Consider the following 144,179-nt stretch of genomic DNA (forward strand, 5'->3'; position numbering starts at 1 on the left):
GCCTCCAGTCTGAAAAAACAACCCTCCACCACCATCCTCTATCTTCTACCTTAGAGCCAGTTCTGTATCCAAATCGCTAGTTCTCCCTGTATTCCATGAGATCTAACCTTGCTAATCAGTCTCCCATGGGGAATCTTGTCGAACGCCTTACTGAAGTCCATATAGATCACAGCTACTGTTCTGCCCTCATTGATCCTCTTTGTTACTTCTTCAAAAAACTCGACCAAGTTTGTGAGATATGATTTCCCACGCACAGAGCAATGTTGACTATCCCTAGTCAGTCCTTGCCTTTCCAAATACATGTACATCCTGTCCCTCAGGATTCCCTCCAACAACTTACCCACCACCGACGTCAGGCTCACTGGTCTATAGTTCCTTGGCTTGTCCTTGCCACCCTTCTTAAATAGTGGCACCATGTTTGCCAAACTCCAGTCTTCCGGCACCTCACCTGTGACTGTCGATGATACAAATATCTTAGCAAGAGGCCCAGCAATCACTTCTCTACTTCCCACAGAATTCTCTGATCAGGTCTTGGGGATTTATCCACCTTTACCCATTTCAAGACATCCAGCACTTCCTCCTCTGTAATCTGGACATTTTGCAAGATGTCACCATTTATTTCCCTACAGTCTATATCTTCCATATCCTTTTCCACAGTAAATACTGATGCAAAATACTCATTTAGTATCTCCCCAATTTTCTGCGGCTCCACACAAAGGCCGCCTTGCTGATCTTTGAGGGGCCCTATTCTCTGTTGAAACTTTATTGCTGGAACAGCACAGCAGGTCAGGCAGCATCCAGGGAACAGGAGATTCGACGTTTCGGGCACAGGCCCTTCTTCAGGAGCAACTGGGATTGTTCTCTGAAGAAGAGGAGACAGGGGGATGCCCTTGAGCCAGCTATATTGATCATCCTTTAACAGAATGAAAAATAATTAAATGATGTCCAAATCATCTCATTCATCCTGGAGGCAGATTTCAATGGGGTTGCCTCTATCCTTTCAAGCTCAATGATGCATTGCTCTGTCATGCTCTGTTGGATCATCCTCCTCTTGGTCAATGTCCTGACCCTGAGGATGAAGATTATTGTCATTCCCATATTTTGTTTCCATCCAGGATATCCCACTTTTGCTAGCATGCCTCAATGACTCAGGACACCCTTTTTGGGCTACACTACAGAGTTCCACCAGAGTGGTCCAGATATGAAAACCTCATCTTAAGGAAGCTATAGTATAACATAGACCACGTTGAAGCTTGAACAGAGTCATCTCTTTGATCTGCATCATTCTGACAGTTTTGTAAAGATGCCGTAAGGCATGTTTGGAGCAGGAACTCTTGAATGCCAACAGCCAATCCTGCAAAGCCCGAGGACCTTGATGACTGTAGCGAAGGTCCTATAATTTAATGTGAACAACAATGAGATTATACACAATGTACCAGAAATGTGTGAAGACCTGGCTTGCTAATTCTATAATATGTAAGTCATAGGGGCTCTCAGAATATGTGGCGCAGACTTCCACAATTTGGTATCGATGGTCACACATAATTTGTCACAATGTGAACTGGGGTGAAAAAGGTCACATGACACTAGGCTATAGTCCAATAGGTTTATTTGAAATCACAAGCTTTTGGAGTGCTGTCCCCTCATCGGGCGAAGTCATCACCCGATGAAAGGGCAGCACTCCGAAAGCTTGTGATTTCAAATAAACCTGGTGTCTTGTGAATTTTGACATACAATTTGAACACTGTTCGAGTGGAGGCTTTAAAAACTGTTGATGAACTCTGCAGATTGCTAATATGACTCTCAAAGCAGCGTGTGTGTGGTTGAGAGTACTCTGCATTTGGTGGAGGTTTGAGATGAAGAATCCCATTGTTGAGTTGCTTGACTCTCAAAGTCAAGGAGGAATGATATGAAAAATGTTCTGGAGATGGGATTTAGACAGTCAAAGCACAGCAGACTCACAGGGAATGTCCATGTCATAGAGTCATAGAAATGTGGTTAGCACTGTTGCCTCACAGCGCCTGAGACCCGGGTTCAATTCCCGCCTCAGGCGACTGACTGTGTGGAGTTTGCACGTTCTCCCCGTGTCTGCGTGGGTTTCCTCCGGGTGCTCCGGTTTCCTCCTACAGTCCAAAAGATGTGCAGGGTCAGGTGAATTGGCCATGCTAAATTGCCCGTAGTGTTAGGTAAGGGGTAAATATAGGGGTATGGGTGGGTTTCGCTTCGGCGGGTCGGTGTGGACTTGTTGGGCTGAAGGGCCTGTTTCCACACTGTAATGTAATCTGTAATCTGTAAAAAAAATCTGTAAAGCACGGAAACAGGCCATTTGGTCCAACTTGTCCATGCCAACCAGATATCCCAACCCAATCTAGTCCCATCTGCCAGCACCCGGCCCATATTCCTCCAACCCTTCCTATTCATTTACCCATCCAAATGCCATTTAAATGTTGCAATTGTACTATCCTCCACCACTTCCTCGGGCAGCTCATTCCAAACAGAAATCACCCTCTATGTGAAAAGTTGCCCCTTAGATCTCTTTTATATCTTTCCCCTCTCACCCTAAACCAATGCCCTCTAGTTCTGGTCTTGCCCCACCCGAGGGAAAAGACTTTGTCTATTTATCCTATCCATACCCCTCATGATTTTACAAACCTCTATAAGGTCACCCCTCAGCCTCTGACACTCAACATTCCTAGCCTATTCAACCTTTCCCAATAGCTCAAATCCTCCAACCCTGGCAACATGCTTGTAAGTCTTTTCTGAACCCTTTCAAGTTTCACAATATCACCTCCCAACTCCTGTACTCAATACTCTGACCAACAAAGGAAAGCATACCAAACAACTTCACTATCCTATCTACCTACGACTCCACTTTCAAGGAGCTATGAATCTGCACTCCAAGGTGTCTTTGTACAGCAACACTCCCTAGGACCTTAACATTAAGTGTATAAGTCCTGCTAAGATTTGCTTTCCCAAAATGCAGCACCTCACATTTATCTAAATTAAACTCCATCTGCCACTTCTCAGCCCATTGGCCCATCTGGTCAAGATCCTGTTGTAATCTGAGGTAACCCTCTTAGCTGTCCACTACATCTCCAATTTTGGTGTCATCTGCAAACTTACTAACTGTACCTCTTATGCTCACATCCAAATCATTTATGTAAATGACAAAAAGTAGAGGACCCAGTTACAGTGAAACAAGTGCATTTTGGATCCTTATTGTAATTTTAAGCATACATGGATGGGATCTGAACTATGCACTATCTACCCATGTGTTCTTATATTCCAATCAGAAAACCACCAGAAATGAGGCCCTAAAATTAGAGCAATTTCTTTATTGCTATAAGTACCAGCAATCCTATGTGTCATTCTGCCAACTAAGATTTTAATTCGACTTCACTCCCAACATACCTACAATATGGAAAGGAGGGGAATGAGGCAAAGTAGTAATTAACACTATATTATATGCTAAAATCTTCTTAGAAAAGAGTTTACAGAAGTCCATTAAACTATCAGTAGTATGTCAATAAGGTTCAGTTAAGGCATGATTATCCACACATCTAGTGCTGAAACAATGTGAGAACACAAAAAAAAGGCACCTAGATCATAATGTTTTTGACACTTCAGTTTATTGTTTGACATTAAAATTACAAATAATTCAACACAACAGTTTTATGAAAAAACATTTACAGCTGGTTTCAGAAATAATCTAAATTAGCTATGCTAACATTAAGTCATTCATAATTATTGAAGTGTATATTTTACTGTCTGGTCCTAGAAATATCCCAATGAAACAAACACATTGTAGAGAAAATTTTACATGCCTTCCCCACTAATGCTCAGTAAATGCAGCAAACTCTCCCAGCAATTCAGCTCATTCACAGCAGATGGTAATATAGTATAATCCCTGAACACTGCATGAGGGTTCTAGTCTAGCATTTTTAGTGATAAGTTATATGATGCATTCTTACACACTTGCTCACTATTAGTCCACCTTCACTGTCAAATTATTCCTTTACATGCAGTTAGTGGGTTTAGCATGAAAACTGCACAAAATAAGCACATTAACCATAACAACAATACTATTAAGACAACGTTATTGAAAAGGTTAACAAGACAAAAGCAATAGCAAATTTAACTATCAACTATATTATGCATAGCGAGTAACTTTTCTAGTACCCAAGGAAGAGCATGACCTTTTTACTCTTACAAAGCACAACGTACTAAAGTTATCAGTGCACTGGACTAAGGAGAGCCCTCCCTCAGCCATTTTGTTCCCGTAGCTCAATTTTCCTCTCTGCATAATGGAAAATAAAAGCAACCTGCCCATCCCTAATATGAAGAAAAAATATTCACAACCAACATGACAATATATTAAACAATATTTGTTATTTCTGCACAAGCAAATACTTAGATACTTAAGTCTCACTTAGTATCACCTGGAACCATTTTGCCATCGAAACAAAACAACCAAGTTCTTACAATTTATAAATAAAAACAAATCAATTTTTATATACATGACACAAACTTAAGAAACATTGTTCAATAGATAAAATAAACAAATAACTAACTAGCTAAATTTAATTTGGCAAATGCATCAGATTGGCAATAAAATAAATAAATGATTGGATGAAACAATACCAATAGTGTCCTGTTTGTTAAAATGGAATATCAAGGACTAAAATGGAATTAAAGTTGGCAACAAATTCAACACAAACAAGTAACAACAGTTCAGATAAACAAGTGATGTGTATGTTCATATTTAGAGTTTAAAGATATGCAATTTCATTAGCACCTACCTACTACTTCGACTAAGGAAGTTTTGACATTTATTTCAGGAAAAATCTTTAATTTTAATGATATGCCCGGCTGTTACTGATGACTTAAAAAAAACTTTCTAGCAACTAATCTCCTTGCTTTTGGGTTCTGACTGTGGGGAACTGTGTGCCTGGGGAGATCGCTCCCTATTATTACTTTATGAAAGATATGATCATCTGTTTTTTTCCCATCGTTCAAAAAAGCAACCTACATTCCAATTTAAAACATATATCTTGATCCTAAAAAGTACCAGTACAGTATGAACGTGACAAAGTTGTCCTTTATCCCCCATATTTGCCAGTCAAAATATTTTTTTCAAATCCAGATCCTGTAAAAATTCTCCTTTTTTATTATAAAAATAGATCTTTTGAAACCCATTTTCAGCAAAGAGACCATCTCTTTGGCAACATTGTTTAAGTTAAGTCATGTCATCAGGTCCCCCTATTCCCCTTCCCAACCAGGAAATACTTCATGTTTACATGATTCAAAGGAAAGGGAATAACTAAAACATCTGCAGAAGTGCTTCAGCAGATCTGTTTATTGAATAGGGTGGTTGGGGGGTGGGGGAGTGGAGGTCTGGATGGTGGCTGTTTATTAAATCAATTCAACTGTGTTCTTTTTGAGAAGGTTTTTTTCAAAAATGTCAAATGTATTTTCATCTTTTAAATGTGAATGGGTGACTTAAAAAGGTCCACCTTCAAAGAAGGTAGAAAAAGTAGCAGGCTGGGTAAAAAGTCCTGCACATTTTATCTATGTATATTTTGAACAACAACAGCTATGAAAGAACATTCAATGCATCAAAGTCTTCTAGCATTATAAAATCATTTCCTGCTCGGTTGCAGGATATCCTATGTTAATACTTAGGCAACACTGGCTTATGAAGTCCATTTTTAGTATAAGCCTTTTAAGTTCCATTTGTTTGTAAATGTAACATTATATCTGCACTTCAGGATTTGTGGGTTTTGTTGGTCTTGAATGATACTTGTAGAACTCTATCACCCAAGCGGTATCCATTTAGGCTTGCAATTGCCATGGCTGCTTCATCATAGTTTGTCATAGTGACAAACCCAAAACCCTTGCATTTGTTTGTGCTAAAATCGCGAATGACCTTGACATTGTTTACGGCTCCAAATGGTCCAAAGAGCTGCCAGAGAACACTTTCATCTGAGTCAGGGGAAAGGTTGTAGACGAAGATACACCAGCCTGTTCCAGTGTGTCCAGGAATATTCATTCCAACAAGGCTGGTCATGCCATCAATTGTGATTGGGGAGAATCTGTTAAACAAAGAAAGCTGACACTTTGGATATTTGTGAGATTAATGAAGATGACATTTTGGATATACCTCTAATATGAGATCAGATTAGTCTTTAACAAATTAAGGTCAACATTTAACATAATAATTAGTTTAATTCTTTATTTTTATAGCATATTGTATTAAGCTGTTCATTATAGTTTATGTGTGTATTCTCATACTGACCTAAACAGTTCATAATTTCATTTACATACTTTTCAATTTGAAATATTTTTCAAGAAAGTCTTTGAAAAGCAGCAGTCATTCTGAGAAAAGTTATGTTACTTTGTTGAGGCTTCAAATTTCAGCTTTTCCATGCACAGATATTTAACCTTGAGGTTTGCATGTAATAAAAACAATTTAAACCAAATTTCAAATAAACAATAGCTGATTATATTTGTTCTAACACCCTTTCCCATGACATAATTATTTTTTAAAATAGGTCTTAAAAAGAAATCAAGCTGCATTTGAAGTTCTAATGAATTACAAAATAACCTGACTTTAATAATAAAGCAGAAAACACTGGGAAAAGAAAACATAACAGTACAAATTCCAAACATTATGATAAAGGTGCACACAGTTTCTTTATTCAACTGAAAAGTTTATGAAAAGTTCTCTAATATTCCCAATAAGTAATGTATAAGAGATGTATTCAAGGTGTACAGATGGTAGTTTGCTGCATGTTTACTTCTCATTGATTATGATACATGGGAATTATTGCAGTCATCTTTTTCTTTGAACTCAATCAGTACCAGTAGCCAATGTACTTGCTCTCCAGCATTTTTGAACCATATCATTTGCAGCTGTTGCACCTGAATCAAGTAAATGGAACAACCTGCAAATTAAAGAAGTCTGTAAACAAAAGAGATATGGGTTTCTTTTTTACAGAACCAAAAGAACTGAAGTACGAAAAAAAAAGTCTGACATGCTGGTAAAAGAACTGAAAGAAAGTTAGTCAAAACAAATTAATAATCTGTGCCAACATGGACATCTGGCATTCTATGGAGTTTTAATTACCTCTTTACGCCATAGGCCATATTAAGCAAATTGTCCAGCCTGAAAAGAGAAGGAGGTCCTTGGGTTAATGTTTCACAGATGGCAACTCATTCAGTGGAACTCCTGCTAAATTGTCCATTTTGAGCAAGAGAGCTGGAACTTCCAAAGGATATAATCTAGTAACTAACACTCCCCCAGTGAAGACTTTCATCTTGATCTGGCATTTTTACTTTTATAGACAGCATAAATGCCGTGAATATTAGATACATTTGATTAATAAACAATAAAACATCTTTTTTCCATTGAATGTAGATCTGTATTTAATTGATCCATGGCTTGCATAAAAAAAGCATGTACAAAAAGAACTGATTTATTTTTTTTTCTCTTTTTCCTCTCCCTGAACAACTCCAGGGTGTTGGTGAAATCTCCTGTTCTTTTTTTTTATATATATATTAACCCCCACACTACCACCTAAGTGTGATAGTGCTTATTTTTTCCCCAGTACCCATGGTGTGTGTGTGCAAGTGTGAGACACAGTGAAAGACACAAAGTGCACAAATCTTTATTCAATTTCCACCACCAGGAAGATAGGAAAACACCCGGGTGGCCAGTGACAAACACTGCCCTTCACGTCAAAGGGCAGTGCTGTGTGATCAAAAACAGTGAAGGGGAGTGTAGGGACTAAATCAAAATAGAGTTGGAGGGAGAAATAATGCACTCCACTCCCTGCGGTGCCCACCTCTCCCTGAACAACTCCAGGGTGTTGGTGGACACCGCGTGCTCCTTCTCCAGGGACACCTGGGCTCTAACGTAACCGCGGATGAGGGGCAGGCAGTCGGCCCTAACTACCCCCTCCACGGCCCGCTGCCTGGACCTGTTGATGGCCAGTTTAGCCAGGCCCAGGAGCAGACCCACGAGGAGGTCTTCAGACCTGCCCTCCCTCCTCCGTACCGGGTGCCCGAAGATCAGGAGCGTGGGACTGAAAGAACTGATTTAATTCTGTCTACCAGGTGACACCATTAGGTGGACAATTCAGTTGTGGCAATGAGATTACCATTCCATTTCCTTCAGCTAACATTGTAAACGCACAGCTGATGGTTGAGCTGCTTGCCTGACGCGGACAATCTTTTCATGAATAAATGTAAATATCTTGAGATCTTATGATGAAATTAGAGTCCCAATGCTTTTTAAATGTTAAATCATGGAAGTTTCATTAAAATTACCAGTAAAACTTGAAGTATTGATATTTCAGAGTAATAAAGCAGAATTTGGAGGAGTATTTAGCTCCAGCTAACTGAATCAGATGACCTGTGTGCCATTGCTTTGTTTCCAGCTTACAGATTGCATCTCTTTCATTTTCACTTTGCTTTATGTACCTCAGAAATTCTATCCCCTTTTCATGGTTGCTCTTATTACAGTTTTGTGTAAATAAACAGTTGGAAGAGGAGCTCAGCTGCCTCCACCTCTGCTTCCAGCAGACAGTAGTTACTGTGCTACTACTTGCAGGAGGCCATTTTCAGGGCAAAGGATACAGACAACAGTTTAATGCATTTATCTGGAGCAGTTTACCAGAAAACTATACTTTACACGCAGGCCCCTGGGAGCTTGGACCAGGGGCCTGCCGGAAGCGGTGAGTCACTAATTTGATTCTTTAAATACTTATCAGGACCACGGGAGTCCTCCATTTCTGTTTTTCAGCGGCAGTAGCAACTCAAAGGGCGGGAGCTTGGACCAGGGGCCTGACAGGAGTGGTGAGTCACTGATTTGAGCTTTTACATTTGAAATCGGAGAGCAGAGGTTTCTGGGAAAGGAGGGACTTCTTTTTATTTCCGTCCAGCTATACAAGTCAGTGTTTTCTAACCCGAGACCCTATCTTTGTAGGGCCTCCCACCCAACCACCTCCTCTAACCTTAAAGACCAACCTTATACATCAGATAAGTGTCTCTTCTTTTTTACTTTGTGATAAGGGGACTAGCAGGGATGGCAGTGCAAGGAGAGCAATGTTCCTCCTGCATGATGTTTGAGGTGAGGGACGCCATTAGTGTCCCATCCAAGTACATCTGCAGGAAGTGCACCCAACTCTTGCTCCTCCAAGACCATGTTAGGGAACTGGAATGGGAGCTGGAAGAACTTCGGATCATTCGGGAGGCAGAGGCTGTGATAGATAAGAGTTACAGGGAAGTAGTTACTCCTAGGCATGAAGAAAGCTGGGTGACTGTTCAAAGGGGGAATAAATAGTCAGTGGAGGGATCCCCTGTGGTCGTTCCCCTGAAAAACATGTATACCGTTTTGGATACTGTTGAGGGGGACGACTTACCAGGGGCAAGCAGTGGGGCCCAGGCCTCTGGCACAGAGCCTGCCCCTGTTGCACAGAAGAGAAGAAGGGAAAGGAGGAGAGTGTTAGTCATTGGGGACTCAATAGTTAGAGGATCAGATAGAAGGTTTTTTGGGAACGAACGAGACCCTCGGTTGGTGTGTTGCCTCCCAGGTGCCAGGGTCCATTATGTCTCGGATCATATCTTTGAGGTCCTGAAGGGAGAGGGTGACCAGCCTCAAGTCATTGTCCATGTAGGTACCAATGACATAGGTAGAAAGAGGGAGAAGGATGTAAGGCAGGATTTCAGGGAGCTAGGGTGGAAGCTGAGAGCTAGAACAAACCAGAGTTGTTATCTCTGGTTTGTTACCCATGCCACATGATAACGAGGCAAGGAATAGGGAGAGATATCAGCTGAACACGTGGCTGCAAGGATGGTGCAGGAGGGAGGGTTTCAGGTTTTTGGATAACTGGGGCTCATTCTGGGGAAGGTGGGATTTGTACAAACAGGACGGTCTTCACTTGAACCACCCCTGAGTGGGAAATTTGCTGGTGCTATTCGGGTGGGTTTAAACTAGCTCAGCAGGGGGATGGGAACCAGAGGTGTAGTTGCAGTGCACAGGAGGATGAGAGTAGGAAGGACAGGGACAGGATTTCAGGGTCACGGGAATGTGCTGGCAGACAGCAAGCTGGTTTGAAGTGTGTCTACTTCAACGCCAGAAGTATCCGAAATAAGGTAGGTGAGCTTGCAGCATGGAGAGGTACCTGGGACTTTGATGTTGTGGCCATTTCTGAGACATGGATAGAGCAGGGTGAGGAATAGATGTTGCAGGTTCCAGTGTTTAGATCTTTCATTAAGAACAGGCAAGGTGGTAAAAGAGGGGGAGGTGTGGCCTTGTTAGTCAAGGATAGTATAATGGTGGCTGAAAGAACTTTTGATGAGGACTCGTCTACTGAGGTAGTATGAGTAGAGATTAGAAACAGGTGAGGAGAGGTCACACTGCTTGGAGATTTTATAGGCCTCCGCAGAGTTCCAGCGAGGTGGAAGAGAGGATTGGTAAAATTAATCTGGGTAGGAGTGAAAGGAACAGGGTGGTCATTATGGGGAATTTTAACTTCCCCAACATTGACTGGAAATGCTATAACTCTAGTACGTCGGTTGGATCAGTTTTTGTCCAATGTGTACAGGAGAGTTTCCTGACACAGCATGTTGAAGGTGGGACAAGATGGGAGGCCACACTGGATCTGGTGCTTGGTAATGAACCAGGCCAGGCATTTGATTTAGTTGTAGGTGAACATTTTGGACAGAGTGACCATAATTCAGTTATGTTTAGTTTAGCGATGGAAAGGGATAGGTACATGCCACAGGTCAAGAGTTATCAATGGGGCAAGGGCAATTATAATGTGATTAGGCAAGAATTAGGATGCATAGAATGGGGTAGCAAAGTGCAGGGGATGCAGACAATGGAAATGTGGAGCTGGTTCAAGGAACACATATTGTGTGTCCTTGATAGGGATGTCCCTGTCAGGCAGGGAGGAAGTGATAAGGTAAGGGAACCGTGGTTTACTACAGAAGTTGAATCTCTTGTTAAACAGAAGAAGGAGGCTTAAGTGTTGATGAGGCGATGGAGAGTTACAGATCAGCTATGAAGCATTTAAAGAGAGAGTTAAGAAGAGGAAAAAGAGGACATGAGCAGTCTTTAGCAAATAGAATAAAGAAGAACCCAAAAGCTTTCTATCGGTATGTGAGGAATAAAAGGATGACTAGGATAGGAATAGGGCCAGTACACAGACCCCTGAAAGGTGCCACCGTGTTGAAGGTGCTGTTAAGAAGGCATACAGTGTGTTAGGTTTCATTGGTAGAGGGATTGAGTTACGGAACCGCAATATCATGCTGCAACTATACAAAACGCTAGTGCGGCCACACTTGGAATATTGTGTATGGTTCTGGTTGCATATTTTGGGAAGAATGTGGAAGCATTGGAAAAAGTGCAGATTTACCAGGATGTTGCCTGGTCTCGAGGGAAGGGCTTATGAGGAAAGGCTGAGATTTGGGTCTGTTCTCATTGGAAAGAAGAAGGCTAAGAGGGGATTTGATAGAGACATACAATATGATCAGAGGATTAGATAGGATAGACAGTGAAGGTCTTTTTCCTAGGATGATGATGTCAGCTTGTATGAGGGGGCATAACTACAAATTGAGGGTGATAGATTTAAGACAGATGTCAGAGGCAGGTTCTTTACTCAGAGAGTGGTATGGGGATGGAATGCCCTACCTGCCAATATAATTAACTCAATCACATTAGGGAGATTTAAACAAAACTTGGATAAGCACTTCGATGATGATGGGATAGTGTAGGGGGACAAGCTGAGAATAGTTCACAGATCAGCGCAACATCGAGGGCCGAAGGGCCTGTTCTGCACTGTGCTGTTCTATGTTCTAAACTGTTTGGTGGACCAGGATGGTGCTTTGCCAATACTGTTCAAAGTAATTGTGGCCATTAACTTATTTGTCATTAGTTCTTTCTGATTGTGAAGGGGATATCTAACAATCTTCAACATCCAATAAGCTCATTGAGTAAGTCACCAATGCCTCAGTAGATAATACAAGTCACCTCACAGATTTTCAGCAGTTTCTTTTGTCTTTCTTTTTCCCAGTGCATTATTGACCACAAACATTTGCAATCATTGCACCAGTCAGCATCATAAGATTATATATTTCTCAAAGAAAAACCAGCTGGTATAACATTTTTATCTTTTCTTACTCAATTGTCCTAATATTTAAGCCTTGTACCAATGCAACATCATAGTTGCAGAAGGAATTGGAACACACACTATAAATAAAAGGTGGCACGATGGCTCAGTGGTTAGCAGTGCTGCCTCACAGCATCAGGGTCCCAGATTCAAATCCAGCCTTGGGTGACTGTGTGGAGTTTGCACATTCTCCCTGTGTCTGCGTGGGTTTACTCTGGGTGCTCCGGTTTCCTCCCACAGTCCAAAGATGTGCAGGTCAGGTGAATTGGCCATGCTAAATTGTCCATTGTGTTAGGTGCATCAGTTAGAGGAAAATGGGTCTGGGTGAGTTACTCTTTGGAGGGTCGGTGTGGGCTTGTTGGGCCGAAGGGCCTGTTTCTGCATTGTAGGGAATCTTATCTAATAAAAAATGACAACCTTATGAAGACTAAGCAACAAGCATTTCAAGGTTGGTTGGGGGGGGGGGGGGGGGGAGAAGAGGGGCATCAGAATGATTGCTGAGCACACAACAATGCTACTGAAACAGAGATTTAAGGGACTAAACAGGTCTGGGCTCACCAATATGTCCCACAAGAAGTTTCCCAAATCACAGTGGTATACTGTATCCTGTTTGACTATGCAATTGCATTTGGGGGATGGAGAGCAACAGCAGCATTCCTCTTTGGATAGAGGATTAGGGTGAAAGCAATGAATCTTCAGAAGAAGGGAACACCATGTGGCAAGAGACTCGAAGGATCAGTGTTTGGGCCATTATCTTGATGAAATTCTCAACAGATCAATTATTTTTAACTTACTTATTGTGCTGTAAATAGAATAAATAAGCAACAGCTGTTGGATATGAACTGTATTCCCTTTAACACAGTTACATGTGGCAAGGTGTTCTATGAAGTGGTAAAATAAGACAAAAATCAATGCTAAGCCACAGAAGAAAATATTAGGAGGAGTGTTATAACTTTGGCCAAAGAGATGAGTTTAATGAAAGGCTTTTATTTAAGGAGGAGAGGGATAGTCCTGAAAGACTTCAAGACTGTGGACTCAAGAGCCTGTTAACATGGATGCAATTGGAAATTCCTGAGAAATACCAGGGCTTGTATCCAAAGGGTGGCACAGTTCCGCAAGGTGATGCGAGCAAGTCTATATTCTTACTGAGGGATACTGGGGCCAGTCAAACTCCATTGCTGAGAAAAATCTTCCTTATCAGCCAGTGACAAGATGCTGTAAAAGGATTTGAAGGTGGATATCTGCTCATCTTATTTTTCCAGGTGCACCTGGAGAATGTTCTTGTGTCAGGTATCGTACCTAGTTTGCACAGGATTGACCTACTCCTCAGCAATGACCTGTGGGATACAAGGTAATAGAAAGTCTCTGAGAATCCAGTTGAGGTCAGGAAGATTAAACAACTGTAAGCAAATGTGCCAGATATTTCCCTGACTGTATGGTCTTGTGGGGCAAAATCCTATGAGGCTCTGAATAAAGTGGGCTATGGCAAGACTTGGTAAAATCATACAATAAATCTGGTGAGGCCCACCTCCGCATTGCAAATACCTCACTCCATCGTTTATGCTTTTTGACAAGCATGGTGATTTTCTTGTTAGGCAATGGTGAGTTACCAATTTACAGGGGATTATTGGTTGTTAAACACCTCAATAATATTCAACTTTCTAACTCACCAAACTTGTCAAACAAACTATATGTCAAGAAAACGTGGTACGGAAAGCAGAGACGGTACCTGAGAGATTCAGTTCATTGCTTGCTCTGGAGGATCTCCGTGCTGCGATTAACTGAAGTCCAACACAGGGCACAATCCATGGGTACCAGCCAGAGGCATACATTGTCCATGAACATTGGCAACATGCATTCACCAAATCCTCACAAACATTATGGCACCTCACCAATACATTGGCAAGGTGCTTTAGAAGCACAGATGTGTATTAGAAGTTTGCTACGAGGACACTTTCCACAGATATGCATCTATGTGAAGGATTTGGTCCGGACTGCATCGCATAGCTGGTCACTTGCTTTCTTAGTACTCACTCACTTTGTGCCTACTTGCAGAGCACATCAACCATGCTTTGCTTTGCCTTGCCATGCCAGTTAGCACAGTCAAGCAATCACGCAGATTGTCTTGTTGGTCAAAGATGTATATATTCCTGTATGTCAATCTCACACATGCACCATGTGCCAGCAGATTTAGTGGCAAACACACTGCATCCACAGCAAGCAAACAGTCATGACTCAAAGGTTGTAGGCAGTGGCTCTCACTGAAGTTCATTAAGGCACCTGTCAGTCAAAAGGTCCTGGCACAGTAAGTTAAGGGCAACTTCCCATACCAGTCCAAGAATTGGCCACACACTGCTCGATGTGATCTTGGTCAGGGATCTGTACCTCTGTGATCCGGGGAGTACGTCACAATTAGTCCAAAAATAAGGGGTGGAGAGTGGGGTTAAGGGTGGCTAAACTCTGCAAGTTATTTTTTGGAATTGGAGTTGCATGCTGGGAGGATAGCGGTTGACAACTGTGAAAGTGGCTGCAATATTTGCAAGGAATGTATGCAGAAAAACGTAGATGATAAGGGGGTTTAATACAGAGGCAAGTTGACCCACCTTGACTTCAGCTTTAAAGGATCAGACATGGAGTTTCCTCAGTGGGAACTTCTGAGGGAGCTGTGAGGGTCCTCTTCTATGGGTGCCTTATGGCATCATCTGTTTCCTTGGAAGGATGGTGCATATGGTGTGACCTGACTGTCCACGGCAATCACCAACTTATCCATGGAGGCAGCCAGGCAGTTGCATGATTTGCTGTACTACTGCAACTTGTGGCCAATGAGCACCACTGCATTCCACATACCTATCTGCTGTTTCTGCTCCTCTATGAAGTGGAACAAATCCCTGATTGCTGATATGACTGGGTTCTCTCCTGCCTGGGGCAGAGCAGGTCTCTGGTCTCTGGAAATCCTCTGAGTGCCTGTGGCCTGAGTCAGTGGCCAGTTGTGGAACTGTTGTAGTGAGGTGTTCACCAAACTATACTCACACATGTCCTAAACCCTAACCTTCCTATTGAAATGTCAGTATCTGGCAGAGTGGAGGAGGGGTACTGGAGGTAGCCTTGCTGATGCTTCCTTTGAGGCCTTGATACTCCTGTCCTCAGAGGTCAAGCATCTTGGGGATTTTCACCATGGAAGGGATGGACATGCTGGCTGTACTCGCAAGACATAAGAGACAGAAGGCATCACAGCTAGTGTTTAGAAATGGTGAGCAATGGATGACAGCAGAGTTAATGTGACCGTTGCAGCAAAAGGAAGACTGGTATTTACTCAGCTGATTGAACATGGATGTCTTGGCATCGCTACAGAAATAATCCCAGTTTTCTTCTGTGAAGGCCAGAACTTTTTCTTCATAGGGGCTGAGGAGCCTAATTCCCTGCACTCCTACACCTGTATGGATTCTCTCTACCAAGTTATGTGCTACCTTCTGCTGTTTGAGAGAAATTGAAGAGAAAAATTGAGAGAAAAAACACACCGGATCATCAACGCCACACTCACAGGAATCCGATTCACGAGAGAAGAAGAAAAGGATAGCCAACTCCCATTCCTAGACGTGATGGTACAGAGAACACCGAACGGAGAATACTCTACAAGTGTATACAGGAAAGCCACACACACAGACCTAAACTATGAAAGTAACCACCCCAACACACACAAACGAAGCTGCATCAGGACACTATTCAAAAGGGCCACAACACACTGCAGTACACCAGAACTGCAAAAAGAAGAAGAGGAACACCTATACAAGGTATTCGCCAAAAACAGATACCCGCGCAACTTCATCAACAGATGCCTAAGAGAAAGACCACGGAACGAGGACATACCACAACCAGAAGGACTACCATACATCAGGAGCATCTCAGAACTGACAGCCAGACTACTGCGACCCCTAGGACTCATAATGGCACACAAACCAACAGCCATGCTCAGACAACAACTCACCAGAACGAAGGACCCGATACCCAACATGAGCAAAACTAATGTAGTGTACAAAATACCATGCAAGGACTGCACAAAACACTATATAGGACAAACAGGAAGACAGCTAACAATCCGCATACATGAACATCAACTAGCCACGAAACGACACGACCAGCTATCCTTAGTTGCCACACACGCAGACAACAAGCAACATGAATTCGACTGGGACAACACTACTATCATAGGGCAAGCCAGACAGAGAACAGCCAGGGAATTCCTAGAGGCATGGCATTCATCCACAAACTCCATCAACAAACACATCGACCTGGACCCAATATACCAACCACTACAGCGGACAGCTGAAACTGACAACTGGAAGCGGCAGGGACAGACCACTATAAACACCGGAGGAAACATCAAAGAAGCGCTTCGCAGGAGGCTCCCAAGCACTGATGATGTCGCCTAGCCAGGGGACGAAACGTTTGCAACAAAAACTTCCAGCTCGGCGAACAGAACCACAACAGAAATTGAAGTATTGAGTGAGATGAATGTGGGTCACATAGTTGTTAGTGCTGATGCAGGTAGGCAAAAGGCAGTGAATTGTTCCAAGGTTGTGAGAAGGCAGCACAAAGGCAATGCAGAGTTAGTAGTGTGGGAGGTTGTGAGGGGTGAGAGCAAGTGAGAGAAGATGTTGCAATCAATAATATAAGTACCAAAGCATGATCCTTGGTGAGAGGTGGGTGCAATGGCAGAGATACAGTGAATGTTAGGTGGCAGAAAGAAGAGTTTGACACCTAGCCTGGCATAGCAGAGATGGTCATTGAACTTCATATGACACTGCTGGCTGTATCTCTAGACTCTGGATACAGCATTGACCGGGTGGAGATCTCAGACAAGGTTGCCAGGGTATTGTGGTGTGGTCTCTTCTGTTGGTCCTCCAGGAAGACAACAACCTTCCTTTGCATCAGGCCCTTGAGGTCCCTGTCAGAGAATCATTGTGCCATCTTCCCTTTCTCAGCCAAGTTCAGAATCAGTCTGCAACTGAGCAGGGCAGCTTTGAAATGCTGGCACTACAACAAATATACTGAGTGATGAATTGTTCTGGGAATGATACATGCTAAGCTGGGGTCGTAATTGGATGTGAGGGATGTCATAGGGATGGTATACATGGTTAACGAAGCAAACTTGGCAGAATACTGGAAGAAATATTGTAAGGCCTCAAAGCAGAAAGCCCTTGAAGAACTCAATGCAACTCAGACTTAGCCAAAAGAAGCATAAGACTTTGCCCTGGTCCAAGGCTCAGCCAGTGAACGTTGAGATAAGTACTGCAAGCACAAAACCTTTTGTTTTTGTAATCTAAAATCTTTTTCGGGATTGTTGAACACTTCAAGAAGGGAATAAATTGAATCTTTAAGTTAGCAGCCTCATAAGCTAACCACTGTTAAAAATACTAGCTCAGACTGCTCACATTGAAGTTGAGGCAGAATGCTACTGCATTAAAAATGAGGTGCTGATGAGGAACTGGAGACACCTCTGTAAACAAGGCGTGAACAGTGATCCCCCAGGTTATGGTGCTGCTGAGGAACTGTTGGAAAATATTACAGCTCGTGGATGAAATGCGATGACTGAATCCGGATCAGCTGTCATGCTCACATAGTTGGTCTGAATAGGTTTTAAATTCTAGTCTTGGTTCCAAATTTCTCCCTTTCAAACTGGTTGCAAAATTTAACCATATTGTAGCTATTGCTACCAAGGTGGGCTTTTACTCTGAGGTCATTACTTAATCCTGTCATATTACACATTAGGAAATCTAAATCTAATCTGCACAATTACTTAATATGCTGCTCTCAGAAATTATTTTGAAAGCATTCTATAACCTGCTGGTCTAGATTACTACTGTTAATCTGACCTTCCAGTTTATATGGAGATTGAAGTCACCTATCATTATTTCAACCCCTTTATCAAGAGCATCAAATATTTCTTCTCTTATTTGTCCCATAATGTTATTACTATTAAGCGCCTGTAGGCTATTTCCACGAGTGACTTATTTTCTTACTATTCGTCACCTTCCCTACATTCTGTTTTCCTAAACCAAGGTCATCCCTAACTATTCCACAAATACCATCCATGATTAACAGCGCTACTCCTCCACCTTTCCCAGGTCCTTATTCTTCTTGAATGTCATATCCCCATCAATATGCCTGACTAAATCCTCTTCATTCTGCAGTTAGATCATTCTGTGATCAAATTATATTTGTTTATTTTAGTATCTACTTTCAACTTGTTTATTTTATTATTTATTTAGAATACAGAGCCTTTAGTTTTGTCTTTTATCTTAGCAACATCTAGTTCTGATTGTTTGTATATCTCATAGGTTTCTTTTTCTCAATGTTCTTTCCTCTGACCCCCATTTCCTGTATTACTATTTTCCCGTTACACTTTATCTGTATCCTTTGAAATACCACATATTTTCACATTTGATCTCTTGTTCTCCACTAACTGGTTTAAAATCCTCTTTATTTCCCTAGTTATGCAGTTCACCAAAATATTGGTTCTAGCACATTACAGGTGTAGGGGCCCTCAGTATTGGCCCATGAATTGGAACCCACTTCTCCCACAACATTCACTGAGCCACATATTCTTCTCTCTAATTTTATGTATCCTAAGTCAATTTGCGCATGGCTGAGAGAATAATCCAGACTTTATAACCTTTAAAGCTCTGCCTTTTAATTTAGAGCTATGCAGAACCACTTTCCTAGTTCTATCAATGTCACTGGTACCTACATGGACCATGACCACTGGATCCTGTCTCTTACCCTGCAAGATCCTTTCCAGCTCTGAGCAGATATCCCAAAACCTGACACAACTGTCTGGACTCATACTCTTTGCTGTAGGGAACAACATAATTCCCCTCACTATATTGTTCTCTACTAGTACATTCCCTGAAGTTCCCTTTACTTAGGCAACTACTGCACCACAATGCTGTGGTCAGTTTGCTCATCTATCCCATAGCACCTGCTCTCTTCTAAAGAGGCTGAGAGAACCTCAAACCTACTGGCCAACTGCACAGGATGACACACCTGCATTCTGGGTCCCCTTATTTGCCTCACTCACAGTCAGACTGTAGTGTCCTTGACCAGTGACCAAATCAGAAGACCCTATCCTAAATGATGTGACAGCCTTCTGATATAAGGAAGCCAGGTATGTTTCCTTCTCTCTCGTACATCAGTGTCTGTAGCTCAGCCTCCAGCTTGTAAACTCTCGAGCTGAAGCAGTTTAAACTTCAAACTCTTATTGCACATGTGTTTGCTCTGGATTACAATTATTTCTAGGGGCTCCTGTATACTACAGCCTTGATACATCATCTATTCTGCTAACATGATGAAATATAATTCATGACTCATTTACTCATATTACTCATTTATTTATGTTGCTTTATATATATATATATATATATGTTAACTTTACCGCCAATTTATATACCATGTTAAAACTTAAGAATAGAAAAGATCTTAACAACTTACCAGAGAATCAACAAAGAGTGTAGAACAAAAACCAATTCCAGTCAGCTCCAATAAATCCAGATTTGTACCTTGTAAATGGTGGGCAGGTTTTGGGGAATTGGGAGATGTGTCGCTCACTCCAGGATTCCAAGCTTTTGGCCTCCTCTTGTTGCCATAGTATTTATATGGCCGGTCTAGTTCAGTCTCTGGTCAGTGGTAATCTCCAGGATGTTGATAGTGGGAGAATTCATAGAAACACAGAAAATAGGTGCAGGAGTTGGCCATTTGGCCCTTTGAACCTGCACCACTTTTCAATATGATCACGGCTGATCATGCAATTTCAATATTCCACTTTTGCTTTCTCTCCATACCTCTTGATCCTTTTAGCTGTAAGATCCATGTCCAGCTCCCTCTTGAGTATATCTAACAAACTGGCCCCAATAGCTTTCAGTGGGAGTGAGTTCCACAGGTTCATAACTTTGTGAGTGAAGGAATTCTTCTTCATCTCAGTCCTTTATTCTTAGAATGTGACCCCTAGTTTTGGACTTCCCTAACATCAGGAACCTTCTTCCTGCATCAAATCTGTCCAGTCCAATCAGGATTTTATATGTTTCTATGAGATTCTCCCCTCATTCTTCTAAATTCCAATGAATACAACCCCAGTTGATCCAGTATTTCTTCGTATGTCAGTCCTTCCATTCTGGGAATCAGTCTGGTGAACCTTCGTTGGACTTCCTTAATAGCAAGATTGTCCTTCCTCAGACTAGAAGACCAAATCTGCACACAATATTCAAGATGTGGCTTCACCAAGGCCCTGCATAACTGCAGCAAAACATCCCTACTCTTATACTTAAATCCTCTCACTACGAAGGCCAGCATGCCATTTGCTTTCCTCACTACCTGCTGCACCTGCATGTCAACCTTCAGCGACTGTTCCATCATGATACTCAGGTCTCTTTGCACCTCACCTTTTCCTAAACTGCCCCCATTGAGATAAAAATCTGCCTTCCTATTTTTGCCACCAAAGTGGATAACTTCACATTTATCCACGTTATATAGCATACGTCAAGTATTTGCCCATTCAGTCAACCTGTCCAAATCACCCTGCAGCCTCTTAGCATCCTCCTCACAGGACACACTGCCACCCAGCTTAGTGACAACTGTAAATTTGGAGATATTGTGTTCAAGTCCTTCCTCCAAATCATTAATGATTTATGTGAACAGCTGGGGTCCTGGCACCGAACCCTGCGGTACCCTACTTATCACTGCTTGCCACTCTGAAAAGGACCTGTTTATTCCAATTCTCTGCTCTTCCTGTCTGCCAACAAGTTCTCTCGTCAGCAATGGTAATCCTACTGAATACCAAAGTGAGTTGGATATGGACAAGTTTGGATATTGTCCAGGTCTTGCAGTATATGGGCAGGGACTGCTTCAGTATTAGAAGAGTTGCAAACGGTGCTTAACACTGTGCAATTTTCAGTGAACAATCCCACTTTGTACTTTATGATGGAAGTAAAGTCATCGATGAGGCAGGTAAAATGGTTGGGTCTAAGACGCTATCACGAGGCACTCCTGCAGTGATGTCCTGGGACTGAGGTGAATGACCGCAAACAAGTACAACCATCTTCCTTTATACTAGCTCTGATTCCACCAAATAGACCATTTTTCCTCCACTTCTTTTGACTCCAGTTTTGCTAGGTCTCTTTGATACCACATTAGATGAAATGTAGCCTTGATGTCAAGGGCTCAATTCACTTCTGAAGTTCAGCTCTTTTGTCCATCTTTGGACCAAAGCTGTAATGAGGTGAGGTGCTGAGTGGCCCTGGTAGAACCCAAACTTAGCATCAATGAACAAGTGCCACTTGACAGCATAATCACTGCTACTTCCATCATTTTGATAATACTGAATGTAGGCTGACCCAGTGGTATTTGGCCAGGTTAGATGCCAGTATTGCAGCTGCACTGGAAAGCTGGGTTAGGCCCACAGATAATTCTGAAGTTTCACAAGTCTTCAGCACTGTTGCCAGAATCTTGCCAGTGCCCATAACCTTTGCAGTATCTGATCGCCATCTGCTGTTTCTTGATGTCACATGGAGTGAATCAAAGTGGCTAAACACTGGCATCTGTGAGGCTGGGGACCTAACTTATCCAACTGATTGCTAATTTTAATTTGAGTTACTGTTTCTAAAACTTATCCCAAAACATAGGTTAAACTTGCCAGTAGGTTAAACTTGCCAGCAGGCACAGTGCTGATCTTGCATCCTTGTTCACAAGATGGTGTAAGATCTGCAATTCTCTAGGCCTCTAACAGTACCCATGTCTTGGGGAGATTCAAAGATTATGATCTGTGTCTCCACAATTTCTACCCTTCTATCCTTATTCAGGTATACATTGATCCGGTCCTGATATTTTTAAGTGCAGCCAATCTACCTAATACACTTTTGTTATCAAGTTTTGGCCCATCAATGTATCAATTACCTCCTCTTCCATTAAATTTGGAAAGCATCTTCCTCCTTGGTAAAAATTGGTGCAAAGTACGGATTACTTCTATCTCTGTCTCCATGTCCAATTCCCTTTTTTTGATCCTGAATCAGCATCCGTTTTCCTTTTATGTTCGGATTTCCTCTTATGGTAGCTCTCAGACTCTTTTCCTATTTTGCCTTCGCTTCTCATGTTTCCTTTTTTCTTTTAGCACTTCCCCTCTAAGGTTCCCATATTCAGTCCAGTTCTCATTTTTATTATCTATTTCCCCACTATAATATGCATACTTTCTTGTGAATCTTACTTTGTTTCGTTTGCTATCCATGGAGCTCTACTGTTCAGCCTTCTGGGAATGTACCTCGACCATGCCCTAATTCCTTATAGTCTAAGTGTTAGGCTGGGTTGTCTTCTAAATGTCTCCAATAAAGTAATAGCAGATGACTCCATTTTTGGATTTCAGTTTGAGTGAGTCTTTAATGTTACGTGGTCCAAGTTGACCTGCAATTCATGGACATCAGTACAAAGTGAGATGTTAAAATATGTGGTGCCACCCCCTTTCATGCTGTTGTCTTTATAAGAACTGTTTGTACTGAATATAATTGACCAGGAAAAGGAAAATTTATTTTTCTCATATGTTTTTAAAAGTAATAGGAAACCTCCTTCCCAGACGATCCTCTTACTGTCAGTAACCAGCTTTTGGCTTTTGAAGTCTTAGTTCCTCTGCCTTTATTATTGTAAAACCCAAAATATGTCCTCTTTAATGGCATCCCATTGTTCCATTACAGTCGTCCGCAATTCTTTAATCCAGGTCAAATTTGTTCCCAACCCACTAACGTTCCGTCCCCCATTTAATTATTTTTACTTTGGACTGCTCCTTGTCCTTTTTTAAAAGCAACCTAAACCTTGTGATTCTGTAATCACTGTCCTTAAATGTTCCCTTACGAACACATGATCCATCTGATTTCTCAGACCAGAGCAATAGCTTCTTTTCAGGTTGGAAACATTGGATCAGAGTTCCTCGCTGCACTTTACACTATAACTTCCCTTACTCTCTTAGGATAATTAAACTGCCTAATTATAACTACCCGATAATTCTTGTGCCCCTGTAATTTTTCTATGAACTTTTTTCTCTGCATCTTTCCCAATAGTTGGAAGTTAAGAGAACAGATACAATAGTGCAATGGAAACTGCAGTTGATGTGATTTGCATGGACTTCAGTAAGGCCTTTGACAAAGTCCCACATGGAAATAGCAGCCCATAGGATCGAAGGCAGGTTGGCAAACTGATTGAAAATTGGCTTACATACAGAAGGCAAAGTGTGATGGTGAAATGTTGTTTTTGTAATTGGAAGCCAATGACCATCAGTGTAACATAGGATTTGGTGATGGGACTGTTGCTGTTTGTTGTTTACATTACTTCCTATCTATAAAATCATAGAGTCACATACATTAGAAACAGGCCCTTTGGACTACCATGTCTCTGCCAACTAGCAAACACCAGACTACACAAATCCCATTAACCTGTACTTAGTTAATGTTGGATGTGAATGGTTAATTAGAAGGTTTAATTAGTAAGTTAGCAGATATCACAAAAATTGGTGATGTTGGTGACACTGAATAGGATGACCTTGGGCTACCAACTGATATTGATCAGCTGGTAAATTGGGCAGAGCCATGGTAAGTGCAAGATGATGCATAATCCCGCTAAGTGCAAGATGATGCATTTTCGGATGTCCAATAAGGGAAGGATATACAAAATGAATGATAGGTCTCTAGCAAGTATTGAGGAACAAAGGAACATTGGTGTACAATTACATAGTTCCTTGGAGGTGTCAGCATGGGTAGACATAGTGGTGAAGAAGGCATATGGAATGCTTACCCTCATTAGCTGGGCTGTAGAATATAGGAGCAAGGAAGTCTTGTTACAATTTTATAAAACATTGTTTAGGTCATAAATGGAATATTGTGTGCAGTTCTGCTTGCCATACTATTGGAAGGATGTGATCACACTGGAGAGGGTTTATGCAAGATTCACCAGGATTTTTCCTGGGATGAAAAGTCTCCCTTATGAGGAGAGACTGGATAGACTGGGTTTATTTTCCTTGGAGCAGAGGAGGATTCTGAAGTACTTAAAATTATGAGTGGTATAGACAGACTGGATTGTGAGAATCTCTTCATCGAGGCAGATGTATCTAAGACCTGAGGGCATAAGTTTAAAGGTGAGGAATATGTGGTTTAGAGGTGATTATGAGAAGAATTTTTTCACCCAGAGGATGAAAGATATATAGAACATATACTGCCTGAGAGAGTGGTGGAAGCAGATATTCTCGCAACATTTAAAAAGCATCTGGATAAGTACTTAAAATGCCAGGGTATAGTATGATATGACCAAGTACAGGTTAATGGGATTTGTGTAGTTTGGTGTTTGCTAGTTGGCAGAGACATGGTAGTCCAAAGAGCCTGTTTCTAATGTATATGACTCTATGATTTTATAAATAGGAAGTCAACAGTCTTTGTCATGTAGAGAATATGGAGTCTGAAGCTCAGTTTATGGTTGAACAAGAATCCTAGTCTAGTTCAGTCTGAGATAATTGAACATGAATGTAATTCTTGATAGGGAAATTGATTTTGTAGTACGTCCAAAAATCAATGGCTTCAATTTTGCTACAAATTGGGAGAAATTATATCCATGACTGGAAATCAGGTAAATGGCTTGAAAACCCTGAGGCAGGGGAACTGTACAGAGAACTACTGTCAGGATATATGTCAAACCTGACCCTATATCGACAGATGACAAACATAATCTTTCCAGATCTGCCAGGATTGTTTTAAAGGTCAGGCTGGGAAGAAGTTTGGTCAATTATGTGTTGGGGCTTAATAGTCAGGTATGTTCCCACATCTTGATGCTTCTCCCAGAGTTCGCCAGCACTGGCTCATTCAGAGCCAGCAGCGAGGGGTAGACATTCTGATAATTGAATGCATATTGTGAAAGGCTTGGGCACCCTGATGGGAACTCTGAAGTAGCAAAAGGGTCCTCCCACAAAGGAATAAGCCCAGCAAGTGCCCAGAGGTGGCTTGCTTGCGACTAACCTAGGGGATACAGGTGGCTTTCTATTTTAACCCCACTGAAGTTGCAGTATTCAGTAGGCAGTACCTGTAGCCATTAGTTATCATGTAGCTGGGTTTCCTGCATAGATATGACCTTCAACCTATGATCAAAATTTATTTAAATGACATGTAAATTTTTTAGAGAGTGCTTCAAGGTGGAGTTGCCTTAGTGTACCTCTGGCAACCCACACCTCTGACAATGGCTTCAGACCAGGGTTGGAACACAGAAATGGTCCCAGCCCCATACTTCTATTCTAAACGAAGATTCAGCCCAGTGATGTCTCAGAGGAGGGGCTGAAGGACAGATCCTGCCAGGATTTCATAGGGGAAGCCACTGCTGAAGATTATCTGGTTTATCAGGTAACTACGCGTGAAAACAAAAAAAGCAATATCGCAGTGTTGGACAAAAAGAGACAAGGCATTGGACGTTGTACCAAAGGTTATAAAAAGCTTGAGGATGACAAGGAGGGTCATCATAACAGATGATATCATTTGTGAATTGAGTTGGAGCCATGTTAGTGCTCTGCCAGGTGTGTAAACCTAATTAGTCAGTTTCAAACCTGGAGTTGCAGGAGAAACGTGCACACATTTAGGAGGTGATCAGAACTTTGCAACAAAGAGAGATGAACTGATAAATTAGAAAGGTACAGAGTTTAAGGTTTTTTTGAGGAAGGGTGATAATCCAATTTTGAAAGGGTGGGGGTCATTGATTGAGGAGAAGGAACCATTCATAATGCTAGTTGGCATGGGGGTTAATAATGTTGAATGTTTAGCAGATTTGCAGAAAAGTGGGCTTGGGAAATAACAGGCAATTCTAATGGATAAAGTAAACTGAGGGTGGGCAAGAAGTGCTCAGGAGAGATACTGGAGAGAAGCTGAATTGAAGGTAAAGGCATAGAAAGAAAGGAATCAGCCTATTGTAAATGCAAAGCAGTCCAAAGGCTTCCTGCTAGAAGGGGAAGGGAGAGAGAGAAATTAAAGATTAAAAATTAAAAATTAAAGGATAGTGCAGAAACATAGCCAGGACCTATTTTCATCCTCCAGGAATATGTTAGACTAGTGTGTGGTTTTGGCAGTGCATATGAGGACTGATGTAGTCGAGCAGATAGGTGATGGATAGTCCAAAAAAATTGGACTTCAGGGATCAGCTATGGGATCTATACTGAGGCATTGACAAGGATGGAAGCAAGTACACATTTTGCTCTGAATGTGGACGTGGAGGTTAAAAAATTAATGAGCAGATGAATGGCTATATTGAGGTATTGGGGCAATGGAAGTCCAAAGACTGGGCAACTGAGATGTTTGATTTGATTTATTATTGTCACATGTACCTAGGTACAGCGAAAAGTTTTGTTTTGCGTGCAGTACGGGCAGATCATACCATACGAAGATCATAGGGTGATAGAACAGAGCGAGGAATACAAAGTTACAGCTACAAAGAAGTTGCACAAAAAACAAGATCAATATTAGATTTGAAATTTGAGAGGTACATTCAGAAGTCTAAAAATAGCAGGGAAGAAGCTGTTCTTGAATCTGTTGGTACATGTGTTTTAGCTTTTGTATTTTCTGCCTGACAGAAGAGATTATAGCTGGGGTGGGACTGCTCTTTGATTATGTTGGCTGCCTTTCTGAGGCAGCAAGAAGTGGAGATGGAGTCAATGGATGGAAGGTTGGCTTGCGTGATGGACTGGGCTATCTTCACAACTTTGTAGTTTCTTACAGTCCTAGGCAGAGCAGTTGCTGTACCAAAATGTCCAAATTGAATATTTTCAATAGTGCATCTGTAAAGTTTGTTGACAGTCTTTGAAATTGGGTTGGATGCAGATAAGCTGATATAGGTGGTGAAAATAAAGGTAACAGTTACAATTGGCTTTTTCTGTAATAGAGGCAACAGGAGTACTAATCAAATACTTCACTTCAGTATTTACTGTGGAGAAAGACATGGAAGCTAGGGAACTCAGGGAAATAAATATTGATGTCTTGAAATCAGTCCACATTACAGAAGAGAAGGTGTTGGCACTGTTAAAAAGCATAAAGGTGGTTAAATTGCCTGGACCTGATCAAATGTATCACAGGATTTTGTGGGAAGTTAGGGAAGAAGTCACGGGGCCCCTTGCAGAGATACTTGTATCATCTACAGCCATGGGCGATGTGCCCGAAGACTGGAGGGTGACTAATGCTGTGCCTTTATTTAAGAAAGGCTGCAAAGGAAAAGCTAGGAAACCATAGACATCAGCAGTGGATAAGTTGTTGGAAGGGATTCTGTGAGACATGACGTACATGCATTTGGAAAGGCAATGACTGATTCGGGATAGTCAGCATGGTTTTGTGCGTGGAAAATCATGTTTCACAAACTTGATTGAGTTGTTTGAGGATAGGACCAAGAAGATATGAGGACAGAGAGGTTGACATTGTCTACATGACTTTAATAATACTTTTTGACAGGTTTTGCATGGTAGACTGGCCAGTAAGGTTAGATCACATGGGATTCAGGGTGAACTTGCCAACTGGATACAAAATTGGCTTGACGGCAAGAGACAGAGGGTGGTGGTGTATGGTTTTCTTTGGACTGGAGGTCTGTTCCGCAGGGATCAGAGCTGGGTCCATTGTTATTTGTCATTTTTCTAAATAATTTGAATGAGAATACAGCAAGCGTGGTCAGTAAGTTTGTGGGATGACACCAAAATTGGTGGTATACTAGACAATGAGGAAGGTTATCTAAGATTACAAAAGCATCTTGATCAATTGGGCCAATGGGCTGAGGAGTGGCAGATAGAGTTTAATTTAGATCATTGCGAGGTGTTGCATTTTGATAAGCCAGATAATGGCAGGACTTGAACAGTTAATGGTAGGGTCCTGGGAAGAGATTGAAGGCTTCAGGAACATAGCTCATTGAAAGTTGCATCATAGTAGACAGGATGGTAAAGAAGGTGTTTGGCATGCTTGCCTTCATTGCTCAGGCCATTGAGTATAGGAGGTGGGACATCATATTGCGGTTGTACAGGACATTGGTCAGGCCACTTTCAAAATACTGCATACAATTCTGGTTGCTGTGCTATAGGAGGGATATTATTAAATTGGGGAGGGTGAAGAAAAGATTTAAATGTAGGTTGCCAGGACTGGAGGGTTTGAGTTATAAGGAGAGGCTGGATAGGCTGGGACATTTTTCATTGGACATAGGAGGTTAAAGGGTGGCTTGATAGATTTTATAAAATCATGAATAGCATAGATAAGGTGAATATCAAAGGTTGTTTCCCTAGTGCAGGGGGGCTCAAAACTAGAGGCATAATTTTAATGTGAAAGGACAAAGATTTAAAAGACTCTTGAGAGTCAACATTTTTAAAGAGGATGGTTCATATGTGGAATGAACTGCCAGAAGAGGTGGTAGATGCAGGTACAGTTACATTTAAAAGACATTTGGATAGGTACATGAATAGGAAAGACCTGGAGGGATTTGGACCAAATGCAAGCAAGTGGGATTAGCTTAGTTCAGGAAACTTGGTTGGCATAGATGAGTTGGACTGAAGGGTCTGTTTCCATTCTGCATGACTCTATAACTCTATTTAGTCTAATACAGTCTTCGGTGATCCAGGCCACATTCCCTGGTCTGAATCTCCATGGTCTTTGCAGTAGGAATCATGAAGTAATGAGTCCCTGTAAGAATCAGGAGGGAGGAACATCCAGTGCAGGTTCTGTTGTACTGGGCTGCTGGACCCACAAGTGAGCACTGCTATAACTGAAATGCTAGATCTTGGCCAATGGAAGCTTGAAGTCTGTGTATGTAACTTTAGGAGTGAAGCTTAATTCCAAGAAAATATCACACTGACTTGACCCAAAAACCAGTATAACTGAAAACCTGATCATGACTTAATTGCAATACTGAATCCTTGCCTTAAAATATTAAGACAGTCAGCCCAATCAGTGAGTTACGTCTCCAAATTTGATGGGTTGGGTCAAGAACACGTCCTGTTTTATATCCTTAGAACAGGTATGTCGCAGAGGACTTCCTCTTGAGAACCGAAAACAAAAAAGTGTTGCTGTATGGAAACCCTGCAAGTTTCACACTGACATTTTAGCTGTTGCTACAGCAAAGCATGCAGTCCAATGGCCAAAATATATATCTTAATTAAACTTCTTTGAGAATTATGAAATAGGATGTAATAAATTATAAAACTTTACTTAAATGGATGCTATTTTGCTGGTAAGAAGTTCAAATTTAAATCATAAACATTTCAGTTTTTTATTTTACACAAAATAAATTTTATTTGGAAGTGATGACCAAAATTAATATAAATATCATTAATATAATTAACTCAGTTTAAGACGTTAGTTTAATCTTAAAATAAATCTGTATAAAATAGAAGCCAACTAAAATGTATGTTTGTTATTACCTGAACCTCTGAGCCTGATGATGCAGGGGCCCAGGATAACGTCTGCTTGGTGACTGATACAACTGTGAGAGTAGTGCTTGGCTTGTTTTCTGGCTGGGATTATTGGCAAATTTCACAGTTATTGGTTCTGTAGCACCGGAAGGTTTCTGCCCATTCAGTCCCTTGATTGCTTCCTCTGCTTCTATTCGTTTATCAAAACGGATGAACCCAACTCCTCTAGAAACACCTGAAAGACATTTGAGATGAACAGTTTTTTTTGCATATTTATCATACTGCCACAAATGTGTGCCATTTGTAATTTGTTGTCGATGCAAAAAAGAAGAACCGTTTCAGTTAGGGTTCTTCAGATCAAAAATCATAAAGTAGCAGCAACAATTGCTATCTAAATCATCAGAGCTTAGTAGATACCACATCTGCCTCTAAATGACCATTTACCCGAGGGCCTCACCCTCAGGTTACATTAAAAGGAGCAGATCAGTTAAAATACAGTCTCATTATTAAAATATGGATTTTGGAGGTCAGTTGGACTCTGGTAGGATATGAGAGCTGCAGACATTAAATTGGAAAACAAAAAGAAAATATTGCAGGGATACTGGATATCTGAAATAAAAACAGAATTTATTGGAGAAACCCAGTAGTCTGGTAGCTAACGTCTTAAACTGAGTTAATTATATTAATGATATTTATATCATCAGAGCTTAGTAGAGAGAGAAACAGAGTTAACATTTTGATTTTAATATGACTCTTCTTTTAGACTCATTGTGACTGGGCAATGCAAATAGGCCTGTGTTAAGGGGTGGTGATGGCCTAGTAGTATTATCGCCAGACTATTAATCCAGAAACCCAGGTAATGTTCTGTGGACCTGGGTTAAATTACTGCCCTGGTGGAATTTGAAATTGACAGAGGTCTAATGATGACCACGAAACAACTGTCAGGAAAAAAATCCCCACTTAGTTCACTAATATCCTTTAGGGAAGGAAACGGCAATCATTACACGTGACTCCAGACCCACCGCAATGTGGTTGATTCTCAACTGTTCTCTGGGCAATTAGGGATGAGCAACAAATGCTGGCCTAGCCAGCGGTGCCCACATCCCATGAAAGAGTTTAAAAAGAACACTTGTAGGGGTGCTGGCGACTGAATGATCCCCTTCAAATCTTTGCCAAATTGTACATCATACCTCTTCATCGCTGAGTTTATGTCTTGTTCATTAGCTCAACATTCAAAAGACTCATTTATCTCAAACGGCCATGGGTGAAAATTTCCATAGTACAAGCTCAGGAAGTGACTTACGCTGTTTTACCTAGTTGAGATGAACATGAAAGCTGACTTTTTGCATCCTTGTGCTGGTAGGTTTGGAGACAGGCAACCAATTGCAGGAGGAATTATGTGTCCCAACTGGCATTTTTCCTGCTGTGTGTGGAGGCCTTCAACTCAGAGTTAGAGGTTTCATGCATCAATGCCAGAGCAGTGTGCAAGAAAAGAGTCTGAACAACTTTCGCCGTGATATATTTTCATCAAATATCCATCTTTATGAGAATGGCTCATTACAACCCACTCAGCTGTGCCTGTCTCTCTCACGGATTGCCAATGTTCCAGATCTCATCTCTGATCAGTTGCAGTAGCCAATTTTCTGTCTTTAATAGGATAGCAAGCACAAAGGCATCCAATTGGCAAGTTGCCACCCAGACAATTGATTTGCCACTGCCAGCATGTGGCATCTTAAGGCATTTGAAGAGATGGGCACTTACTCCTCCATGAGAAATACGGAGAAAGTGATACAACTGGAGCTATCTGTTTCTAGGAGTACCCTTGAGCAGGCCATCTAATTTCTGAGAATGCGATTCAGGGTCAGGATTAGTCAGATGAAACACTGCAATACACACCTGCACGGGTCTCCTTCATTGTGGTGGTCTGCTGAGCATTTCATAACGTGGCCCTCCAGAGACATGTGAACATTGATGAGGGTGAGGCCCTGGAGGGATACAACTCATCAATGGAAGTGAAGCAGCAGGTAATAGAAGTGAAGAATGAAGAGGAGGAGCAGATGCAGAACATCAAAGCTGCTCCAACTATTCAGGGAGATGACCAGGTTTGTCGCAGGGTTCAAAGATTTCATCAATATCAAGTTTCAACTGAACACTTCTAACCCAAGATGAATGGGTTAGAACCCAGTTCAGAACCCAGTTTGATCTGTCAGTGCTAAAATGTCTATTGAAGATGCAGCTTACAAAACTAAAAACTTACTGCCACAGGGTGCACATCTGATCAGAGGTTTTACTGTCACAAGGATGAACCATCGATTTCTTTCACCACTTTATACATCGTTGTTTGTCTCACTATTTAGAAAAGGAGGCTCACATATCTAGCTTATGGTGCAATTACAGGAAGAAGACACATCAGTATCTCCTCAGTGCGCTCTGCGATGTAATGTCTGCATACTCAGCCACTTCTACACAATGCTACCCCCTGAGCTCAGATGAAGTAGAGAAAAGTTGGTCATGGCTGGCCTGCCAACAGCTGTGATTGTAATATGGTTGTCTGTGTTGTGAAGGTGCCATTGAGGGCATCTCCTGAGGCTGTTACATCTGAATCACTGTAGGGACAGACTCTTTCATCAAATTCTGCTTCACACAGGCTCCCTCCATCAGTGGGGGTAAGGAGGTTGATGATGACAATGAGAGCAGGCTTCCTCATTCTTCTCTGTGACATCGTCAGCTCTTGTCTGGGGATTTGGATAACTGGAGGGAACACCAGCTGGAATGAAAAACATAAAGTGCTGCAGAAACTCAGCAGATCTGGCAGTATCTGTAGAGCGAGAAACAGAATTAGTGTTTTGAGTCAACTTCAGTCACTGGATATTAACTCTGTTTCTCTTTTTACAGATGCTGCCAGATCTGCTGAGTTTCTTGAGCATTTTCTGTTTTTGTTTCAGATTTCCAGCACCTGCAGTTCAGTATTGCAACTGATATCTCCTTCAGACATCCCCAAGCCATTAGCGACACTGACTGGTCCAGCTACAAAGTTTGGCATGCATTCTTGGCCATCAATGCACAGTTGGGAAGGCGATGGCCTAGTGGTAGTATTGCTGGACTATTAATCCAGAAACTCAGCTAATGTCCTGGAGATCTGGGTTTGAATCCTGCCACAACAGATGGTGGAGACTGAATTCAATAAAATGAATCTGGAATTAAGAATCTACTGATGACCATGAAATCATTGTCGATTGCTGGAGAAAAAACCCATCTGGTTCATTAATGTCCTTCACAAAAGGAAATCTGCCCTCCTCACCTGATAGTCCTCAATGTGACTCCAGACCCACAGAAATGTCATTGACTCTCAACTGACCTCTGAAGTGGCCTAGCAAGTTGTACCAATCGTGACTAAGTCTCAAAGAAATGAAACTGGACAGATCACCTGGTATCAGTCTTGGCACCGGAATGGACAGAAACAGCGCTTTTGACCCTGAAAAATCCTCCTTACTAACATCTGGGACCTTGTGCCAAAATTGAGAGAGCTGTCTCACAGGCTAGTCAAGAAAGAGCCTGACAGTCATACTCACGGAATCATACCTGACAGACAATGTCCCAGACACTACTAACACCATTTCTGGATACATCCTATCCTACCTGCGGGACAGACCCAGTTGAGGTGGTGGCACAGTAGTATACAGTCAGAGTTGCTGTGGGATTCCTCAACATTGACTCCAGACCCCATGAAGTTTCATGGCTTCAGGTTAAACACGGGCAAGGAAAGCTCCTGCTGATTACCATACACCCTCCTCCCTCAGCTGATGAATTGGCACTTTTCCATGTGGAACAACACTTAGAGGAAGCACTGAGGTTGGCAAGGGCAGAAAATTGTACTCTGGGTGGGAGATTTCAATGTCCACCACCAAGAGTGGATTGGCAACAGTACTCTGATCGAGCTGGTTGGGTCCTAAATGTCATAGACACTAGACTGGGTCTGCGGCAGATGGTGAGGGAACAACAAGAGGGAAAAACATTCTTGACCTCAATCTTACCAGTATGCCATCTGCAGATGTACCTGTCCATAATAATATTGTAAGAGCGACCACCAAGCAGCCCTTGTGGAGACGAAGTCCCACCTTCACATTGAGAATAATCTCCATCGTGTTGTGTGGCACTACCACCGTGCTCAACGAGACAGATTTCAAACAGATTTAGCAACTCAAGAATGGGCATCCATGAGGCGTTATGGGGCCATCAGCAGCAGAATTGTACTCCAACACAATCTGTAATCTCATGGACTGGCATATCCCCCACTTAACCATTACCATCAAGCCAGAGGATCAACCCTAGTTGAATGGAGAATGCAGGAGGGCAAGCCAGGAGCAGTACCAGGCATACCTGACAATGGGGTGTCAATATGGTGAAGCTACCAAACAGGACCACTTTTATGTCAAATAGCATAAGCAGCAAGTGATAGACAGAGCTAAGCAATCTCATAACCAACAGATCACAACTAAGCCATGCAGTCCTGCCACATCCAATCGTGATTGGTGGTGGATGATTGAACATTTTGGAAGAGGAGGGGGCACAGTGGCTTAGTGGTTAGCACTGCTGCCTCACAGCACCAGGGTCCCAGGTTCAATTCCAGCCTCGGGTGACTGTCTGTGAGGAGTTTGCACATTCTCTCCATGTCTGCGTGGGTTTCCTCCGGGTGCTCCGGTTTCCTCCCACAATCCAAAGATGTGCAGGTCAGGTAAATTGGCAATGCTAAATTGCCCATAGTGTTAGGTGCATTAGTCAGAGTGAAATGGGTCTGGGTGGGTTGTTCTTCGGAGGATTGGTGTGGACTGGTTGGGCCTGTTTCCACACTGTAGGGAATCTAATCTAACCATTCAAATATCTCCATTCTCAATAACGCAAGAGTCCAGCACATCACTGCAAAGGACAAGGCTGTAGCTTTCAGCCAGAAGTGTCAAGTGGATGATCCATTTCAGCCTACTCCAGTGGTCCCCAGATACCAGTCCTCAGCCAATTCAATTCACTCCACATGACATCAAGAAGTGGTTGGATATACTGGATACTGCAAAGGCTACGGGCCCTGATAATATTCCGGCAACAGTACTGAAGCCTTGCCACTCCCCTAGCCATGCTGTTCCAGTGCAGTTTCAACACTGGCACCTACCTGACAATGTGGAAAATTGCCCAAGTATGTCCTGTACATAAAAAGTAGGACAAATCCAACGCGGCAAATTATTGCCCCATCGGTCAACTCTCAATCATCAGCAAAATGTTGGAACATTGCCATCAACAGTGCTATCAAGCAACACCTGCTCAGCAATAATTTGCTCAGTGATACCCAGTTTGGGTTCTGCCGGGGCCACTCAGCTCCTGACCTCATTACAGCGTTGGTTCAAACATGGACAGAGGTGAGGTGAGAGTGACAACCCTTGACATCAAGGCTGCATTCAATCAAGTTTGGCATTAAGGAGCCCAAGCAAAACTGGAATCAATCAGTATTGGGGGCAAACTCTCCGGCGTTTAGACAAATAGAAAGATGGTCATGGTTGTAGAAGGTCAGTCATCTCATCTCCAGGACATCTCTTTAAGAGTTCCTCAGGGTAGTATCCGAGTCCAAACCATCTTCAACTGCTTCATTAATGACTTTGTCTCCATCAGAAGGTCAGAAGTGGGGACGTTTGACGATGATTGCACAGTGTTCAACACCGTTTGTGACTCCTCAGATACTGAAACAGTCCATGTTTAATGCAACAAGATCTGGACAGTATCAAGGCTGGGGCTTACAAGTGTTAAGTGACATTTGCATCACATAAATGCTAGGCTGTGACCATCACTAATAAGAGACAATCTAACCACCACCCCTTGACATTCAATGGTATTACCATCACCGAATCCTGCACAATCAATATCCTGGTAATTATCATTGACCAGAAACTCAACTGGATTCACCACATAAATACAGTGGCTACAAGACAGGATCAGAGGCTCGGAATTCTGCAGTGGGTAGCACACCCCTGACTCCCCAGAGCCTGAGAAACCATTTATAAGGCCCAAGTCAGGAGTGTGGTAGAATACTCTCCACTTGCCTGGATGAGTGCAGCCCCAACAACACTCAAGAAGCTTGACACTGTCCTGGAAAAAGCAGTCTGCTGGATTGGTATCACTTCCACAAGCATCCATCCCTTCACTACCGATGCTCAATAGCAGTGGTGTGTATTATCTATGAGATGTTCTGCAGAAATTCACCAAAGATTCTGAGACTGCACATTCCAAACCTACAAACATTTCCATCTAAATGGACAAGGGTAGCAGATAAATGGGAACACTACTACCTTCAAGTTCCCCTCCAAACCATTCACCGTCCTGACTTGGAAATATATTGCTGTTCCTTCACTGTCACTTGGTCAAAATTCCAGAATTCCCTCCCTATGATATTGTGGGTCAACCCACAGCAGGTAGACTGCAGCGGGTCAAGAAGGCAGCTCACTACCACCTTCTCAAGGGCAACTAGGGATGGGCAATAACTGCTGGTTCGTCAGTGACGCCCATATTCCACAAATGAATTTTTAAAAAAGTGCACGGATTCCAAGAACTGCGTTATGGCCTTCTGTGATCTTGAGCACTCTGTCACTGGAAGAGCTCATGTGCTCAAAACTTGAGCCATGGTGGCACAAATGAAGTGAATAAACTCCTTAATTTTTTTGTTCATGACCCCACACTTCCCAAGGGAATTCTGACGTATGCCAGCACATCTGTTGCTGCTGTTGATCTAGATACAGCCTTCTTTCCAATGGACCATGCATTGGTGCCCAATTTGAACAAGGATGTGGCTGTCCTCCATCATCCAAGTGTCCCTCTTATAATTGCAACTGCCTCTGATATATCCTGTTGTATATTTGCAATATGGTCCTCACCCACTGCCTGCACATAATGACCAACAAAGGTGATTGTATCTGCACTGAAGGATCATGTAATTGTAGAGATATGACAGTGCTTCTTTTGTGCTTGACTGCTATGGCTCTTAACCTAGTGGTGGTTAGGGCAATATTTATTATTAATAATTAATTAGTTAATTATGAATCACTATTGCATCTGTGGGAGACATGTTGTGACCATGAAAGTTAAACTTAGTGCGCAGAAGCCTCTGCAGTACTTAAGCTTCTCATTGCAACTCATTGCAACTCATGGTATGCCGTCCACCATGAATGCCCATGGTGCCGAGGTCATTGCTGACCTCTTATGGCCTGAATTTCACCTGGGGTGCAATCAGGTTAAGATTGGGATCCATTCAACAGTATTTGACCTTCTTCCAGGCATAATGGGCCTGTTTCTTCAAGGACAAAAAGAGAAAAGGCACAGCTGGTCCATTTGGACTATCAGCTGTTCTTTTTCATTAGAAGCTGAATATGACTCAATGTCAATTCAATACTACCAAGGTTCTGAGCCAAGGTTCTGATAAGTAAGCAAATAAGATATTTTTATGAAGGTGTGGGTGTAGTATACCTTTAAGAGAGTAAAAGCTAGCAGTAATAGCACCAAGTGTTCTCAATAAGACACAATGCAACATGTGCTCCAGCTACTGGGGTAGCTGGCTGCCTGGAAACGCCAAAACAGATTCAAATTAGGCCAATCAGTTTAAATGATACCACGAAAAATACTAAATTACAACCCAAGTTTGAATTGAGTATATCGACAATTTTAAAAGGCAATGACATAATCTGATGCTTTGGGGTATAAGACCAGGAAAATTGAACAGCTGGGAGGAGAACTGTCACCAGGCCAACAGCTGTAGACTGCTAGTCAGAACTCTCTGAGAGGTACCTGTCTAGAGAAGGAGTTTGCACAGAGAAAAGCCTTAACACTGACCTGGGTAGCCAATCTATGGACAAAGATAAAGAGAAGATTCAACCACTGGTTGGCTTTAAAATTTGAGTTTTTCTGTAAACCTTAATTGGGAGTTTAATCGAACTAGTATTATAGAAGGGAAAGTCAAAGATAGGTTGGAGGAAGGAGTTGTAAATAGTTGTTAGTTGATTATTCTCTGATATACTTTAAGAAATAAAGTTGTTAATTTTTACTTTAAATAGACCTTGGCCACTTGAATTTTTACAGATTACTGCATGGGATAAATCTTTTCTGTGTTGCTGGTTTTAAATTAAGCAGGAGGGTTTACCCTGTGTCATAACAGTGTGGGGGCTCGGGTCCATGATTTGAACTGGTTTAGACAGATTTGAATAGATCCGGGGGTATGAAAACTCCCAGCAGATTTAAACACTTGCAGGTTAGTGTCCTAGATCATTAAATAAAATGTAGGGGAGGCAATTTGTTTATGTTCGGTGACTTGTGGTTGATTAAATTAAAAGTGAGAGAAATGGCTCTTAAAATTGCTAAAGAGGTTCTGGAATTTAAAGATTTTTCTCAAATTTGCCAAGAAAGTTTAGAAGAAAAGAAAAAGGCCATACTTTTAGAATTAACAAATATGTTAGATTTGAGTTTAACCAAGGACAAAAGTAAAGATGAAATTGTAAGGGAGTTAGTCAAATACTTAGGTGTGTCAGAGGAACAGACAGGTGCAGTAGAGGTAGAAAAACTTAAATTACAATTGAGGAAAATTGAGTTAGAAGATGAACAAAGGGAGCGAGAGGAAAAGAGAGAGAGAAAAGGTTCTTAGTTGAGCAAAGAGAGAAAGAGAAAAGGGAGAAAGAAAGAGAAAGAAAGTTCTTAGCAGAGCAAAAAGAGAGAATTTGAACTTGACAAGTTGCGACTTAGTCAGCAAAGTCAAATAAACAGATGGAGATTAAAAGAGAAAGTAGTGATATATACAAATATGCCAAGACTGCTACATTTTGATGAGAAAGATGTGAAGCCTTATTAATTTCATTTGAAAAATTGACTAGGCAGATGGAGTGGTCTGAGGATTTATGGGTAATGCTAGTTCAGACTAAACTGGTAGGCAGAGCTAATGAGGTATTTGCCGCACTGTCCGATGAGGTGTCAATGGATTATGAAGAGGTTAAACAGGCTATTTTAAGTGCTTATGAATTGGTACCAGAAGCATATAGACAGCAGTTTAGAAACACAAAGAAGGAACCAGGTCAGACTAATGTTGAGTTGGAAAGAATTAAACATAGTCATTCTAATCGATGGATACGTGCTTTGAAAATAGATAAGAAGTTTGAGGCTCTAAGACAGATTATTTTGCTGGAGGAGTTTAAAAATTCACTTCCAGAGATGGTAAGAATTCACGTGGAGGTACAGAAAGTTCAGGAAGTGCAAAGAGTAGCAGAATTGCAGATTGGTGCATAAGACAAGCTTCTGGCCAGAGCTTCATCCTGTGAAGATAGAAATGTTGGGAGAAGGGCAGATCCTACACTACGAAACCAAGAGTAGAGATCACTGATAAGAATTTACCACATGTTAAAGATGCACAAGAGGGTGGACAGGAGGTGAAAGGCCTCAGGTGTCTTCACTATAATGGAGCGGGCCACAGAAAATTACAGTGTTGGTAGTTTCAGAAGGACACTAGGAAAAGGTGTTTTCACTGCCACGGGTCCTTAAAGAAAGGCGCCGTGGGAAAAGATGTGGCAAAAGAAGCTAAGCGAGTGGCATTAGTGAAGGTAGTAAAGGAAACCCCAGGAACAGCCGAGGAGCTGCAGGGGAGTGCACAGCCTAGGCAGGGGCTGGATATGGAGTTAGTACCTGATCTCTACAAAGAATTCGCCTTTGTGGGTAAAGTTTATTCAGAAAGTACAGGGGAGAAGGACAAGAAGTTATAATTTTGAGGGATACAGGATCTAACCAGTTGCTGATAGTAAGGGATGAGCAAATGTGCCCTCCTTCTGATCTGTTACCCAAGAGTGTGATAATATGTGGGATAGATGGACAGAAATTTAGCATTCCCTTCTGTAACATCAGGTTGGAGTGCCAACTTAAGACTGGGGAAGTTACAGTGGGAATGATTGACAGAGTGTCAGTTCCAGGAATTCAGTTTGTTGTTGGGAATAATTTGGCAGGATCCAAGGTGGGAGTGACACCCCATGTTGTGGAGAAGCCCAAGGAAGACCAAAAAACTGAGGAGTTAAAACAGAAATATTCTGGTCTTTTCCCAGACTGTGTGGTAACCAGATCCCACTATCATAAGTCACAGCACGAAGCAAAAAGTAAAGAGAAAGATGAAGGAACTGAGGTTCAATTAGCGGATTCCCTGTTCGACATAGTGGTGCAGGAAAAACCTGAACAGGCAGAGTCAGACAGAAGTGTTTCATCCTGAAAGGCTCAGAGACTTGCAAGAGCAAGATAAGACAATAAAAGAGATATATGAGGATGCGTACTCTGAAAAGGAGGCAGAGAATATTCCGGAGGGTTATAAAATCCTAACACAGAAATGGAGATTAGTGCTGGGGAGAAATGGCCAAGGTGCAGCAGATTGTGTTGCTGGTAGCATACAGACAGGTAGCACATGAGCTACCTGTAGGAGGTCACCTAGAGGTACGAAAGACTCAGGCTAAGGTACAAAAACATTTTTATTTGCCTGAAATGCACAAGGATGTGGTTAACTTTTGCCGTACGTGTCATGCATGCCAAATAATAGGTAAGCCACAGGCGGTAATAAAACCAGCACCGTTGTAGCCAATTCCCACATTAGAAGAACCTTTCATGTGGGTTATAATTGATTGTGTAGGTCCCCTCCCGAGAACTAAAAGTGGGAACCAGTGCTTGTTAACCATAATGGATGTGTCTACCAGATTTCTGGAGGTAATTCCATTATGGAGCATCAAGGCAAAAAAGGTGGTAGAGGAGTTAGTAGCTTTCTTCATGCAGTATGGGCTACCCAGAGAGATTCAGTTGGATCAAGGGTCAAATTTTACTGCTAGTCTGTTTAAGGAGGTTATGGATAGCTTAGGTATACAGTACTTTAAATCCAGTGCATATCATCCTGAATCCTAGTAGGTTTATTTGGAAGCACTAGCTTTTGGAGTGCTGCTGCTTCATCAGGTGGTTGAGGAGAATAAGACACAGAATTTATAGCAAAAGTTTACAGTGTGATGTAATTGAAATTATATATTGAAAAAGATCTGGATTGTTTGTAAGTCTCTCATCTTTTAGAATGACCATATTGGTTTCAGTTCTTTCATATGTAAATCGCAAATTTTTTTTTAAAAGTTACATTCTCAAGTGAACTTTAATAATTGGTGCCATGTTGGTCCAAATAATGTATTAAAGGTATTAGCTCCCTGTGTGAGGCTATCTGTGCCACAATGGTCAGACTGATTCTAATCCAAAAAACAGATTTACAGAATCTTACATGGATTCATGCAGTTTTTGAGCAAAGTAAAATGTAATTCTGCAAGTACAAATTCACCCCACAAACTTATATGTGCATGTGTGCATGTGTGTGGGGGGTGGTGGGAGGGGGTGGTTATAAGTGTGTGTGAAAGGGTGTGTATGGAGTGTATGTGTGAGTGTACAGTCACACATACTGCAAGTGTGTGTGTGCGTGTGTAGGAGTGTCAGTGTCTGTGTCCGTCTGTGTGTGTGAAGTGCAATGGGGTCACCTGTAGTGTGACATGAACCCAAGGTCCCGGTTGAGGACAAAGTACAGCCTCAGTACTCAACACTAACAACTGCCAATCTCCGAGCACCATCCTATGACTTATCCGCTTTATCCTCAATCACAATGTCTTCACCTTTGAGAACCAGTTCTTCATCCAGACACATGGAACAGCTATGGGGACCAAATTTGCACCCCAATGTGCCAACATTATCGTACACAAGTTCGAACAAGACTTCTTCTCTTCACAGGGTCTCCAACCAACACTATACATCAGGTATATTGACGACAATTTCGTCCTCTGGACCAATGGCAAAAAATCACTGAAACAACTTTGCAGTGATATCAATGAGTTTCATCCCACCATCAAACTCACCATGGACTACTCTCTAGTATCTGTCTCATTCTTGGATGCATGCGTCTCCATTAAGGATGGGCACCTCAGCACCTCACTCAACCACAAATCCACGGATAACCTCGTGATGCAACACTTCTCTAGCTTCCACCCGAAACATATTAAAACGGCCATCTCCTTTGGACAAGCCCTACGCATACCTAGGATCTGTTCAGATGAGGAGGAACATGATGGGCACTTGGAAGTACTCAGGGATGCCCTCATAAGAATGGGGTACGATGTTCAACTCATCGACCGCCAGTCCCGACGTGCCACAGCGAGAAACCATTATGACCTCCTCAGGAGACAGACATGAGCTGCAACCAACAGGGTACCCTTTGTTGTCCAGTACTTCACAGGAGCCAAAAAAACTATGCCATGTTCTTTGCAGCCTGCAAAACATTGTCAATGAGAATGAGCACCTCGCCAAGACCTTCCCCACACCTCCACTTCTCACCTTTAAACAGCCACCAAACCTCAAAGAGATCATTGTTCGTAGCAAACTGCCTGGCTTTCAGGACAATACCACGCAACGTTGTCATGGTAGGCCCTGCAAGACGTGTCAGAATGTCGACACGGGTACTGTCATTACACATGGGAATATTTCCCACCATGTACGTGGCAGGTACTCATGCAACTTAGCCAATGTTGTCTATCTCATATGCTGCAGGCAAGGATGCCCTGAGGCAAGGTACATTGGTGAGACCAAACAGAGGCTACAGCAATAGATGAACGGACACAGCAAAACAATCAACAGACAGGAGCATTCCCATCAGTCGGACAGCACTTCAGCAGTCAGGAACAATCGACCTCAGACCTTCGGGTGACTGTCCTTCAAGGTGGACTTCGGTACTGACCAACAACAAAACGTGTCCAAGCAGAAGCTGATGGCGAAGTTCGGTACCCATGGGGATGGCCTCAACTGGGACCTTGGGTTCATGTCACACGACAGGTGACCCCATTGTACTATACACACACACAGACACACACACACACACTAACGCAGACCCTCTCTCATACACACACACAACCTCTCACAGACTTAAAGCCCTTTACACTCACACTCACACACACAGACACCCTCTCACAGACACTCATAACCACTCCCCCCAACACACATACACATATAAGTTTGTGGGGTGAATTTGAACTTGCAGAATTACATTTTACTTTGCTTAAAAACTGCATGAATCCATGTAAGATTCTGTAAATCGTTTTTTAGATTAGAATCAGTCTGACCATTGTAGCTCAGACAGCCTCACACAGGGAGGCTCACACCTTCAATACATTATTTGGGCCAACATGACACCAATTGTTAAAGTTCACTTGAGAATGTAACTTTTAAAAAAAGGTTTTGCAATTTACATATGAAAGAACTGAAACCAACATGGTCATTCTAAAAGATGAGAGATTTAACAAACAATCCAGATCTTTTTCAATATATAATTTCAATTACATCACACTGTAAACTTTTGCTATAAATTCTGTGTCTTACAACCTTATTCTCCACAACCACCTGATGAAGGAGCAGCATTCCAAAATCTAGTGCTTCCGAAAAACCTGTTGGATTATAACCTGGTGTTGTGTGATTTTTAACTCAGACCTTGAAGACCATTTGAGAGCATACTCTAAGGATTACTGGAATGATTGGGATAAAGGTATCCCATTTATATTGTTTGCCATTAGAGATACCCCAAACAAATCTACTCAGTTCACTTCCTTTGAGTTAATATTTGGTCATAAAGTGAGAGGCCCTTTGAAATTAATTAAATAAAAATTGACAGGACCAAAGTCAGAGATCTCACACTTAGATCATGTATTGGAGGTGAAGGAGAGATTAAATAGAGTAAGTGAGTTAGCTAAACAGCGCCTAAAGAGGGCACAGTATAGAATGAAATAGATGGCAGATAAAAGCTCTGAGACTCATGTTTTCCTGAGGGATGACATCTTAGTACTGTTACTAGTGATAAGACATTCCTTCAAAGCCAGATTAGTGGTCCCTATCAAATTGAAAAGAAGTTGAGTCAGGTGAACTATCTAGTAAAGATGCCAGATAGAAAAAAAGGCATTGAGTATGTCAAGTGAACATGTTGAAACTGTATTATATTAGAGAGAAAGAATTTGAGAAACAGGTGTTAGTTACTGCTCTGCAGAGTGAAGAATCAAATCCAGAAATCAAATTTGGATTTTAGGGTGCCTCAAATTAGATTTTAAAAATGAAGAAATCCTTGAGGAGTGGAATAGGTTAGTAAGCTATCTGTCTCAGGAGCATAGAACGCAGTTTAAAGATTTGTTACTGCAATACAAGGACATAGGTAAGAATCAGGTGGGGAGGACTAATGCTATTGTACATGGAATACAGGAAATACTGCTCTGATAAAACAACACCATGATCAGCTTAATCCTTTCAAAGCAAAACAGGTCCAGAAGGAGGTGGAGGCCATGCTTGACGAGGACATCATCGAACCAAGCTAGAGCAAGTGGAGTTCGCCAATCGTCTTAGTTCCCAACCTGGGTGGGACTCAATGATTCTGCGTGGATCATCAGAAGATCAACACCATTACAAAATCAGACTCATATCCAATTCCTAGAGTGGAGGACTATATTGACAAAGTTGGACAAGCCAGTTACATCACCAAATTGGACTTAATGCCTGGTTACTGGCAGGTGCCTTTATCAGAGTCAGCAAAAGAAATTTACGCATTTGTAATCCCAAATGGGCTATATCAGTTTAAAGTGATGCCCTTTGGAATGAAGAACGCACCTGCCACATTCCAAAGACTGATGAACAGAGTTATGGCTGGGTTAACAAACTGTGCAGTCTATTTGGACAATACCTTGACCATGAGAACCTTTTTCCATGTATGGGGCCAGCTATTACGAGGGGGCATAGCTTTAAATTAAGGGGTGGTAGGTATAGGACAGATGTTAGGGGTAGATTCTTTACTCAGCGAGTCGTGAGTTCATGGAATGCCCTGCCAGTAGCAGTGGTGGACTCTCCCTCTTTATGGGCATTTAAATGGGCATCGGATAGGCATATGGAGGATAGTGGGCTAGTGTAGGTTAGGTGGGCTTGGATAGGCGCAACATCGAGGGCCAAAGGGCCTGTACTGCGCTGTATTTTTCTATGTTCAATGTAATGTAGTGATCTTTAGTAAGTCCTGAAAAGATTGCATGGTACAGTTGGCAAAGCTCTTTGAATGACTACGAGAAGCAAAACTGGTGATAAACTTAAATAAAATGGAATTTGTGAAAGCAGAGGTGACGTTCTTGGAACATAACATTGGTCATGGAAGGTTGAATCCACGGAACGCAAAGACGAAAGCCATTGAGGAATTTCCATGACCAACCTCAAAGGAAGAGGTGTTTCAATTCTAAGGACTCAACGGATTCTATCGGAAGTTTGTTCCAAACTTCAGCAGTGTAGTGGCACTGTTAACTGATTTGCTGAAGAACAACACACAGTTTCGGTGGAATGAACCATGCCAGGAGGCATTTGACAATTTGAAATCAATATTAACCACCAAACCAGCTTTAGCAACACCAAATTATTCAAAAACCTTTTAAAGTTGCCATCGATGCTAGTGACATTGGAGTTGGAACTGTACTCCTATAGGAAGATGAGGATGGGATTGAACTGCCAGTTGGTTACTTTTCAAAGAAGATCGACATCCACCAAAGGAAATACTCCACGATCGAAAGAGAACTATTGAGTTTGGTACTGGCCTTACAACATTTTAATGTGTATCAAACAATGTATCGGAGACGGTTGTGTACAGTGACCACAATCCACTTACATTCTTAGAACGCTTTAAAGACAAGAATATGAGACTATTTCATTGAAATCTTATGTTACAAACTTTTAATTTACAAATCACACATGTTGCGGGTTGGAAGAATGTAATTGCAATTGTGTTATCACGGATTTAACGGATGAGATTTGTCTTTATTTAATTTTTTTTATATATACACCTATAAAACACACATACAGGCATATGGGAAGAAAGTAATAGCTGTATGTTAGGGCAATGTGTTTAAAAAGTAGAGAAAAAAATGAAGCTATCTTTTCATTATGATGGTTCATTTTTTGTTATGAAGATGTGGATGTACTATACTTTTAAGTGAGTAAAAGTTAGCAATGACAGCATCAAATGTTCTCAATAAGACACATGTTACATGTGCTCCAGTTACTGCGGTAGCTGGTTGCCTGGAAATGACAAAACAGATTCAAATTAGGCTAATCAGTTTAAATGATACCCCGAAAAATACCAAATTCCAATCAAGTTTGAATTTAGTATATTGACGATCTTAAAAGCCGATGCTTTGGGGTATAAGACTGGGGAAAATTAAACAGCTGGGAGGAGAACTGCCCCCAAACCAACAGATGTAGACTGTTAGTCAGAATTCTCTGAGAGGTACCTGTCTAGAGAAGGAGTTTGCATGGAGAAAAACCTAAATGCTGACCTTGGGAGCAAATCTACTGACGAAGATAAAGAGAAGATTCGACCACTGGCTGGTTTTTAAATTTGAATTTTTCTGTTACTCTTAAATGGGAGTTCTATCATACTAGTATTATTGAAGGAAAGATAAAAGATAGATTAAAGGAAGGAACTGTAAATGGTTGTTAGTTAATTGTTCGCTGTTATATTTTACAAAATAAAGTTGTTCATTTTTATTTCAAATAGTTCTTGCCCACTTGAAGTTTTACAAATTGCTGTATGGGATAAACCTTTTCTGTGTTGCTGATTTTAAATTAAGCAGGATGGTTTACCCCGTGTCGTAACAATATGGCAACTCCTCGTTTGTTCAAAAGAAGCATGCAACCTGATGCTCCTCTCCAAAGTAAGGTGTCAGAGGAAAAATACTTAAGGGCCCATTGGCTCACCTTGCTAAACTTATTAGATCATTTATTTTCCGACACTGGGTTTAATTTTTTTCGAATCTCATTTCTGCTTTTGCATTATTGGTTGGGTGGCCTTTCCCTGTCATTCTCCAGGAAGAGGATCTCCCTCTCCTTGCACTGTATTGCCTGCAGGAGGACCCCAGGGTCCCAAGAACCCAAGAGCTAACCCTGGGTTTTAGGCCTCTGGTTCTCATGATATGTTCTTGCACTCAAATTTTCTACATGACTCCAGATAGAAGTAACAATAGTGAAACCCAGATTAGACTGAGGCCCCTGTCTATAGTCCCACTTGCATTCCATTCTTCAGACCAATAATTGACTGCCACCCCACCTCTCTGTCAATTGTTAGAGAGGTCCAATGAAACTTGGGTTTGATATTTGCATCTGCCAGGTGTATTTTTGGTGCGGTGGCATGTAATATAGGTCAGGTGTCTAGTTTATAACCTTCCTACTCATACTCTTCTCATCTCAATAGAGGTTGGATGTGCACCATTCCCCAGACCATAAAACAGGTGTTGTGAGTATGGGTGTGTGAAATGGTAGAAATAAGGAGTGTACTTTCTCCTCAGGGCAATGAGCATTTTGCTCATTGACGAATGACCTGTTTGCCTTCCCTAACTCTGTCCCAAGGTGTGTTTGGGATCTGGAAATGACCTCACCTTATGTTTCTTGTCATCAGAATGAAAATCCTGCCTATGGGTGAAGAAATATTTCCTCACACCGCCTCTAAACTGCTTGCTCTTTACCTTAAATCTATGCTCCCAGACATTCATCTATCCAACAAAGAGAAAAGTTCCTTCATGTCTACCGTGTCTATGCCCCTCATAACTTTGTACATCTCAATCATGTTCCTCATACCCCCTCCTCAGTCTCCTCTGCTCCAAGAAAAACAATCACGGTCCATCCAAACTCTCTTCATAACTAAAACTCGCCAACCCAGATAAATCTCCTCTGCACCCCTCTGATACAATCACATGCCTCCTATAATGTGGGTTCCAGAACTGCACAGAATACTCTTGCTGTGGCCTAACTGTTGTTTTATACAGTTCCAACATCACCTGCTGCTCTTAAACTCCTTGCATCGTCGAATAGAGTTAAGAATCCTATATGTCTTAACCATTTTATCTATCTGCCCTAATACTTTAAAGGACCAGTGGACAAGCACACCAAGATTCCTCTGATCTTTGTTGTTTCCCAGGGTCCTACTGTTCATCATGTATTCCCTTGCCTTGCCTGTCTGCTTGAGTGCAACACTTTACATGGACTGAATTCCATTTGTCACTGATCAGCCCATCTGAGGAGCACGTCTATCTGCTACTATAATCTACCCACCTCACTTTTACCACACCACTAACTTTTCATTTATTTCGTCTAGTCCTGGACGTTTATCTACTTTTAAGCCTGCCAAACTACTTGGAGCCTCCTTTCTGTGTATGCTAATTTCTTTAATTATATCACAGTTCTGCTCCCTGATTTTGTATCCACGTTGTCCTTGTCACTAGTGAAAACTGATACAAAATATCCATTTTGAATAATCCATATCTTAACATATTCATCCAACGTTTAATTGTTTATGATTTTTCTTGTCTGTATCATTTTAAACACTTTGTGTAGCAAATCTAGAATTTAAATCTGATTATACCCTAGATGCTATAATGTACTAACAAAAAATTACTCAACAGATTCTTCACCACTTTCTTATTATGAATACCTCTCCTTTCAAATCTCTCCACTCAACTGAGATGTGGTGACCTCCAAAGTCACGTCTGTCTAATGAGAGAGTAGCCCAATGGTTTGTTAAGGTTATTGTTATGAAGATGTGGGTGTACCTTTAAGAGAGTTAAAAGCAGCAGTACTACCGGACACAGCACCAAGTGTTCTCAATAAGGCAACAATATATGTAACACTGGGTTGAACAACTCGAGTAGTTCGTTACCTGGAGACAAACACAAAATTGAATTTGGCCAATCAGTTTAAATTATACCCCAATAAAAAAAACACCAATTTCCAATCAAGTTTGAGTTGAGGAGATTGACAATTGTAAAAGCCAATGACACAATCCCATGCTCTGGGATATAAGACAGGGGGAAATTGAACAGTTGAAAGGAGAACTGACAAGCCCAGTATGTAAACAGACTGCCTGAAAAATAATTCTCTTAAAAAGGTATCTTTTTGATTAGTAATCTGTGACGCAGAAATTCCTAACAAGGAGAAAAGAAGACACAGGAAGATCCAAAAACAAGAACATACAGCTGTTTTGTAAATCTTAATTGGGAGTTTTATTGGACTAGTATTATAGAAGGGAAGGTAAAAGATAGGTCACAGGAAGAAATTGTAAATAGTGGTTAGTTAATTATTCTCTGTTATACTTTAAAAAATAAAGTTGTTAATGTTTACCTTAAATAGTTCTTGGCCACTCAATTTTTACAGATTACTGCATGAGATAAATCTTTTCGGTGTTGCTGGTTTTAAACTAAGCAGGAGAGTTTACCCTGTGTCAGAACACTATAACAACTTAACTTTTTACATTATTATTGTTTTTTGCGATTATCATTCTGAATGTAATGTTCTTTTGGGTATGAACCCTGAGTTTTGGAATTGCAAAGTTTATATCCCATTTCATTCTAAGTTCAATGGTTTTGATAAGTATCAACACTTATAACTGTACCGCTGTTCATATCTTAAATCGCATCAAGTCTCACTCACTGATCACAGGTACTTGCTGACCTGCACTGGCTCCTGGCTTGGCAAAATCTCAACTATAAGATTCTCATTGTTTGTTTTAGAAACCCCTCATTCTGTGTAACCTCCCTAGGCCTAGAATCCTTCAAAGTCTCTACACTTCTCCAATTCGAATCTCTTTTGTATTACAGATTTTCACAAGCATTGTTACGTTACTTTGCATGCAATAGGTCAATTTATCTATTGTGAATATGTTAGAGTCTTATGCAAACAGTTTAAATTTGTAATGATACAGTATATGTTCTCACATGATGTTATTGTGTGACTTAGTGTGAAAAAATCTATTCTCATATTGCATTTGCTATACTTGTACATCACTTTAAATTTGTACTCTCTTGTTCATGCCCACATCACTCCAAGAAGGCCGGTTATCCTGTCACCAAGTCAACTTTTATTTACATGTGCATGGTACATGACACTGACCCAGCTGGCACAGAGCCAGCTCCTAAAGTGAGCAGAATGCCTGACACTACTGTTTATAGCTGTCAGCCAGGGTTCCTGATTGGACCAGATTAACAGCCCCAATCTGGAAACTCATATTCTATGAGATTCATTTGGCTGACATCATTCCAATCACTACATTGCCTGCCCCCCCCCCACCCCCCCCACCGGTCCAAGTCCTGGGATGTAGCTCCGTTTGTTTTCCTATAGCTTCTCCTGGGGCATTTTTGCACCAGATCTGGATCCTCTGGCTCTGCCTTGCATATGGACGGTGTGTGCTGCCCTGTGATCTGCCTCGTGCACCCACAGTGTCTAGGCCGAAATTCATCATCTTTTTAAGGTGGCAACTCAATTGAGGCTGCAACATCTGCCATGTCCTCAGAGGTTTCTTCAATGCTAACTCATGGGTTCTGACAGCCAGAGTGAATTTTGGTAAAGCCTGGTTCCGCAATCACTGATACAGCCGCATCTGTAACAGCCTCCATTAGGACTGGGTGACCATTTAACCAGACGTTTATTTTGATTGGCTCTCACTTGGATGTTGCTAGGCAATTTAACTGTTCCAAACCAGCTATATGAGGACTTTCCAGGGTTTGTGCTCTCCTGGATACTGGTCTATGAGTTCTCTTACTCAATTCAAGCCTCTTTTGCTGTCGCGAGTCTGCATACTGGCAGCAACTACAATGGTTTCCCAGCCCAAATCCTCAAAATTTTAATTGTTTGGCTGAGGCTTGGTTTTGTTTTGAGGTTTTGTTGTAGGCTGACCTAGGGTCTCTCTGTGCAGGATATGTCCTGAATGAAGTAATTCAATCACTTTCACTTAAGTTGTTTTCCCCAAGCCCATGATAGGAGTGTCCACTTGCCACATTTTCTAATGACAAATCGATTTGTAGTGTCTATTTGAAGTCCAGTTGGGCTTCGACCAGTAGGTGCATTTGCGTGGTTACATAATTAATCTCACATACTAAGCGGTCTCTCAACACCTTACTTAGGGTTAAACCAAAATCTGCCAGTCAAAATTCTGATACGGATTTGTCTGGTTGTCAAACTGTCAAGTAAAACCAGTAGCATCTCAGACTTAGAAGAGATTGGGATTGTAATATTCCTTAGCTAAATCCATCAACTCTTGAAAGGTTTTAGCATTTGGTGCCTCTGAGTAAGTTAGGCTTCTAATAACTGAAAAAGCTGCAGGTCCACATACTGTCTGGAGAATCGCTTGTTACTTTTTGTCTGCCCCAATGTCATTTGCCTGGAAAATTAATGCATTCTTTCCACATACTGAGCCCATTTTTCGATGGCAGAATCAAACAAGTCAAGTTTTCCAATTAGCAGCATGCTGCCAGAAATGCTTACTCCAATTTAAAGACGACTGTTATAAGTGCATCTCTGTAGTGACATATTTTTCTCTTGTTCGCCATCGAAATAACTCCATGAAGGCAGGTATCCCATCATCAAGGCACCCCTAATTTACGTATACATAGTACATGACACTGACCCAACTATCATAGAGCCAGCTCCTAGAGTGAGCAGAACTAAAAATGCTCCTGTTTATTTCTGTCAGCTAGGGTTCCCTGATTAGGGATATCGGTGTGGTCCAATCAGGTAACTTACGTTCAATGAGAACCACCTTGTTGACATTACTACACTTCCACCAAAATACATAACCTCTCAGCTTTCTGCACTGAACTAAATCTGCCAACTATCTGTCTACTCTACCAACCGTTTGGACTTCCACACTGTTCTTCTCATAGTTTAAAATGCTGCCAAGTTTCATATCATCCTCAAACTTTGAAATTGTCCCCTGTGTCCCAAGATCTAGATCACTGATATGCATCAGGAAAAGCAAGGAACCCAATATAACTTCTGGGGAAGTTAAATTCAAACATTACTTCAGCCCAAAAGATATCAATTGACCATTACCCTCTTATTTTTATGAATCCACTAATTTTGTGTTCAACTTGCTATTCGCCCCTTTACTCCATGAGCTATAACTTTGCTCATAGGTCTGTGGTGTGACACTGTACTAAACGACTTTTCAAAGTCCGCGCACACCACATCAACCATATCTCTTCTAAAAACGTCAAGTTTGTTAAACACAATTAGAAATCTGTGTTGGGTCAACATAATCAGACCATCTTTTTCCATGTGACCATTATTTCTATCACAAATAATTACTTCTATAAGTCTCCCCATTACTGAAGCTAAACTGACTGACTTGTAATTGCTCATTCTTGCAAACTTTTGTGAACAAGCTTTTAATCTCCACAATTTGCCAGTCCTTTGTTGTCTCCCGAGACTAAGGAAGATTGAAAGATTATGGCCAGTGACCCTGCAATTTCCATTCTCACTTTTTTCAATATCTTAGGATGCATCTCATCTGGTCCTGGTGTTTTTTTAAACTTTAAGTATTGAAAGTTCATCCAATACTTCTTCCCTTTTAATTTTGAATCTTGCAGTGACAAAGTGTTCTCCTCTGTCACCATGGCCTAGGTAGATTGACGTCCTTGGTAAAAACTGATGAAAAGTACTCACTTAATACCTCTGCCATGCTCTATGACTCCATGTATAAATTCACTATTAGGGTCCTAATTATTCCAAATCCTCGTTTTACCAACTTTTAACTATTTATGTATCCTAACCCTGTAGAAAACTTTGGGATTCCTCTTTATGCTGGCCATTTGTCTTTGCTCATAACCCCTCTTCACTTCTCTCATATGCTTTCGTATTGTACTATAAATCTCAATTATATCTTTACCTGTCATAAGCATACTTTGTTCTCTCTATCTCAATTTCTATTTTATATTTCATTTGAGGAACTCTTAATTTGTTTGCCCTACCTTTCTGTTTTGACTAGGGCCAAACCATTTCTTTTTAAATCCCTGGTAATCACTGGCTAAGGTCTGATTGTATCTGTTTCAATGTCCTTCATAAGTTTATTTTTACTAAGGTTTTAAAACTATCAAATGGTTTGTAAGCATAACACCATAAACATGCAACCACAGAAGATATAAAGGTAGTCTCTTTTTATTTTTATGCTTTTTAAAATTGTAGATTTAAATGAGAAAGAACAGTTTTAGAACCAGGATTTTACAAGGATTGCTGCATGTTTTGAAAAACTAGTAACCTGACATTTATGGGCAAGCATAATTTAAACACCTGCTTGAACAAGCAGTAACTGAAGTTTTGATTGCAGACAACTAGAACTGAGGGATTCTGTATTCAGATGAAGTTTTGGTTGGGAATAAGAAGTTGATTGGTTTATGGACCAATAACCAATTATCTACGGAAAAGGCTTTTTGCCGACCAGCAACAATATAATTGGTTCTCAGGTAATTAAAATTGGGTTTGGGAACAAGATACAGAGAGAAATAATAAAATCTCCACCAGCTCAAAAGCTGTTTCTCTGCTTTCTGTGGTCGAAACCCACTTTAAATCTGAAGAAAACCAATGTATCTTTCCTTAAGTAGTTGTTGTAAGCAACTTTTAATTGATAAGACCCTGTCCCTCTTGCAAACCAGTGAAAGCATTCAGAAAAGGAAAAGCCAAAAAGAAATCTTCTGATCAGCAAGAATTAACTCAATGGATTTTGTAAACAAAGACTAGTGCATTCTGTCCACGTTTTTTTTCCTATGTTTATCTTGTCTGTGTGTAAGGAAGGCTTTATAAGGGCATTAGCATTTTACATAGAATGTTATTTGCTGCTGGTTTATAACTGGTTACTAGTAGCTGGGGTCTAATTATTTGAAACAAATAGTAATTCTTGTTAAGTACAGAAAACTGACCCATGCTTTCTATCAATGTGGGTCTGAAAGTCAGGTAAATTGGGGAATTTTATTTGCTTATTTTAAAATCTTTTACGTTTGTGACAATTCTGGGAATAGCAGGGCTCAATTTCCAGTATACCAGTGCATTGTGACAAAACTTATAATGCTCCAGAATATTAGCTGATCCAATTTAGTTCAAACCAATAATAAACATCACAGAAAGCAGGGCATTAAACATCTCTACTGGTGGTGGAGAGGCCCATAAGCATTGTTGACGTGTCTTTATGTATTTTACCATCTTGTAAATAGTAATACTGAGGTCAGTCTATCTTTTGATTATATGGATAGAAAGACATAATGGCATTATAGCTGTGAATAAAAGTGAGATGAAAATTGGAGATGACCGGAAAGCTAATCATTCTACGACTAAGTGGTTTTCTGCAGCCTTCCCTTTGCTGCCTAGGTTGTCAGGGAGTATTATTTCTTTCAATAAGTTTCCAACTACATACTCTGCACCTAGAATTCACATTCCTGGCACTGAGACAACAGTTCTAAATAGAATGAATTGCATTACTAGTGCTATAAATTCTTCACAATGTGTATTATCAGTAAAGTGGATAACTGTTCATTATCCTCACTATCCCACACAACATATTCTGTGAATGAACTATCTAAAAATGACATATTGCAATTCTTATTTTTAAAAAAATATCCTATTTTTGTCACATTAGGTTTTGTCAGATATCACAGATTTATGTAATTTATTACACTGCAATTCTTCTGAACCCATTGAAACTTACACAAAAACATAAGAATCAAGAACAGGAGTAGATAATTCAGTCCCTCAAGCCTGCTCCGTTATTTGATACGATCACAGCTTATCTCATCTTAGCTTCAAATCCACTTTCCTGCCCACTGTCCATAACACTTCAACCCTTTCGTAATTGATAATTTGTCTGTCTCCTCCTTAAATTTACTCAATGCTCCAGCAACTACCACCACAAGAGGAAGAAGAAGGCTTACGTTAGGATGAGATCTGATAGCTCACTTAGGGCGCTTGAGTTTACATGTTAGCCAGGGAAGACCTAAAGAGACAGCCAGGAGGGGACGTGAGAAGTCATTGGAGGATAGGATCAAGAAAAACCCTAAGGATTTCTACAGGGATATCAGGAATAAAAGAATGACTAAAGTAAGATTAGGGTCAATCAAGGATAGTAGTGGGAAGTTGTGCATGGAGTCAGAGGAGATAGGAGAAGCGCTAAATGAATACTTTTCGCCAGTATTCACACTGGAAAAAGACAATATTGTCGAGGAGAATACTGAGATACAGGCTACTAGACTAGATGGGATTGACGTTCACAAGGAGGAGGTGTTAGCAATTCTGGAAAGTGTAAAAGTAGATAATTCCCTGGGCTTTATGGGATTTATCCTAGGTTTCTCTGGGAAGCCAGGGAAGAGATTGCGAGCCTTTGGCTTTGATCTTTATTGTCGTCATTGTCTACAGGAATAGTACCAGAAGACTGGAGGATAGTAAATATTGTTCTCTTGTTCAAGAAGGGGAGTAGAGACAACCCTGGAAACTATAGACCAGTGAGCTTTACTTCAGTTGTGGGTAAAGTGTTGGAAAGGGTTATAAGAGATAGGATTTATAATATTCTGGAAAGGAATAAATGGATTAGGATAGTCAACATGGTTTTATGAAGGGTAGGTCATGCCTGACAAATCTTACTGAGTTCTTTGAGAAGGTGACCCAACAGGTGGAAGAGCGTAAAGTGGTTGATGTGGTGTATATGGATTTCAGTAAGGCATTTAATAAGGTTCCCCACAGTAAGAGATTGCACAAAATACAGAGGTATAGGATTGAGAGTGATTTAGCGATTTGGATCAGAAATTGGCGAGCTGAAAGAAGGTGGTGGTTGATGGGAAATATTCATCCTGGAGTTCAGTTACTAGTGGTGTACTGCAAGGATCTGTTTGTCACTTTTATAAATGACCTGGATGAGGGCATAGAAGGATGGGTTGGTAAATTTGCGGATGACACTAAGGTCGTTAGAGTTGTGGATAGTGAAAAAGGATGTTGTAGGTTACAGAAGAACAGAGAGAAGGGCTGAGAGGTGGCAAATGGAGTTTAATGTGGAAAAGTGGATATTCCCGGAAATACATTCAGGGAAGTTATTTGGGTGGAACTGAGAAATAAGAAAGGGATGATAACCTTATTGGGATTGTATTTTAGACCCCCTAATAGTCAGAGGAAAATTGAGAAACAAACTTGTAAGGAGATCTCAACTATCTGTAGGAATAATAGGATGGTTATGGTAGGGGATTTTAAATTTCCAAACATAGACTGAGACTGCCATAGTGTTAAAGGTTTAGATGGAGAGGAATTTGTTAAGTAGGTACAAGACAATTTTCTACTGGAAAAGGTGCAAAACTTGACCTACACTTGGGAAATAAGGCAGGGCAAGTGACTGAGGTGTCAGTAGGGGAGCACTTTGGGGCCAGCGACCATAATTCTATTAGATTTAAAATAATGATGGAAAAGGATAGACCAGATGTAAAAGTTGAAGTTCTAAATTGGTGAAAGGTCAATTTTGATGGTATTAGGCAAGAACTTTCAAAAGATGATTGGGGGCAGATGTTCACAGGAAAAGGTACGGCTAGAAAATGGGAAGTCTTCAGAAATGAGATTACGAGAATCCAGAGAAAATATATTCCTGTTAGGGTGACAGGAAAGGCTGGTAGGTATAGGGAATGCTGGATGACTAAAAAAATTGAGGGTTTGGTTAAAAAGAAGGAAGCATATGTAAGGTATGGACAGGATAGATCGAGTGAATCCTTAGAAGAGTATAAAGGAAGTAGGAGTATACTTCAGAGGGAAATCAGGAGGGCAAAAAGGGGACATGAGATAGCGTTGGCAAATAGAATTAAGGAGAATCCAAAGAGATTTTACAAATATATTAAGGACAAAAGGGTATCTAGGAAGAGAATAGGGCCCCTCAAAGATCAGCAAGGCGGCCTTTGTGCGGAGCTGCAGAAAAAGAGGGAGATACTAAATGAGTATTTTGCATTAGTATTTACTTTGGAAAAGGATATGGAAGATATAGACCGTAGGGAACTAGATGGGACATTTTGCAAAATATCCATGTTACAGAGGAGGAAGTGCTGGATGTCTTGAAATGGGTAAAGGTGGATAAATCCCCAGGACCTGATCAGGCGTACCCTAGAACTCTGTGGGAAGCTAGAGAAGTGATTGCTGGGCCTCTTTCTGGGATATTTGTATGATCGATAGTCAGAGGTGAGGTGCCGGAAGACTGGAGGTTGGCAAACGTGGTGCCACTGTTTAAGAAGAGTGGTAAGGACAAGCCAGGGAACTATAGACCAGTGAGCCTGACGTCGCTAGTGGGCAAGTTATAGAGTCATAGAGATGTACAGCATGGAAACAGACCCTTCGGTCCAACCCGTCCATGCCAACTAGATAGCCAACCCAATCTAGTCCCACCTGCCAGCACCTGGCCCATATCCCTCCAAACCCTTCCTATTCATATACCCATCCAAATGCCTCTTAAATGTTGCAATTGTACCAGCCTCCACCACATCCTCTGGCAGCTCATTCCATACACGTACCACCCTGAGTGAAAAAGATGCCCCTTAGGTCTCTTTTATATCTTTCCCCTCTCACCCTAAACCTATGCCCTCTAGTTCTGGACTCCCCCACCCCAGGGAAAAGACTTTATCTATTTATCCTATCCATGCCCCTCATAATTTTGTAAACCTCTATAAGGTCACCCCTCAGCCTACTTCAGATAAATGCGAGGTGCTGCATTTTGGGAAAGCAAATCTTAGCAGGATTTATACACTTAATGGTAAGGTCCTAAGGGAGTGTTGCTGAACAAAGAGACCTTGGAGTGCAGGTTCATAGCTCCTTGAAAGTGGAGTTGCAGGTAGATAGGATAGTGAAGAAGGCATTTGGTATGCTTTCCTTTATTGGTCAGAGTATTGAGTACAGGAGTTGGGAGGTCATGTTGCAGCTGTACAGGACACTGGTTAGACCACTGTTGGAATATTGCGTGCAATTCTGGTCTCCTTCCTATCGGAAAGATGTTGTGAAACTTGAAAGGGTTCAGAAAAGATTTACAAGGATGTTGCCAGGGTTGGAGGATTTGAGCTAGAGGGAGAGGCTGAACAGGCTGAGGCTGTTTTCCCTGGAGCGTCGGAGGTTTACAAAATTATGAGGGGCATGGACTCGGTAAATAGGCAAAGTCTTTTCCCTGGGGTCGGGGAATCTTGAACTGGAGGGCATAGGTCTAAGGTGAGAGGGGAAAGATATAAAAGAGACCTACAGGGCAACTTTTTCACACAGAGAGCGGTATGTATATGGAATGAGCTGCCAGAGGAAATGGTGGAAGCTGGTACAATTGCAACATTTAAGAGGCATTTGGATGGGTATATATATAGGAAGGGTTTGGAGGGATATGGGCCGAATGCTGGCAGGTGGGTCTAGATTAGGTTGGGCTCTAAATTGAAGGGTGATAGAAATAGGACAGATATCAGAGGTAGTTTCTTTACTCAGAGAGTAGTCGGGGTGTGGAACTCACTGTCTGCAACAGTAGTAGATGCACCAACTTTAAGGGCATTTAAATGGTCATTTGACAGGCATATGGATGAGTTTGGAATAGTGTAGGTTAGATGGGCTTCAGATTGGTTTCACGGGTCAGTGCAACATCGAGGGCCAAAGGGCTTGTACTGCGCTGTAATGTTCTATGTTCTACTGAGGTTGTGAATTCCACAGATTCACGACCCTTTTAAGTCATTTCTCCTCATGAGATAAAGTCTGCTACCCTTTATCCAAAAACTATGACCTCTTGTTCTAAATTGCCTCATGAGGAAACATTCTTTCTACATTTACTTTGTCAAGCCCTTTAGCATCTTATATACATCAATTAAATCTCCTCTCATTCTTCTAAACTCCAGAGTATAGGCCTTAACTGCTCAATCTCTCTGGAATCAATCACACAAACCTTGCAAACTGCCTTCAATGCAAGTACATTCCTCCTCAAATACGGAATCAAAATTGTACACAATGCCCCAGATTCAGTCTCACTAATGCCTTATTCAGTCTCCTACTTTTATGCTCCATTCCTTTAGCAATAAATGCTAAAATTCCACTTGCCTTCCCTGTTACCTGCTATATTTCCTTACTAGTTTTCTGAGATTTATGCACAAGGACACCTGAATCCCACTGCACCAAAGCACTCTAAGGCTTCTCTTCATTTAGATAGTAAGTTGCCTTTCTGTACCTCTGACCAAAATGGTCACACTTATCCCCATTAAACTTCTTCATTATCAAAGTTTGCCTCATTGACCTAACCCATCCATATCCATCTGTAAATTTCTTATATTTTAATTGCGATTACTTTGTCACCTATTTTGTGTCATCCGCAAATTTGGCTATAGTATTTTCTATCCCTACATCCAAGTTATTAATATAGATTTAAATTGTTGGGGCCAAGATGCAAACCTACTGGCACCCCACTACTTGTACTGTGCCAACCAGCAAAGGCCCATTTATCCTGAGTCTCTGATTTCTGTTGTTTTGCCAATCCTCTATCCAAGCTAATAAATTACCCCTAACCCCATGTGATCTTACTTAGTGTATTAGCCTGTTCTGTGGCACCTCATTAAATGCCTTCTGGAAGTCCAGATATACTAAATATACAGGATTCCCATTATCTAAATTTTAAAATTCTATTTTACTTAATGAGAAAATAAATGTGATTTGCAAACGATATGGTCCAGAAATTCCTTATATTTCATTCTTAGGTAGATTTAATTGTGCTCAACTGATGATCCATAAATTGGAGCCAGGGCAGGTACTAACTTACCTTCTTTCTTTTTGTGTAGTCAATGGTCATTTAATATTCTGTACGCAATCCAAGCATGGAAAGTTAAAGAGTCAATTTTTGCACAGATTTTGTGGGAAGTTTTGAATTGCTGCACAGAATACAAACCACACTGGCTAATGCTACTTACAGTCTCTCAATGCATTTCTCTCAGATCAGGTGAGGCAGGTTGTGGATTTTATTGTAATACCTTGATGCAATGTAATCTCTTCTTCAGGTCCTGTCCAAAAAATATTTTTTAAAAGAGTCCATTGCTAATTTTCCTAGAAGAATTGATTGCAATTGCTTTTGGAAAACTACTGCAGGATTTTGAGCCCCATCAAGGGACAAGAAAGTTAAAATAATCACACTGGCTATCTCAGAAGGAGAAACTGGGGAAACTTGTAAATTATGCAAACTGACCTGACTTATTTTGTATACATCAGATTAGTGCTCCAAACATTTATTTAAAGTTTTTTATTCCAGTTCTATTCTTTGTTTTGATGAATCCTTGGATTAATTTTGGCTCCAGGTACAAGTTTTAGAGGCAGGTTGAAAATTGTGTGTGTGTTCATTCAGAACCAAAAATAGGCTGATTGGGATTTTCCAATTGGTCTCCAGGTTCCCACAAGCAAGGCTGAGCAGATTTTAACGCTATGTAATAGTGGCCTTCCAGGTGGCATCCCTATCATTCGTGAGATGAAGAGACTATTCCTGACTATCTGAGTGCAGGAGCACTGATAAACTGTCTTGTAGTCAGAGTTCTCATCCCTATCCCTATGTAGTGGCCTGATTGCAGTGTCATTTCTGAAAATTTGATAGAAAATGTTGAATACCAGGAGTTTCATTTCAAAGTACCAATTCCCTTTCTTATCCTCAAGTAAGCCCGAATGGCCCTTCAGCTTCAAAAATTCATCCACTCTCATTACTTAGACAAGTCAGGTAAGGGGGACTCACCATGAGTCACTATTTTCCCAAAGGGCAAATTTGGGATCCAGAAACAGTGACCTGCTTCCCTTTGCCCTTAATCTTGTCCATTGCAAGGTACAATGAACCTAATATTACTGGGAAGTAAGTGATAGGTCAAATGTCTAATGGTGAATTTTCCTTATTTACATTTTGACTCAACATGCTTTCCTGTGTGTATTGTGTGCCCAGTTCAACCATCTGCAAGTTTTCTTTTTGTCGATGACAAAGGGGAAGAGATCTGCACATCCAGTCTTGCATAAAACTCTCCCCCGTCCTTTCAGTTGATGTTTAAGTCACAAATAGAATCACATGAATCTTTAAGAAATAGCCACATTCAACTGATACCTGTGACAACAAATTATATTTACATTGTGCTCTTGACATAAAGAAATGTTCCAAGGCGCTTCACAGGAGCATTTCAAAACAAGGTGTGCTATTGAATGATCTCAGGAAATACTAGATTTGACAAGCAAAAGCTTGTTCAAAGAAGAAGGCTTTAAGGCGTTTCAAAGGAGGTAAGTGGGGTGGAAAGGCAGAGAGGTATAGGGAGGATATACCAAAGCTTCAGATTTAGGCCACTCAATGGGTTGCCAAGGGAAAGTGATTAAAGTTGTAAAGTGGCACCTAAAATCAGAGCTCCACAAAAGACCAGAGTTTGAGCAGCATATTTCTCAGAGAATTGTAGGGCTTTAAGTAATGAAAAAGACAGGGAAGGGTGAGGCCACTGTAGGACTTGAAAGCAAAGATGAAAATTTTAAAATCATTGGGTTGCTGGTTGAAAATCAAAGTAGGTCTGTGAATGAAGTGGTGCTAGGGGTACCGAACTTGGTGCAAGTTAAAACACAGACAACAGCTTTAAATGGCATTAGGTTTGCAGGGTGGAGAAAGTGGGAGATTATGATCATAGAAACAAAGAGTATGCCATTCAACCCATTAAGCCTGTGCCGACATTCAACAAGATCATGACTAATCTGTGGCTTTAACTCCATGTACCTGCCTTTGGCCCATATACCTTAATATCTTTGCTTAACAAAAAATTATCTATTTCAGATTTAGATTAGATTCACTACAGTGTGGAAATAGGCCCTTCGGCCCGACCAGTCCACACCGACCCTCCGAAGAGTAACCCACCCAGGCCCATTTCCCTCTGTCTAATGCACCTAACACTCTGGGCAATTTAGCATGGCCAATCCACCTGACCTGCACATCTTTGGACTGTGGAAGGAAACTGAAGCACCCGGAGGAAACCCACGCAGACACGGGGAGAATGTGCAAACTCCACACGGACGGTCACCCAAGGCTGGAATCGAACCTGGGACCCTGGTGCTGTGAGGCAGCAGTGCTAACCACTGAGCCACCGTGCCGCCCCATTGCTCCACTGCTATTTGTGGAAGAGAGTTTCAAATATCTACCACTCTTGATGCATAGAAGTACTTTGTAACATCTCTCCTGAATGGTCTGGTCCTAATTTCCAGATATACCCCCTAGTTTTATAATTCCCAACCAGTGGAAATAGTTTATTTTCACCTACCCTGGTCTTTTCCTGTTAATTTCTTGAAGACTGTTAATGAGATCACCCCTTAACCTTCCAAATTCCTGAGAAAACAGGTCCAAACAATTTTTATAATCTCTCTTCATAACTTAACCCATGAAGTCCAGGTATCATACAGCATAGGAACAAGCCCTTCACCCTGCCATGTCTGTGTTGATCATATGTTATTCTAAACTAATGCCATCTGCCTGCACATGTAGTATTCCTCTATTCTCTGCCCACTCATGTGTCTGTCCAAATACCTCATAAATGTTGTTAGCTTCGATCATGTCCCCTGGCAATGCCTTCTAGGCAAGAACCACCCTCCACATTAAAAAAAACTCCTTCACACATTACCTTTAAACCTTCGCTGTCTCACCTTAAACCTATGCCTCCTAGTATTTCACATTTCCACCCTGGGAAAGAGACTCCGACTATCAATTCTATCCTTGTCTCTCATAATTTTATCCAATTCTATCAGGTCGCCTCTCAGCCTCCAATGTTCTAGCAAAACCAATCCAGGTTTGACCAACCACCCCTTATAGCTAATACACCTCAAACCAAGCAACACCCTAGTAAATCTTTTCTTCACCCTCTCCAAAGCCACCACATCCTTCCTATAGTGTGGCAACCAGAACTGTGCACAGTACTCCAAATGTGGCCTGACCAAATTCTTATACTGTTACAACATGAGTGGCCAACTTTTATATTCAGTGCCCTGAATGAAGGCAAACATAACCTTTGTCTTCTTTAACACCTTATTCATTTGTGTTGCACACTTTCAGTGAGCTATGGACTTGGACCCCAAGATTCCTCTGTATCCCAATGCTCCTCAGGGTCTTGCCATTTAGAGAATACTTTCCTTTTGCCTTTGACCCCATCAAAATACATCTCCTTATACTTGTAAATTGTATCATTGTTATGAATTCACCTGGCCAGGAACACATTGGAATAGTTAAGTCTAGAGGCAATGGAGGCATGAGTAAGGATTTCAGATGAAAATTGACAGATAATCTTTGTGATGGCATAAATACAAGGTCAAGAATGATATCAATAGTACGAACAGACTGGCTTATACTTTAGGCTGATGCTGGGAAGATAGATGGAATCAATAGTTAGGAATGAGTTTGGAGTGAGAATTGAGAACAATTGCTTGACTGTTCCCACGATTTAATTGGAAGAAATTTCTGCTTATCCAGGAGTGGATGTTGGACAAGTAGTCTGACAATTCAGCCACTGTAGTTGTAGAGAGAGAGGTGGTGGTGAGATAGAGCAGGTTTTACCACAAATTAACACTGTGCTTTTGGTTGGTGTTACTGACAGACAGAAAGTGAATAAGAAATAGGAAGGGACCAAGGATATAGCCTTCTGGAACAAAAGAGGTAATAATCTAGGAATAGGACAAAAAGGCATCACAAGTAATTCTCTGGCTATAATTAGATAGATAAAAATGGAACCAGGTGAGAGTAGTCCCATGCAGAAGACACAGGATCGGGTAGTCGAGTGTATCAAAAGTTACAGACAGATGGAGGAGGAGGAGGAGGAGGAGGGCAATTCCACCTTTGTTATTGTCAAATAGTTCTTTGTACCAAAATAACTAATGCTGACATCGTGTTCTTGAACTTAAGATAAAAGTTTACATTTTCAGTGCTTACTGACTGAACCTTAATAGAAATTAGAGTTGGTACTGCTGCACAGAGATACTCAAGCTCACAACCACTATGATCTTGCATCGCATTGAAGCATACTGCACCCAAGTATGGTTGGGCAAGATATGTTAACTCGTTGTAAATAAGAGAAACTGTCTCTCCTGTGTTTCCCATTTATTGAATGCTGAATACAGATATCTAATGGCCAACTGCAAATGTGTCAAGAAATCAGGATGCAAACTGTGCACAGATCTGAGAAAGGTATTGATTTAAACATACAGTTTGCATTCAGCCCTTGACAATATCGGGCACGTATATCAATCAGCTTATAGTGCTTTGCGTGATCTGATAAAATGCAGCTCTCAGAACAGAATGAATCTGAAAAAACTTGCAAAACTTAATGAGTGAAAATCCATGACAGTTCATGCTGCCATTTACAAAAGAAAGCACAATAAAATCAAAGATTTCAATTCAAAACATTTATTGGAGATAGTCCTGTTCCTTGAAAGAATGAATATTGTCACAACATTGTACGTGGTCACCTGGAATATTGGGTCCATATGTCCAGAAAATTATGGAAAAAGTTAAAGGAGGGGAGGGTTCAGCAAAGGTTATTAATTTTTGAGAACAACTAATAGGACAGAAAGTATGGAAAGGGTCTGGAATATAACTTCAGGCAAAACAGAAACGGGGATAATTATGAAAATGGGACAGTCAATGTAGATTTGACAGTGTTGTACTTAAATTTTGCAGGACATGAAACAAGGTAAATGAGCTTATGGAACAAATTTAAATTAGCCAGTATGATATTGTGAGTATCACAAAGAGGTGCCTGTAAGGGAAACAGGGCTAGCTGCTAAATATCCAAGGACACACATCCTATCGAAAGGGTAGGTAGATGGGCAGAAGGGGCGAGGTTGCCTTGTTAGTAAGAAATGAAATTAAATCTATATACAGTCAGAAGGCATAGAATCTATGTGGGCAAAGTTGAAGAACCACAGATGAGAAAAGAGTGTGATGGGACTGGTACAGACCTCTTCACAGTAGTTAGGATGTGGGGAAGAAAATAAATCAGGAGATAGAAACGACATGTAAAAAAGGCACTATTATAACAATCATGTGGGACTTCAATATGCAGGTGGACTGGGAAAAACAGGTTGCCAACGGACTTCAAGAAAAGGAATTTGTGGAATCTCTACGAGATGGTTGATTGGACCAACTTGTGGCAGAGCCCACTAGGGAACAGGCAACTATGGATTTGGTATTGTGTAATGAGGCAGACTTGATTAGGGAACTTAAGGTGAAGGACCCCAACGGGTAGTGACCATAATATGATAGAATTCACTTCATAGTTTGAGAGGGAGAAGATGGGATCAGATGTAATGATATTACAATTGGCTAAAGGTAACTGTAAAGACATGAGGGAGGAGCTGGCCAGAGTTGATTGGAAGTGCAGCCTATCAGGGAAGTCAGTAGCGCAGCAATGGCAGTAGTTTCTGGAGGTAATTCTGGAGGCAAACCAGAAATCCTAAGGAAGAAGGAAGATATTAAGGGGAGCATGATGCAACCATGGCTGACAAGGGAAGTCAGGGACAACATAAAAGCAAAAGAAAAAGCATATAGCATGGTGAAGATGAGTGGGAAGCCAGAAGATTGGGAAGCCTTTAAACACCAGCGGAGGTTAACTGATAAAGCATTAAAGGGGATAAGATGAAATATGAGAGGACGTTAGCAAGTAATATGAAAGAAGACTGCAAAACTGTTTTTTATACATCTGAAATGCAAGAAGGAGGCAAGAGTAGACCTTGGACTACTGGAAAATGAGGTTGGAGAAGTAGTGATGGGGATTAATTAATGGTGGAGGAACTGAATAGAGACTTTGCATCAGTTTTCCCATTGGAAGACACCAGCAGCACACCAGAATTTCAAGACAGTCATGGGGCAGAGGTGAGGACATTGGCCAACACTTAGGAGAAAGTGCTAAGGAAGCTGAAAGGTTTCAAGGTGGATAAAACACCTAGATCAGATGGATAATATCTGAGAGTTCTGAAAGAGATGGCTGAGGAGAGTGTAGAGGCTTTGGTGGTGATCTTTCAGTAATCACTGGAGTCAGGGAGGGTCCCAGGGGATTGGAAAATGGCTAATGCAATACTCTCTGTTTAAGAAGTGGGGGGAGGCAGAAGACAGAAAACTATAGGTCAGTTAGCCTGACTTTGGTTGTTGGTAATATATTAAGAATCCATTATTGAGGATAAGGTTGTGGAGCACTTGGAAGTGCATGGTGAAATAGGGCTGAGTTAGCATTACTTCATTAAGTGGAGGTCATGCCTGACAAATCTGTTAGAATTCTTTGAGGAGGAACCAAGCAAGTTAGACAGAGAGCCAGTGTATGTGATCCATTTGGAAGCCTTTGGCAAGGTGCCTTATAGGAAGCTCCTAAATAAGATAAGAACCAATGGTGTTAGGGTTCAGATACTGGCATGAATAGAGGATTGGCTGACTGGCATAAGGTAGAAAGTAGGGTTAAAGGGGTTTTTGTGAGGATGCCAGCTGGTCACTAGTAGAGTTCCGCAGGGGCCAATGTTAGGACCACAACTACTCATTTTATATTTTAACAATTTGTATGAAGGAACTGAGGGTATCGTTGCTAAGTTTTCAGATGACACAAAGATAGGTGGAGGGAAAGGTAGTTTTGAGGAAGTGGGGAGGCTGCAGAAGGACTTGGACAGGCAAGGAGAGTGGACAAAAAAGTGGTAGATGGAAGACAATGTGGGAAAGTATTATATACTTTGGTGGAAGAATAGAAGTAAAGATTATTTTCTAAGTGGGAATCTGAAGCACAAAGAGACTTGGTACTCCTAGTTCAGGATTCTCGACAGGTTAACATGCAGACTCGTTTGGCAGTTAGGAAGGTAAATGCAATGTTAGCTTTCATTTCAGGAGACTAGAATACAAGAGCAGAAATGTATTGCCAAGGCTGTATAATGATCTGGTCAGATCAAACTGAAATTTTTGGCCTCGGCAAAGATGAGTTGGAGTGATGGGTCTGTTTCATACTGTACGACTTCATGTCTCTTTGAAGTATGTGCTAGTTTTGGAGGGGTCCAGAGGAGACGTACAAGAATGATCTTAGGCAAGTAGGGCTTTTCACATGAGGAGCAGTTGAGGACTCCAGCTCTGTATTTGATGGAGTTTAGAAAGATGACAGGGCTGATTGAAACTTACAGAATACTGAGAGGCCTTGATACAACGGATATGGAGAAAATGTTTCCACTAGGAGGGGAGACTAGGATTCTAGGGCACAGCCTCAGAGTGAAGGGACAACTCTTTAGAACAGAGATAAGGAGGAATTTCTTCAGCTAGAGGGTGGTGATTCTGTGGAACTCATTGCTGTCGAAGGCTGTGGAGGCTAAGTCAATAAGTATATTTTAGACGGAGCTAGATAGGTTTCTGATTGGTAAGGGGATCAAGGGTTATGAGGAGAAGGTGGGAAAATTTGGTTGAGAAACATGTTAGCCATGATCAAATGACAGAGCAGACTTGATGGGCCAAATCTCCTAATTATGCTCTTTATATCTTATGATCTCATGGAAAAAGTAGCAGCATCAATGACACCTACCAGTGACTTGGTCAACTAAAATTCTGGAAGTGATGATTCGGCCATATTGTGAAAACATCTGCTCCAATTCTTTCTGAGTCATAGATTTAGGAAGGCCACTAACATACAAATTAGCATCACGAATTGATGCAGAGCTTGGACGAGCATAAGAAACCTAGAGAAATGATAAAAGCAAGAAATTCTGCTAAATAAGCTTTTATAAAAATAGGAAGTATTGAATAGTAGCTTTGGAACAATTTGTACAATTCCTGTCTTGCTAAAATATCTTCTGCCTATCCATTTATGATGAAAAAGGATAAATTTGTACTAAAGATATTTTCAACACAATCCACTTACTTGCCTTGTGTAATTGTATAGACAAGAAAAAAATTGTGAACTTAATTTTTGCCATGTGAAACATAATCTACTTTTAAAGCTTATTGAGGTTATTGCATTAAGCTTATCCATACACACATAAATTATAATAAAGGTAATAAACTGAGAATATGTGCTACAAAGAGTTAGAGCTTCTGGTAAATAAAAATCATTGAGAAAATCTAAAGCTCTAATTTTAACCAGGAATGAGAATGGAAAGATGGCAAATCCAACAGCCCTCAGGTGTGTTGCAGAAGCAACAAGAGCAATTGTACTCATCCCTTCCACATGTAGGGGAAAAAAAACATGCAAAAGACTTTTATTAGTAGCTTTGTTAGGCTGTAGCAAGCCCTTAAAAATCTTAAGTAATATGGGCTCAACAAATTCTGCTCTGTAGCAAAGTATTTTCAGGGGTCAATAAACAGGAGTAAAGCCCCTTATGTATATATAGAAAAAAATTGCCATAGTCCTAGAGGACCAAAAGGCTCTCTCATTAGTCAGAGACAACCAGTGATGAGTTTAACCTGAGGGTCACTGCACCTCAAGAGAGGGGTGGGGTTGAGAAGGCAAGTCTTCGTGGTAACCTCAGCTGATCCGGGAATAGTGTTGGCATCACTCTGCATCAATAGACCAGCCATCCTACCAACAGAGCTAACTGCTTACTGGCCTGCCTTATTTACATATATCTTATGTATAAATTGGCACCAGCATCCAACACAATATCAGGTATAATTTAGTGTGTCCCAAAATTGCACATTTATGCCTGTGTATGGACCTAACAAGGAATAGTTTCTAAACCTACCTATAAAATTATGAGGGGCATGGATAGGGTAAATAGACAAAGTCTTTTACCTGGGTTGGGGGAGTCTTGAATTAGAGGACATTTGTTTAGCATGAGAGGGGAAAGATTTAAAAGGGACCTAAGGGGCAACTTTTTCATGCAAAGGGTGGTGCATGTATGGAATGAGCTGCCAGAGGAAGTGGTGGAGGCTGGTATAATTATAACATTTAAAAGGCATCTGGATGGGTACATGAAATGGAAAGGTTTAGGGAAATATGGGCCAAGTGCTGGCAAATAGAACTATATTAATTTAGGATATCTGGTTGGCATGGATGAATTGGATTGAAGGGTCTGTTTCCATGCTGTACATTTCTATGACTCTATCATCACCTTAACTGGCAATACATTACAGAAATTCAGGACACGAAATTCAACTTTCTAGTATGAAATTAAGAAGTAAAAACTCAGGTGAAGATTATATTAAGGAAAATCACCAATCATGTCACCTAGGAGAAAGTGAGGACTGCAGATGCTGGAGATCAGAGTAGAGAGTGTGGTGCTGGCAAAGCACAGCAGGTCAGGAGCAGGAGAATTGACGCTTCGGGCATAAGCCCTTCATCAGGAATGAGGCTTGTGGACCAGGGGGTGCTGAGAGATGGATGGGAGGGGGTTGTGGATTGGGAGGAAGTAGCTAAGAATACAATAGGTAGATGAAAGTGGGGGAGAAGCTGATAGGTCAGAGAGGAGGGTGGAGCGGATAGATGAGATATATGGACAGGTCAAGAGGGCGGTGCCGAGTTGGAGGCTTGGGACTGGGATAAGGTGGGGGCAGGGATAATGAGGAAACTGGTGAAATCCACATTAATCCTATATGGTTGCAGGCAGAAGATGAGTTCTTCTTCTAGGCATCGGGTGGTTAGAGTTTAGCGATGGAGGAGGCCCAGAACCTGCATGTCCTTGGTGGAGTTGGAGGGGGGGTTGAAGTGTTCAGCCACGGGTTGGTTAGTGAGGGTGTCCCAGAGATGTTCGCTGAAATGATCCGCAAGTTGGCATCCTGTCTCCCAATGTAGACGGGACCACATTGGGTGCAATGGATCCAGTAGATGATCTTTGTGGAGGTACAGGTTAACTTGCGGATCGTTTCAGAGAACATCTCTGGGGCACCCACACCAACCAACCCCACTGCCCTGTGGCTGAACACTTCAACTCCTGCTCCCACTCCACCAAGGACTTGCAAGTCCCTGGTCCTCCTCCATCGCCAAACCCTTACCACCCGATGCCCAGAGGAAGAACACCTCATCTTCCACCTTGGGACCCTGCACCCACATGGGATTAATGTGGATTTCACCAGTTACCTCATTTCCCCCCCCCCCCCCTACATTTACCCCTTCACCTAACACTACTGGTAATTTAGCCTGGCCAATTCACTTAACCTGCACATTTTTGAATTGTGGGAGGAAACGGAGCACCCGGAGGAGAAGAAGGGCTAATGCCCGAAATGTCGATTCTCCTGTTCCCTAGATGCTGCCTGACCTGCTGCGCTTTTCCAGCAACACATTTCCATCTCTGATCTCCAGCATCTGCAGACCTCACTTTCTCCACCCGGAGGAGACCCACGCAGACACGGGAGAATATGCAAACTCCACACAGAGAGTCGCCTGAGGTGGGAATTGAACCCAGGTCTCTGGCGCTGTGAGGCAGCAGTGCAAACCACTGTGCCACCCGCAAATCCCAATCCCAAGCCTCCAACTTGGCACCACCCTCTTGACCTGTTCATCGTCTTTCCCATTTATATGCTCCACCCTCCTCTCCGACCTATCACCTTCTCCCCCATCTTCATCTACCTATTGCATTCTCAGCTACCTTCTCCCCCAGCCACACCCCCCTCCTATTTATCTATCAATTATCCCCCCCCCCCCCCCCCCCCACCTCCTCCAGTTCACAAGTCTCATTAATAATGAAGGGCTTATGCCTGAAATGTCGATTCTCCTGCTCCTCGGATGTTGCCTGACTTGCTGTGCTTTTCCAGCACCACATTCTCAACACCAATCATGTCACTTCAAGCTTAAATGCAAATAGCGAAACAGGATGAAAAAGTAAACAAAAGTTTTAATATTTGATTCTATATTAAATTCAAATTTTTTTTTTCTGTTTACCCTCTGAAGGTTGGATGTCTTAAATGTGTTGATGGAGGTATCAGAAAGTTTATTTTGAGATGAAAGGTTGTAGTCAACTGTTCAGAGTGTGAACTGCCTGCCGGATGGGTAATTTTGACAGTATTAAGGTAAAAAAAGGTAATATTGATTCAGCTGCTTGTTTTACATTTTTCCAAATTTTCACTCACACTGAAATCGTAATAGGCAGTTCAATTAATATCAGCCATTTTACAAACTAACTTAAGTCCAAATGGCATAATGGCTCAGCGGTTAGCATTACTATCTCACAGTGCTAGGGACCCAGGTTCAATTCCACCCTCGGGTCTGTGTGGCGTTTGCATGTTCTCCCCTTATCTGCGTGGCTTCCTGCCGGGTGCTCTGGTTTCCTCCCACAATTCAAAGATGTGCAAGTTAGGTGGATAGGCCTTGATAAATTCCCCATAGTGTTAATGGATGTGTAGGTTAGGTGTATTAGCCACAGGAAATGCAGGATTATAGGGCAGTGGGATTGGTTTGGTTGGGATGCTCTTCAGAGGGTTGGTGTGGATATGTTGGGCGTTATGGCCTGTTTCCATATTGTGGGAATTCTATGATATGTGATTTAACAATTGCACAAGGCATATATTTTATTTCATGAAAAAACTTTTAATATGTACCTTAAAAACCAATGCTCAAAAGCAAATAGGATGCCACTTACCTTTATGGTCTTGGTCTGAAGTCTAAGCCCATTTAAAGTATTAATTGCTTTCTCTGCATCCTTTGGATCAACATAGTTCACAAAACCGTATCCCAAACTTTGCCCTGTTTAAGAGGAAGTATAGATGGCCAAATATTAGTTTCTGAAAAGTAGTGTCTCACTACAATGCAACTCACAATGAGCAACTGATGCTCCCTGAAAAGAGTAATGTAATTTTCAGGTTCTTTTCAAAGAAAATGAAGCCTTTCCTCCTCCCACTCTCCATTCCACTTCCTCCTAATTCATGCAATCAAATTATGTCTAACCCTATATTGTAGGATAATATTAATAGAGGATGCAAATGTCTAAGCTTTGTTTGGTAACAGAATATTTCAGTAAATCAAATGAAACTGAATGTGATTTTCTGAAATTTTTCCATGCAACTCCAAATTAATTAATACTAAAATTAAAATATTATCAATTTTTAAAATTTCAAAACATTAAGCATACCTAAATTTAAATTTCATATTTATTTATTTCTGTATAATTTTTAAAAAAGTGTTTGCATAAATGACAACATCACCAGAGGAAAGTGGAATAGAATAGGTCCAAATCTTAGTCCCTTAGTAGGAATGGAACGATACAAAATTAAAATTGTTGTGTTGCACTATTTGTTCTGCTCCGACTCAAATCTTGATCATCACATTTCCTAAGGCTTTCTGCTGGCTGTTTAATTACTACATGCAAATGAGGTTCCTTTGATGTACGTAGGACAACTGATTGCTGCATGTGCATTCCCCAATTACTTTATACCAGATGGTGAAGCATAAAAGGCCAAAAGATAATTAAGTACAGAACCACTTTTACGAACATTGAAATAAGAACAAGAGTGGGCCATACGGCCCTTGAGCCTTCTCGGTTTCTTACTAAGATCATAGCTTGAGTTCTACATCATTTTTTCACCCTATTCTTATGTCCTTTCATGAACAAAAATTTATTATTCTCAGTCACGAAACACTTATCAATCAAGTATCCATATCCCCTTGGGGCAGAAAATTAATGACACCCTGAGTAAAGAAATTTCTTATTTCAGTCCTAAATGGCTAACATGAAACTAAATCCTGAGACTAATAGCTGTAGTCTAAACTTCCCAGCCCACAAAAAACTCATCGGTAACATGGTAATATATAAAAGGAAAAACAACTTTATTAAATCTGCTGGTATATCTCACATCAAACTAATACATGAAATCTAACTTATATTTGTGAAGACTGCAAGTTCGATTTCACCTCAAATACTGTGTACGGTTTTGGTTCTCTTGTCAAAGGAAAGGTATTTCACCATTGGATGTAGTCTGAGAAGGTTCACTAAGTTGATCCTGGGCACTGAGAGATTTTCTTATGAGGACAGGTTGAGTAGATTGGGCTTTTACTCTTTGTAGTTCAGAAGGTTGAGAGGAGATTTTATTGAAACAAATAAGATTTTTAGGGGGCTTGACAGGGTAGATACTAAGAGATTGTTTCCCTCTGTTGGAGACTTAAGGACCAAATGGCATTGTAAAACAGTAAGGTTCACCAATTTAAGGCAGAGATGAAGAGGAATTTATTCTCTCAGAAGACAGTGAATCTGTGGAATTCTTTAATACAGAGGGGCCTGGAAGCTGGGTCATTAATGTATATTCAATACTGAGATAGGCAGATTTTAAAACAGTCAGGGAATCAAGGATTATGGGCAAAGACAGGGAAGTGGAGTTGAGGATTATCAGGTCAACTTTGATCTCATGGTTAAGCAGACTCGATGAGTCAATGGCCTACTCTGCTCCTATGTCCAATGATACAATATTAATTCATTCTAACCTTTAGTTTTATTAGGATTACACATGGTAAATTTCTTGCCTTTATTTACTAACAAAATTACCTTATTTGGTTAAACTATTTTATCTGTGACATATTATTCCCTTTTTGCAATTTTTTCCATGCAATCTAGTGCTGAACTGCAATACCTTTTTATTCGATGTGAATAAAGTAATAGAATGTTCCAGCTCAAAAGGAGGCCCTTAGGCCCAATCTGTCAATGTTACCTGGTTCTTTCTAAAAGCTCCTCATTTATCTCCTTTTTCATGCTATTTCCTCAGAGCTCTGCAACTTATTCCTGATCAACTGTATATATAGTTCCCATGTGATAATTTAAATTTTGTCTGCTAACAATACGTTTTGAGACAGTGCATTCTACATCTTACCAAAATTTCAATTATCTCCCCATACCCTCCTTCTCCACTTAAAGGGAAAAAAAAGTGTAAAAACATATGAGTGAATTCATTAATTGTCACATCAAACTCATGCTGTAGAAAAATCTTATTTAACAATGCTATGTCTACTAGATATTTCTATTATGGTTCTGATTGTGTGAAACAACTTGTGACGGTCTCTCATGGCGTGATGGTTTCAGAGGGTAAAGACACTAATATAATTGCATGAATTAACAATATAAACATTTTATATTACATGAATCAGTTTGTTCATCATGTTACTTTAAATACAACACCATCTATTTATCAAATGTTTTGGACATCTGTGAAATAGAATCCGAAATTGAAAGGAGTTTTGAAAATTCGATATTTTTCTGCTAAATTGTTGCCTATCATTTAATACATGAAGTTCTAGGTTTGTGTGACTTGAAAAATAAATCTGATATAATGTGTAATCAAAATAACATATATATAAATTTCAAATTTAATTATTAGGCTTGTTCCAATACATTTTTAAGTAGTGCTTCATCTACATTGTGTTAAGGTTTTTCACTGTTTAACAGAAGGTTGATGAGTCACAGTTTGAGCACTATAAAGTGTTCAAACGAGAAAAAAAAGCAAAGGTTGACACACACTGTTGTGCTGTTGGGTTTATTAATGGAATGCTGTTTATTGAAGTTAGTTGTATGGATTTTTAACAAACCAATTTTCAGAGATTAATCCCAGAGATGAGGGGTTTGTCATATAAAGAAAGATCAAACAGTTTAGGCCTATACACTCTGGAATTTAGAAGAATAAGGGGAAATGGGGTGGCACGGTGGCCCAGTGGTTAGCACTGCTGGTCCAGGGTCCCAGGTTCAATTCCAGCCTCGGGTGACTGTCTGTGTGGCCTTTGCACATTCTCTCTGCATCTGCATGGGTTTCCTCTGGGTGCTCTAGTTTCCTCCCACAGTCCAAAAATATGCATGCTAAATTGCCCATAGTGTTAGGTACATTAGTCAGAGGGAGATGGGTCTGGGTGAGTTACCTCTTTGAAGGGTTGTGGACTTGTTGGGCCAAAGGGCCTGTTTCCACACTGTAGGGAATCTAATCTAAAAAAAATCAAATTGAGGTATTCATGATGATAAAAGGTGTGGATAAAATAGACGTGAATTGGATGCTTCCTCTTGTGAGGCATTCTAGGATGAGAAGTCATAATCTTAGGATAAGGGATAGCAAATTTAAAAAAGAATTGAGGAGAAACTATTTCTCCAAAGGGTTGTGAATCTGTGGAATTCACTACCCCAAAGTGTGGATGGATGGACAGTGAGTAAATTTAAGGAGTTAGATATATTTTTAATTGGTAATGGGTTGAAGAGATAAGGCAGGAAAATGGGGTTGAGGAGGCAATCAGGCATGATCAAATGGCAGAGCAGACTTCATGGGCCGAATTCCTAATTCTGCTCCTATATCTTATGAACTTCTGAAGAAACACACAGCTTGTTATTATGCACATATATTTATTATGTGGAAACTCATTTTGAAAACTCAAAAGCAATCATTGTTACTCTCAGATTGTAAATAGTTTTGATCTTTAAAATACATTTTTCCATACCTACCAGTATTTTTTATATCAGCTGTAGTCAGTACCATTGAAATGCATGGAGACAGGAAACAGGAAGTAAAACAGGGCAAATTTACAGGTTCTTATATAAACTATCTCTAAACTTTAAAAAAAATTAAAGTATCATTTTATGTTGACCTTTTAGACTGGAATTGGCAGTGTTCAGTCACTATTCTATATTTTTAAAAAAAGAGATATTAAACTTTAAATAGCACCCATAAAAATACAGATACAAAAGTCTAATTTTATTTCTTTCAAATCAAAGAACTTCAACTCTATGATATTATGCTGAGTATCATTTATTCAGCAGCCAATTTACAAAGTGTGCCAATGCCACAGAACCCATACCTGGGGAACTTGTAAAAAAACGTCAAAATGAAAATGCCACTATTTTGATGAGTGGATATTTGTAAATAAAGGATATGCCATTGAATATTCAAAATTAAGATTAATTAATATTAAAATGCATTATTCCATGGTGGAATTTAGGTATATAATAATTTCAATAATAATTTTTAAAAAAATTCAATATAAGCACACATATCTAGATTTCACAACCTAATTTCAAAATAATTGCAAGAGTTTTACAATTTGCTTCACTTCTCTTCAGTTGCCTAAGTCAAACTTTCTTCAAAATCAACTTTGTTATCAGCAGGAAGAATTTGAGATTGAGATGGCTGATGCACATTCACTTTCTGATTTCTATTGTAATCGCTTAGGATCCAAGATTTAGTTTGGGAAATCAACTGATTGAGAATTTAAAAAACAAGTCTTGTAATATACTGATACTAACACTGCTACATTATTCACCTTTCCAGAACTGTCTTGCAACAATTTAGCTATTTTCAAAATCATTTTATCCTGATTCTAACCCATAAATTAACAGATTTATTTTGTTCAATTTTAAAATTTGCCGTTGCTGGATTCAGGACTTTGGATCAGTACGAAAAAGTGTAACCAATCATAGTTGCAAATGATTGCTTTACTATTTCTAAATAGTTTTTTTTTACCTTCGATATCATAATTAAATGTCGCATTCCTTTCTAAGAATGATACAAATGCATGTTATACCCCATCAGAAACTCAATGAGCTTTGATTACCTCAAGAATTTCCTATAGGAGTATGCCTTATGTTAAGACATTCCAACTATCATTAGGATTGAGAATTTCATTGCCATTGAGTGCAAAAATAGTCCACATGTGGGAAAGGACTGTTTCCTTAATTCAAAGGACAAAAAGAATACAGTGCAGTTCTTCAGTACCCAGACATTTTGATCATTTACCTAATACATGTACTTGCATGTGAAATTAGAATTTTATGCCCATGTTGAATTAGTTAAAAAAATGTATATGTGGCAAGAGTTGTTTCAGATTATTGATGTTTCCTTTTACATGTGGCTAATTCTTCAGAAAACAGTCAGGATTTTCCCAAGGTGTTTAGGACCCCATTGTTGGGATTAGTTGGAGGTCTTAAGACTGCACTTGCAGGAAGCAAGTACAGTGGATGTAATTTCCTGGAGGTGGACTAATTAGCTGCCTCCAGAATTGCTCATCTATTAAGGAAAATAGGCTGCCAGTCTAATTAAAGGGTTGGTGGTTTAGAACCTTGGCAAATTAAAGAATGTGAATGCACATCAACATCAAGGTGGATAAAGATAATTATTTTAGAGGGTTGGTGGATCAAAGGAAAACTAGGAGATGTAGTGTTTGAGTGGTAATGTTACGACACTAGTAAACCACAACTCCAGGCTAATATTCTGGGGACATAGGTTTAAATACCACCATGGAGGATGTTGAAATCTGAATTCAATATGAAAAAATATTGGAATCGTAAGATAGCCTAATGGCAAGCATATAACCACCAACAATTGTTGTACTAAGCTCACTTGGTTCACCAATGTTCTTTAGGGAAGGAAATCAGGCAATAAATGCTGGCCATGTCAGTGATGCCCACCTCCAGTGAACAATTAAAACAAAAATTAAAACCTTTTCTGTGTGGATCATTATCCTTTGACACTTCTATCACCCTCTTTGGGGCAGGACACCTCAATTATTATGGACCCTGCAATATGGGAAGTTGTCTGAGTTGGGACCTAAGTTATGGAAAATGGCTGACTTCCTCCATTGTGCAGCTTGCCGATCCACATTCCTGCCTTCCCTGGGAAACATTCTTGGCAATAGTATGCCATCATGATGGTGCTTTTCCGTTAGTTTATCGGTATCCTTGTCAGCCTTCAAAGGTTTGGCAATATTGGGCGCAGGGAAGCAATCCACATTCACATGCAGTGAGACCTGGGTAGATAAATGGCAAGTCCACATTAGTACTAAATAATGACCATCATGGGGCAGCACGGTGGCTCAGTGGTTAGCACTGCTGCCTCACAGTGCCAGGATCCTAGGCTCAATTCCCACCTCGGGCAACTGTCTGTGCGGAATTTGCACATTCTCCTCGTGTCTGCGTGGGTTTCCTCCAGGTGCTCCGGTTTCCTCCCACAGTCCAAAGATGTGCAGCTTAGGTGAATTGGCTGTGCTAAATTGCCCATAGTGTGAGGTACATTAGTTGGGTCAAATGTAGGGGAATGGGTCTGGGTGGGTTGCTCTTCGGAGGGTTGGTGTGGACTTGATGGGCCGAAGGGCCTGTTTTAACACTGTAAGGAATCTAATCTAAATTCCAAATCAACTACATGTGGGCGTGACCAGAATCTCAACAGCAACAGTCACATTATTGTTTGGCAACAGGAACAGACCAGAGATTAGGTATCCTGCAGTGAATAGTCCAGCTTGGGTTACTAAAGCTTCCAGTAACAAGGTATAAGTCAGTATGATAAAATGTTCACCCTTGCCGGTGGGCAGTTGCAACCACATTGCAGAGGCTCAAGAACATCAAAGACACTGCAGTCTCCTTGATTTTACATTTATCCATCGATGTAAACAGCAATTCCCTACACCAAAGAACTCAAGATGAGAACTTTACACACTGTTCTTGTGATCTGAAATGCATTTTTTTAAAAGGCATATGGAAGCAGATTCAACAAAAATTTTCAATAGGAACTTGAAAAGGGAAAAATTGCAAGGCTGTAGAGAGATTGAGAAACAGAACTAATTGGTCTACTCTTTCAAAGTCTCAGTACTAGCACAATGGGCTTAATGGTATGCAATGACTGCAGTGTTAGCTAGCTGCAAAATACATTGCATTAACTAAGGCTTCTTTAGCAGCACCCACTAAACCTTTTACCTTTGTTATGTAGGTGAAATTACAGAAGTATGAATTTGTTATGTACAAGCACTGTCTTCAAGCAAGTGCATGCAGTATTTCAGGAGAATAAGTGTACACAATAGAAAACACATTGGCTTTAACCATACAATTCTATATAATTAAGTACGCAGTCCAATGAAACAGAAAACCTAGATCACTTAATAGCACAAAAGCCATGATTTCAAATATATTATAACTGAATAGGATGCAAAATCTGCATAATGCTTTATGTAACAGAACATTGTCAAGATTTGGAAGATTATTAAATAATGGTAAGTTGAATAGTTTAGATGTAATGAGCTAGGGATTCTTTCTCAACCTTTATCCCTGATGAATATAACCAATAATTAATGATAGCAAATCTTAATGGCCTGGATATTCTGAAGATGGCAATCACAACTGGATTAGCAATTTGCACCTGTATTTTTATATTAGTACGAAGTTTCACATTTCCAGCTGGAACTTCCAATCTGGCTTATGTTGGTGATGATTATTATAAGGCAGGTGTGAGACATGAATGTTGTTGGCCATTTATCAGCACAATCCTGGGTGTCGTCTCAGTTTTCCTGTATATGTGCGTGAAGTAGTTTAGTATCAGTCAAGATGAGAGTAGTAGTGAACATTTCCTCTTCAGAACTTACGATGCTCATTGTTGGTAAAGCTGAAGATGGTTGGGCCTTGGACACTATCCTGCTAAGGAATTTGTGCAATAATGTCCTTTAATTGAAGTAAGCAACCTTCAACAATCACAACAATATTTCTTTGTGCTGGGTAGGGCTCCAATCAGTGCAGCATCTTGCCAAGACTCCTTTATGCCACATTGTCAAATACTACTTTGACATCAAGGCCAGTTACTCTCTGGAATTCAGCAATTCTGTTCATGTTTGGCCAAGGTTGTGATGATGTTCAGAGCTGGGTGATTATGAAAGAATTCAAGATACTAAGATGTCGGAGCAGAAGTATGCCATCAGCCCACAGTCTGCTCGACCACTTGTTGCGATTATAGTTGATCTGATAATCCTCAACTTCACCTTCTTACATTTGTCCATAACCCTTGATTCCGTTCTTGCTAAAAGCCTAATCTATCTCAGCCTTGAATATACTTAATAACCCAGCCTATAGGGTACTCTGTATTAAAGATTTGGATTCACTACCTCTGAAAAAAGAAATTCCTCCTCATCTGTTTAAATCCCCACTTCCTTGGGTGATTGCAGCTTCAACAACACTCAAGAAGCCAGACACCATCCAGGATAAAGCAGCTTGCTTGACTGGCATCACATCCACAAACATTGAGTCATTCCACCATTGACACTCAGTAGCAGTGTGTACTATCTACAAAATGCAATGAAATAATTCACCAAACATCCTTAGACAACCATCTTCTAAACATCTAGAAGGACAAGGGAAATAGGTACATGGGAATACCACAATGTACAAGTTCTCTTCCCAGCCACTCACCATCCCTATTTAGGAATATACCTTTGCTCCCCTTCATTGTCACTGGGTCAAAATCTTGGAATTCCTTCCTTAATGGTATGGTAGGTCTACCTACAGCACATGTACTGCAGCCATTCAAAACAGCAACTCACCACCACCTTCTTAAAGGCAACTAAGAATGGCCGATAAATGCTGGCCAGCAAGTAATGCCCACAACCCACAAATGATAAAACATAACAGTTGGCTCCTTAATCTGTGATTATGCCCTCTGGTCCAAGACTCTCCTACAAAGGGAAACAACCTTTCCGCATCTACCTTGTTAAGCCCCATAAGAATCTTAGATGTTTCATTAGGTCATCTCTTACTTTCCCAAACTCCAATGAACACAGGTCCAACCTACTTAAACTTCCCTCATAAGATAGTCGTTCCAGACCTGGGATCAATCTAGTTAACTGCCTCCAATGCCAGTATATCTTTCCTTGGATAAGGCCTGCAAGAGTTCACAGTAATCCAGGTTTAGTCTAACTCGTACTAGACTTCCCTATTATTATACTTGTTCTGGACCAGACCAAACTGCCCTCAAAATATATTAAGAAGATAGCCTAGACTCAAAACGTTTTCCTTTTTTAAAGGCAAGCACCAGGTGTTGCAATCCAGATGCAATTCCATTAGTCAAATACCAGATTTGAAGCAAAACACACTTTATTCATAAACCATAGGTAAAATACAAGAAAAGAAAGAAGAAATTGGAATAACTTCTCTACTGGAAAACTTAACAGAATAATAGGTTATTTTATTACTAAACAGTAACTATTCCAATATCATAACATCCCATAAACACACCCTTGGCAAAAGACAAGTTCAGAAAAATAGATTGTCTCACAGGCAATTCTCCAATCCAGGAGGAAAAACATCAAGAGAAAACTCAGAGAGGGAGTAGCAGGAAGAGATGTACTACAAGCTTCCACCTAGCTTCAAGATTGAGCAACAGCTACAATTGAAAACCTAAAACTAAAAACCCTGGTTCTGTGGGAGCTCACCCTACCCATTCAGGTTGCTTCTATTGTTCCAACTTAAAAAACAAACAAGGTCTCAGAAGCTGTTTACCTCTGTCTTAAAACCACTCTTCAAAAAGGTTTAGTTAAATTACACGTCTTAAAGCCATAGTATTGTCATATACTTCACTTTATTTGAAATAAAGGCCAACATTCCATTTGCCTTCCTTATTACCTGAAGTTGTATTGTTACCTTTTAGTGATACATGCAGGAACATCCAAATCCCTCTGTATTGTAGTTTTCTGCAGTCTTTCTCCATTTAAATAATATTCAGTTTTTTCTATTCTTTCTGCCAAAGTTCATAACCTTACATTTTCCACAACGTATTCCAGCTGCTAAATCTTTGTCTACACTCATAATCTGTCTATATTTCTTTATGTCACTCTCACTACATGCCTGGCACCTATTTTTGTGCCATTCTCAAACTTGGCTATAGTACTTTCTTAGAAGTTTACCAGTGCATCTACTACATCTGTAACTACTTCTTTTAACATCTATGATGCATCTCATCAGGTGCAGGGTACTGTCAGTCTTCAGTTCCATTAGTTTCCCAAATACATTTACTGAACATTGTTGAGCATGGTATTGTTGAGTAAGATAGCACTTCCCATCACTTTACTGATGATTGGAAAAAGATTGATGGGGTGGAAAATGGCCTGCTTTTTGTGGACAGAACACAAATTCATTTTATTCCACATTGTCAAGGTGACAACAGTGTTATACTAGAAGAGGTTAGAAAGGTATGTTGCCAGTACTGGAGCACAATCTTCAAATACGACAGCTGGATTGATGTCAGGGCCCTTCATTTTCAATATATTCATTGCCTTCAACCATTCCTTGCTATCACATGGAGTGAAGCGAATTGGCTGAAGACTGCTATCTGGGATGGGGACTTCAGGAGGGCCTAGATGAACTCATATTTTGCACTTCTGACTGAAGATGGTTGCAAACAATTTTAGTCTTGATTTTTATTACTGATTTGTTAGCTGAAGGAGGCCAGTAGCAGGCAAAGTTTACACACATTTGATAGGGATACAGTTCTAAGGAGATGAAGCCCCAACAGTGATACAGAGGATTAGCTCTCAACGTATGAGTACATTAACCAGGAGCAAGAGTGGGCCACTTGGCCCTTCAAGCCTGCTCTGCCATTCAAGAAAGTTATGGCTGATTGGATTTTAATCTCAACTCTACAATCCTCATGCCCTTAATAATCTTTCACCCCCTTGGTAATCAAGAATCTGTCTACTTCAGCTTAAAAATATTAAAGGATTCTGCATCTACTGCCTTTTGAGGAAGGGAATTCCTAAGATTAACAACCCTTTGTGAGAAAAGTATTTTCTTCATCTGTCATAATTAGTAACCTTTTATTTTTAAACTATGAGCCACTGCCAGAGGAAGTGGTGGAGGCTGGTACAATTGCAACATTTAAAAGGCATTTGGATGGATATATGAATAGGAAGGGTTTGGAGGGATATGGGTCGGGTGCTGGCAGGTGGAACTAGATTGGGTTGGGATATCTGGTCGGCATGGACGGATTGGACCGAAGGGTATGTTTCCATGCTGGAGATCTCTATGACTCTAGTTCTAGATTTTCCTAGAAGAGGGAACATCATTTCCACATCCAATTGATCAATGTCCCTCAGGATCTTATGCTTCAATTGTCACTTCTGACTCATTTAAAATTCAAATGTTAGAGGTTTAGCCTCTCCAGCCTTTCCTCATAAGGCAATCTGCTCATTCCAGGTATTAGTCAACTAAACCTCTTCAGAAGTGCTTCCAGTACATTAACAAACTTCCTTTAAGTACGCTGACTAGTACTATGCACAGTACTCTGAAAGTAATCTCACCAGTGCCCTGTGTAACAGAAGCATAGCGTATATCTTCTTGCATTGACTTCATCTCACAATATAACATAACATTCCATTAGCTTTCCTGATTATTTGCTTTACCTGCGTACGAACTGTCCATGATTTACATTCCAGGATACCCTAATCTTTCTGCATTTCAGAGCTCTCCAACCTCTCGACATTTAAATAATGAGCTTTCTTTTTATTCTTTCCACAAAAATAGACAATTTCAAATTTTCCCATATTGTATTCCATTTGCCAGATTTTCATCCACTCACTTAATCTATATCCCTTTGTAGGCTTCCATGTCCTCTTCAAGGCTCACTTTCTTCCCTATCTTTGTGCTACCAACAAATTTAGTATCCATACCTTTGGTCCCTTCAACCAAGTCGTTTGTTTAAATTTTGGAAAAGTTGAGGTCACAGCACCATACGAGGGTATAGGATTGTTATGTGAGATAAAGGAGGATGTGAATAAGTGGTTGTGCAGCACTATTATTTAAGGAGTCAATTATTGCATAAAGAGAGATGATATCTTGCAAGGGTCCTCAAACTGTGGGTTGAACTTAAGAATGTTAAGGGAGCAACTTTACTAGGAGCTTTATAGGCCCCCAAAAGAGTCAGGAAATAAAGGAGCAAGAATGTAGACAGTTCACGGCGGCACGGTGGCACAGTGGTTAGCACTGCTGCCTCACAGCGCCGGAGACCCGGGTTCAGTTCCCGCCTCAGGCGACTGACTGTGTGGAGTTTGCACGTTCTCCCCGTGTCTGCGTGGGTTTCCTCCGGGTGCTCCGGTTTCCTCCCACAGTCCAAAGATGTGCAGGTCAGGTGAATTGGCCATGCTAAATTGCCCGTAGTGTTAAGTAAGGGGTAAATGTAGGGGTATGGGTGGGTTGCGCTTCGGCGGGTCGGTGTGGACTTGTTGGGCCGAAGAGCCTGTTTCCACACTGTAATGTAATCTAATAAAAAAAAAAATTCACAATGGTGTGTAAGAGTAACAATCTGGTCATTATATTAGGGGATTTCAACTTTCCCAACACATATTGGGATTGTCATTGTATTAAGAGTTTAGAAAGGGTGGAAATGTATTTCTTGAAATGTATTCATGGCAGTTTTTTTTACATCAATACGTAGAAAGTCCAACAAGAGTCAGTGCAGTAATGGATCTGGTTCTGGAGAAAGAAGCCAGACAAATGTTCGATGTGGCAGTGGGGAATCAATTAAGCAATAATGACTACAAACCATACAGTTCAAATTTGTTCTGGACAAGGGAAAAGATGCCTTTGGATAGGGGGAAGGCAGATTTTATTAAAATAAAGCAGGATCCGGCCACAGTAGACTGGGAATTTTTCCTTGCAAGTTTACAACGGAGCAATGGGGGCCAATCAAAAAGGAGCAAGCGAGAGTACAGACCCAACTTGTACCCTTTAGAGGGAAATGTAGAACCTTGGATATATAGGACAATTCAAGACTGGATAAAGAAGAATAGGGCTTTTAGCAAGACCAAAGGGAGCAATTCAGCTGTAGCCCAAGAACAATACAGGAAGTGCCGGAGGGAACTAAAGAAAGCGAATTAGAAGAGCAAAAAAAAGGGCATGACAAAGGATTTGCAAACATGATTAGGGAGAATCTGAAGATATTTTATAAATACATTAAAGGGAAGAGGTTAAATAGGGAAAGAGTAGGACCCATTAGGGACCAAGGTGGCACCTGTGTGTGAAGCTGCAACATACTGGAAAGATGTTGAATAAATACTTCTCTTTGGCTTTCACTCTGAAAATGGAGAACATAGGTATGGAATTCAGGAAAATGGACTGTGAGGACCTTGCATAGTTTGACATAGGAAATGAGGAGGTATTGGAAGCTCTGTCAGGCAGAAAAAGAGAGAAAGAGTTTCTACACAGCTCTCTATTGAACTTCTCACCAGCTCAAGATTGATCTAAAACTGCTCAGCTCTAAAACATGACCACTTTGTCCTGAAGTCTTATCTGTTTACATGTAAACAAAAGGCCTCTCAAAATCCTTTTCATCTCTGTACGAAACCAGACTGATCAGAGCCGGCCCGCTTTATTGCCCCTCTGAAAAAAATCAAGGACAGTGTCTCCTTGAGCCAAGGAAAAGCTTTTAGAAAGAAAGGGACTCGCTTTGTGACACCTGCCAGCCTGAAAAATATCGATTTACTTGTTTATGTCTGAGCACTAGTACCTCTGGCCTTTCTAGCAGCAAGAGGAAGGACAATATTTGTGGATAGTGACTCTGAGAAATTATGATGAATGTGAGTATTAGTTGCCTAAAGGTGACTAAGGAAAGAAGGGTGACAATTTGAGTAAAGAAGTAAAAATGAATGGAGGTGCAACATTGCTTTGAGAGCTGTACAGGGAACACTGAAGAAGTTAAAATATGGAACTTGGCATTGTGCTAACCATCTTTTCTGTCCTCTGATGTTCTTGATCCCTTTGGGGCACTGTCTCCAGATTGGAGAGACCACATTCCTGCAAGTGAACTCCTGAGCTCTTCCATGCATGCCTGCTTGGTATGAGAAGCTGTTCTCTTTCTCCTGTCTTTGGCAGAGATCATTTCAATGCAGTCATCTAGTAAGATCTCCAGGTAAGAATGAAAGACATTTAGCAGAGATGGGGAACAGCCTTATCAAACCTCTTGCTGTTTCTCTAGTTGCTGTAGCTTCAGGAATCCACGTCCAGTTGAATCTTTCTGATCTACTCTGGATCCCCTTGATAAGGGATTTTCTTTTTCACAGATGCAATGCATTCTCCCACCTACCATTCTGGCTAAAAAACCTGGAAGTAAATGTAAATGCCAAAGCTTAGTCAAAGACCTCCTCCAGCAAGAATTGGATTTCCAAACTGTTATATGTCCAACTATTTTATCAGTTACTGAACCACAATTTTCCATTTTGGAGTTAAAGTATGGTGGCCAGTGAATTAAAGGTTGTCATTACCATCATGGCCTATTGCAAATTATCATGCAATTATGTGTTTCACACCTCATCCTCTATGTATTGAGATGTTGTGCATGAAACTCAGTGAGTCATATGGGGCAAACAAGCTGGAAGCTCTTGCTAATGGCACATCTTATAAGATTATAGATTGACATCATATTTAAAAAGTCAGCTGGAGACCACTTCATTCGCTGCAAGCCAGGAACTTCTACTCAGCTTGTGCTGGTTGCCCAATCCCACTGAAGGTGCCACCCAAGGAGCATAAGCTCACCCTGCATTTTAGTGATGCCATCTTCCAGGTCTTGCTGAATGGAGGAAGGCAGAGAAGGGAGGTCTTCTTCCCTGAAGATGGTATCAGGAGGGTCATCCATTAAACTTATCCAACCTAGAGCAAGGTAGTTGTGAAGGTCAGTGCCAATGACCTTCGCCAATGTACAGGGTCGGGTGCAGCACTATAAGAACACAAATGGCATGTTTTGTTCTGCCAGGGTAAATGGCACCATCTTCTCTCATCTAGTTCACATTCATGGGGCAACACTCTGTCCAATTCTTCCTTTGCACCGGCATCTCACAAAAGGTCATAGCCTGCAAACTTCAGGATCACATGCCTAGTGTGTACTGAAGGGCTTACATCCATCTGATGCTCCCAAACAACTAACTCTTCCTACGCGCTGTGCTTCCTACTAAAGATGGCTCACTGCCTGGTTATGCATGCTCAAAGTGCTCTTGCAATATTGTCACCACACTGAATCTGTTTCTTTATCTCACTGATGGATAAGCCCTTCCACGATTGTGTGAATAGGGTTAAGGCAGGTGGAGAGATACTGGCTTTAAGTTTTTCACCCCAATGAAGAGCGGGCAATAAAGCTGCGAGCAAAGATTGGAAGCATTCCTATGGTGACAGTGAGGCATGAATGGCCCAGGAAGCCAGTAAACAACACCGGCCTCTGCTCTTTGGGCACAGGCACTAAGGCAAGTACAATGGTCTGCATAAATGTTTGGGCATCTTCACCTAATCCTCTCTCATCTATTGGCATTAGAGGCATGCAACACACAGCACAGCATAAAATACTGCAGCCTAAATCCATTAGCACCACCTCGGATGATGAAATCGGTGAATCTTTAGAGGATGTACCAGCATAAAGCATTCACTTGTATCCTCCACCAGCACAGAGGATGATTTGATGAGATTTAAGAATACAATCAGGTGACAGTGGTGCTCAGCCAATGAAGAAAAGCCTGAGGCTGTTGACACTCACAGCACTGCCGGAATCCAGCCATTTGCTGAGCCTCTTCGTAGAAATAGTGCCTCTATACTCAGTCATTACTGACAAGTCATTCTGCAAAGAGACACAGGGAAATGTTAGACAGGTGTACCAGAGGCTCTCAGCAGGCTGAAGCAATAAATGGAGTCCTCACTAGAGTAATGCTACGAAACTCAAGCAACTGGCTGTCTCCTTGGAAACGATGATGACCACCTTGAAGATCCAGATTCAGAAGAATGTTCCATTCTGTTTAATATGTGCTTGAACTTGCTTTTGATCACTTTGGCCATGGGTACTCAGCATAAAATGCAAAGCTGAGAGGGTGATGCACCTCAACCTCACTCCAGGTACCCCTTCTTGTCAAGGCAGGGTGATGTCAGCAGGCACCCACATGGATGAGCAACCAACATACACCCTATTAGATTCTTTCCTACATACTTCAGAGTTGCCTTGCCTCTCCAATTCTCCTCTGCCAGTGACCCCATTGCATTCAGTACTTCAAGTTGTTGGACACTCTCAGCAGATCAGTGCTCTGTATGCCTAAATATTTTAGATTCTTCAGAGTCACAATGGCATATCATCCTTCAACCACAGCTGCTGATGTCAGACTGCAATTAGATTGAGTGGGAGACAGGAAAGGTCACATTAGTAGTCTAGGTATTTAACCAATGCATACGTTACACAATCTTGAAAGTATATACTCATTGCACTTGCACTGTTGTGGTCTGACTGTACCAATAGGAGCTGAGAAAGTTAAAGATTTGGAATATTTTGCATGATCTAAAGATTGTGCTGTGTTCATCAACACATCTTGGTATCTCTCTCATACTTAGTGAAATTGGTGACGAGAGATTGCCTCATCCATTAGGGAATCTCATACTGGTGATGCCTGTGATAGTGCTTCAGATTACTCTCAAGGACTTCGATGTTGATGACAAGGTTTAGGGGAGAAACCAAGATCTAGGATGTCCAATGGCTACACCTGGCACATGTTCCTTACAGAAGTGATGGTGGAATCTGTCATACATTTACAGGCTCCAGGCGGGTAAGGTCACATATTTGTGATTTTCAAAGCCATACTAGAAAGCCTAACTGTAAAGGTTGGAATGGTCACATGTAGCTCAAAACTTCATTGACTTATGGTAACTGAAGCATTGTCAGTGAGGATGTTCAGGGATTGCATGGATACAGTGAAGTAAGATTGCAATTGCAGCATCACAGGAATAGTGAGGATGTAAGACACATAAGATGTTTCAGAACGCAGGAGAATTTGGCAGCATTCACCAAGCAGTGGATTGTCTAAAGTGACTCATAAACCTTTGACTCAAAGATCATTTTAGTACAACCATCCAGGAGTTGCTCAAAGTATCATGGCTGCTTCAGTGGTAAAGTTGATCCAGGACAAGGTTTGCACACACACTTTAGCCTTTACAAAGCAGTTGGCTCTGAACCAGAGTTAAAATCAAAAGCTCCTTATTTTATTTCCTTTATAAAGAAAATGAAAATGCACATCAAATCATGAGGAATGTTGAATATAGCAAGCCTGAGGCTCTCAGAAAACATCCTGCCTGGTACAGAACAGGGCAGATCAATGTAAATGTCTTTTTTATTTTAACTTATTTTTAATTGTGGACTGAGCAATTTTAAAACCAAGGAATGCTGAAGGATTACTTAAGTTTTTAAAAGTATGTAACCTGACTCCCATTGGAAGGACCATTTACACAGTTGCTGTTCTTGCAGTAGGTAAAGTGTACTTTGCAGATGAGCTAGAAAAGAGGTGTTTTTTAAAAAAAACTTTTGTGATGACTCGGAACATTGATTTACAGTGTGCTACCCCAGTGACGTGCTTAACATCAAGGTGAATCATCGAACCCAGAGCTGACCCGACCCAAATGGAAAATAATTTGGTAGTAGTGAGATTGGTCACCAATTTCTAAGTTCCTCTTCCCTACCTTCTGCTTGTAGATTGGGGCAATGGTGCCCTTCCTCATGGAGTTGCACATGCTCCTGGCCAGAAGCATACACTTTTACACCTCCAACAGCTTCTTGCCCATCAAGTCCCATGGAATCGAATACAACTTGGCCAGTAAGCTATCACTTCTGGGACTTGTATTCTTCTTGAAGAATTCAAGGGTCTTTGTCAGCTTGTCTAGAGATGGTGGCTTGTCCAGAGTCTCCCATGTACTGTTGTCTAAGACCTCTGTGATCGATGACAGGAACAACTGGAAGGCTGTGCTGTTTGTATGCTTCGTGTCATATAATCTGTAATATCCTTTGTACTAAGCTGCTACTCTGAAGCAAAGCCTCTGTATTGCCTTTGTGCCTTTGGGTTTTGTAATGGCCCAAGGACTTAGCCTGCCTTGTTCAAATTGGATATGCTTATTGCAGGAGCATAGTTTACAGCACAAATGAAGATAATAAACATTTACTGCATTTTGCAAGAGGCAGAAGAGGCAAGGAACTCACCTAGATTGGAGGCCGAAGTTCAAGTGACCAGGTACATATTTGTTATATGCGATCAAATATCTGAAGCGTTGAGTTTCTTGATTGGGCAGATGTTGATTGGGAAGGTGAAGTTAATTCCAGCAAGTTGTGCAATTAGTCATTGCAAATCTATGTACATACAATAGTAAGAGGGATGACTCTTCTTTTACAGAGGGGGTACTTAATTGCTAAAGTTATCTTGATGGCACGAATCTGCTTTTGAACTTGCACCCAATTAAGTCATAGCACTCTGTTATTTCTGCCTACACTGGGAGCAGAAAATATCAAAACAGATTCAAAAGTTTCAAAAGCTATTTTAAAAAAGAAATGAGCATTGGTTTCATGGAAAGTGATTCTTGGTGAATATAGATTAGATTAGATTATATATAGATTAGATTACTTACAGTGTGGAAATAGGCCCTTCGGCCCAACAAGTCCACACTGACCCGCAGAAGCAGCGCAACCCACCCAGACCCATTCCCCTACATTTACCCCTTCACCTAACACTATGGGCAATTTAGCATGGCCAATTCACCTAACCTGCACATTTTTAGACCGTGGGAGGAAACTGGAGCAATGCAAAGTAAGTAGATGGCAAATGAATATACCAGATATTTTGCACCTGTCTTAACTTTGAGGGTATAAGTAACCTCCACGAAATAACTGTAAGTCAGAAAATGGAAGGGAGAGAGAACTCAAGAAAATTAAAATCATTGGGAAACTGGTTGTGCAAATTGTTGAAGATGCAAGCTGTCAAGTCCCTGAGTCCCAAAGGACTTCAGGCAATGGTCTTCTAACAAATAGCCAATAAGACAGTTGATGCAATGATTTTAATTTTCTAAGACTCTCTAAGCAGAATTAACATGGTTTTGTAAAATAGAAATCATGTTTAACCAAGTTATTGATAAAATAATGCTGTGGATAAATGGAAATCAGTGGAGGTATTTGTACTCGGATTTCCTAAAGGCCACCTGATAAGGTGCCTGTGGAAAATAAAAATTCATGGTGTTGTGGATAGCATTTGGCATGAAGAGAAAATAGGCTTGATAACATGAGACAGAAAGTAAGCATAAATGGGTCATTATCTGGTTAGAAAGATATAGCAAAAAGTGTGCCATGTGGATTTTACAATGCATATAAATTACTTGGAAAGAGAGACTGGAGTTATGACTGCTAAGTTTACTGATGACACAAAGATAGGTAGGAAAGTAACGTGAGAGCGCATAAGGAATCTACAAAGGGATATAGATGGGTCAAGTGAGTCATAGAGGTCTATAGCACAGAAAAAGGCCCTTCAACCCATCAAGTTTGCGCAGGTCAAAAACAACCACCTAATTATTCTAATCCAACATTCCAGCACTTGGCTTATAGCTTTGTGTGCTTTGGCATCACAAATATATGATGTACATACAGATTTTCACCAGAAAAAAATGTTTCCTCACATCCCCTCTAAACCTCCTGAACCTTACCTTAAATCTATGCTGTCAGGTCATTGATCCCATCACCAAAGGGAAAGGTTTCTTCTTCTCCACTCTGTCTGTGCCTCTCATAATTTCATACATTTCATTCATACATTCTCACCTCATTCTCCTCTGCTTCAAGAAAACAACCCCATTTTATCCAATTTCCCTTCATAACTAAAACTTTCCAGCCTAGATGACATGCTGGTAAATCTCCACTGCACCCTTTAAAGTGCAATCACATCCCTCCTATAATGTGGATTCCAGAATTGCACGCAATAATCTTGTTGAGATCCAATCAACCTTTTATACAGTTTAAGCATAACCTCCCTTCTCTTAAACTCTATGTCTTGGTTACTATAGATGAATCTCTTCGGGTGAGTGAACAGAGACATGACAAATAGAGCAAAACGTGGAAGATTTAAATCATCCATATTAGCACAACAAATAAACAAGAAGCATATTATCTAAATAGAACATAGAAAAGTACAGCACAGAACAGGCCCTTTGGCCCATGAAGTGCCGAGGTTTAATCCTAATGTAAAATATAATAACTTAACTTACGTACCCCTCAACTCACTGCTATCCATGTGCATGTCCAGCAGTCGCTTAAATGTCCCCAATGACTCTGCTTCCACCACCACAACTGGCAACGCATTCCATGCATTCACAACTCTCTGCGTAAAGAACCTACCTCTGACGTCTCCTTTATATCTTCCTCTTAATATCTCCAACTATGACTCCTCGTACCAGTCAATCCTGCCCTGGGGAAAAGTCTCTGGCTATTAACTCTATCTATTCCACTCATTATCCTGTATATCTCGATCACGTCTCCTCTCTTCCTCCTTCTCTCCAGAGAGAAAAGTCCGAGCTTATTCAACCTTTCTTCATAAGGCAAACCCTTCGGTCCAGGCAGCATCCTGGTAAACCTTCTTTGTACACTCTCCAAAGCCTCAGTATCTTTCCTATACTAGGGCAACCAGAACTGGACACAATATTCCAAATGTGGTCTCACCAGGGAGTTGTACAGCTGTAGCAAAATCTCGCAGCTCTTAAACTTGATCCCCCTGTTAATGAAAGCAAAACACCATATGCTTTCTTAACAACCTTATCCACTTGGGTGGCAACTTTGAGGGATCTACGTACTTGAACACCAAGATCCCTCTGTTCCTCCACACTGCCAAGAATCCTATCTTTAATCTAAAATTCAGCATTCAAGTGAGACATTCCAAAATGCATTTATCCAGGCTGAACTCCATCTATCATTTCTCAGCCCAGCTCTGCATCCTGTCCATGTCATGCTGCAGCCTGCAATAGCCCTCTATACTATCAACGACACCTCCAACCTTTGTGTCATCTGGAAATTTACTAACCCACCCCTCAACCTCCTCATCCAAGTCATTTAGAAAAACTACAAAGAGCAGAGGCCCAAGAACAGAGCCCTGCGGGACCCCACTCAACACTGACCTTCAGGCAGAATACTTTCCATCTACAACCACTCTCTGCCTTCTGTCAGCCAGCCAATTCTGAATCCAGATAGCCAAATCCCATATTTCTGACTTTATGAATGAGCCTACCAGGGGAATCTTATCAAATTCCTTGCTGAAGTCCATATTCACAACATCCACTACTCAACCTTCGTCGACCTGTCTTGACACCTCCTCAAAGAACTCAATAAGATTTGTGAGGCATGATCTGCCCCTCACAAAGCCCCGCTGACTGCCTTTAATCACACCATGCTTTGCCAAATAATCATAAATCCTCAGAATTCTTTCCAAAACTTTGCTGACCACAGATGTAAGACTGACTGATCTATAATTGCCAGGGATTCCCCTATTACCCTTCCTGAAAAGAGGAACATTTGCCTCCTTCCAATCCTCCAGTACGACTCCTGTGGAGAGTGAGGAAGCAAATATCCTCGCCAGCGGCTTAGCAACCTCCTTTCTCGCTTCCTGGAGCAGCCTAGGATAAATCTGGTCTGGCCCTGGGGACTTATCTACCTTAATGTTTTCCAAAATTTCCAGCACATCAACATCATCAATCTTGATCTGGTCAAGACTGTATCCCAGCTCCTCAAAGTTTTCATTCACAACAAGGTCCCGTTCCTTGGTGAAAACCAAAGCAAAAAACTCATTTAGGGCTTCCCCTATCTGCTCAGACTCCACGCACAAGTTCCCTCCTCTATCCCTGATCGACCCTACATTCTCCCTGATCATTCTCTTATTCCTCACGTATGAATAAAATGCCTTTGGGTTCTCCCTAATCCTTCTTGCCAAGTCTTTTTCATGCCCCCTCCTGGCTCTCATCAGTCCATTTCTGAGTTCCTTTCTAGCAAGCCTGCAATCTTCTAAAAGCTGTACGAGATCCTTGCTTCCTCCACCTTACGTAAGCTGCCTTCTTCTTTTTGACGAGAAGCTTCTCTGTTCTCGTCATCCAAGGTTCCTTAATCGTACCCCTTCTTACCTGTCTCAGAGAAACAAATTCGTGCATCACTCGCAACAACTGCTCCTTAAATAGTCTCCACATGTCTGCTGTGCCCTTTCTGTGGATCAATTGCTCCCAGTCTGTACTTCCCAACTCCTGTCTGATAGCATCAGAATTTCCTTTTCCCCAATTAAATATCTTCCCTCTGTAATTGCTCCTTTCACTCTCCAAGGCTATACTAAATGTGAGGCAGTTGTGATCACTGTCACCAAAGTGCTCTCCCACTGCGCGATCTGACACCTGTCCTGGCTCGTTGCTGAGCACTAAATCCAAAATGGCCTCTCCCCTTGTCGGTCTGTCTACATACTGAGTAAGGAAACCCTCCTGAACACACCTGACAAAAACTGCTCCATCCAAACCATCTGCACTTAGGAGGTTCCAGTCGATATTGGGAAAGTTGAATGGTGAGAGATTGGAGTGTTCTCAGATGGAGAGGGATCTGGGTGCCTTCATGTAATTGGAAACAACTAATAGGTTTTCTAATTTCTTGCTGTACCTACATAACAGGATGTTTTCATTTATTATGAAGAGAACTGAATAAAAAAATGTAGCAAGGATTATGCTTCAGTTATACAGGGCATTGGTAAGGCTACATCTGGAATACTGTGTACAGTATTGGACTCCTTATTTAAGGAAGGTGTAAATGCACTGGAAAAGTTCAGAGAAGATTTACTTGACTAACAAATGCATTTGATTTACGAAGGAAGGTTGGACAGGCTAGGTTTGTATCTGTTGGCATGAAGAGTAGGAAACAAGAAAGAGATGATATTATTTGAAACATAAGATTCTGAGGAGTGTTCACAGCATTCTTGTGGAAAGGATATTTCCGCTTAAAAGAGAACTTAGAACAAGGGGTCGCCCATTAAGACAAAGAAGAAGGGAGTTTTTTTCTCACAGAGTCCTCATACAACAAGTCTTTCACGCCTGTCATTATTCTAGTAAACGTCTTCTGGACCTCCTCCAATGCCAGCATATCAGCTGAAATTAGCTATTTATTTCAGATGCATCTTATTAATTGCATCAGTCTTTATGGTGGAAGATACTTTGAACATCCCATTAATACGAAAGAATACATGGAACCAATTAAAAACCATCACCATCATTAAAGAAGCAGCATTACACAAATTAAAGGGGATCAGTCCACAGGCCCTGCTGGCTTGCATCCAGGAATCCTAAGAGAGATAGCTGATTGATTGATTGATTTGATTTATTGTCATATGTACCTAAGTACAATTAAAAGCTTTGTTTGCGAGCTGTACAAGCAGATCATAGTAATCAAGGGGAGGTGATGGCCTAATGGTATTATCGCTGAACTATTAATCCAGAAACCCAGGTAATGTTCTGGGAACCCTGATTTGGATCCTGCCATGGCAGATGGTGAAATTTGAATTCAACAGAAAAAAATTCTGATATTAAGGGTCTAATGATAACCATGAATCCATTGTTGATTGTTGGAAAAACTCATCCGGTGCACTAATGTCCGTCAGGCAAGGCAACTGCCATGCTTACCTGGTCTAGCCTCCATGTAACTCCAGACCCACAACCATGTGGTTAATCAAGTGGTTCCCTGATTGGGACGGTTAATCTGGTCCAGTCAGGGAGCTCTGGCTGACAGATAATGTAGTGTCAGACATCCTGTTCACTTTGAGAGATGGATTAGTGTCAAGGGCCCACCATATGTAAATAAAAGGTGACTTGATGATCAGAGACTGGCCTCTGTGGAGTTATTTCAGTGGTGACGAGAGAAAAGCACTCTCCTGAAGAAATTATCAGTCGTCTTTGAGTTGAGGTAAGCATTTCTGATGTCATGCTGTTATTTGGGAAGCTTGATTAATTCCATCCTGCCATCTAAGACTGGGTCCAGGATATGGAAAGAATATGTGTTTCCCACCCCCACCCTCCCAGGAAAATTACAGTGGGGCAGATAGAGTCATAGTCATAGAGCTGTACTGCAAGGAAACAGACCCTACAGTCCAACTCGTCCATGCTGACCAGATATCCCAACCTAATCTAGTCCCACTTGCCTGCACCTGGCCCTTATCCCTCCAAACCCCTTCCTATTCATATACCCATCCAGATGCCTTTTAAATGTTGTAATTGTACTAGCCTTCACCAATTCCTCTGGCAGTTCATTCCATACATACACCACTCTCTGTGTGAAAACGTTGCCTGTTAGGTCTCTTATATCTTTCCCATCTCACCCTAAACCTATGCCCTCTAGATCTGGACTCCCTCACTCCAAGGAAAGACCTTGTGTATTTACCCAATCCATGCTCTTCATGACTTTATAAACCTCTATAAGGTCACTCCTCAGCCTCCGACGCACCAGGGAAAACAGCCCTAACCTATTCAACCTCACCCTATAGCTCAAATCCTCCTGAAAAGCAATGAGTAGTTCTCCTGGCAGCTTGTGTACCTGCACCTTTTTCCAGTTATTAGGAGCCTAGCTTTTCCTGAGGCACCAGATACTAAATCCTTTCAAAAGATGACGGATTTAGTTAAGGAATATTACAAACCCAAGCCTCCTCAAATTTGGAGATGCTCTCGATTTTACTTGACAGTTCGAAAACCAGGGAAATTCGTGTTGGATGTTAAGATGACTGGCAGAAGCATGTGATTTTGGTTTAACCCTTAATGAGATGCTGAGGGACTCTTTGGTATGTGGGATTAATGATTTTACCATGCAAAGGTGCCTAGTAGCTGAAGCCCAACTGGATTTCAAACAAGCATTACAACTGCCTTTAAGATTGGAAAATGCTGAAAGTGGAGCATATGAGTTGCAGGGTATTCCAATGGAAGTGCACACTCTCACAAGTCTGAATGAGTTTGAGGAACGAAAGTTTAGATCAGAGTGGTGCTGGAAAAGCACAGCAGGTCAGGCAGCATCCGAGGAGCAGGAAAATTGACCTTTCGGGCAAAAGCCCTACATCAGATGCTGCCTAACCTGTTGTGCTTTTCCAGCACCACTCTGATCTAAACTCTGGTTTCCAGCATCTACAGTCCTCACTTTTGCCTGCCTGAGTTTAAGGAACACCATCTGAGTGCAGGCAATTGTATAGCCTAACTCAGGAAATATCCTGAACAGAGGGTCTCTAGGTGACCCCACAGCAAAACCCCAAAGCAAAGACCAGCTTTGTCAAAACAGTTAAAATTTTCTTCAGGATCTGCACCAGCAAGCCATTGTAGTTGCTGCCAGTATGTGGACTTTAGAGAGCAAAGGAATCCTACTAGACCTAAATTGAGTAACATAAGTCATTGGTTGGTATCCAGGAGAGTGTACACCCTGGAAAGTCCACCTACATGTGCTTTGGAACAGCTAAATTGCTTAACAAAATCCATTGGTTTCATAGCCAATTCATAGCTTTCTAGAAGTGAAGAAGCAGGGATCATCCTCTAAGCTGTTGGCACACTATGATCCCAAGTGAGATCTGGTATTGACATGTGATGCCTCCCCGTATGGTATCGGGGTAATATTAGCTCATAAGGTGGCCCAATGGAGGTGAACATCCAATAGCATATGCATCCAGGAGTTTGGCTAATGCAGGGGTAAAAATGCCTGGATGTAGAAGGAAGCTTTGGCAGTCATATCTGGAGTCAGGACTTTCTACCATTACATTTATGGACGTAAATATGTAATAAAAACAGATCACAAGCCCCTGCTAGGTCTACTTAAAAAGGACAAGGCAGTGCCATCCATAGCTTCAGGCTGAATTCAGCAGTAGGCTCTAATACTAAATGTGTATAATTATAAGTTAGAAAACCATCTGGGAAACCAAATTGCAAATACAAATGCATTGAGCTGCCTCCCATTAGCAGATGCACTATCTGTGGTAACGCCACTGGAAGAGTCCGTCACGGTTTTACATTTTCTGGACACACTTCCAGGCACAACTGACAATATCAGACTCAAGATGCATAAAGATTTGGTCCTGGCAAAACTCAAATAGCTGGTGGTGATAAGGGAAACCAAAGGGGCATCAAAACCAAGAATGAAACCTTCTTCAGTCCCAGAGAGACCAGATCACAGTAGAGGATGGCATATTATTATGGGTAGCAAGAGTGATTATTAGATTAGATTAGATTACTTACAGTGTGGAAACAGGCCCTTCGGCCCAACAAGTCCACACCGCACCACCGAAGCGCAACCCACCCATACCCCTACATCTACCCCTTACCTAACACTACGGGCAATTTAGCATGGCCAATTCACCTGACCTGCATATCTTTGGACTGTGGGAGGAAACCGGAGCACCCGGAGGAAACCCACGCAGGCACGGGGAGAATGTGCAAACTCCACACAGTCAGTCGCCTGAGGCGGGAATTGAACCCGGGTCTCTGGCGCTGTGAGGCAGCAGTGCTAACCACTGTGCCACCGTGCCGCCCTCCAGCAAAGGTCACCAACAGATACTGACTGCACTCCATCAAGATCATCTGGGGTTTCCAAAATGAAGATGTTGGCGAGAATTTTTGTCTTGCAGCCAGGATTGGATGCAGAAAAAGCTGTGTTGGTGGGGCAGTGCCAACAAGGACAAAATTTACCGCCAGCAGCTCCCCACATTTGTGGGAATGGCCGGGTAAACCCTGGACTTGGTTACCCGTTGACTTCACAGGCCCTTTCATGGGCTCAATATTCTTAGTCATTGTGGACACCCATTCAAGGTGGCTGGACATGCATGGAGTTCATTCATCAAACATGGGGATGACGAGAGAAAACTGTGCACATCTTTTGTAATAATGGACCATTGTTTACCAGCAGGGAATTTGAGTATTTCCTACATGGAATGGTATTTGACATATGGACAATATGCTCCATACCATCCATCATCCAATTTTCTGGCAGAAAGGGAGTCTAAACTTTGAAGGCAGATTTAAAAGAACAGTCTAAAGCTTCACTAGATACCAAACTGTTCCAGCTCCAATTTGACTTTGGACCACTACTTATGAAACTATAGGGATATTTCCACTAGAGTTGCTATTGGGGAGGAAACTCTGCATCAGGTTAAATCTGATCTTCTAGGACTTGGGGGATGTGAAGGGCGAAATGGACTGTCAATGCCGGTCACAAGACTCTGCTAAGCGAGATCAACAGTTTACTTTCAGAGGCAAAGTTTGGTGTAGGAACCACAGGAATGGGCCTGCATGGATAAGAGGCACTGTCAACGCGAGGTGAAGTCCAGTGACATATAAAGTTTGAATAGGTGCAACGATCCTGAACAAGTACATGGACCAAATGAAAGCTGCAAACTCGCAAACGGTGTGGGAGCAAAGTGTGCCTGGCTCTCGACAGCCTTTCTAACTGTTCCAAATTTTGTGGATTCTCCCTCTCCATCAAGCGTTGACGGACCTCAGACTCTGAGAGGGACACAGCAGATATTGTCACCTTCACGTATTTGCCAACTGAAGAGAATACATTTCTTCTGAGATGCTCCGAGCGCAAGAGGTGAGCTACTGGTGTGTTACACACTGCCTGCATCAGAGGCAGAATTGAACGAACCTAACCCAGTGCTAAAACTCCAAAGGAGCAGCTACAGAAAAAAGAAGAACCAGCCTATGACCTCTGACTCAGAGGGGGAGGGATGTAATGATTGTAATAAGATCAGCCAGGTGGACCTCATAGAATATGAGTTCCCTGATTGGGCCTGTTAATCTGGTTCAGTCAGGGAGCCCTGGCTGACAGATAAGAACTGGAGTGTCAGACATCCTCTCTATTCTGAGAGCTGGCTCTGAGGGAGCTGGATCAGTGTCAAGGACTCTCCATCTATAAATAAACTGTGACTTGGTGTCGGGATACAAGGCTCTGGAGTTACAGTCAGTTCTGATATAACACGATAGTCCTGTTCTCCTGCAATTTTGCGTTCTAAGAAAATTGCGCAATAGCCACTCCATTTAAACTAATGGGGCCAGAATCACGTTATAGCCAATATAGGTAAGGAAAGTTCGCATTCTACAAATAATGGTCTAAATTCTTCAACTGCATTAAAGCCAATTCACATGGAAAAAACATATGTTATAGCAGAATCAACTGTATTTCAATCTTTTGCTGAAAAAATTTGGGATTATTAAGAAAGTAACAGCAGCATATTTAAAATCATAGTTTAACTGAGCAGAGTCAGCAATGCACTATGAAAGGAAAATTGTGTCTAATCTATTAGTTTTTCAAGGAAGTTTCAACTGGAGTGGACAGACAGAAACCTGCAGATGTTGTATTTGGACGTCCAGAGGCATTTGATAAGGTACTTCACAAAAGGTTAAGTCATAATATAACAGCCACTGTATTGAAAGTAGTCTACTGGCATGAATAGAAAATTGGTTAATGGGTGAGTGGGGATAAGAGGTTCTTTATCAGGTTGGCAACCTTTGATCAAGGGAGTTCCACAGGAATTGGTGCTGGGACCACAACTGTTTACAATATATATTTATGACTTAGAAGAAGAAAGTGAATATACTGTCACCAAGTTTGCAATCAACACAAAAATATGTGAAAAGGCAGTTTGTGGTAAGTATACAAACAGTATATTGAAAGGTTCAGTAAGTGGACAAAATGTTGGTATGTGGGAAAATGTGGAATTGTTTATTTTGGAAGGGAGAACCAAAGAATAGTTTTATTTAAATGTAGAAAGACAGCAGACAGTTGTAACACACAGGGACTTTGGGGTACTTCTTCATGAAGTACAGAAAGCTAGAAAACAGCTGCAGCAGATAACCAGAGAGGCTAATAGAATGTTCGCCCTTATTTCAAGGAGGTTGGAGTATAGAGTAGGGAAGTCTTAATGCAACTCTAGTAGGTGCTGATGAGACCACATCTGGACTACTGTGAGTAGTTTTGAATCCTTTATTTAAGGAAAGATATAATTTCATTGGAGGCAGCTCACGGCAGGTTAATTTCGATGATCCCTGGTATGGACAAATTATCTTTTGAGCAAAGGCTAAACATGTCGAGATTCCACTCACTGGTGTTTAGAAGAATGAAAAGTGGTTGCTTTGAAACATATAAGATTCTTAAAAAGGCTTGACCCCTCATAGGAGAGTCTAGGTCCAGAGGGCATAATCTCAGAATAAAGGGATGCTAATTTAAGGCTAAGATGTTGAGGAATTTCTTCTTTTAGGAGTTGGGAGTCCTTGCCACAGAGAACTGTATACAAGTTCTTGTATACATTTAAGGCTGAAATAGATAGACTTTTGATCAGTAGGGAAATCAAGGGATATGGGGAAAATGCAGGAAAGTGGATGTGAAAATGTCCAATCAGCCATGATCTTATTGAATTGTTGCGGAGGCTCAAGGGACTTAATTGGCTAGTTCTTATGGCCTAATTGAATTTAAGTTCCACAAGCGCACTCTAATGGAATGTAAATCAAGCATCGAATCCAGATGTCACGATTACTAGCCTTATAACATATTCTGCAATATAACTATAGACATGAGTGTGCAGTTATAATATATAAATTGTAAGAAAAGCTAGTCTGACTTTAAAATGGACATAAGGCATCTCACAAAATGGCTTCGCGAGGTCATATATCTTTCCTTGTGACTTCTGCTGGTATTGGAACCAGACTGTAGTAGTCTGAAGAAGAACCATGACAGACCTTTTGAAATTTAATGAACAATTTTAAAAGTAAACAGAAAATCATTGACAATGGTGTCAATGGTTTCCCTGCAGATGGGAATAGCTTTCTCTAACTCACCAAAAGCTGACAGAAAGAAATCCATTCAAACGAATAGCTGAGACAGTTAAAAAGTTAATTACCTCAATTAAAGGAAAATGGATGGGTCTGCGCTCCAGACCTGGGGTAACCTAATAATTAACATGGAAACATGATTCAACAGTTTGGGATAGCTGCCATTTTTAAGTTTTAAACTGTGTAAAAGTCTGGCTATAAGGAACCATTCTGTGCAGAGATCTCAGGAGAATCATCTGAACACCAACAGGGAGACAGAGGGAGGTATTAAACCATGTTACCAAGAGCTACGACCTGCAGTATTGTAAATGTGAATCATTTTTTAATGAAATAATTATGTAATAAACTGACCACTTATCTTGTTTAAAGCCTCAACCTGTGCAGCTGGTTCTTTTAAAATTGAAAGGCTTGAAAGCAAAAAGGGGACTATACACAAGCTCATACAAATTCTTAGATCATGAACCATTCCAAGGACATGCCCGATGTGTGGTCATAGCTAAATCATGCCATTGTTTCTGTTTAATAAATAAAGTACGTAAATCACTCACCCTGATTGTATCCAGCATGATGAGCAGGTTGCAGGCGTAACTATAGATTTCTTGACTTTCAACCCATTAAGCTTTTCCTTCACTGCAACCTTCCACTTTTTGCTTCCTGCTTTCAGATACGCAGGGCTGAATCTTACATTTTTTTTGGTTGTTCAAGTTGCATCAGAATTTTTTGCCATGAGGCTGAGAGAGTTTATTCTGCCTCCTTTTATCAAACTATTAATTACTCAGCCCATCCCTTTACAATCTCTTAAGTCTAGTTGGCACTGTACTCGGAACAACTTTCACGCTGTGGATACTTGCCCAAAGACCAGAACTGCTTGCAGCCACAATATCTTTAATCTAGTACAGTGTACCTGGAAAAGCGCTACCATTCCAAAAACAAAAACAAAAACAAAACAAATTGCTGGAAAAATTCAGTATGTCTGGCAACATCTGTGGAGAGAAATGAGAGTTAGTGTTTTGGGTCCAGTGACCCTTCTTTAGAACAAGAATCACTGGACCCAAAACATTATCTCTGATTTCTCTCCATAGATGTTGCTGGACCGGCTGAGGTTTTCCAGCATTGTACGCTTTTGATTTCATTTCTGATTTCCAGCATCCGTAGTTCTTCTGGTTTTTTGACTAGAATTCTAAAGCTGCCCTGCGCATTGATGGTCAGAATTGGAATATAGGAGCAAGTGAGAACTGCAGAGCTGCAGAAACAGAGTCAAAAAGTGTGGTGCTAGAAAAGCACAGCAGGTCAGACAGTATCCGAAGAGCAAGAGAGTTGACATTTCAAGCATAAGCTCTTCAGTCCTGATGAAGAGCTTATGTTTGAAATGTTGATTGTCCTGCTCCTCGAATGCTGCCTGACCCACAGAATTGGAATTTGGCAGAGAGGGAAGATGGCGCTGCATTTCTCCATCAGAGACCTGGAGGCCCAAGATGACAGAATGGTGCAAAGAAGAACAGTCTTCTTCCCAGAGGACTAGTAGAAGAGGTTGCATCACCGGACCCTGCCAGCCTGATCTGAGGTCACCACCAAATACAGTGCCTTCTCCAGGGTGTGGAGGAATGGCCAGAAATGCAGAAAGAAGGTTAGTGACATTCTCTGCTATGTTAGGGTAAGCAGACAGGCAGGAGGCTCGAAGAACACAGCAAGACAGACAGCATCAGGAGGTGCAGAAGTCGACATTTCGAATGTAACCCTTCTTCCTCAGACTTCTCTCTGCACCCATCCCCCACCAAGGCTCATGCCCACCATACTCACTGTCGCTAGCAACACCTTCCCTCACCTGCTTTCACCTTATGTCTCCCACAGCACTAGCTCTGCACGCCCTCCGCACTGTCTCCTCAGTCCTTCAGAACACCTCACCACCTATCCCTGATATGCATCAGGAGAAACAGCTGTGCTTTCATCTTACTCATTTCCCTCCTTTTCCTTATTAGAGAAGACAGCCCATAACATGGTGAAGAGAGCCTGTATGAGTTTTTATTTGGGGTTGGGGGAAGATGGCAGTGGGTGCCTAACATCCTTGTCCTCAACTCCATCAGGATAGAATCATACTCCTCACAGGAGAAGGCCTAGAATGCAGTAGCAACTGCAGGCATAGAAAGTGTGGGCTCACAATCTGTTGAGCACCTCATCATGACAGCTCTGCAGCTGGCTGAGGAAATGGCCTAGACAGCTACCACACAGAGGACTGCTGCAGACTGCCACTTGCTCAGCCCCAGATTGGAAGTGACCTTCTGGAAATGGCAATTAGGGATTGAACCTTAATACATACGGAGAAGCAGCAGTGGCAAACAGACATATGGGGTGCAATGATCCTCATTGCTCAGAAACAACAGAATTGCAGCAAGTCATGCATCCATTTGTTTGCCTTGATGGAGAAGTTGGTGGCTGAAAAGGTGACTCATATCCAGCACCCTCATGAGTTGACAGACAGACATGCACACACCTGCACTCCAATTGCTCCAGCCAATGGTTCCTAGGACTGAAGACATGGTGACAGTGGACAGGGAACTTTGAACTCAGATCAAGTGTTGTGTCCTACAAGGTGCTTGCCCCTGTGTGTAAAATGTTCCTGTGGCAGCCTCTCAATGTAAGTGGTTGGTGTGCCCTGCAATGCAAGTCTGTGCTTCCAGTGAACAGAAGTGCAAAATGTTTGTGATAGGTTGGCAGGTGACAGATGTATGGACAGATTAGTGGAGATGGAGTACGTTCGGCTGGTCACCAAGGGTGTAACAGAAAAAAATTGACAAGGTAATTTGGCGAGTTTAGTAAAATGGGAATCTGAATATTAAATGAGTTGAGTTGTGACATCAGCAAGGTATTTAACAATCAAATTGACCATTGATTGACATCTCAGTGATACCTAGAGAGAATCTTGCCATGTTGCTTTTGTGAAATGCATAAAAGCTAGGGCGGGATGAATTTGAAGTCATGATGAGTCTTGCCATACTTTTCACCCAATTCTGCAAGACATCTTCCCACAGGTCATGTCATTCAGACCCCTATTACATTCTGCTCTGAAAAACCGCTGTCTGCTTGGTCATCGCACAATCAGGAGTTCAAATTACAGCACAGTAATTGTTAAGAAAGCCCGATCATTTGATCTGGTACTCAGAACCACCAGTTCAGATTCTGTTCCAGCATGTACTTTAGGGGCTATAACAAAGTTAGATTCTTTGCAGTTGGTGAGTCACCAGAAATGAGCAGGTTGCAGTTGTCAGGGGTTAAAGCGTACTGGTATGCAGATTCAGCAGAAGAGGAGGTCACATACAGATTCAATTATAGGGATTCAGATGAAGTCATCCATGAGTTAGCCTACAGAGACGATGAGGATGCACCCAGAGACATTGGCTGCAATGTCTAGTCTGTCAGCTAGCCTCCTGATTCTGTCAAGGAGCATCGAGGTATCAGACTCCAACTTGGCATTAAGTATTGTTCAGGATTTGTCTTCTCCACTGCCTGTAGCCACCTTTATACTGTGTTGCAGACTTAGAAGCATTACATCTGCAGCCTTTGTGTACATAGATCACAAAATTCCCCACTTTCCCTGTGATGCTGGGAAAATCCAGGAACATACCACAAAACCTCCAAAAACATTTCCTTGTACTTCCAAATACTGTAGCAGAAGTTATTCTACCTTTTCTTACCTGCATGCATCGAGCCCTTTAAGTGATGTTAATGCTGGGCCCCTCTTTCAGTTGAACACAAGTTTTTGAGAGTGACAAGCGAGCACATTAAATAGACCTGTGTGGTCCAACATTGTAAATAGTGACACAGTGATACAGCTGATGTCACATTAGTACCAGTTGGTGGTTTCTGCCACAAGCAGAGTGAATTCATATTCATTCATGAATGTCCTCTCTAGTATGGGACACCACATAGGTCAAGGCAGAAGGAATGAGGCACTGTATGCCCTACTTCTATAGTGCCACCTCTAGCTGTGTGTTTGATCCAAATTTGTCTGCAGAAAGTTTTAGAATTTTGAAAAAAAAACTATAGCTCATAAAAGTACAGAATCAAAAAAGTGTGCAGAGAATGAGGAAGAGCTGCTGAAAAGTCTAATGTTTCCTGGTTGTCCTGTCAGGATGAAGAAAGAAATGATGAACAATTGGCAAAAGGACTGTACATGAAAGGGTGATCTTACTTAATTTCCTTTGGAGATCAGGAACATTTACACAGAATGATTATTCAGCAGATTAAATGCATAACGAAGAGGAATAAAAATGATTTATGGCTTGATGAGACAATAATTATATTCCTTGTTGGATGGTAATATCTCGTGTTGCTATATTAGCACCTTGTTGCCCAAAGGAAGATGAGTTTTATAAATTTCCACCAGGAAATTACTTGTGCAAGCAGTTGGGAATAGAAATTGAGGTACATAGATGATAATATATCGAGCATATTTTATGCAGTAATCCATGGGAAGTGTAGAGATGGGACAAGCCAGCTAATCAGGCAGGGTAGGGACCATCAACTTTTGTTTCTGCACATGGACATTGACAAATGGACAACCTCCCTATACCACCTCCAGCTGAAGCTTTTAAACTCTAACTGATGCCCAGAAAAGGGTCTCAACTCATTGTCGCTAGTAATAACTCGAGGCTTGTGGGTGAGCTTGCTATTCAGACAGCAAAACAAGCAATCCTATGCAGATTGCTTGCAGTTTTGTGGGGTTGGGGGAAGGGGGTGTTCCTTGTTCAAAGGCACTTAGTATCTGATGGAAGGATCTGGCATTGAGAAAAGGGCACCCTGCTGACTGCCAACCCCCATATACTCCTCTCCTGATCCCTACTGTCATCACTTATCTTTGCCCGAGGTCACTACAGAGTGCAAAAGAGCTGCCAAGTCCTGATTTTCTGATTGCCCTTTAAGGGTGAGATTTATGTTCCATGGATCCTGATCCCATGGAAGACCTGCCAGTGGCATATTAATTGCCCGACTGGCTCTATTACAGTGGATCTTCACCAAAGGGGTCAACTCGGGTATCTTGCCAGCTCTCTAGCTATGGGCTTCATCACATCCAAAAAAATCTTCCTCAAAATGTGCAAAACTCCTAAAATTCAATGCCAGAACTAATTGGGGCAAACTCCACCTTTTGCGAAAATTAGCGTAGTGAATCAGTCATCTGGTTATATTTAGCACGTGACTTTGTGGAAAGAAACATGAGATAAGCACATGGTGGGCAATTGATCAATACTGCTGCTTCTTTGTTGCCATTGAGAATGAAAATGATATTATGTTTGAAATTTTATCATTGCAGTAGTCACAGTACATATTGAGAGATTACAGTACCTATGTCTGTAATTTTGACATGGGTTTTCTTCTGGGTAACCTATGGTATCTTCTAATATGTAAATAGCTGAAAATGGCTAGTAATACCATTAATTTAACTCCTACCATACACAGCTGGAGACTGGAAGCCCCTAAGGAAATACAAGGCTTTCTAATTTAAATGTTAAAACAGGAATAATATTAAAGCTTCATAATCTCACCATACAAGACTTCAAAAGTTTGACAAATTGAACATTTTGCTTGGATCTGCCTGAACAGAATTGCTATATGCTTACAGTTTATTTCCTACTTCAGGCCCAAACTAACCTGTTATTTTATCTCGAACAAGTTTGCATGATTCTATTTCACCGATGCTCCCAAACAAACTTCTGAATTCTTCTTGTGTCATGTTTTGGGGAAGATAGTTGACTATGAGGTTAGTTTTACTGTCATCTGTAGGAGCACCTGTCTGCATAGGTGATGGACAGTTTCTATTGTTGCTTGATGGGCCATTCGGAGTGTTTGATGAAGGGCCATTTGACACCTGAGGTTCCATGGTGCTGATTATCTAAGAAAATGCAAAGTCAGCATTAGAATTCCATGCATGGTTACAAGACAATAAACACATTTCCAAAGTCCGACACAGAAAATCCAACTTTTTTCATCCCATTTAAAAATCACAAAGATACTACAACAGAAACAGAAAAAGATGCAGCAGGTCTGACAGCAGAGGTGGAGAGAAAGCAGAGTCAATGTTTAGGGTCCAGTGACCTTTCTTCAGAACTGATGGTAGGTGGGAAAATAATGTTTTTTTTATACAGAAGATGGGTAAGGAATGGAGGGACAGTAAATAATAGGTGGAGATAGACTCCAAAGAGGGAGAAAAACAGTTGGACAGACAAAGAAGTAGTTAAAGGTCAGTCTGAGGGAATAAATAGCTGCTAATGGGAACTATTAATCACTGTTAATGGGTAGTGTGTGGTAGCAGTCCAAGTGATGAAAAGGCCTGGTGTATGGGAGTAGGGGAAAGCATGGATAAAAGTGCTCAAGCCCTAACATTGTTGAATGGGATATTGAGTCCGGAAGATTGAAGGTCCCCAAGTAGAAAATGAGGTGCTGTCCTTTCAAGCTTGCACTGAGATTTGCTGGAGCACTGTAGCAAGCCTGAGACAGAGATGTTGGCCAGAGAACATGGTAGTGTGTTGAAGTGGCAAGCAACTGGAAGGGTCTTTTTTTGTGGACAGAATATGGTGTTTTGTGAATCAAACAGTCTGAGCTTTGTTTCCCCAATTTAGAGAAAACCACACTGTGAGCAGCAAATACAGTAGACTAGATTGAGTGAAGTGCCGGTAAAATGCTGCTTCACCTGAAAGGTGTGTTTGGGGCCTTGGATAGTGGGAAGGGAGGAAGTAAATAGGCAGATGTTATACATTCTGCAATTGTAGGGGAACGTGCCTTGAGTGTGTTGGGAATGAAGGAGGAATGGCTCAGGGTATCCCAGAGGGAACGTTCCCTGTTGAAGGCTGACAGGGGAGGGGAATATGTATCAGGTGGTGGCATTTTGCTGAAAGCGCTGGAAACGGTGGCTAATGATCTTCTGCACGTGGATGCTTGGAGGAAAAGGGGTGAGGGCCAAAGTGCAGGATTTCAGTCTGACCTGGCTGAAGGCCCTGTCAACTGTGGTGCTGGAAAATTCTTGGTTGAGGAAGAAAGTGGACATTTTAGAGGCCCCTTGTCGTAGTTGGTATCATCATAACAGATGCAACGGAGACACAGAAACTGGGAGAATGGAATAGAGTCTTTACAAGAAGCAAGAAGTGAGGGTGTGTAGTCAAGGTAACTGCGGGTTTTGATGTGGATACTAGTGGCCAGCCTATCCCTAGAAATAGAAACAGAGAAGTCAAGAAAGGGAAAGGAAGAGTTGGAGATGGACAAAGTAAAGGTGAGAGCAGAGTGGAAATTGGAAGCGAAATAAATAACGTTTCCAATTCTGGGTGAGAGAGGGAAGCAGCACTGATGACATCATCGATATAATAGAGAAAGAGTTGTGGGAGTGGGCCAGAGCAGGACTGGAACAAGGAATGTTCCACATACCCCACAATTAGATATGCAAAACTGGGGCCTAAGTGGTTACCCATGACCACCCCTTCGATCTGAAGAAAGTGAGAGGAGTTCAAAGGGAAGTTGTTCAGGGTGAGGATGAGCTTGAGCAGGAAGAGGAGAATGTGTTGATGACAAAAGTACTAACTTGAGTAATACATCTGAGAACATTACATACAGAAATTAAATGAAAGTAAACAGCACTTGAATCAGTAAATTATACATTATGTTAGCTTAAAATCCATAATTTAAGATAAACATGGTGCTCTGTGAAATGCATTGATAAATCAAAGACCAGCAAGAATTTATTAAATGTAAGTTATGTTGGACACATTTAAAAATTTGTTTTTGAGATAGGGAATAAGCAGATAAAGCAAATGTGTTATATATAGACCCTGATTTCAACAGACTTCATTATTAAAACTTTTTTTTTACTGCAACATAGAAAGAAAGTTAGTCAATGGTCCAGAATCGAATGATTACAGTAAATGGGTATTGCTCAGATCAGAGATGTAATTATAATCAAAACCTCAGTTGATTACTCTCAGCACCTGGATTAGTGGTGCTGGAAGAGTACAGCAGTTCAGGCAGCATCCAAGGAGCAGCGAAATCGACATTTCGGGCAAAAGCCCTTCATCAGGCCTTTGCCCGAAATGTCGATTTCGCTGCTCATTGGATGCTGCCTGAACTGCTGTGCTCTTCCAGCACCACTAATCCAGAATCTGGTTTCCAGTATCTGCAGTCATTGTTTTTACTCTCAGCACCTATTGAATGTACATTTTGGCATAAAGAGCAGAATTTTAAAATTTGTTGCTGGTACAAAAATAAAGGATTACACATATGGTGAGGAGATTTAAGGAAGAGATAAGTTAATTAAATGAATAGGTGGAGGGACTTAATATGGATAAGTGATGATCATACATTTTGAGGAAAAAGAAGTGAATTCTTAATTCAAAGACACTGAAAATGAAGAGAGAAGGATCATTATACAATATATTTAGGAAATGTTCTTGTTGTTTTTCTTACTGGCTGCAATAACTTTAGTGGAAATTCTAGATACGTACAAAACATGATTTCTGTTGATCATGTGTTGAAATTATAACTATTTTGGAACTCCTGAAGCAGTTCCCAGTAATAATTCCTATGAAGAGTGAGAATGCAGGAAGATGAAGTATTATAAAGTCAACAGCATTCTTGGTTTTACAAATAAAGACAAAATTTCGGAGCCAAAAATTGCTACTTTGCAGAAAAAATTGGTTAAGTCAAAGTTGGAGTACTGTATGCAGTTTTAAATGTCCCTTTATGAAAGTAAATCAGGAGAATAAAAAGACTATAACTGAATATTACTATTTTTGCCTAATTGCAAGTTGCATTGGGTTTTGGAAGATTTATTGCTGTATAGCATCCCAAGTTTTTTCATTGTACCTTATCAACTTGCCGCACTAACTACCTATTCTGCCCTACAAAATCCAATTCTCATCCCATCCGTTCCTAGAACAACTTGTCACTGCCAAGATATCCTTGAACTGCTGACACCATCTACAAAAGTCATGTGTTCTCAGAAAAGCACTGTCAGTCTTGAGCTGCCCGACACAGTTCCTGACCTTTGTCCCATGCATGATAACCAAAGGAAATTTGGTGTCCTATTTTGTGGGCGAGAACCTGAAGATCCTGCTGGATGAGGTGGCATTCAGACAAGATGTCCACCAGGATCATTGGAAGAGGCAATACACCAGACCATGCCAGCCTGGCCCGAGGCTTCCAGCTAAGTCAGTATAGTTTCAGCCATCTGGAGAAATGCACAGCAATGTAGAAAGACTGAATAAAAACAATTCTGGAAATCTGAAACAAGTACAGAGAATGATGGAGAAACTCAATAGGTCTGTCAGCATCTGTGGAATGAGAAACAGAGTTAACATTTTGAATCTGGTATGACTCTTCTTCGGAAGAGTTCTATACTCTGTCAGCATAGTTACCACCTTTTTCTCTCTGTTACTTTATGCTCACCCTTTTTCTGCTACTGTATGGACCTCTCAAAAAGGCACATTTTCTACCACTCTCAGTACTTTCTGAAACATCTTCCTTCACTTGCTGTCACCTACACTGACTGCCAACATGAACCCTGCATGCCATCTGTGCTGCTTACTCATTTGCTTCGGACACCATCACCTGCACCAAAACTAACAACTATGTCATCCATGTTCAGTGCCCTCAATATCTGTCTCTCCCTTTCAATCCAGGATGAAAAAAGCCACAATAGGGCAGAAAGAGTTAAGGTGGGCTGCCTGACAATATACCTCATCATTTATTTGGAGAGCATTCTGTCTTTAACTGTGCCAAGCTGCTGCCTGACTGTATTCATCACCTTGGACTGGTAATATTGGCTCCCTTTGATTTGCTCTGCTGGGAACTCCTGACTGAAGATTATCCCCTTTGACTGGACTGAAGACACAGTAAGCTTCCCTGGTTTTTGTGTCTGTATTAAATGGCACGGCAATATTGCAGAACTGTGAGCTTGGTATCTCTGGCTGAGAGGACAAATTGCACAAAGGCAAGGCAAGGCAATAGTGGGCTTAAAGTGAGTGAGTGTATTGATAGCAAGCAAAGTGGCTGAAGATTCAGCCTGGTTCAATCTGAGGTGAGTGCATGTCCCTGTGCACAAAGTGTCTTTTCAGCTGCATTACAATGATGCTTGACAATGTAGCCTAAGGCATAGTTTTGAAATGCAAGTGTCCTGTAAGTGGATTAGAGATGTGCCATGTGTGTTCTTATAGACTGGCACATCAGAGGGTAATGTCAATAGACATGAGTGCATGTGGATGGTGCCCACAGAGCATGTCTTCAGATGTCAGTACTTGGTGTCCAACACAGATGTCCTGTGCAAGTAGTGAGATGAATTTGCTCGATACCATCTCTGACTTTTCTGTCAAGAATTTTTGAATTTGAGCTTGTTCGGCATACTTGGTAAAATAGGAAAATGAATATTAATGAGGTGAGTTGTGCCATTAATAAGATGTTCCACAAGCTACAATTAATTGGCAACTTGTCACATAGGGGAGAAACTCACTTTTCCACTTAGCAAATGCATAAAAGACGCAACGAGTTGCTCCCAACATTGAAACAGGCTTAGTTGGAATTCTCACACGATGCCATGAATTTCACCATAGCCCATGTTGGTCAGGTCCTCATAAGATTCTGCCCTAGATTCACTTAGATAGATATAGGATTCACCAGACAAATGTATCAGATGGGAAACTACAGCTATGAGAAGAGACTTGAGGAATAGGTTGAAGAGAAGTCAATAGTTTAAAAGCAAATTATATTAAAGTCTTGATCAGTTTATCAAGGACAGTGTATCTCCTCTAGTTAGGAAGCTACTGACTAATGACTTTCAGGAAATGAACCCACTTAATCCCATATTATCTGGGCCACATGTGTATCGGGTTCCACAATAGAGGTTGAATCTAGGTGTTTTAAAACTATGCCCCCTAGTCTAGTTCTTAAGGTAAGAGGAAAAAGCTCTAAAAGGGACAAGTTTTTTAAGAAGGCAACGTAGAGGTGGTACGTACTTGGAAAGAGTTGTGCGAGGAGGTCATGGAGGCGGGTACAATTACATTTAAAAAGGCATCTGGATGGGGACATGAATAGGAGACGTTTGAGGGATTTGGGCCAAATACTGGCAAATGGGATGAGGGGAGTTTGGGATATCTGGTCAACACAGACGAATTGGGCCAAAGATTCTGTTTCTGTGCTCAATAACTCAATGAGTCTACAGGGTTGGGAATTAAATAGATTAGATTTGTGATTAGATTAGATTACAGTGTGGAAACAGGCTCTTAGGCCCAACAAGTCCACACCGACCCGCCAAAGCGAAACCCACCCATACCCCTACATTTACCCCTTACCTAACACTATGGGCAATTTAGTATGGCCAATTCACCTGACCCTGCACATCTTTGGATGGTGGGAGGAAACCGGAGCACCCGGAGGAAACCCACGCAGACACGGGGAGAACGTGCAAACTCCATACAGTCAGTCGCCTGAGGCGGGAATTGAACCCGGGTCTCTGGCGCTGTGAGGCAGCAGTGCTAACCACTGTGCCACCGTGCCGCCCATAAATACTGACAAGTGAGCAGCACTGGCAAGGCAAAAGCATACATATAATGATCCTTAGTCAGCAATTATAAAACAGTCTCTTGGAAAGTTAGGAGAGAGTCAGGAAAAATTTCATCACTCAGAGAATCATCACTCAGACGGTTGTTAGAACAACGACTGTTTTGCCACAGAGAGTAGTTAAGGTTTGGCAGTGTTGCATCTCTTGTCAAAGGATTTAAAAAAATTTAAACTAAGTAAGCAATAAGATTATGAAAAGAAGGCAATAAAGTTAAGATCTAACTTGTTCTAGCAAGGAGTAAATATGGACATGGTAGACTGAATGTGCCTTATTATGAGCTGTAGACCTTTACAGTTCCATATAAGATTGTCAGTTTTTCTGATAGATCACTGGGAATAAACATAACTTTCGGAAATGGTGTATAACGGGTGGTACGGGTAATACAGAGTCATACAGCACGAAAACAGATCCTTTGGTCCAACTCGTCCGTGCCGACTAAACATCATAATCTGTTCTAGTCCCATTTGCTAACATTTGGCCCATATCCCTCTTAAACCTTCCTATTCATATACCTATTCAGATGTCTTTTCAATGTTGTAATTGCATCTACCTCCACCACTTCTGCTGACCACATAGCTTTACTATGGATGGGTAATCTAGAATTCAACTTGCCTCCTTTGAGTATCCTGCTCTGAAATCTTTTATAGTATTACCATCTTGTAAACGTTTAGGAATGAAAAACTGATTTGCACTCCTGGCTAAAGTTGCACCTCGGCTCTTTATTAGAGATTGGAGTTTTAGATTACTACATGGTGGTACATGAATGTACTAATATAACAAAGACATATTACCAAAGATCATGAAAATAAACAAGTAAAACCTCGTATCCCAGTAAGGTCAAAATAAAAAGTCACTTTAAACCTCAGTGTTTGTAATTAATCTCAACTCATGTGAAATATTTTCATTATAGTTTTCTTCATATTATTTTGCTTGTTGTGTTTTCTTTAGCTCTACAAAGTAAATGAAATTTTGCAACATGTGTACATTGATCATCACGGGCAAATCTTTTAAGTTCAGTGTAGTCTTCCATTTAGTTCATAACTAATATTTTAAATTTGGACAAGCAGATTACAAATGTTATACAACACGTTATAGCAGTAATCCAAACTTGTCGAATTTGTCAAAAAACCCTGCAGTTTCCTTTTTAGGCTACATGCTAAAATCTCATCCAAAATTACGATGCTCATTTAGACTCACTTTTGAATATCTGTTCTCTCAAATCACAAATTAACTCAACATTTTCACCATGAAACTAGGACCAAGATGCAATTGACATTGTGCAGCTGCAGACTGTGTCATCAGAATCACATATTGCAATTTAGTTGATCACAACCTCTGCAATGTTTTTTAATCTGATAATTGATGAAGCAGGTATGGTTCACTGAACTGCCAGAGTCTACAGCTTTCTCCTCATTTTGTCTGCATTTTATGAAAGAAGTCATTTTCAATTATCAAAAAATGTGTACATTGAGGGTGTACAACTGAAAATAGAATTTTCCTGAGTGTTCCATATACTCTATGCACTTCCACCCTACCTTTTGAAAAAGATATTCCAAGCTGTTACAATAATAAACTAGCACATTAATACTGTTTTATGCAATCTGCTGTTATCTCCTGTTTTCAAATGGTTCATCCATTCACATAACATATACTATTGTACACAGCAATCACAACAAAGATTTCTTGAAAACAAACTATAAAAATCACATTAGATCTTTAATTATTATTTGTTGTATGTCATATTTTGAGTTTCTGAAAAGTTGTATAAAATTTAAATACTCAAATTAGTTTAATTAGGGACCGTTAATGTATGATGAAACAACAATTTTTCTTTTTAAAAGAAAATTTCTATTTAAATGTGTAGTGACAAAAACATAATTACATTATATTGCACAGACAATGAGAGTTTTGCAGAGGATAAAAGATGGGGGGGGGGGGGGAGAAGAGAAAATTAATTAACAAATCAGTTGCTATGGATGATTTGGTTAAAAATACAGTGGTTAAAATTGCTCCTTTTCCAGCAGAGGTACAGATTAGATGAGAAAGAAATGTCACAGTATGCATTTAATGAAGAATATCTTAGATTTGATGAAACTATAAATATAAAAACAGATTCAACAATTCAGATAACAATTTGCAGAATAGTGTGGCATTTCAATACTTTTGTGTAGAGCTTTGAGAAATATATTTTCTACCACACCAGTTAGTTCAAAAGGGATGTTATTTGGTGCACAAAAATCATCTTTTGTCAATAAATAGAAATGTCAGATATTTAATGTAGTCAAAAACCATATTTGCAATGTCAGAAATCTGTATTTCTAATTTAATTTTTTCTCTAGAGTTACTTGCATGGTGTGATTTGTCACAGTAATTGTCACAGCAAAAATTGCATCAGTTGGTTCAAGTTCCATCAGAGGAAACAGAAATGAAGTAAATGAAACCAAACATCTTTGGATTATGCACAGGTATAGTTAAATAAAATTCAAACATGATTACAATTTATTGTTCTAAAAAAAATCAAAATTCACAATGGTATTGTAATACTTAATAATTAGTCCCCATTGTTTGTTCCAAAATTATCACATCAATTTGCAAAATTTGTCTTTACTTTACTGCATAAAGCAACTGATTTAAAGAAAAGCAATAATTTGTTCAAAAATTCAGTTGAATTTACTTATTCTGCTTGGTTAGTAAATGGTAACGCTCAGCAAAACCTAGAACTGCAGAAAGAAGGCTGGTCTGTGTTGATGAGGAAGGGGCTGCAATTGTTTATATGTTATTGAATGTCTTGCAGATTGCACCACAGAGATTATAAAATGATTATTAGATTACTATTTTTTCTTACAAGTGACAACAAACAAGTTCATTGGAAATAAATTATCCCTTTTTATATCATTTTAATATTAATTACAGTTTCTTTCAGCCACAAAATCCATTTCCTCTAATTTCCTTTCACAACAGTATTAATACTGTCATACAATTGCAAATATCCTAGTTATATTTTGACTAATCACATTAAATTTGCCAGCAAACGTATAAATCTGGAAAATTTCCTTTGCTAATGCTGATTAAGTTTAAGTTATCAATGTAATTTAAAATTAATTAATGGTAAAACATTTAACTAAAACATAACATACTTTGAATAGTATTTTTAAAACAAGATCATCATTAAATGTTTTATGAATACTAAAGTCAGTAATTTTAAAACATAATATTAATACCAATTCCAAGCATTTTAAAATTATTTTAAAACATCTTCAAGCTTTAAATATTTCACCTGATTTAGGGCTTATTTATTTAAGATGATTTAACTAGAAATGAATGAGCCTCAAATAATTTTTAAACTAAAGTTGCCTTCACTATGAAATGGACAGTATTCAGCGTTTAAGTGCATTTTATACAAATAAATATTCATTATGTTATTATAGAACCATACAGATAATCTTCATATATGTGTCAAAGCAGGAACAAAGACATGAACAAAAAATATTTGTACTTGTCCATTTTGGGGTGGTGTCCTGCACAAATAAAATCTGCTGTTTAATATGATTTCTAATCTGTAGGCCTTATAAAATTCAGAGTCTGGTAATAACACTATAATGCACAACCCATCTTCCTTTAGAACATTGAGATAATTTTAAAAACATACAAGTATTAATAAAAGCAACACATTTGACAAACAATATTCTATAAAGAGTTAGCACTTTCATCCTGTTTTAGCAGTAGTTGAATATCTTTGTTTTCTCCAATTCCTCACATCGAACACATCATATTTTTAGTCTCAATTGAACAATTCATGAACTCCTCTTTGCTAAAGTACTACAATGTTAAAAATTGGGTGAAGCAATAATCATCATCAGATTCAAATAACAGGGTAGCCTCATGAAAAATTTTAGTAATCTCTGTAAGAAACACCAGCAGTGTAGTACTCACAATTTACTCTTACGGGTTTTATTTGACCAATTTTCTCTTTACTTATTGACTCACAATATCGTCCCCTTTGACAGGTTCAGCAACATAGAAAGAAAATCCAATGAAATGCCATTCACATTTAAAGCACAGATGTCTAATAATAGCTTCAAATGAGCTAGCCTCTAGTCTGGAATATAATTAACACCTTTTGAAACAATTAAAGTTGTGACTCTCACAGAATGGAAGAGACAATCACAGTGCCTGCTCTACCGTTTGCTTCATGGTATTCCCATATGACTGCCACCTGCTCTCTGTTCAGCTTCCTTTAGCTTGTTTCCCTGGCAACCTTTCACAGGCTTTTCTTTCTAGCTATCACTTTCATTTCAGCTGTTCAGTCTAATCTTATTTATATTGCACCCATCAAAACAAGTAGCTGATGAAAAAGCTCACAGATCATAGTGAATGGAGGGAAAAAAAAGAATAATTCTATTCTACTCAACTCTCCATAAATGCTCATGAACACTACAGGCTTGATGAATATGTATCTTAAATAAAATATGCTTAAAAACCAAAAGGGATTCCTTTACTCACAAAGATCAAATGTTTTCAAATACTGTATTAAAACCAAAAAACATGTTACTGGTGCTGAGGCAAATATCATATCTTTTAAACACCTACCAGTTTTAGACCACCCCATTCCATTTTTGATTAGCAAAAAAATTTGTAGTCTTCAGTGAATCAAAACCGAAAGGGTGTTATGTAAAAAGCAGGCATGCCTCCTCTACAACACTGATGTTTCGAGTCACAAGAAATCAACATATACCACATAGTACAGCATACAAGCCTCCTCCTCTCTGATGAGGTCACAATTGCAAACTCTTTGAAATACAATATGTGTTTGTACGGGTACTTACACAAATCACATCCTTTAAGTCATTGTAAATGCTGAACACTATTTTGGAGTCTTCACCGAAGCTTGAGTATAGGTTTTAATTTTGTTTGTTTCTTCACAGATAGACTTTCATTATTACACTAATAAAAACATTAAAATGAATCATTTTGGTACATTTCCCAAGTAGATTAAAATATACCAAGTCCTAGTACATACCATAACCATTCTTATTGCACAGGATTAGATCTTATCGTACTTGAAATCTCCAGGAGAAGACCTATAATATTTCAGTTCCTCTGTTAAAGATCCAAAAGCACAGTGCAAGTGTTTGTGCAAAACAAAAGAAGAAAGCCGTACTGAATCTATGCTACAGGAAGCAACAAATCAGCTCACAGAATTGGTTGGCTGCTTCACCCTTTTACACCCATTTATGGGACCATCTGTCACTACCGCTTGTGTCTGATTGGCTAGAAAAATAAAAGGCTGTCATGACATCAACTGCTATTGAAATTAGCTTTTACCAGATTGACGATGTTAATGATGCGGTGACCTCTATGCACAACATAGAAGAGCTTTTGAACTGCACAATGCCCCTAGTAATTAGGCCGAAATTAAGAAACCAACACACATACACACACAAATTTTCCCTGAATATTGTATACTCTGGATTTGCAATCTTCAACATGAAATGTAGAGAAGACAAGATGTCATATCTCAGTCATGCTTCAATGTTTGCATCACATAACCATTGTCAAGCAAACTCGACTTTAAAATTTAAGTGTTTCACCTACCTTATCTATTCTGACAGTTGCTTTCTCAAAACGTGCATAATTAATGCAAAGCCTTGGGGCTCAGAGTGCACTTTGTGTATAAAGAGAATTATGTGAAGAAACTGAATTTAGTTCAATGTTCAACTTCAATGTTTTTCCCCTTAAACTATTACTTTGAATTCTTTATTCTACCAAACTGAAAAATGTTTGTTATGCTATTCAAAATGGTCCCAACAACGATGGTTGAGCTTCAATTTAACTTGAAATAAATTTCTGTAACATCTCTAAATCTATTATGTCAGCTTGCATTGTCCATTAACCACACATGCAAAACAGCATGTTAATTGAACAGTTAACAAATCTCAATAAAAGCTTACAAAAAATGTTAGCGTTAACATAAGTAAGTACAGCTATTGCTTGTAAGAAAACAAATAAATTTGACAATCGTGCGGTACCAAAATTATGGAACATATATTTAACAATTCTTAATAGTTGAACGGACGCTACTTAAAGGTACGTTGGAAAAATATTTCTGGGTAGAAATCAATATTTGGCATATCTTCAAGACATCAAAATTATATATTTTCAACCTATTAAAGTAAGGAATCGAATCTGTAACAATGTTTTGATATTGAGAGAGATTGGCTCTACAAAAAAACACCAGCATGCTCGAATTCAAGAAATCAACAGCTCCAGGTTTACAAGCCAAGTGTTTTGCAACAATACAAGGATGTAAAGAACAATTTTAGTTTGTGTTGAGCGAATTTATTCTCCTGGTAATTTACAACAGTTAATGGAACATAGATTTTCCATTATAAGCTTTTCTCTACCTTCACGAGCAATCACTTACATGATCTGCCAGATTACAACTCCACATATAAAGTTGTCCATTTTCTACAAAAAGAGATAAGTTATTTGAAAACTATACACAGAGACCCCTCATTTCCATTACCTGTTATCAATGTTATCTTTTAGCTGTTCTTGCAACACAAAATTTGTCCTAACATTAGCATCAGTTGCCATTGAGCTCATACAAACCACACCAGCTAATTCAGCATTAATAATCACCTATTCCGTAGCAGTTTGAAGATTTAAACATAATTTTCAACAATAGTCCACAATATATGACAAACATTCTGAATCTATTGGACAAAAATGTAACATAATAATTAAGTACCACATCATCAGCAGAATTCTTAAATATATTATCGGAACACAATTACAATTTAATTGGAAGGAATGATGTACAATACTGTTTGCCCGTAAAATAAAATACCTTACCTCATTATGCAATAAAGCAGCATTTAGTGTTCTGCCAATTTCAAACATTTTACTGACAGTTCAAATTTACACAATCAAAAGACTTCTGACATTTGGCCAAATGTATTTGCAAAAAGGGGCTTGTTTTCCATAGATTTTACCATGCGACAAATTGGTCAATTTTGCCTTGTCTTAGCCAGTACTAGCCCAACAAACAGCAATGCAAATTTTCTTCTATCAAATTCATATTAAGACTGTGTTAAACGTATTGCTGAGGCAGCTTATGTTACTCCAACATGGCTGTTGAGCAAGTGTTCCTCCAGTTACAGTTCTCTGCGTTACCACAAGGTGAGCAGTGTGTACAAACTTAAATTTGTTTCTTTTTTCTAAATCTTTTAACCAAACTCCTTCCAAATAAATATACCTTGATTCAAACTACAGAAAAAAAGCATATTTGCACCTACATTAATTAAAAATTTGTAAATCTCTCTAATCATTGGCATACCTTAAACTAGTCCCAGATACTTGAGAAATAAAGGTATCAAGAAATATAGATACTGATTGAAGGCTCTGTGATAATTCCATGGAAAACACACGACCAAAATTATAATAACAATTAATACTAAAAACAAAAAGCCTGCAGTTCTAGTTCAAATTTTTTTTTCACAATGAGGAAATAATGTCTACAAGAATAGACCTGAAAAGACATCACTGTTACAGTTATTTTTGTTTTTTTTGCACACACAGTAGGTATTTCAAATAAAGTCTGTATTGCTTAGGATATTGTTTTGGTTTGTACAGAGGGGGACAATGTACAAGGTGTAATCATGGAAGAAAAATGTCATTGAATTGGAATCTGCCTGGCTTGAGATCAAAATATCAAATATTACAGAGAATAGAACTTAATTCAGTGACTAGACATGACTAAATACCTTTGAAAAAGAATTAGTCCAAAATGAGGTTAAAATAAAAAGCTGTTATCTGGAGCACTGACATTTGAGGCTCACAAATTCATTCAGTAACAGTTTCAATTTGTTTTTGCTAAATTAATAGAATAAATTGATTATTTTGTAGCATAAACTGCAATTCTGCTTGCATTCCAAATTGCTGTACAAAATTTATGTTCTGTCTGTCCTATAGAGACTGAGCATCTGAGGGTAATAAATCCTTGGAATAGGACCCTAATTTGAATCTACAGCACACATTACGATTTTAGCATTTCTCCCTGAGAAATGTACAATTCTCAACAATTCAAGCTTTGGTTAACCAATATCTAACAAAAAAGACAATTCTTTTAATTGTACACTATCTATTTTCAACTGAATTGGGAAAGTAAAAGTACAGTACATGATAGAATTAATACAGAGAATAGATGATGATTGTGAGAGTAAAAAGAAAATCCATAATTTTTTTTAGAATAAACAAACATTAGAATTCAGAGATTTTTATTTTTAAATGACGTATTTTGTTTTTGAGGAAATTGGAATCAGAAGTAAAATCTTGTTATAAGCACTTACCTAATATGGTGCTGCCCTGAGGCACATTTATTCAATCAATACTGACCTATTGATGCACTACCATCTGTTGTACCACTGAAGAGTGCTTAGCACAGTATAGTAAACAGCAGTGGTAGTGTCACTTTCAGTCTATTAGAGAGCTAACAGAGCTTTCGAATGCTAGAGTGTATTATGAGATCCTTCTAAAATGGTCTTCATACTAGTTGAGAAGGTCAGTACTTATCTTGAGTTCCCATTGCATGTTGGGCCTTCTTATTGTCTTGCTGCAGCTGAAGTGACAAACTTGATCGAAACAATATGTTCAGTATTAAGTTTCAGGATTTTGACCTAGCTACAATGAAGGAATGGTGAAATATTTCCAAATCAAGTGGTGTACCACTTAGAGGTGATGGTGTCTCATGCATTTGCTGTCCTTGTTCTTCAAAGTGGTGGAGTTTGCAGAATTGAAGGAGTTGCTGAAGAAGCCTACATATAGTATATACTACAAAGCCAGTATATCAATGATAGATATTTAAACTGGGTATCGGAGATGAGCTGGCAGGATGGATACAGAACTGGCTTAGTCATAGGAGACAGAGGATAGTGGTGGAAGGATGCTTTTTAGAATGGAGGGTTATGACTAGTGGTGTTCCAAAGGGATCAGTGCAGGAACCTCTGCTGTTCGTGATGCACATAGATAATTTGGAGGAAAATGTAGCTGGTCTAATTAATAAATTTGGAGAACATACAAAGTTCGGATGGAGTTGTGAATAGTGAGGAGGAATGTCAGAGGATACAGCAGGATATAGATTAGTTGGAGGCATGGGCAGAAAAATGGCAGATGGAGTTTCATCTGGACAAACGTGAGGTGATGTATTTTGGAAGGTCAAGTACAGGTGGAAATTATACATTGAATGGCTTAAGAATCCTTAAGAGTATTGATATGTAGGGGGATCTGGATGTACAGGTACACAGATCATTGAAGGTAGCAGTTTAGGTAGATTTGGTCGTAAAAAAGGCTTATGGAATTCTTACCTTCATTGGAAGGGTATTGAGTTTAAGGATAGTCAAATTATGCTGTAGCTTTATAGAACTTTAGTTAGGCCATGTATTGCATACAGTTCTGGTCATCACACCATCAGAAGGATTTGGATGCTTTGGACAGGGTACAGAAAAGATTTACCAGGATGTTGCCTGGTATGAAAAAAAGTTGGTTAGGCTGGATTTGTTTTCACTGGAACGCAGGAGGTTGAGGGGCGACCTAATAGAAGTTTATAAAGTGGATAGAGTGGAAAGTATGTGGTTTCTTCTCTGGGTGGAAGGGTCAATTACTAGTGGATATAGGTTCGAGGTGCAAAGGGGGAAGTTTAAAAGAGGTATGTGAATCATGTTTTTCACACAAACAGTGGTGAGTGCCTGGAACTCATTGCCAGAAGAGGTGGTGGAAGCAGAGACAATAGCAGTATTCAAGAAGCACCTGGACAAATACATAAATAAGAAGGGAATAGAGGGAAAGGGATCATGTAAGTGAAGACAATTTTAGAATGGAAGGGCTAAATGTGTCGGCGCAGGCTTGGAGGGCATAAAGGCATGTTCCTGTGCTGTATTGTCCTTTGATGCAGTGTCAATCAAGCAGCTAGCTTAGTACCATTTAGGACAAAACAGGGTGTTGTTAGAGCTGCACCCAACCAAGCAAGGAGTGAGTATTCTCTCATTCTCCTGACTTCTCTCTTTTGCAGGTGACAGAAAAGCTTTGGAGAGTCAGGAAGTGAGGGACTCACCACAGAAGCCTGAAGATTTTAGGAATCACAGCAGTTCCAATAATCTCAGCATCTGTCTCACTGGCCTGGTTCAGCTCCTAATTAATGTTGATGCTGAGGCAATGCCATTGAACATTAAGGGGAATGGTTATGTTCTCTCATATTCAAGCAAAATCGTGCAGATGCTTGGAATTTGAATAAAACCAGGAGAGCTAAAAAAAAGCTTTAGAAGGACTAGCAGCATCGGTGGAGGAAGAAATGTTTTTTGCCAAATGACTCATCTTTACAATTGAAGGGAGGTAGAAAGACTGCGTTTGCTGACATCAAGGAGCATGCACAATGTGCTAAAAGGAAATGCCTGCATCTACATTCTATGCATGCGCAGTTTCATTTGAGATCAGGACTCAGGTGACATTATGACCCAGGAGACAAGTTGAGAAGGGGGAAAAGGAGAACAAAAAGGGAGATTTAGGATAGGGTAATGGGTGGCAGAGATTAAACAACAAAAGATGTCATGGAATGAAAGACAAAGGAAGTAGTTGTTGTAAAGAAACAAAGCTTTGGGCTAGAAAGGTATTAATGACAAAAATATAGAATAGATTAGTTTGGAAGCTAAAACATGAAAACGACACGCAAGGCTGTAAAGTGCATAGCTGAAAGGTGACGTGTTGTTCCTCAAGTTTGTGCTGAGCTCCTCTAGAACAGTGAAGCAGACAAATGACAGATATATGAGCAGTAAAGTAAAGTGGTCAATTAAAATGGCAAGCAACCTGAATAACAGGTCATGATTGTGGACTCAGCAGGGGTGTTTAGCAAAATGGTTGTCTATTCTGTGTTTGGTCTCTCCAATATAGAGGAGACCACATTGTCAACATTGAATACAGTAAACAAAGGAATACAAGTAAATCAGTGCTTCATCTGGAAGGAGTGTTTTGGATTTTGGACAAGAAGAGGAGAGGAGGAAAAGGCACTGTGTTAAATTCCCTGTGATTGCATGGGAAGATGGCATGGAAAGATGAAGAAAGATTGGGGCTGATAGAGAGTGGACCATGGTGGCGGGGAAGGAATTGTCCCTTTGGAGTGTTTACAGGGGAGGAGAAGATAAGTCTGGTGGTGTCATTGAGCTGCAGGTGGCAGAAATGGCAGAATTTGAATGTGGACTTTGGTGAGTACAAACTGAAGATGTGGCAAGTTGTCTAATCTCAGAAGCACAGACTAACAGTCATATTCCTACAACTACTTTTTAAAATTAACAATGTGTTAAGGTCTAGATAGTTTGTTTTGTGATGTTGATTGAGGAGTAAATATCAACCAGGACAGAGAGATATTTCAATATTCAGTATGTTTTTATATGCTCAAGGCCTCAAGTGGGACTTGAACCCAGATCCTTGTGGTTCAGAGACCAGAGTGTTATTGAGTCACAGGTGATACTTTTTGTTGTCCAGGATTTGCTGCAAATAAGCATGGATTTCTTCATTATCTGAGGAACAATGCATGGATCTGAACACATCATCTGACAGCTCCATTTTTGAACATATGAGGCAAGGTAATTGAATAAGCAGCTGAAGACAGTCAAGCGTAGACTGCTGAGGGATTTCTACAACGATGTCTTGGTATTGAGATGTTGGGTTTCCAATGACTTCAAATAACACGTTTGGACTATGGGAAGAAATTGGAGTACCTGGCCGAATTCCATGCAGACAGGGGGAGAATGTGCAAATACCACACTATCGCCCAAGGCTGGAATTGAACTTCATAACATCTGCAAAAGTATTAGAAAGTCTAACTGACCTGTAATTATTTATTTAAATGTATCAAGTCGGTAGTCAATTTCTGTGTCTACATGCCTAGTGTATTTCTGCTCCAAGATGGTTGTTGAGCAGGATGCTCCAGCAGTAGCTCGTCCACAGCGCCTGTTCTACCTCTTCATTTCTTCTCTTTTTTTCTCCTTTTCTTAGCGGTTTTTCTCCTTCTTCTCTCTTGGCCTCCAATGACCCTCGGCTTCCGGCAACACCTTCTGGCTTCTGACGAAGATTCTTGATCTATGGTGACTTCCAGTCTGGCACAGTGGCCTACCTTGGCAACCTGCTCATGTGCCAACCTACCAGTCTGGCATTGCAGCCTCCTGGCATGGCGTGATGACCTACCGACCTGGGCATCCCCATGTGGCCTTCCAACATGGGTTCCTCTTTGGACACTGTGGTTCTGAACTTTATTTCTGAAATGTTGGACATTTTATTTCTTTTTTTATAAGACCTTGTAACTGAAGAAGGTATACCTAGGTACCTTTGTACCTAAGATGGTGCTGTATGTGGTGACATATAAACTTTTAACTATACTCATTGAGTATATGTGACAATAAAGACTCATTCTAATTCTATTATGTGGGTGAACTCATGTTGGATGGGAAAATGGTGGGCTAGCCACCTGACCTATTTTCTTCCATGTACTCTGAAAAAACACACCTATTGGGGTTATGTAAAATACAAACTGAAGTATATTTAAAAAAAAACTGATTTTGAATTGGAAACAGTTCGAACAAAGATACAGGAAAATGCAAGCAAGTCTGGTTATTGATTTGGCAAATCAGAGACATGCAGTATGGGAACATCAAGGTACAACTGGTGGTAGAATACAGAAAGCAGGAACAGGACTAGATGTATCAATCTGTTATTGACCGCCATTTGAATTGTACTTAGAGCAAATAATAAAAGAAACATAATTAAATTAATAAAACATAATGAGCTGAATTTTACCAAAAATCAGCTGTGTCAATTTTCACGAGTTTCATAGAGGGTTTTCCTCTGAAGTCTTGCAAGTTTTCTGATGTAATTCTCTGTGGCTCATCTTATTAAGTATGCAAACCACTTCCATTGCACTCATGCTATCTTGTACTCAGCAGCAACAAAATGCCCACCCGTGCTGGAAACTTCTAGATTTTGTGTCATAGGCGCTGCTTTTAAACTGTAGCTGTGTACTGTGTAGAACACTGTCAACCTGGTCTGAAACAGGCATCTGGGTTAGCATGGTGTCCATGGTCTAGAGGAACACACAGCAATGTCACAAGAAGATCAACGATCTTTGGTAAGGGTCAATTCCACCAATGTCCTTTCCTCTGTTAGCTTGCACACAATCTAACGCTGCCACTCCACCCACCTTCTCTAAACGACTCTCACCAAACTACTAACTCTCCTGACCTCTGCACTTTCTACTCATTTACTCAGGATAGCTCACCATCTTTCTTGATTGATGAATGACTAGCCTCCTGACTGACAATTGTCCCCCTTTATTGTTCATCGTTGTGAAACATGTCAAGCTGCCTGGTTATCTGTCTGCACTAAAAGGTAAGTCAAAGCAAGACTGTAAGCATCCAAATATGTGCAAAGTGTGTGAGTGCTAAGAAATCAAGCTAATAGCCCTGTGATGCACTCTATTCTGACATATGAGATGGATACCTATACCTCCGTGTAAAGCTGCATTTCAATGTAAGAGGTATTGGTGAGTTCTAAAGTTCGGTATTAAAGAGCTGAACTGTATCAAAATTGGGTGTCTTGATGTGCCTCTGGCAAGGCTGGTGCTTTGCAGATGCTGGTGGGCAGTCAGTTGCCAGTGATGGAGTGTACCCTGAGAGGCTGGGAAATGTTGGTCAAGATAAATATATCAAGAAGACTAGAAAATTGCACTGGTAGCTACCTGCTCAGGCTTTCATGTTGGTTATTCTTGCCATCTAGTTTTTCTTTTCCCTTGGGAAAATAGCAAACTGCATATAAATGAGGTAAGATTAGGTAATAATGAGATGTTAATGCAAGCAAGATTCTCATGTTGCAGTTTAAACCTTGGGTAGAAAAGGTGATTTTTATTTCCTCAATGCTAAGCAGCTCACTTTTTCCTTCTCGCCACATTTTACCAATTGTCTTGCCATTGCCCACATTGTTGAGGGGCTGTGACGATTCCATGAAGTGTCGCTGTATGGATAAAATGTGAACTATCAATTTAATATCTGTGACCTTCGTGTACTAAGTTAATTTTTAAAAAGAAAAAGCATTTCTTTAAAATGGCAATGGGCATTAGCTAACCTTGCAGGTTTCATGCAAGTTTCAAACATGGAATAAAGAAAATTGTCTGAACTGAAATTAACATTTTTATCAAAAGACATTGAGCTAAGGTAGACACAAAGAAACTATCATATTTGTATTTTGATGTACACCTGCATGATAAGTTTCAAATATGAAAGACATAAAAAATATGGCCAACAATTTATCAAACATGGAAACAAGACAGTTAGAAATTGGAATACACTGTCCAACTGTATTTCAGGGAACTACTTTTGGTGGAGTAGAAAAGGTTACTTTGTTAATGGAACCAATTGAAAAACGTGCTTTCTCAGCCTCTCAAGAAAGAAACAGCTCAGTGACAAATCTGAATAAAAACAGACATCAGGATACTGATAACTTAAAGGACAAATTGAAAATTTGCTTCCACTGAGGATACAAGAAATCAGCTTAACAACCATGGTCTCAGAACAATACTATTTTCTGAAGGACATCTGAAGTGAACTTTATTTCCTTCATTTTCCTTTGGTACTGAACATGATCTCTTTTTAAATTTGTATCTGTGTATGTCATAATGTATGTTTGACATTATGGCTTCATTACTTTTCTTGGGGTTAGAGGATAATAAAATTGCTCTGTCTTTAAATGAAAGAAAACATCATTATTGGTTCCTTCTGGTGAACTGATTATCTCTCAACAACGAAATGTAGTTAAAGCCTTGAACTAGAAAGATCACAAAGAAATGGAAAAGAGAGCAACTGATTCACCCCCCAATAGCCACCTGGTTGTTTCAAAATGTATGCCGAAGTATGAGGTGTATGGATTAAGTAGAAAGAGGTAAACTCAGCCAGAATAGTAAAAGTTACAGCCCTTGCACTAAATGTTCTCACAATAAAACTAGTTACATGAAATCAATTGAGTCGGTAGGAGTGACAATTACTGCTTCAAGAAAGGTAGCAATCCTTTCTTAGCTGAATTCTGTGTAAGGAATAACCTTGTTATCTTCCGAGCCCCTGATGAATTTCCCGTGATAGCTGTATAAATGTACATCTTGTTTATATTAATCAGTTGCAATGTGTAATAAAATCTTTCTTAGGTTGCTCTGACTTCTAAGTCTCAGGCCATTAGTCATGGAGTATGAATCACTCTGATAACATAAATTTGGAAAAAGAAATTCAATAACTTTACTTCCCTTCATTTTATTTTACTTAATGAGCAAACACGAGGGTATGAGCTTAAAAAATCTAATCTTTGACCATTATAATTAACTACAAACTATTTGTAAGTGTAGGCCCACCCATGTCTCCATTTCCTCCCATGTCTTCATTTCTGCTAGTACTTGTATTAGCTATATTACATCTCGAGTGCTTTGAATCTTGACAGCTCAAAAATAGCTACCACGGATGCTCAAACAAGTGATACCTTTTCTTCTTGAGGCATTGTACATTATTAGTTGTTAAGTAAAAAGGGCTAAAATAAGACATTTGTTAAAGCTATTTTTGTTAATAGGCAAGTTGGAGGGCTAAAACCCTCGCCGCCCCAGAATATGGGCACAAGGATCATGATACACAATAAAACTGCATCCTATTCAAAGTAATGCAGGTGCCCTCCCCCTCCCCCAGTGGAGGTTCTGAGTTCAAGTGGGTGAAGAATCTTACAGCTTGCCTATAACTCTGAAGTGCATTCTGAAGGGAACAGACTCCAGAAGCTGATGAAATGTCTGATCTACAGGAGAGGTGTCGTAGTATTGCAGAGAAGAGGCTGTCAGATTTTCTGATGCAGCAGTTAAAATCCTGGTGGACGAGGTGGGTAGTTGGGAGATATATTCTGCCTTCAAAGGGTGCCAGGAGGTTTTTCACATAAGCTGGAATGAATGCAGTTGGTTTTGGAAGTAAGTGTAAACAGTGTCTTCCCAAAGTCTTGGATGTAGCAGTTAAAGAAGTTTATGACCTCATGAGTGGTCAACCTCAGCAAATTCATCTTCTAATACCATATCTTTTAACTGGACCATTACCTTGAAGTATTGCTTAGTTCAACTCACCCTCCCTATTCACTTAACAATAATCTCAGTCAAGCACCACATGCTCATAGCTTCATCTCAGCACTTTGCACTATGGCAAGACTTATACCTACAGTTTTGAGATTCCACATACTACTCATTCATAACCAGAAAATCACCCAAATAGATTCCATATAATTGTTGCAGAACAAAGTAGCAAAGAGTTGCAGGGAAAAACACCGAGCCACCAAGGTTTGGATAACCTGTTCTGATGGAGATAGTGGTCACCATAATTGGTATGGCTGTCACTGAGATTGTTGAAGATTATGAATGTCCTTATCTAATCCACTTTGACAAATGACAAAGATTGTTCTGTCAAAATGGCCAAGTTTTGGAGGATATAGCAGATCACCAAGAATCAGGAAACCTGCTCCTGACCTCTGTGAGCTTCTCCAGAGTGATAGTGCAAATGTTCTCTTTAAAGGGCCAGTGTTACTTTATGGAGAACAAACAGGCTGCACATAAACACCTTTCCCCTTAAGATGTGCACATGCATGACAATTTTAAAGGAAACACAGAATGCCAGAAGCAAATTTCATACAAAAAATAATAAAAGACCACTGGTTTAGACAGCCTAATGGTTGCTTAAGCATTCCAATGATGTGCATTAATGATTTTTAATCATGGACACGTGACTTCATTGTACACATTCCCGACTTGTGTGGATAGGTTGCAGAGTCGAGTTTAAATCTACAGTAAAGCATAGACGTTTGCCCTTCTGATGTCTCAGATAATGAGGAAGCAATGGACTGGTGAAGAACGAAAACTTGTTGACATTCATCAGCAATGATGGGCCAAGTATGATTACATATCAACTGCACATTTAGTGAGAGTAACCTTTGTGATAGTACCTTAGCATTGAGATTTCTGCACTGTAGGGACTCGACAATTCTATGTGGCACATAATATGTATTAAAAATTGCATTGTGCATTTTGTCCACCATACACACATGTCCTAGCAGAGGAAGGATCACAGGAAAAGAAAACAAAAGATCTATATTTAATAATTTGTCAGTTCTAATGATAAATGTTTTGGATGAATATATAAATGCTTCTGTCCCAAGAGTCTGATATTGTAAACAACACATGCAGTTATGTCAACCTGCAAGGTAGTGAATCTGCTATCAAGAGAAACCATATATACTTTCTGAATACAGAGGTACAACTAACTTCCCTCCCTGGCATAAACAATGTCTATCACTCAATGGTGAACTTGAAGACTTTAGATATATGATCTGGGTCAGCTTTGAGGCAAATAAATTCAGTGCCCCAATCACTTTCACAATGACTGCATGTGCTGTTTTTGTTCTGTTCAGAGGCTACAGGTTTGAATGTAAGGAACAGTCAGAGTTCTCTGAGCACCTCTTTTGCAGAGTGCAGGTAATACAAAAGGCTGGTAGACAGCAGGTGCTTAAGGCCTCCTGGTGAGAGCCCATCTCTCCCTCTTCCCTTCGTTTGCACGCAACTTGTCCTCTTGCTGATCTGCTCCATCTTCCTCTCATATTGCAGCCCAAGGGAAATTGCAGCTGTAGCAGAGTATCAAGTTGTGCTCAAATTCTTGCAGTTGCATTAAATTTTTCTCCTCATGCAGTTTCTTCTCTGTAGACATCAATGTAAATCAATTCCTCAATATACTTCCATAAATTCAAGCACAGCCAGTAGAAACTGATTAGCAACTTACCTGCACACGGTCGATGTTTCCTTTAAATAATTTTGGTTTGCAGTTCTTTTCACTTTGCAGAACACATAGGCAGTTGCTGGGTTGCAAACAGGTTCATAGTCTGTTCACAAGTCAATTTGGAACACAATGCAAGACAATAAAGAAGTAGCCATTATTAAGTACAGGATATGTTTTGTTTATTGAATCTCTAAATGTATGGAGTCATGTTCGTAAGTATGAATGTAAGTCAAACGTTAGCAAATTGGGGACTCCCTATATTCAGCTTTGTAAAGTTGAAAGAGTCCAAATGCAGGGTCCTAACCCGAAAAGTCGACTCTCCTGCTCCTCCGATGCTGCCTGACCTGCTGTGTCTTTCCAGCTCCATTTTTTTAAAATCGACTCTGGCTTCCAGCATCTGTAGGCCTTACTATCTCCAAGAAAGGATATTAGTTAGTAAGGTAAAAAATGGAATCAGGTTAATATGTTGACTGATATTTTGATTTGCCTATTCTGCATTCTTCCAACTCATACCTCTAAACCCGCACTTTATCACCAAGACTTCAGACCTTTGTCCATGTGGTGAAGACATCCTTTTGATGTTAAAGCAGCACCTGCACTACTGAAACTAAAGGAATTAGGATACCCAATTTTGCAACCAAAGAAAGATTTGGATGAGGTTTAATTTTTATATTTTTATTCATTGTTTCTGTAGCTTTAATTAGAAATAGGTTCTCCTAAGACTGAGGCCATGATTTTTGTCATTGATTCAGGTGTGCAGAGTCAGAAGAAATCCCAGCTGGCACAAACCCTACCTTCAGATTTTGGATTTTTCGTTCAGGTTGGTTGGCTATATTGACACTTGGGCTGGGCAACCCTGGAACCTAAGCTGAAGAATCTTCCTGGTCTTTTAGGTAGGTCAGGCAGTTGGAACTAGGAGACAGTGAGGACTACAGATGCTGGAGAGTCAGACTTGATAGAATTTGGTGCTGGAAAAAGCGCAGGTCAGGCAGCATCTGAGGAACTGGAAAGTCTATGTTTCAGGCAGGACCCTTCATCAGGACCTGACGTGCCATGCTTTTTCCAGCACCATACTCTATCTACGCAGGCAGTTGGAGCTGTCCATCAAAGACAACCCACTTTGAAAATTTTAATTTGGGAAATCAGCCAAGTAACATGAAGTTGACAATGATTTTATGTCAACAGGCATTCTGAAATAGCAAACAATTTTTTTTGTTAACTCCACATATTTTTGACAAGTTCTTAACAGCTTTATCAGCCCAAATGAGTTTATACACTCTTTACGTATAAGTGTGCCTTTCTACAATCCTAAAATGTGCCTCACCTCCACAAAATGGTGTATTGGCTCCACAAAAGGGTCGAGAGTGTGATGCTGGAAAAGCAGGTCAGCAGCATCCGAGGAGCAGAAGAACTGATGTTTTGGGCAAAAGCCTTTCATCAGGATGCTGTGTTTTTCCAGAACCACACTCTCGACACTAATCTCCAGCATCTGCAGTCCTCACTTCCACAAAAGAATGTCTTACCTCCACCAAAACATACCTTTCCACAAACAAAGGTGTGTGGGACCAGACCCAATAATCCTAACTCTCTAAGGATGGAGGGGATATGAAATATTCCTCTAGCCCTCATCTTTCACAACTCGTCTCACCCCCAAAAATTCTTGTACCTACTAATACCAATCAATACCTAAGAGAATTAATACTCTCTTTGCTCCCCCATGATCCCTCATTCCTCTATGCCAACTCCTATCCATCTTTCTCCCTTCACCAACTCTGCCAAATCATTGAATATCCAATATACCCATGCATATAGTTCTGTTCGTTGACCACACTCTATTGATAAAAGCACTCTCCTTCTGAAACTTGTTGATACTTCTTCACAGATCAACCTGCTTTGACACTTCTCGATTCTTCTTGACAGATCCTGACACTTGTTGATATTCTTGACAGTTGAGCCACGTTGACACCTCTTGACACTTGAACACATCTCGCAGGTCGCAACAAGTTGGACAGTTCCATGGGGGATAGGAACAATCTCCTTCACAGTTATGTTCCCCAATAGGCACCTGACACTGCACCCCAAATAATCCCTGACTCACCCTCAAAAGAATACCTAATGTCATCTGACAAACGAATCCCTGACTAAACCCCTTCCCTTCTAGGCTGTCCTGGGACCATTCACATAGGCGACCTCAACCCTCTAATGGCCTGCCTGAGCTATCCAAAAGAAATGCAGTGAGAAAAAAAAAGTTAACTTGTCTTAACCCCTGACTCTGGGTTCCAGATAGTATGTTCTTCAAAGATTCTCTGTTATGGTGAAATTCAAGGTCTGAATATTTTAAAGAGGCACCAAATGCCATGTGATAATTGACAACAGAGGAGACAATAACCACTGTATGGGCATCTCTACTTAGCATCATGGAATGGCCTTTACTGGAGTCATATTTAAACTCCATCTACTTTCAGACTTGGTGTACCATCCAGCAAATCTACTGTGGAATAATCTTCTCCATATGATAGCTACAAGAAAAATGAATGATTTAGGATATGCTCAATTACCATACTTTTGTAGATCTTAGTAATTCATTCAACACTGTCAGCAGTCGGCAAGATTCCTGCAAAAATGTTTATGCACCAAAGCTTCTCAGTCAGTCTACTTCTTGTATGCAAACATGCACTGCACAATTTGATGGTTCCACTTCCTACAGTTTCAGAATGAAGAATGGGGTAAACGAGGATATGGCTTAGCCCCAACTCTGTTTGGTATCTTCTCCATTCCCCTGATCTTTGCCTTCCCCGTTGAAATGGAAGGAGTCTACTTATACCCAATTTGAACAAAGAATTAATGGTCTTAGGTATTTACTCCACATATGAACTGATTTGAAAAATTGTTCATGGAGAGAAGGGAATGGTAGAGATACAATTGAAAAGAATGAATGCCCACTTATTACAACAAATGTAAAATTATCAGATTAAAGTACCATTACTCAAAAATGCAGTTAGTGCCGGCCCATTTGTTTTTACATATTCTGACTTTGCACTCTGTATAATAGTATAAATGCTATCCCCTCCACATTTCATCCAGCTCTGATAAAGAGTCATCTAGACTCGAAACATTAGCTTGCTCTCTCTCCATGGATGTTGTCTGACCTGCTGTGATCTTCAGCATTTCTTGTTTTCAGCTGAATTTTCAGCTGAGTTTACAATCCATTGAGTGGATTGTTCAGGTCAGAATAAATACCTAAAAAATCAAAAATAAGAAGTAGAATAATCTTCGTTAATGCAACATGGTTTGCCTCAACTGACAACAAGTAACAATGATATAAGCAACATTTTAAAAATATGCAATACCAACTAGTATTACTTCCATCCATACAATCTGTGAAAAGATGAATAATAGCAGCAACCGTTTCATGTCAAAAACAAATTAAAATTAAACATGGTTCCCAATACTATGGCCCCGAATTTCTTTGGAAACTGTAATGTCTTTGTTCGGATGATGTTGCCTTGGAAATATTACATGTTAACCAGGAGTTAGGCATTAAGTTACCCAAGGAAATTAAGCCTTCAGCTTTATTCAACTGAATCAGCTGAATAGTGGATGCTGATTTGATATCCTATTCCATCCTTCAAGCCATAGTCTCATAAATTTTGGTCCACGCTGGAAACCAAAGCCAAGTGGGGGCAATGGTAGAACATTAGCAGCACTCCAGATCTTACAATAGCCACTAAGAGAAAATTAGGGAGTATTTGGAGCTCTTTTATTCGTGTCCACTGATGGTTTTAGATGGTTAGTCTCCTTGAGATTCAAGAATACTAGGATATTTGGAGGTCACTGATGCTGCCTCTGAACAACTATGGAGGTTCCCAGCAGCTCTGTGAAACAATTTTGTGATAAAAGAAATTAAGGATAGCTGTCACTTTTATAGTTACTGGGAAGGGATTATCAGCCAGTCCAGACAGTGACAGGTTCTCATCCAGCACCTGGCATACTTATGACAAGTGTACAAGAAGAACTGCATGGTTAACCTGTGCAATGGGTCCTTTCACTTTCAGGTCAGTGAGAAAAGTAAGTGAAAGCACACAATCTTAGTAGAGCGAGAAAGTGAGGATTGCAGATGCTGGAGATCAGAGTCAAAGAGTGGAAAAGCACAGTCGGTCAGGCAGATTCCGAGGGGCAGGAGAGTCGATATTTCGGGCATAAACCTTTCAATAGGAAAGAGGGCTTATGCCTGAAATCTGGACTCTCCTGCTCCTCAGATGCTGCCTGGCCAGCTGTGCTTTCCCAGCACCACAGTCTTCGAATCTTAGTAAAGGGACCCTTTATCCTTGACATCCCTCTCCATGAGGATCCAGAGTATGCAATCAGAGATAAAAACTGAAATTGTTACAGAAATGCAGCAAGTCTGGTAGCATCTGAAAGGACTCCATTCAATTCTTCCTATTTTTCCATCTCCACAATACCTGTCCTGATGATGCCATCTTTCACAGGGTGCTTCTTTCATATCTTTCTTTTTCGTCAACTGGCAGGGTCATCAATCGTGTCTGACCCATTTCCCATATTTCTGCCTTCACCCCTTCCATTCCATTCAAGAACAATGACAGGGTTCCCCTTGTCCTCACTTTCTTTCCCACTAGCCTCCGCATTCTGTTTCCATACTGTACATCTCTATGACTCCTCTGCCACATCCTAAACTTCGCCATCACCACTCACTTCTTCCCTCCCATGTCAGCATTCAACAGGGACTGTACCCTCTGTGGCACCCTAGTCTACTCCTCTGTCATGCCGAACATCTCTTCAACTCACCATGGACCATACCCATGCACTTGCCACTTTGCCAACTTCATGCCTGTGAACAGACTTTTAAGAGTCTAGTAACCTATGTTTTTCCCCTTTATAAGGCATGCAAATGGTATGGGCTGCAGCACCCTCCCTCATAGTTTAGGTCACTTACTCCTTCCCCTGTTACAATATGGGTAAATCCCCCTACTTAATGTAAACCAGCAACACAGAAACGATTTATCCCGTGCAGTAATCTGTGAAAATTCGAGAGGCCAAGAACTATTTGAAGTAAAAATTAACAACTTTATTTCTTAAAGTATAACAGAGAATAATTAACTAACAACTATTTATAACTCCTTCCTCTAATCTATCCTTTACTTTCCCTTCTATGAGGAGAAAGTGAGGACTGCAGATGCTGGAGATCAGAGCTGAAAATGTGTTGCTCGAAAAGCGCAGCAGGTCAGGCAGCATCCAGGGAACAGGAGAATCGACGTTTCGGGCATAAGCCCTTCTATAATATTAGTCCTATAAAACCCCCAAGTAAGATTGACCGAAAATTCAAATTTCAACACTAAGCAGCTGTCGAGTTTCCCTTTGTGTCTTCTTCTGTAGATTTTCTTCTTCGAGTCAGAGATTCATGAGATATACAGCATGGAAACAGACCTTTCGGTCCAACTTGATTAGATTAGATTAGATTCCCTACAGTGTGGAAACAGGTACTTTGGCCCAACAAGTCCACACCAACCCTCCGAAGAGTTACCCACCCAGACCCATTTCCCTCTGACTAATGCACCTAACACTATGGGCAATTTAGCATGGCAAATCCACCAGACCTGCACACCTTTGGACTGTGGGAGGAAACCGGGACACTCGGAGGAAACCAACGCAGACACAGGGAGAATGTGTAAACTCCATGCAGACAGTCACCCGAGGCTGGAATCAAACCTGGGTCCCCGGTGCTGAGAGGCTGCAGTGCTAACCACTGAGCCACCGTGCCGCCCACTTGTCCATGTCGACCAGATATCCCACCCCAATCTAGTCCCACCTGCCAGCACTTGGCCCATTTCCATCCAACCCTTTCTATTCATACACCATCCAGATCCTTTTAAAATTTGCAATTATACTAGCCTCCACCACTTCCTCTGGAAGCCCATTCCATACACACACCACTCTCTTCGTGAAAGTGTTGCCCCTTAAGTCTCTTTTATATCTTTCCCCTCTTACCTGAAAACTATGCCCAAGTTCTGGACTCTCCCACCCAGGGAAAAGACTTTGTCTATTTACCCTATCCACGTTCTGCATGGTTTTATAAACCTCCCTAAGGCCACCGCTCAGCCTCCGACGCTCCAGGGAAAAGAACCCCAGTCTACTCAACCTCTCCCTATGGATCAAATGCTACAATCCTGGCAACATCCTTGTAAATCTTTTCTGAATCCAGTTTCACAACATCTTTCCAATAGGAAGGAGACCAGGATTGCATGCAATATTCCAAAAGTGGCCTAACCAATGCCCTGTACAACCACAACATGACCTTCCAATTCCTGTTCTCAATTCTTTGACCAATAAAGGAAAGCATACCAAACGGCTTCTTCACTATCCTATCTACCTGCAACTCTACTTTCAAGGAGCTATGAATCCGCACTCCAAGGTTTCTTTGTTCAGCAACACTCCCCAGGACTTTACCATTAAGTGTATAAGTCCTGCTAAGATTTGCCCACCACTAACGTCAGGCTCACTGGTCTACAGTTCCCTGGCTTGTCCTTACCACCTTTCCTAAATGGAGGCACCATGTTAGCCGACCTCCAATCTTCTGGCACCTCACTTGTTGTTGCAGATTAACAAATAGTGCATTGCTTCAGAATTTGAGGAGTTGCAAATGGTAGTGAACTTGAGTAATTGTCAACAAATATTCACAGCTTTGGTTTTAAAATGAAAGGAAGGTAATAAATAATGCATATGAGGATGGTTGGGCCTAGGACTCCACCTTGAGGATTGAAATGGTTGACCTCCAGTAACAACAACTCTGTTCCTTTGTGCTGGGAAAGACTCTAACCAGCAGACAGGTTTCATTGTTATTGCCTTTAGTTTTGTTAAGCTCCTTGATGTCACACTTGGTCAAACACTGTCATGATTCTATGGCTGTCCATCTCATCTCCCTTCTGGAGTTTAGCTCTTCTGTCCATTTTGGACCAAGCTTTTAATGAGCTCAAGAGCTAAATGGCCTTAGCAGGACCCAAACTGAGGAAGTTATTCCTGCATATGAACCACTTAATGGCACCTTTGATGACCCTTTCCATTACTTTGTTGATGACCAAGAGGAAGCTGATGGGGCAGTAATTGGCTGGATTGTAGATGTATTGGAATAACTTGGCTGGGGTGCAGCCAGATATGGAGTGTGTGTCTCCTATAGTATTGCTGGGATCTTGTCACAGTCCATTGCCTTTCCTGTACTCAGTATCTTCAACCATTTCATCATATATTATGTTGAGTGAAGCAAATTTGATGAAGACTGAAATTCATAATACTGTGGATCTCAGGAGGAAGCAGAGATAATAACCCATTCAGCTCTTCTGGCTGAAGATGGATGCAAATCCTTCAACCTTGTCTTTTGCACTGATGTGTTGGATTCCCACATCTTTGAGGATGGGAATATTTTTGGAGCCTCCACCTCCTGTCAATTGTTTAATCGTCCACCATTCCTCGTGACTGGATGTGGCAGAACAGTGGACCTTTGACCTGAGCCATTGGTTGTGGGATCTTAGACCAATGCGTGACTTGCTGCTTATGATATTTAGCATGCATGCAGTATTGGGTTGACACCTCATTTTTGAATTTAATTCAATTGAATTTACTGTCACATCTACTGAGGCACAGTGAAAAGCTTTGTCTTGCCAGCAATACAGGCAGATCACATAGTTAAGTAGCGCAGATAGTAAATAATAGGTGAACAGTGGCAAAAAGAAAACAGGTACAGGCAAATGTTAAGAGTTTGTGAATCCATTCAGTATTCTAACAACAGTAGAGTAGAAACTGTTACAAAAACGGCTGTTTTGTGTGTTCAGGCTTCTGTACCTTCTCCCCGATGGTAGAGGTTGTAAAAAAACATTGCCAGGGTGGGATGGATCTTTAAGAATGCTGGCGGCCTTTCCTTAACAACGGGCCTGGTTGATGGATTTTATAGATGGGAGGTTGGCCTTTGTGATTGTCTGGTCCGAGTTCACCACTCTCTGTAACCATCTCTGATCTTGAATGGTACAGTTACCATATCAGTTAGTGATACGTCCAGACAGAATGCTCTCGATGACCTATAAATATTGGCAAGGGCATTCACTGTCATGCCAAATTTCCTCAGCTGCCAGAGGAAGAAGAGAGGTTGTTAGTCCTTTGTAATCAGTGCGTCCACAGGAAGAGTCCAAGAAAGCTTGTTGAAGATAACCACTCACAGGAGCTTGACACTCTCCACTTGTTCCACCTCTGTGCTATTAATGTGAAGGGGAAATGAGTGACATCCTGTTGAAAGTCAGTAACGAGTTCCTTGGTTTTGCTGGCATGGAGAGCTCGGTTGTTCACAGTGCACCATTTTTCCAGGTCTTCCACCTCCCGTCTGTAGTTTGTTTCATCGCCATCTGAGATTCGACTGACTATGTTGGTGTCATCAGCGAACGGAAGATGAAAGACCATAAGAAAGAGGAGTGGAAGTACGGTCATTTGTCCCATCGAGTCCACTCAGCCATTCAATGCCACTTATCCACACTCTCCCTGTATCCTTTAATTCCTTGCAAGATTAAGAATTTATCAATCTCTGCCTTGAAGACATTTAACATCCCGGCCTCCACTGTGCTCCGTGGCAGTGAATTCTACAGGCCCACCACTCTCTGGCTGAAGAAATGTCTAATTTCCGTTCTAAATTGACCCCCTCTAATTCTAACACTGTGCCCATGAGTCCCAGTATCCCTGCCGGATGAAAACAATTTCCCAGCGTCCACCCTTTCTAAGCCATGCATTATCTTGTAAGTTTCTATTAGATCTCCCCGCAACCTTCTGAACTCTAACGAATACAATCCCAGGATCCTCAGCCAGGACTCTCATTGTATGTTGGCCTACCATTCCAGGGATCATGTAAATGGAACTTGTAAATGGCATTAGTCTGGTGTTTGGCAACACAATCATGGGTATACAATGAGTAGGGGGCTGAGTACGAATCCCTAGGGGGCTCCAGTGTTGAGTGTTAATGATGATGAAATATTGTCTCCAATCTTCACTGATTGTGGCCTGTGGATCAGGAAACTGAGGATCCAGTTGCAGAGAATGGGGCTGAGTCTGAGATCACTAAGTTTAGTAATCAGTCTCGAGGGGATAATAGTGTTGAAGGTTGAACTGTCATCAATGAGGGGGATTCTTATGTAGCTGTTCTTGGTGTCAAGATATTCTAGGGGGGAGTGAAGGGCACGTGATATGGCATCTGATATGGATCTGTTGGTCCGAAAGGCAAATTGGAGTGGGTCAAGAATTAGGGCCACTGGGCAGTAGTCATTGAGACATGCTGCATGAGCCTTCTTAGGCACAGGGATGATGTTGGCCCTCTTGAAACAGGCAGGGACAGTGGCCTGCTGCAGGAAGAGGTTGAAGATGTCAGAGAAGACCTTTGCCAGTTGATCAGCACATGCTCTGAGTGCACGGCCTGGTACTCCATCTGGTCCCATCGCTTTCCTTGGATTCACACAAAGGAAAACTGATCTGACCTCTGATGCAGTCACTGTTGGGATAGGTTCATCAGGATTTGTCGGAATAAGTGTTACCTCTCCGCCAAAATTCTGCTCAAAGCAAGCGTAGAAGGCTTTGAGATGATCTGGGAGGGCAATGTCATTGTCTGCTATCTTGCACTGCCTCATTTTAGAACCTGTGATGTCATTCAGTCCTTGTCATAGTCGCCAGGTGTCTGTTTGGGTCTCTAGATCGGTATTGGTCCTTGGTTGTCTTAATAGCTCTGCAAAGGGCATACTTGGATTCCTTATAATTTAGTGGATCTCCTAAACAGAAGGCCTCATGCCTGGTTTTTAGTATGTCCTGATTCATCTAGGGTTTCCTGTTGGGGAACACCCGGATTGACTTCCTCAATATGCAGTCCTCCATACGTTTGCTGATAAAGTCTGTGACAGTGGTGGTGTACTCGTCCAAGGTACCTGCGGACTGTTTGAACATGGCCCAATCAGCTGATTCCAGACAGCACCGGAGTTGATCCCCTGCCTCCTCCGACCAGCACTGGACCTGTATCCGCGAAGGGGTCTCCTGCTTGACCTTTTGCCTGTAAGCCGGGAGAAGAAGCACGGCATTGTGGTCGGAGTTCCCAAATTAGGGTGGGGGATGAAGCGGTAAGCATCTTTCACAGTGGTATAGTAATGGTCTAAAATGTCCGGGCCCTTGGTGGGGCAGGTAATTTTCTGGTGATACTTGAGCAACACCTTCCTTAGATTGACTTGATTGAAGTTGCTAGTCACAATAGTCTTGGAGTGTTCCATCTCCAGGGTGTTAGTGGTGGAGTACAGCACATCAAGAGCTTCCTCAACCTTTGCTTGTGGCGGTATGTACACAGCAGTTAGTACAGCAGCGGTAAACCCCCCTGGTAGATAGAAGGGGCGGCATTTGATGGTGAGGAGCTCAAGGTTTGGTGAGCAATGGCTGCCAGAGTTGCACTGTCCATGCCCCACAAGATGTTGATTAAAAAGCAAACTCCTCCTCCTTTTGTCCATTCCGAGGATGCTGTATGGTCCATATGATGGATAGAAAAACCATCAGCCTGAAATGTGCAGTCGGGAACGGATGGGTTGAGCCATGTTTCTGAGAAGCAGAGTGTGCAGCAGTCCTGCAGTTTGCGCTGAGGGCTGAGCCGTGATCTGAGTTCGTCCATCTTGTTCTCCATAGACTGTACATTTGCCAGGAGTAAATTAGGAAGGGGGGGTTGTCTTGAAACCGTGTAGTCTCAGTCTTACTAGCAGGTTGGCATGCTTACCCCACTTCCTCGCAGGTTGCTTACATCTGAGTGGTCCGGTGCTCTGGTGAAGTGGATTCTGACTGCTTCCAGTTAGGTGATCCTTCCTAGGACCCTGTGAAGCAGGTAGGTTGCAGTTTGGTGTATTTTTGCAGAGGACCTGCTTAGGACCCAGTATAGCAGGTAATTTACTGTGGGTTTTTTTTACTGGATGGAATGTGCATAGGACCCAGTGGAGAAGGTAAGTTTCTCCTTGTGTTCCGATTTGTCCAGTAAGTTCCTGCTTTCAGTTGCCGCCAATTTGCTGTTCCAGCTTCAGCCACATTTTTTGCAGAAGTGCTTGGGATGCTCTCCAGGTAAGTACCTCCAGGTGGATTTCATGTCAGGCAGGCGTCTTATGGGGCCGGGAGCATTTTGTGTTGGTTCTCCTTCCTGGGGCAGGTCCCTCCATTTTCCGGCAGGCCCCAAACCTAGGGCTCGCATGGGCTGCCTCCAGCTGGCCTGGTCTTCTTCCGGAGTGGTCGGATGGGCCGTGGGCACCACGTAGTTTGCTTCTCCTTTGGTCCTTAGGTGCTTCTCCTGGCATACCCTCCTGTAATCTTGACTGAACCAGAGTTGATGCTGATGAATGATGGCAAACTTTGAGCTTCACCAATTTCTCTACATAAGTGAAATCTCTTATGCCTGGAAAACCATTTCTGTACATCCTCCAAAACCTTGACATCCTTTCTAAAGTTGAGATGTAACCAACTGATTCACTACTGATGGAAATCAACTACTACAGAGTTATATTACATGTTCAGTTCAGAAATAGGCCATTTGTATTAAGTGTCCCATGCTGGTGTCTATGCTCCTCATGATTCTCCACTCAACTGACTTCATTTACATAAAACGTGCTCCATTCAGAATTCTAATGTTATACCTGATTGGCACGTTATAATTCACTCCACAATTTGAGTGACTCTTGTTGAAAAACGAACTGTGGGAATTCTTTGAATACTGCCAAGTAGAAGCAGATGAGGGTCTCAGTTTAATGTCTTGTCCAAAAGTGCAGTATTCCTGCAAAATTGTATGAAAGTGTCAGTTCATATTACTGCCCAGATTTTGTGAGGGTTTCTGACAGAAAATTCAGAATCCCTACAATACAGAAAGAGGCTATTCGACTCATTTGAGTCTACGCTGACCCTCTGAAGAGCATCCCACTAAGACCAGCCCTCTTTCCTATCCCTGTAACCCCACATTTACCATAGCTAATCTACCTAATCTGCACATACAGGGTAATTTAGTATTGTCAATCCACCTAACCTGCACATCCTTAGACTGTGGGAGGAAACCCAAGCAGACGCAGGAGGAATGTGCAAACTCCATACAGGCAATCATGCAAGCCTGGAATTGAACCAGGTCCCTGGTGCTGTGAAACAGCATGTCAAACCACTGAGCCACCATACCAGCCAAACTGTTAGCATTGTCTATAATTACCCTCTAAAACTGATCACAACTTCCTGATGTTAAGTATATTTAAGCACGTAGACACCTGATTTGTAATGTACCTCTGAAACACTATACCCACACCTACTCCACCACCCCCACCCCTAAACATTCCCAGTCTAACCCGCAGAAACAATAATCAAAGTTTTCAATGGGAATTTGAATATTCCTGTGCGCCCCCCCCCCCCACCCTATCTTCTTGGAAACCACATCAATAGTTACAATTTGTTCAGTCAGATGCAATTGAACTTTTATTAGGAAAGTGATCAATAGAGTTATGAAGATATGAGTATACTGTACTTTTAAGAGAGTTAAACACTAGCAGAACTACCTGACACAGCACCAAGTGTTCTGAACAAGATATAATGTAACATTTACTTAAACAACTCGATTAGCTGATTGGCTGGAGACGACAAAATTTCGAATTAGGCCAATCGTTTAAATTATACCCTGAAAAATACCAAACTCCAATCAAGTTTGAATTTAGTATGCTGACAATCTTATAAGCCAATGACACAATCTGAGGCTTTGGGGATATAAGACCAAGGAAAACTGAATAGTTGGGAGGAGAAGTGCCAAGCCACCAGCATGTACAGACTGCCCAAGAAAAAAAGCCCTCTTAAAGGTACCTTTATTGATCAGTAACCTGTGAAACAGAAATCCCTATGAAGAAGAAAAGAAGACAGAGGAAGATATAACAAGAAGATTTGACATCTGGCTGGTTTTGAAAATTCGAATTTTTGGTAAATCTTAATCAGGGATTTTATTGGACTAGTATTATAGAAGGGAAGGTAAAAGACAGGTTAGAGGAAGGAGTTGTAAATAGTTGTTAGTTAATTATTCTCTGTTATACTTTAAGGAATAATTTTTACTTTAAATAGTTTTTGGCAGAAACTGCATGGGATAAATCTTTTTTGTGTTGCTGGTTTAAATTAAGCAGGAGGGTTTACCCAGTATCGTAACAATTTGGGGGCTCATCTGGGACTTGAACTGGTTTGGACAGATTTAAATAGATTTGGGGGTACAAAAAAATCCTAGCAGATTTAAACACTTGCAGGTTAGTGTCCTAGATCTTTAAATAAAATGTAGGTGAGACAATTTGTTTACTTTTGGTGATGTGTGGTTAATTAAATTTAAAAAGTAAGAGAAATGGCTCTTAAAATTGCTAAAGAGGTTTTAGGTTTTGAAGATGATTCTCAAATTTGCCAAGAAAGTTTGGAAGGAAAGAAAGAGGCCATACTTTTAGAAATAGCAAAGAAGTTAGATTTGGGTTTAACCAAGGACAAAAGTAAAGCTGAAATTGTAAGGGAGTTACTCAAATACTTAGGTGTGTCAGAGAAACAAATAAGTACAGTCGAGTTAGAAAAACTTAAATTACAATTGAGGAAAATAAATTTAGAAGATAAACAGAGCGAGAGAGGAAAAACAGAGAGAGAGAGAGAGAGAAGGGTCTTAGCTGAGCAAAGAGAGAGAGAAGAAAGGGAGAGAGAAAGAGAGAGGAAAAAAGAGAGAAGGTTCTTAGTTGAGCAGAAAGAGAGAAAATTTGAACTTGAGAAGTTGCAACTTAGTCAGCAAAGTCAAGTTAACAGGATGGAGATTAAAAGACAAAGTAGTGATATATACAAATATGTCAAAACTCTGCCACATTTTGATG

At 40.7% G+C, this 144,179-nt stretch overlaps 1 protein-coding gene across 8 annotated transcripts; it reads right to left on the minus strand.

Moving 5' to 3' along the window:
* Positions 1-3,616: 3,616 nt before the first annotated feature.
* elavl4 (ELAV like neuron-specific RNA binding protein 4) lies at positions 3,617-119,480 on the minus strand. 8 transcript variants are annotated; one of them, XM_043699225.2, is made up of 8 exons: positions 119,243-119,480; positions 106,441-106,681; positions 74,866-74,883; positions 71,041-71,144; positions 67,053-67,206; positions 29,620-29,845; positions 7,127-7,165; positions 3,617-6,092 (listed from the first exon to the last, which is right to left on the minus strand). In XM_043699225.2, the coding sequence occupies exons 1-8, from the start codon at positions 119,288-119,290 to the stop codon at positions 5,765-5,767; spliced, it is 1,158 nt and encodes a 385-aa protein (XP_043555160.1). In that variant the 5' UTR covers positions 119,291-119,480; the 3' UTR covers positions 3,617-5,764. The 8 variants fall into 8 exon arrangements, with proteins under 8 accessions (XP_043555160.1, XP_043555165.1, XP_043555168.1 ...); XM_043699230.2 differs by lacking the exon at positions 119,243-119,480 and adding an exon at positions 117,408-117,535; XM_043699233.2 differs by lacking the exon at positions 119,243-119,480 and adding an exon at positions 117,214-117,373.
* Between the last annotated feature and the right edge of the window lie 24,699 nt (positions 119,481-144,179).

Source organism: Chiloscyllium plagiosum, unplaced genomic scaffold (assembly GCF_037043375.1).
Source record: "Chiloscyllium plagiosum isolate Xiang-an unplaced genomic scaffold, Cpla_swu_hap1 HiC_scaffold_9, whole genome shotgun sequence".
NCBI classification, from domain to species: domain Eukaryota; kingdom Metazoa; phylum Chordata; class Chondrichthyes; order Orectolobiformes; family Hemiscylliidae; genus Chiloscyllium; species Chiloscyllium plagiosum.

Excerpts from the sequence above, each read along its gene's own strand:
- elavl4 (XM_043699225.2), bottom strand. The coding sequence starts at position 119,290 with ATGTTTGAAATTGGCAGAACACTAAATGCTGCTTTATTGCATAATGAG. Across the intron at positions 67,207-71,040 it reads TTCAGACCAAGACCATAAAG|GTTTCTTATGCTCGTCCAAG; the intron begins GTAAGTGGCATC and ends TCATTTCTCTAG. Across the intron at positions 7,166-29,619 it reads CATCAGGCTCAGAGGTTCAG|GCTGGACAATTTGCTTAATA; the intron begins GTAATAACAAAC and ends TTCTCTTTTCAG.